This window comes from Symphalangus syndactylus, chromosome 5 (genome assembly GCF_028878055.3).
Source record: "Symphalangus syndactylus isolate Jambi chromosome 5, NHGRI_mSymSyn1-v2.1_pri, whole genome shotgun sequence".
Taxonomy (NCBI): Eukaryota; Metazoa; Chordata; class Mammalia; order Primates; family Hylobatidae; genus Symphalangus; species Symphalangus syndactylus.
Window position 1 is genome coordinate 90487245 of NC_072427.2, and position 112469 is coordinate 90599713.

General features: G+C 43.1%; 1 protein-coding gene and 1 pseudogene across 1 annotated transcript; one reads left to right on the plus strand and one right to left on the minus strand.

Annotated features, from left to right (window-relative positions):
• Positions 1–14655: 14655 nt before the first annotated feature.
• On the minus strand, positions 14656–77691 carry IGSF5 (immunoglobulin superfamily member 5). Its single transcript, XM_055279734.2, has 9 exons — positions 77328–77691; positions 76685–76767; positions 56401–56718; positions 50874–51173; positions 42587–42796; positions 28755–28776; positions 24866–24957; positions 23350–23429; positions 14656–15473 (listed from the first exon to the last, which is right to left on the minus strand). Exons 1-9 carry the CDS (start codon positions 77342–77344, stop codon positions 15378–15380), a joined length of 1218 nt encoding a protein of 405 aa, XP_055135709.2. The 5' UTR covers positions 77345–77691; the 3' UTR covers positions 14656–15377.
• Positions 77692–78848: 1157 nt separating this feature from the next.
• Positions 78849–79943, plus strand: LOC129482527 (uncharacterized; annotated as a pseudogene).
• Positions 79944–112469: the final 32526 nt, after the last annotated feature.

Consider the following 112469-nt stretch of genomic DNA (forward strand, 5'->3'; position numbering starts at 1 on the left):
TACAGCCAAACCATATCACCCATCTTGCATTTTGCAGCATCTCACCTCAGATGGCCACCTTGGGTCTTTCTCTTTTGCCTGCTCTGGAGTCTTCTCAGTAGTTGGGAGCGAGGGAGGAGGAGGTTAATATCCCCAACCAATGGGAATGGGAACAGATGAATAAATGTTGCAACCTCCTGTCCTTCAAGCAGACCTTTCTGGGAGGCATCCCATACTCCCCACAGGGGCTCCACTGGGCTTGTACCCTCATCAACTACAGAAGCAACCCCTACTGGCTTTATGTATTATACTGATGACATGAAGGTACCCTCATATGACAAACCCTCTGTCAATCTCCCTACTCTCTAACTCATGCTTTCTGGAATCACCTTATTTGGTGGGGGAGGAGACTCAAACTAAAATCCTCCTCTCCATCAATTTTGCTACTACTGGGTCACATGTTTAGTCAGGAAATTGAGTGATAAGGAAACTGAATTTAAGAGCCAATTTTAATTCCAAGTAACTGCTATGGTTTGAAAAGTTCATATACTGGAAATTTAATTTCCAATGCAATAGCATTGACAGGTGAGACCTTTAAAAGATGATTAGGTCATGAGGGCTCTGTTGTCATAGGTGGATTCATGCCATTATATCACAGGAGTGCATTATCACATGAGCAGGTTCCTGACAAAAGGATGAGTTCAGCTGTCTTCCCTTCCCTTCCCTTCCCTTCCCTTCCCTCCCCTCCCCTCCTCTTCTCTCTCTCTCTCTCACAAGGATGCTCTCTTGCTTTGTCTCCTTCTCTCTTTTCCTTTCACCTTCACTAGGAGATGACAGAGCATAAAGGCCCTCACCAGATGCCAGCACTATGCTCTTGGACTTTGCAGCCCTCAAAACTATAAGCTAAATAAATTTCTGTTCTTTCTAAAGTATCTATTCTCAGGTATTCTGTTATAGCAGCAGAAAACAAACTAAGACAGTGACAATTCTGGATCATCTGAAAATTTCACTAATACCTCAAAAAGTCCTGACCTGTACACTGGCAGCAAGAAATATAAACTAAATAGAGAAGAAATATAAAGTAAACAGACCTGAGAAGCAAAGAAATTTTTCTCTTTCGGAGAGTATTACCTCATGTGAGAACTCAAATGCAAGTCCACAGGGAAAACTGCAATCATCATTCAACCTTAAAACAACAATTTGACAAAACCAATAACTTGGAAATTCTATGAGGATAGCACTTTATTCTTTATGTCCTAAGAAACCTTGGAAGATTAATAAATGTTTATTGCCTGACTTTGAAGTAGCTTCTATCAAAGATAATAAAATAAATGTTCTGAACAAAATTTGGCCTTCCATTGACATGATACTTCTGGGGTCCCAGAGAGGCCATTTTCTAGCGTGAGTCAGGGTTTATCTTAGAAGTCAAATCATCCAACTGTGGTAAATCTCTCCTTGGCTATTCATTTTTTTTTAATTTCTATATAATTTTCACTCACAGTATTTGCTGACTCACATGAAAGAAAAATGTTTCATTTAGGTTTTCCTCTCCATTTTTTTTAACTAACACAAATTACTTCATAGCAACATGGATTTAAATAACACTTTTTGTGTATTAAGATACATATAAATATACTTTAGAAAAATGTTCATGTTAAAATACTTATAGGGGTTAGGAATGAATTTGTATGACTTTAGGGTTTTTATATTTGGGGTTTGGGGTTTGAGTTTTTTGGAGGGAGATGATTTTTATTATGTGTGTGTTTCCTGGTACATGAACAAGATTATCCAAGAAATAGAGAAAAAGAGAAATATCAGAATTACAAGGACTACTTTGTTATTGATGGGCTTAAAGATACAAAACGTATGATTTTGAATTATTGGATATTAGTGCTAGAATCTGACATATAGCTTTGTAAATTATTTACGTGAGGGAGTGCATGTGAATTGTCATTTACAGATGACAGAAAACTTAACTTAGAAGGGATAAGCACAAAGAAGTTTATACAAACAGTCAGAAAAAAAGGCAGATGGTTGTTAATGTAGGCAAGGGCAGGTTGATACATTTTTTTTTTTTTTTTTTTTTTTTTTTTATTATACTTTAGGGTTTTAGGGTACATGTGCACAATGTGCAGGTTTGTTACATATGTATCCATGTGCCATGTTGATTTCCTGCACCCATTACATTTTTTGAGAAGTAATGCATATAAAAGGGGTTACATTCGTTTGCTTGGACTCACACAGAATACTGCAGACTGGGTGACTTAAACAAAGAAGTTTATTTTTTTCACAGTTTTGGAAATTAGAAGTTTAAGAGCAAAATGCCAGCAAATCCCATGCCTGGTGAGGGCTCTTTTCTTGGCTTACAGACAGCCACCTTCTTGCTGTGTACTCACATGGCAGCTGGAGACAGAGAGCTTTTGGGTGTCTCCACCTCCTCTTATAAAGTCACCAGTTCCATTGGCTTAAGGCCCCACCCTTCTGAACTCGCTTAACCCTAATTACCTCCCAAAGGCCCCATCTCCAATACCATCTCACTGGGACCTAGGGCTTCAATATATGAATTTTGGAGGGACACAATTCAGCCCATGACAGGAGTCATGACCTTTGGTGCAGTAATTTCTCTTTTCAGAACCTATCTTAAGAAACTATTCCAAACTATAGGAAAAGATGTGCATAAGGATTTTTCTTTATGGGAAAAAAATGGAACAAACCTAAAATGTGCAATGATAGAGAAAGGCATAAGTGAAGAACAAGAAAGCACTCAAAGAAACCATCAGCAGCCATTAAAAATGGCAGCCATGAAGACTATGCAGCGATAGGGAAAATACCTACAGTGATAGGCGATTTTTTTTTAAGACAAGAAGTGACGTTGAGTAAATCTAGTTAGGATTGAACTGCTTTAGGTTTTTGTCTTAGCTATGGTTACTATTATGGACTGAATTCTGTCCCCTCCCCCAAAATTTCTATGTTGAAGCCCTAACCCGCAATGTGATTGTATTTGGAGATAGGGTCTTTAAAGAGGTAATTAAGTTTAAATGAAATCATAATTAAGGCCTAATCCAATCTGACTGATGTCTTTATTAAAGAGAATAGGGATGCATGCACACCACAAAAAGGCTGTGTGAAGCCACAGGGAGAAGATGACCATCTGCAAGCCAAGGAGAGAGGCCTCAAAGGAACCAACCCTGCTGACACTTTGATCTCAGACTTCCAGCCTCTAGAACTATGAGAAAGTAGATCTCTGTGTTTTCAACTACTGCAGCCTGTGGCACTTTGTTACAACAGCCCTAGTAAACTTATACAATTACCATCCCTGTGCCAAAGCTTTTTCATCCCATTAACAATGCTTTGGCTTAGGATGGGGGCCTTAGGGCTCAGAGGTTTTTCTCACTGATCTTACTCCACTGACTCAGCTTTTGCCCAATCCTATGTGCCAGCCTCACAGAGGACGTTTCTTCAAGCTCCGTCCTTCACCATCAGTAGATGCTGCTGTTTGTCACTCAGTATTTGCAAGGCTGGTGGTAGGTGGCAAGCAGATCTCTGTTGTCCTAGGCTTGCATCAGTCTTAGATAGTCCTTGTGTGTTTGGGGCTTAAGAATATAGCATAAGGAAGGAAAATGTTTTGCCTTCTACTCTCCTAGTTTCAATGGCTGGGGTCAGGGAATTTAACTGATAAAAGACAGATTAGCAAGAGAAAAAAAAACGGTTTTAATTATCAAAAATGCTTGGGAGTTCACAAAGAAAAAAATCCATCTCAGGGAGGTGCCAGATGATTGAGGCTTATCCATGTTAGGTTAAACAAAGGGATGGTGGTTAGGGGAATATGGGGAGTGGGAAGGGAAGGTGGCAAGTTATGGGAATTGGACCAGAGAAAGTAAACAAAGGTTATTTTGTTAGATTTGCTATGCAAATTTGAGTCTGCATCTTCTCCATTGATAAAAGTTAAGAGTCCTCCTCTTCCTGGTATGGGAGAAGGAGACACATTTCCAAATGGAAATTTCCTTTCTAAATGCAAATTTCTTTTACATAAAGAAAACTTTGCACTATTTTTAGAGCTTTTTCTGCATCTGCTGGTTGTCAGTGGCCTTTAGCTCAAAATAATCCATATGCTGAAGAGATATATTTTAGGGTGGAATATCCTGGCACCCTCCAGCAGCTTTCTAAGTGTCCCCGACCCTCCTTCCCATGAAAGCCAAGCTCTGCTTTCTAGCTGCTGTGAGCCTTCCTACCCTCCCCTAGGGATAGGAGATCCTAATGGTGATGGAATAGTATTTTGGCTGATATTGTCTGGAATTTCAGTCCCCTCCAAATCTCATGTTGAAATTTGATTCCCTGTGTTGGAGGTGGGCCTAGTGGGAGGTGTTTGGGCCATGGGGGCAGATCCCTCATGAATGTCTTGGTGCCATCCTCGTGGTAATGAGTGGGTTCACATGAGATCTGATTGTTAAAGAGTCTGAGACCTCCCTCCCCTCTCTTACTCCCTTCTCTCCCCATATGACTTTCTGTTCCCCCTCCACTCTCCGCTATGAGTAGCAGCTCCCTGAGGCCTCACCAGAAACCAAGCAGATGCCAGCATCATGTCTTTTGTACAGCTGCAGAATCATGAGCCAAATAAACCTCTTTTCTTTATAAATTACCCAGCCCCAGGTATTCCCTTGTAGCAGCACAAAACAGACTAATACACTAGCCCAGGGCCTTTTCTGTCCCCGAGTAGAGGCTTTGTCTTCTAGCCTTCCCTTAGCAGCAATGGGTCTGTTTCTATGCCTTGGAGGCTACAAATTCCACTGCCTCCTCTGTCAACAGCTAAAGGCTTTTGCAATGAAGGAAGCACCAGGCAGAAGGGTGGGGTTTTCTGCTTCTTCCCCTCCTCCCTGCCACCCAGGCCCCCTACCTCTTCAGTGGTGCCAATCATGCCCTATAGACCTGCACTACCAAAGAGGCTCTCTACAGCTCCCCTCTGCAATCTTTCTGAGGGGTCACTGGTGGAAGCCTACAGAAGAGTCTGTGAGTGAGTGTGAACCCCTGTGGCTGGTACCCCCAGGGTGCTTATGCCCTGCCTTTTCTTGGGGGAGAGACTCTCCTTCCTTGATGGCCAACTATTTGATTGCCCCATGATCTTAGCTCTCTGGCTCTCTGATGGGTTCAGGAAAAGCCGTGATTTGGTAGTTAATCTGGCTTTTTCTCCTTAAAGTCTGAATGACATTCTTTCCAGTTTTCTACATCCTAGGCAGACACAGAACCCTTATATCATGTTAAATGGCAAGTTTTGTTGCATGTAAATGCTAAATTCTGCACCTGGAAAAATCTATTTTGCAGACAAGACAATGTCAAGCACAACACAATTCCCAAGAAGCTTTGATGTCACTGGTGCTCCTCCATTGCTCTAAAAGTTTTCAATCAATATGCAAATATTCAGTTAAGAGGAAGAACAGATGGAAGAAGGAGATATCGATACCTGAACATGCTAATTTTGGGTTTTCTCTCTTTTCCCTTTGCCAAACCTCCTTTAGAAATCAAATGTGGCATTGTGGAATGGGGAAAAGGCAGACATGTTTTAAAGCTAAAAGGATATTCACATTCAGATAGTCTAAAGACTCCAGTGTTTTCCAGTGCAGCCTCATTTTGAATAACAATTATTTTGCAATGCTTATTTTACGATCCTGAAATTAATTGATTAGGAACTTACCTATATACCTAAACTTCTAAACAAAAATCTCCAAAGTGATTCACTATATGTTATATAAAGCAGACATAAAAGGAAAGTTGTTTATGATCTAGCAAATGTAGTGTTCGATAGGACTACACCAGTAGACACATGAAGTTGTCAAATCTATACTTGGAATCACAAGAAATGCAACAGTTATAAGTTAAATGGGTGTATGTGTGTTCTATCATCAACTCAAGACTACAAGTGGCAGTGCTATTGGTGATATGTTTTCTAAAATTGCAAGCAATTCTTGATGAATTTCCTAACAAAGCTAACCTTCCTTTGATATTCCTTCCCTTGATATTCAAGGTATAGCATTCATGGAATGCCTTCCTTTCATATTTAGCCTTCCTTTGATATTCGAGGTATTGTATTCATGGAAAATTCAGAGTACCTTACATGTATGAACAACATATTTTATATTTTTGTATATGGTGAAATATTTTTAGTGACAAATTGTCTCAGATAAGCAGGCTTATCAATTACATCAATGTCTCTGGAGATATTTGAAAATTTTGCAGGCTTTTCTTAAGTATTGTAGGTCATCCAGGAATCCTCCCTCCAACTAAAAGTTCACAAGCACCCATCAATAATTAAGAAACCAAGCACCCATAGGCACACTGGGAGAAGAACCAGGTCTTTTTTTTGAGACGGAGTTTCATTCTTGTTGCCTAGGCTGGAGTGCAGTGGCGCGGTCTCGGCTCACTGCAACCTCTGCCTCCCAGGTTCAAGCGATTTCCTGCCCCAGCCTCCTGAGTAGCTGGGATTACAGGTGTCCACCACCATGCCAGGCTAATTTTTGTATTTTTAGTAGAGACAGGGTTTCACTACGTTGTCCAGTCTGGTCTCAAACTCCTGACCTCAGGTGATCCGCCTGCCTCGGCCTCCCAAAGTGCTGGGATGACAGATGTAAGCCACCGCATCTGGCCTAGATTTTACCAATGAGCATGTTGCTCAGATGAGTCAGGTGACACACCCAAGGCCACACAGCAAGCTGAAACTAGGCTCAATCTCTTCTTTCCACGCTCATTCCTCTGCATCATGCTTCTGGGACTCCACAAAGGGAAAATCCAACTCTACAATGACCCTCTGGCCAATCAAAAAAAAAAAAAACCAACAAACAAACAAAATACATCATGATAATTACCCTAACGGTGTGTCTTTCAGCCACATGGGGATGCCTGTGTCCCCGTTTTGAGAAGCTGGGGCACCAGGTGAGCCAGCGAGTGGAAAGTAGCCACTCATGTGTACTTATCAATGGTTCTAGACAGCTGAGAGATTCTGCAAACAATGTGAACCACCACTTAAAATCAAAATCAATGTTCATGTCCCCTCTCCGCTTTTAGAATAAATCATTCATTCTGTAAGTATTCTGCATAGAAAATGCACGCTGTGATCTAAGTAGCCATGGTAGGGACAAGGCTGGCATGGAGCCTACCCACCTTCATGGAATTTAAAGGGAAAATAAGCATCCAATAAATAATTATGTAAACAATTATGCCATTAGTGATCAGCACAATTGAAGGAGAAGTCTAAGGTGACATAGTAACAGAGGAACTAATCCAGTCTGGGGGTTGGTAGGGCACAGGGAGGGTGTATCCGTTAGAGTCCCATCAGGAAAGCATTATGACCCAGGTGATATGTGTTGAGCGATCTATTATAGGAATTAGCCCTCGTGCAATCATAGGACATGCTGGGGAAGGAATAAGCTGCTGCCTCTGCATCTGGGAAGTGGCTGCAGGGGGATGCCCAAGCAGAAGTGCCAAGGCCCTGAGACAGACACAGCACGGACGCCTGAGGGACTTTCTGCCCTACAGGGACCAGAGTGTGATTTCTGGAGAGAGAGAGGTGCACAGCCAGGGTTGGGTTGGGGCTAGACCCGGCCAGGCCTTCTAAGCCATGGTAGGATTTTAGACTTTTTTTTTTTTTTTTTTGAGACAGAGTTTCATTCTCGTTGCCTAGGCTGGAGTGCGGTGGCGCGGTCTCGGCTCACTGCAACATCTGCCTCCCAGGTTCAAGCGATTCTCCTGCCCCAGCCTCCCGAGTAGCTGGGATTACAGGCGTCCACCACCATGCCAGGCTAATTTTTGTATTTTTAGTAGAGACAGGGTTTCACTACATTGTCCAGGCTGGTCTCGAACGCCTGACCTCAGGTGATTCGCCTGCCTCGGCCTCCCAAAGTGCTGGGATGACAGATGTAAGCCACCGCATCTGGCCTGGATTTTATCCTAATAGTGATGGAGGTTGAGAGGGAGGTGTCACCTGGCAGGGAGAGTAGACAGTGTGCCCACCGTGGAGTCTGAAAGACTCAGATCAAAAGCTATGTGACTCCAGGCTCCTGCCCTTACCTCAAGCATCGGTACAATGGAGACAAAAAAGCACCACAGGATTAAGGGGGGATTAAACGAGATAAACCATGAAAAGTTCCCATGTAAGGAAGACCAGGGGCTGGCACACATTTTCTGCAAAGGGCCAGGTAGTCCATTTTTAGGCTTCATAGGCCACACAGTCACTGTCACAACCACTCAACTCTGCCACTGTCGCATGACAGAAGCCACAGACTATGTGTGAATGAGCACTAGTCACGTTCCCGTACACTTTACTTGTGAGACACTGAAATTTGGACTTTATATAATTTTCACATGTCATGAAATATAATTCTTCCTTTGATTTTTTGTCAACCACTTGAAAATGTAAAAATTATTGTTAGTTTGCAGACCACGGAAAAATAAGCCGCAGGCTGGACGTGGCTTGTGGACTATAGTTTGCTGACCCCTGTGGCAGACACAAAACAAATGTCTATCTCCCTTCCTTGCTTTTCACACACAGACACACACACACATGCAAACGCACAAATCCCCACAAACACACATATACAGACCATATATGCACGCACACAGAGACATGCAAACACACATACAGACACACGCATAGACAAATCATATAGACACACACACCATATATATGTACATACACACATATATATGCTATGTATCATATACACACACATACAGACACACTCAGCCACACATACCATATATTTATACACACACACATGCAAATTTACATAATGCACATCATACACAGACATATACACAGACACAGCACACACCATATATATACATGCATGCATACACACATACACAACAGCATACATACACAGACACACCATATCCACACACAAACACAAGCAGAACACTCCCAAACATGTACATATACACACACATGCACACAAAGACACAGGCACACATGCCATGCAACTGTGAGGAGCCAAGAAGGCGGGCATATTCTTCCATCACCTGCTGCTGCCATGGTGAGAGCTGCGTTAGTCAATTCTTGCATTGCTATACAGAAATACCTGAGTTTTATACAGAAAAGCCTCAGGTTTATAAACAAAAGAGGCCTATTTTGACTCACACTTCTGCAGGCTGTACAAGCATGACACCAGCATCTTTTCAGCTTCTGGTGAGGCCTGAGGAAGCTTACAACAATGGCAGAAGGTGAAGGGGGAGCCAGTGCACCACATGATGAAAAAGCGAGCAAGAGAGAGGGGGGAGGAGGTGCCACACACTTTTAAACCACATCTCACATGAACTCAGAGCAAGAACTCACTCAAGAATTACCACAAGGAAGGCACCAAGCCATTCATGAGGGATCCACCCCCATGGCCAAAACACCTCCCACTAAACCCACCTCCAACACTGGGGATTACATTTCAACATGAGTGTCAGGAAGACAAACATCCAGATCATATTATTATACCCCTGGCCCCCCAAAGCTATGTCCTCACATTGCAAAACACAGTCATCCCTTTTCAGTAGTCCCCCAAAGTCTAAACTCATTCCAGCATTAACTCAAAAGCCCAAAGTCTCATTTGAGACTCAAGGCAACTGCCTTCCACCCATGAGCTTGTAAAATCAAAGACAAGTGATTTACTTCCAAGGTACAATGTTGGTACAGGCCTTGGGTAAACATTCCTGTTCTAAAAAGGACTTCCCTGTGCATACATTCTTAAGGGTTCTGAAGAGAAATAGAATCAATACATTCTGTACTACATTTCCCCATAGAGTTTCCTGGAACCTTATCAATTTTCCACTGCGTCAACCCAGTATTCTTAGGAGGCAGAGTACGAATATCTCAGTCTGAAGACATTGATGGGGCAATAATTCTCACAAATCCTCCCCCCAGTCCTGAGGTTCAGAATCCCATTGTATTTTTATAAATGACATGGCTCCCCCAAGAAAAGAAGAATGACAATTGTCGGGTTGCTTTCAGACAAGGACCCAGCCTGCTGTCCCACACTCTGCATTTTGTAGAGGTCTGGGCTTGAGGTCAGAGCATCTGCTTCATAAATATTGGAGAGTGGGTTTTCCCTGAGGCTATCACCACATGTGGCATGATTTACACACTGTGCTAGGCGAGAATTAAATATTTACCATCCGCAAAAATACAGTTCCCTCCCAATGCTGCAGGGACAAGGGATGCTTGCACGCATTCAGACAGTGCAGCCTCAGTCCTAACAGCTGGGTCATGTCAGGTGAGGATGAGTGTGTGTGCGTGTGTGTGTGTGTGTGTGTGTGAACATCTCTATGAAGGTAAGTACCAGAAGGGACTTCAAGGGCCTGCCATCCAATCCCCTTGTTCTACTGAGATGGAAGTGGGCAACAAGGATGGGAGCTACCCAAGTTCAATGCAGCCAAATTCCTTTCCTCCCAGTGATGCTCTACTGGGGCTCAGAAAACAATACCCTAAAGTGAAGGCCTCAGGAGCAAAAGTTTTTATTTGACTTTCTCTTGCCCTCTTGTCTCTCAGTCTCATTATTTCCCAAGGCGAGCTAAAACGACAATCCCTCTTTCCCAAGGCAGGCCATAGAAACCAGAACTCCTTTTCTCTAAAGCCAGCCATAAAACTTAAACATATTCTATGTAAAAACTGGCCATGAAGAAATTATGGGACCTATCTTGCTTGACTGCAGGTCATAAGACTCCCATTCCACACTTTTACGCTGTTGGTGGCACTGTAAACTGGTTCAACCATTGTGGAAGTCAGTGTGGCGATTCCTCAAGGATCTAGAACTAGAAATACCATTTGACCCAGCCATCCCATTACTGGGTATATACCCAAAGGATTATAAATCATGCTGCTATAAAGACATATGCACACGTATGTTTATTGCGGCACTATTCACAACAGCAAAGACTTGGAACCAACCCTAATTTCCATCAATGATAGACTTGATTAAGAAAATGTGGACATATACACCACGGAATACTATGCAGCCATAAAAAAGGATGAGTTCATGTCCTTTGTAGGGACGTGGATGAAGCTGGAAACCATCATTCTCAGCACACTGTCACAGGGACAAAAAACCAAACACCACATGTTCTCATTCATAGGTGGAAATCAAACAATGAGAACACTTAGACACAGAAAGGGGAACATCATACACCAGGGCCTGTCGTGGGGTGGGGGAAGTGGGGAGGGATAGCATTAGGAGATATACCTAATGTAAATGATGAGTTAATGGGTGCAGCACACCAACATGGCACATGGATACATATGTAACAAACCTGCACGTTGTGCACATGTACCCTAGAACTTAAAGTATAATAATAATAAAAAAAAGAAGACTCCCATTCCAGAGTGAGTCCTGCCCACACCCAGCAGGAAGGAGTGATACTCAGAGAGGCCAAGAAGAATCTAGGCAGACAGGTCATTCTGGATTTCCCCACTCAGTCTATCAGCATTAGATCTTACCCTTTTTGTCCAATCATATTTTTACATGGCAGTCCATACTTTGTTAAGCCTAAGCATAAAAAACAGACAATTTCCCCTGCATCTTTGGGTCTTCATTCTGAAGGCTCCCTTGTACACACATTAAATAAATTTGTATGCCTTTTCTCCTACCCATCTGCAACGTATCAAGGACTTGCAGCAAACTTTCAGTGAGCTGAGCTCTTAGCCCCTACACCTTTCTCAGTAAATGGCTTCATCCCTAAGGAAGGTAAGCAGTGGAGCACACTACCAGGCCAAAGGGCCTTCCTTCTGACTTTACATGGATCATTCTCCTCCCATCCCCTTTACATTCTCCATTCAGCAATTTCTCCTTGCTAAATGCTCTGCCTGCCCTCCACATCCATTTCCTACCTTCTGTATCCAGCACAGTCCTCCCAGGGGACTGACCCGTACGGACTACATTGATGGGCTCCAGGACCTCTGGCTCTCGTTGGGCGTGATCGGGGGAGGCACAAGCAGGAGACTGAAAAGAGAGAGTGGATGGCCAGAGCCCTGTCACTCTGACTCCCTCTCTGCCATGTTTCCATGGTGTGGCCACAGCAGCAGTCAGAGGCCCTCTCCACACCAGCCCATCATCCTCTCCCTGCCCCCTTGGTCCAGTGGATGGTAACAGCTCCTCAGGCCTACAGGCGTGGCTCCCAGCCTGCTGGACCACCTGCCTGTCAAGACCTTCACCTCATACTACCTTCCCTTGAACCCTTGCTTCCTGTCCTGCTCTCACCTGATTCTCCTATCTCTGAACTCTTCAAGTTCTCCTGTGTCCCACGGAGCGGACCATCCTTCATCTTCACACAGGATGGCGTTCTTCCCAGAGACATCAGCAAGCACTTTAACAGGGGAGTTCAGGTACCGGCATTGGCATCTCATTTGCTCTGAAGCATCTATTGACCTTTTTTTTTTTAAGTTTTTTGAGATGGAGTCTCACTCTGTCGCCCAGGCTGGAGTGTAATAGTGCAATCTTGGCTCACTGCAACCTCCACCTCCCAGGTTCAAAAACTTCTTGTGCCTCAGCCTCCCGAGTAGCTGGGACTACAGGCATAGTTGGCTACTTTTTGTATTTTTAGTAGAGATGGGTTTCGCCATGATGCCCAGGCTGGTGTCCACCTCCTGGCCTCAAGCGATCCGCTTGCCTCAACTTCCCAAAGTGCTGGGATTACAGAAATGAGTCACTGCATCTGGCCTCATCCATTGACCTTTTATGTCATTAAACTCTTAGGAACGTGCAACCAAACTTTAGTGTCCCTAACAGTTTTCCAAGGTCAGGGCCACACAGAGCAGAGGAAGCTCTCAAGCTCTCCAGTTATCTTCAAGGTATTGGCATTACCACTTAGGTCCTACCCGGAGTAATATGGAAGAGCCTTGGTTGCATGGGTCCTGCTTGGAATCTGACAGACAAACCGAAGTAAAAGACCACGGGGAGGGACAGGCAGGTATGGTTTCCCCGGTTAGGGTTTTATGGCATGAAACTTTGAAGGGTATTTGTTTAAATAAATTTGTAGCCCTCATCGGCCATTCATTAGCAGAGAGCTGCATCTTCCTGAGAAATAACCTTGACCGTGAAGTTTTGCTTTGATTGACTCCTCTCATTCCACCCCCCTGAGCCTGCCTCAGCTCTCTGCACTGTGGAAGTGAGATAGGAATTTACCACATCAGCAAAACACCATTTTCGGTTGAGAGCTGCCTTGGGTGTTGCAGGATTCCTAAATAGAAACTGGCTGAGTGCACAGACATAATGCTGAAGAAAACATGGATCCTGTGTTTGTGTAAAAGGATAAAGCGTATGAAGATGATGTGACACATCAAGGTCATTTCCAAGTAGCTATCTCTAGATGAGCACTCCTGCAGAACTTGCTGCAATAATGGAAACCTACCATGCGCATTGTCCAATAGAGTAGCCACTGGTCACACGTAGCTATTAAACCCCTGCAATATGACCATTGCAACCAATAAAATGAATCTTATATTTTATTTAGCTTAAATAACTTAAATTTAAATAGCCCCGTGTGGCTACAGTATTGGACAGTACAGCTCTAGATAGTTCTATTCAAGTAATGCATCTACCTAATGTGAAATAAAAACTGGCCAGGGGATCCCTTTGAGAAACCTTACTCCTGGAGTAAGATTCTGTAAGAAGAGCCTATTTATAAGTGACACCACAAACCATTAAACCTCTGTTTCTTTATAAAATTATTCAGTCTGGGGTGTGTTTTTGTTAGCAGCGTGAGAACAGACTAATACACCCCTTCAGTTAGTTGCTGGTTTATAGGATGGTCCAGGGTAGGGCTGAATGTGATTTAAGATTATAAAAGGGCCGGGCGCGGTGGCTCACGCCTGTAATCCCAGCACTTTGGGAGGCCGAGGCGGGCGGATCACGAGGTCAGGAGATCGAGACCATCCTGGTTAACACGGTGAAACCCCGTCTCTACTAAAAAATACAAAAAAATTAGCCGGGCGAGGTGGCGGGTGCCTGTAGTCCCAGCTACACGGGAGGCTGAGGCAGGAGAATGGCGTGAACCCCGGGGGACGGAGCCTGCAGTGAGCCGAGATCGCGCCACTGCACTCCAGCCTGGGTGAAAGAGCGAGACTCCGTCTCAAAAAAAAAAAAAAAAAAAGATTATAAAAGTATTTTATAAATCATGGTAGTGTAAGACTTCTCTACCATTTGTTGGATTAGCAAGCAGGAGTGAGTGATGAGAAACACCACGACAAATTTGCATCTATTACTAAGTATCTGTAAGGAGTTCACTAAAATCCTGACATATTTTAAAAGTCAAATTCTGCTTTAGCAATAGCATGGTTGAGCTTGAGGGGCTCAAAGCAGTTGCTAATTATAACCAGCATAGAAATCTGCACCAACCAGTTCAGAGCACGGTCAAATCACAGTCTTGCCTCTAGGTTAAATATGAAGGGGTGGAATGGGCAGTGAAATTCACTGACTGTATCTACATGGAAAAAGAAAAATATTGGGGAAAGGCAGCAATTTATTCTTCATAACAACATTCATGTTAACTTTAAATGAAGTGAATGTACAGTCAGCAAAGATAATTGTGAAGATGGGATGGATTTTTGCAGAAGGCTCTTGTTTTCCTTCTCGGAAAAGGCTTGATTCCCGAATACTATGATTCTTTAAACGACCACCTGAATAGTGAAGAGTTAGGAAAGGCAATACGCATTTTTGGTGTTTTTATTAATTAAAGACTACAATGCCCATTTCCAGTTTTTTCATGGTGTGCAGAGTAGGTGAGGTCCATCCTCTGCAAAGCATAAGCCACATCTAATTCACTTGAGGAGATGCAAATAGGTCTGATAAAGGGGCAGATAAAAATGAATGTCTTCGTGTAAATATTCAATCATAAGATATTTAGGAACATGCACATCCACGTTAGAATTGAATCTTACTTTAACTGAGCTCAGTTTTGACAGTCAATTGTAGATTTCTGGTTGACCCTAATTTTTACACTTGTATTTCACTGATAATATGTAATAATACCCCTACATATTAAATATATGTAAATATCATCTTCATATGCTTTAAGATAATAAAAACTTTTGAAAGTCATGGTACAATACAGACTTTTATCTACCATTTGTTGGATTAACAAGTAGGAGTGTTGAGTGTTGAGAAAAATTATGATGAATTTGCAGCTTTTACTTAGTAACTTCATGGAATTCACAAAAACCTTGAAACCTCTTAAAAGTCACATTCTACTTTGAAATCTGGGAAAATCGATTCCTTCTCTCACTGTCAAGTATCAGTTCTGATGACTCCGACATCTCCTCTTCAGGTAATGTTGGCAAAGCTGCAGGCCAGTCTTAGGATGGAAAGGAAGGATGCTATCACCGTGTTGTAAAATGTCAGCCAAGCGCTCAGTGGAGCTTGGGGAAGTCTTTGCTATACTACAGTTGTATTACTGACCTTCTCAGGACTGGCCAGATTAAAAGAAGCCTGTGGATGACTTGCTGGCCTGGGTGGACATTGATCAGCCCCCTGGCAACAGAGGAGGAAAAAAGTCAGTTCAATGGGTTGAGATCACTGTAAAATGCATACTTGAAAAGGGAGCTTCACTCATCTGTTAAGATAAAATTAAGGTACAGAGAGGAATAAAAATGTTAAAATGAGCTCTTCCTTTCTTGCATCATTTCTGGTAACACACAATATAGAAGTTTTCCAAGTTCAGGCCCTAAAGGGCAATCCAATTCCAAGAATCAGTATTTGTTTTGACTAAGGCAAATTTACCACAGCGACTCATTGTTTTGTTTTGTGTTTCAATTTTCCTAAGGAAGTTCTTGCTTTACTGGCTAGAATTTTTATGAAAATATAAAATATTTCTAAACTTCTTAAAGAGCATGCATTGTTTCTAGAGCAGGGGGACAAAATTGAAGAATTGACTCCAGATACATCACCAATCTGTCTCCTTTCCCTATCAGGGAGAAACACAGTCTTTCCTGTTCTCATTCAGAAATGTAATCCCAAACAAACCATTTAATCCTCCAGAGTGGCCAATGCCTGTCTCATAACATTGCCCTATGAAAATGTGTGCAACACTTTTTTCCTGCCAGTCCTGAGAACGGCAGCTCAGGTTCCAGGGCACGATAGCTGCATTTAACGTCTCAAATAATGTAACTGGGCATGATAAATTATTCACAATGCGATGGAATGCTAGCAAGTCTTGAGGATAGAATTACTCTAGCTCATGCTCTTAATTTGTTGACTCCCAATAACACAGGGAAAACTGGACAGCAGGTGGAACTACGTCAGCAATGCTTTAAGATGTGTGCCTTGTGCTGCTAATATGCTAGAGATTCCTACTGTTGTTTGCTTTTGTTTTCACTGCTGGGTTGTGCAAACGTCGCTGTTTTCTAAATTTATCAAGTATGTATTTCCGTTTGTCTCAATGAGGGGGTGATTTGTGGGGAAGGCTTGATCCAGGTCTCAAGTTGTTCATATGCCCACCTTCCGAAAATGACAGAGACAGAGAATTTCCTAAAACAACCAGCAAAAGGCACTGACAGTGAGTTAAGGCACAGGACAAAGAGAGGAAAAGGAAGATTCTTTGTTTTAAATATTCACCAAAATACAAAACATTTGCAAATCCCCTGGCTTCATACTAAAATAAAAAAGCATGCCTTTCCCAGTAATTGATTATAAATTTTATTAGGAATTTCTAATTTTACTTATTACTTTTACCCTAATGTGTTTCAGCTGCAGTTACACCCAAATTCATTCTATTTCACCAACAGGGAAACTCTTGTCTAGAAAACCCTATCAGTACTACATATTCCAACTGTAGGTTCAGTCATCAGAGAAATAATCAGAGAAGAAAAGTGTCATATTGTATATGCCAGTTTTGAAAATCAATCTCTTTTTTCCTTCTGACCCTTCTTACAATTTAATCCATGATTGAGATCTAGGATTCTATTTTTTCATTTATGTTGAATGCAATGTGCTTTAGGACCCATCTAAAATATGGAAGGTTTAATTAAGAGTGTCCCTGGTAGGATGCCACGTGGACAGTGGAGTATTTGGTGTCAAGACCTTTCACTTGGCATTGATCATGGCACCACCATAAGCATCTCAAACTCTTCTCTGTGCTTTGCAGCAAGGTCAGTGGAGCAGGGACATGAGGTACAAGTAATTCTAAATGCACAGTTGTAGGAAGACTTCTAGAAATCAGAGAGCACACTCCCTTAGAAACAATGCTATACATGTCTGTGGAGTTTTCACACTGGGACCAAAAAAAAAATTCCTCAAAGCAGATCACCTGGAGAATGTGATTAAAATACTGATTCTTTGGTCCTATCTCCCAGACATTCTGATCCAGAAAGTCTGGCAGAGGCCCAAGAGTGTGCGTTTTAACAAGTACCCCGTGTGTTCCTGGCACAGAGCTGTACTGAGAGCTGCTGCTACACCAGCAGGGTACCAAGGCAGAGGTATTTATAGGCGCTGGGTGCACCTCCGTGTTCAGCAAGCATTCTTTGGGAAAACCGGAATAGAGAATTCAGGAAATACATCCACCATTTCTGCCAGGTGGTGGCAAGAACAAGGACTGCCCCATTTCTTGAGCAGGAAGTCCCATGTTCAGGGAAGAAATTGGCAGGAGAGGGTGCTTAGAGTTGGAGATGAGCAAAAGAGGGAGCTCCAGGCAGCCTGGGGGCCAAGAGGTCTAGGAACCGGTGCCTCTTCCCATTGCCTACAACCCAGCGACCCCCTGAGGACCTGGCCTATATCAGCCATTGTGCCTGTAGCTCCTGGCCACAGTGTCTGGCATTTGGTGGTCAAAACTCCAGCCCCAGGCTGTCCCCATCACACTACTCCTGAGACATGCCCCCACTTTTTAAAGTTTTCAAAGGATTCCCGGCACTGAAAGCATCAGGGGATAACTAAGGGTTTGAAAAAAAGGTTTCACCACTGCATCTTGTCTTGCTCATCTCCATGGCAGTGTGTGCCTTTGGCATGCTGGACCTTAACTGAAAGGATGCCAAAGGGGCAGGAGTTATGGGAGGCTGGTGCAGCAGCAAATTCTACCCTTTCCTAAAATATTAAAGTTCTAGTTTCCTGTTCTAGTAACTGTTGGATGTTATTAAAATTGAGCTGGGTGATTCATGACAAAGATGCCATATGCAGAGACCCATGGCAGCCTTGAGATGTAGACACAGATGTGTACAACTCAGGGAAGAGAGATGGAGAGTTGTGACATTGAAGGTGGGGGCACAAGTAACCTGGAAACCTGCTGCTCCTCCTAACGTCATACACCGCCCTGAGCTGGGTGCCTTCCCAGACTCCGGACTCAGTGTCCAGACACTCCTCTACTTGCGGAAATACAGCTGACTCCTGGCAGAGGGAGAAAGAGCACGGCATCACCAACCCCAGTAGAACCCACTCCAGGTGGGTAAGCACAGGCCATTATGAAGGCCTCAGGATGCTGGGCAAAGCAGAATTGCTGAGTATACATCGCGCAGGGTGAAGTTATGGAGGAGGCAGATTGGTGCTTGGGGACCTGCCACTCTTCCCTTTCCAAAACTCTTGATTCCCCTCTTGCTGTAAGGTAACCAATAACCCTTAAGCCTAGCCACATTGAGTTGTCCTAAAAAGCAGAGCTGCTTAAACATCTCCTCAGCCCTCTGAGTCCTGATGTCTAGAGGTGAAGACCATAAATCTGGACTTCCCAAGGGCCTCATCAATGACCTGTGGGCCAACCCTGGCACATCAAATTTCCCCATCCTGGGGGCATATTTAAGCAATGGGCCCCTGAAGAAAACAAAGTGCCCCCGATCACAAAGGAGTGGAAAGGCAGTTTGATATGAAATTATTTAACTTTTCTAAATGACCCAAAACATGATGTTATTTTTAGGTTGTATATTCATCTATAGTGATCTAATCATATTTTTGTCATAACTGATTGGGATTAACAGCAAAGGAAGTAGGGGTCAGGTGCAGTGGCTCATGCTTATAATCCCAATGCTTTGGAAGGCCCATGTGGGAGGATCGCTTCAGGCCAAGAGTTTAAGAACAGCCTGGGCAAATAGTGAGACCCCTGTCCCTACAAAAAAAAAAAAAATGTTTAAAATTAACTAGGCATGGCAGCAAGTGCCCGTAGTCCTAGCTCTCCGGAAGGCTGAGGCAGGAGGATCCCTTGAGCCCAGGAGTACGAGGTTACAGTGAGCTATGATCGTGCCACTGCAATCCAGCCTGGGCAACAAAGCAAGACTATGTCTCAAAAAAAATTTTTAAAGACCGGGCAAGCTATCTCACGCCTGTAATCCCAGCACTTTGGGAGGCTGAGGTGGGCAGGTCACCTGAGGTCAGGAGTTCGAGCCCAGCCTGGCCAACATGGTGAAACCCTGTCTGTACTAAAAATACAAAAATTAGCCGGGCATGGTGGCAGGCGCCTATAATCCCAGCTACTCGGGAGGCTGGGGCAGGAGAATCACTTGAACCCGGAAGGCAGAGGTTGTGGTGAGCCGAGATCACACCACTGCACTCTAGCTTGGGTGACAGAGCAAAGCTCCATCTCAAAAAAAAAAAAAGCCAAGGAACTTTGTCTATCTGCACATGCATGCACCTTCTAGTACCTTGCTTGTGATAGCATAATGCTGGGCATAGAAGGTACTCTCCACTTTAATGAGTAACTGAGCACCTAGAAATGCTGGACTAGCCTGTGTGTAGTCAACAGTCATCCATTAGTTAAGTCCTCCTGAAATTGCCAAGTGTTAACAGATCACCAGCTTCAGCAGAGAATGCAGCATGAGCAGAGAGCGAGTGTATGTGATCAGCAGTTGCCGTCCTGTTCACAAAACCAAAACTATCCTGCTCTGCGATCTATGAAGACAAAGCAGGAGCTTTAGTTGCTGTTGTGCCCGCCGCGCCTCCATGGATAGGCCATTTATCTGACCCAACTAGCTCTTCAGCAACCACGATCGGAAAAGGGTTTGCTTCAGGCTGGCTCACGGCTTGGGATCTTTCAGTCTAATCTACAGGCTTTTCAGGACCTGAGCTTCATGCGGGGTTTCTGCAAAATAGTGCAATCTGTAGTCAACAACCCTGAACTCTTAACAAGCCAGCTTCTCGGGCAGGAGCCCTGCTGGGTCCCAGCTCTGGGCCTGGGAGGCCTGTGTGCGCGAAACACGCGGCAGCAGCGCAGGAGGCTCTGACAAATTGGAGTCATACTGAGGCATGCGGAGAGGAGGATGAAAGGAAAACTGAGACGGGGCTCTGAATAGCTCTCAGCTGCCTCTCCTGGGCCCTATTAGGAACTAAGGCTTATTGCAGAATGGAGAAAGTTTTGAGAAAAGAAGGCACGATTGCATTGTTTTCACACCTTGGACCAAGGCATTCAGAATTCGGAGGTCCTCATCAGCCCACACAGCAAGAACCTGGTGACATAGGCCTGGCAGGGCTGCAGGGCTGCAGGGCCCTGGTCTGGGGAAGTTCTTAAAAGGAAACTCTGTACCAACGTCACCTTGACTGCGTCTATAAGCTGTGGCTTCGCTGTTCTGGCAGCTCTCAAGTGGCCAGTTGACCACAACAAAGTCTATGTCTTCTTTGGACCAAGGAAATGGAAGGGAACGGCTGTGTCCCCAGGCCCAGCCTTTCCGCTGCGGCCCATTTTGCTCATTCCTCCTCTAAGTGCTTCCCAGGAAACACGGCCCGTGGTACGTCCTGCATCCAGACTCTCCAAATGGGCAACGTGGAGGCCGTGCCTGAGCCCATGATGGCAAAGTCCTTCTTTGGTCGTAATCAAAGATAGACCTCTTCTTTACGACTTTGTCCTAAAGTCCCCCCATGATGAGTAGAAAGACCCAGTTATTTAATAACCCTCATTAGTTTCTAGCCCAGCCAAAGACAATTCAACTTCCTAGAGTCCTGATTTGTTTCTTAAGGGCCTTGGCACTCTCTGATGAGGTGCCCAGCTCCCCTAGAAGACGACAAGCCCTTCAGGAAATAAGAAACATGAGGCTACGTTACCAGTCCCCAGGGCTCAGCACCTCAAGGGTCACTGTTCTTTTTCCACCGATTGATTATTTAGCTGGGTACACATTTCAGTAGCAGAAACCTCTTAAGTTTCTCTCCCTGTGTATATTCAAAAGAACACTACAAGCATCAGGAAGCATCCACTCCGAGCTGCAAAACGTCACCCTCCACTCAGGTATCCAAATGCACCTCACATTCCCCTTCCTCCTCATTCATACTAGACGTATTTCGAAGAGAATTATGTGGCATGACCCTATTCTGAATCTCCTGCCAGCTTATACCCTCCCCACAACGCCAGACCTGAACACTTTGCCTTGTCTGATAGAAACACACTTGATAGACAAAGATAACCACAGAAGGGCTGTGGAAATCATGGTTGGCTTAAATGTGCTATTGGCTGTCCGTGCTTGGAGCTGGGGTGGGAGCGAGCCCCTCAGCCAGCCACCCCACAGCCCAACAATCACTCCCTTCCACCGCCACCTTTCACTCAGAGACTGGTCCTTCTAAAGGAAACCTGTTGCATCATCGTCCCTTCCAGCTCCAAATTAAATGCATCAAAAGATGTATGTGCCAAAGAGAGCGGCCCTGATGGAAAAAACATTACCTCTCCATTTTCCTGACACCCAGCCTGAGGAAAGTCACTGGAACTTGTACCAGGAGCTAACGATTTGTTACTCTGGCACAGTTTCCTTTATGCCCCAGGCCCCTCATATGTCTTGTTGTCTGGCTACCTGTGTTGACACTAACATTAATAGTATCACTTAGGTTTTCCCAATACATGACTGAGCATCAATCAGCACTCCCTTCCTCCCTACAGGCCTGAAAAACACACATCACTGGCAAGATGTAGGTTATTGAGCTGAATCCCAATTGCAGGGAGGAATATTATTGCCCAGAGCTCCCTGGAAACTCAGGTAAATTCTGTGCCAAGAAAGAATGATCAGGGGCCACACAGGCACCTACTGGGTACCATCCCCTCAGGTAAAGCAGCTCCTAGCAGAACAAACCCAACCCATCTGGCCCAGTGTGCTATCCAAAACCCAGTCTGCAAGTTTACCTTTTCCAAAAGCTAAAAGAAGATAACATCTATACTTATTGGGGACACAATCACAGAATTGCATTGAAATACTTCTTGTCTGAATTTGCATTTGTACAGGTCAGAAAAGGGTGTTGGTTATATATATTCTACCTAATTTGTGATTCGGGATATAAAACGAACTCTCATTCATTCATGTATGATAACCAATGCTAACTCTATATCAGCAAATTAACATACTATGTTCTCAGTGCTGCCAGTTGACTGTTTACTTAAGTGAACCATCCTGTGAAAAGACAGCTCCCATCGAAACATTGCCAACCAACCAACCAGTATCTACAGCTAGTACCTCTCCCTGGAACTGTAGACTGGGGAATTTAACTACACATTCAGCATCTCCATGTGGACATCTAACAGAGACCTCAGAATCTATAAGCTCCAAATTAGATGTCTAATCTTTCCCCCTAAATTGCTCCACCCATAACATTCCTTATCTAGGTTAATGGCAACTCCAGCCTCTTAGCCATTCTGGCCATAATCCTTAATCATCAAGGACTCCTCCTCTCTTCTCTAAAATTCTAACCCCAACAGGATTTTTTCAGCCCTCAAGCTTATCAGCATAGAACTTGCATGCAGAGCAAACTACATTTTCCCTGTCCTGATCCTCAAACCCAGTGGATCCTTCCATGAGTCCAAAGGCCCCAAGGGTCCAAATACAAAAGGGTCCAAGTGGCAAAAACCAAGCTGTGTGCTCTAACAATTCTGATTTATAAAGAAACACATTTGCTTCTTTGTAGTACCCTTGGCATAATCCTTAACCATGAACACTTTTTTAAAATTCCCTTGAGATCCCACCCCTTTAGAACGTTACTACTTCAAAGAAATAAAAATATGGAAAACTAACTCAAAATCAATTTCTTTCTCGACACATTAGTTTCACCCAGACACAAAATGATCTAGAGCACCACGTGGGAGCGGGTAACCGGGAGAGCAGAACGGATTTGAGTCCTGGGAGAATATGGCTCAAAGAGAACAAATGGCACATTATATATGCTGCTCACTCTTAGGCCAACTCAGGCGGATACGTCCCAAATCAAGTCATATCCTCCCAAAATGTGAACCCAGAGCTGTTACCCAGAACCAGCCTTGATCTTGGAGCAACTGCTACTGAGGGCAAGAAACAGTCCATGTCTCAGCCCCATCTCTCCATGCTGACCAGTTGATATGGAGGGGAGGAAAGGCAACATGCCACCATCATGAATACACAACGTGCACCGTTTTATAATCACCCACCACAAGGTAAGAATTTTTAAATAGCCAAAAAAGTCCAAAAAGGGGGAAAATGGTCTAAACCACCTGTTGAGGAGGGCCACAGCTACTGTTTCTTTGTTCAGGATCACTGGATTCACAGGATTTGGGAGGGAGAGAAGCAGTTTCTGCAACAGAAGAACAATTTTAGAGTCATTAAGTGGCAAAAACCAAGCTGTGTGCTCTAACAATTCTGATTTATAAAGAAACACATTTGCTTCTTTGTAGTACCCCTGGCATAATCCTTAACCATGAACACTTTTTTTAAATTCCTTTGAGATCCCATCCCTTTAGAACATTATTTCTTTAAAGAAATAAAGATGTGGAAAACTAACTCAAAATCAATTTCTTTCTCGACACATTAGTTTCACCCAGACAAAAAATGATCTAAAGCTTCCACAGCTGATCAAGGAAAATAAATGCCAGACAAATGGAGATAAAAGAGACAGAGATGTTTGATTTGGGCCATGATTTTTGTCCAGATAGTCAATTGCTCAAAATAATAATGAATAAATATTCACTCACAGGAACCTGCAAGAAGCTGTGGTCAGATTATCAAAGGAAACAGTCCATGCTCTCTGGAATTTTTTTAAATCTGAAAGATGCAATCTGGAATACACATGGGAGGCAGCCATGGTAAAATAAAAAAAATGGGGCTGCTGAAAATAGAGCTCCAATTTTTGTGGAAAACGAAGGTGTTTAGGCCCCTCCCTCAGCAAGGATTGATTGGCTGAAAACCTTCCCATGGAATTTGGTGTTCCTGGCAGCCTGTGAGGGCAGGTGTCCCGTTCATCCTGCCAAGGAGGAGTATGTTCAGCCTTCCCCTCTCATCGGCCTTCAATACTCAACTGCTGCTGCTTCCTGGTGACGTTGTCTTAGAGATGCCCTCACCCCATTATCACTCTGTATTGTCTCATAGCAAGAAAATGAGATATTACAGCAAGACTCTCCAAAAGTGGGTCTAGTTTTCCAGCATTCCCAACTCCCTGTTACATTCAAGGGGAACAGATCCCTTACTTGACTCTACTTGAAATTGGGAGGAAGTTACCCCTGATGTATTAAAATACCTCCCCACATGTTTTAATGTAGAGGGCTTTAAACAAAAAAGAAAGCATGGGGAAAAAACAATTTTTTTTTATTATACTTTAAGTTCTAGGGTACATGTGCACAATGTGAAGGTTTGTTACATATGTATACATGTGCCATGTTGGTGTGCTGCACCCGTTAACTTGTCATTTACATTAGGTATATCTCCTAATGCTATCCTTCCCCTCTCCCCGCACCCCATGACAGGCCCCAGTGTGTGATGGAAAAAAACAAATTTTTTTTAAAGCTCTCACGGTTCTTCCTCACTTTATTTTAAGCATTAGACAAATAGGTGGATTTTTACTATTAACCTACTCCTGGAGTATTCCGAGTTCTAGAATTTCGTCTTCTAAAATTTTTCCAAAAAATAACAACCATTGCCAAGTTAGCCTCCCTGTGCAGCTGGTATCTGGCAAGCCAGCCCTTCTTCCAGCTCTCTCTTTCCCAGGTCTTTCTACCACTCCTCTTGTCTACTCACCTGTGGTCTTTTGTTCGTCTGAATTGTAGCCAGAGTTTTCATTTCCACTTTCTGTCTCAGTTTCTTTGTTTGTCTTCTTTTTTTCAGATTTCCTACAATTAGATCATTTTATGTTCATGTTAATTGTTGACATTAACATTGCCAAATGGGCAATGGATACCTACGCAGTTCACATGGTTACTCTCAAGAGTATGCTTACACATTGAACTTAACACAAGTCTATAGCTTTGTCGCTGCATTGCAGGTATGGACGCCTGCCTATTCACACATTCCCATTATGGGGAGAGATGAAAGTTTATCATGGTCCAAGGACTCCACTCCCCAGTTGTTACTCAACTCTCAGAAACCATTCACCAAATAAAGCAAGAGTCAGCAAACTATGACCCACAGGCCAAATCTGACCCACTCCTTGTTTTCGTAAATAAAGTTTCATTGGAACACAGTTACACCTATCAGCTCACATATTGTCTACGGCTACCTCAACATGTAGCCATACTCATGTTATAACAGCAGACTTGAGTCCTCATGACAAAGACTATATGGCTGGCAAAACTAAAAATACTTACTACGTAGCCCTTTATGGAAAAATTGTGCCAACTCCTGAAATAAAGCAAAAGTTGGTGCAGCCTCCTAGGGTTTGGAGGCTGGAAGGAAGTCTGGCAATGGATAGCCAAAGAATTTTAAGTAGTCACACTTGACCTCTAAGGATGTATGCTAGGGAAACAATCAAGGACATGTACAAATATGTACTTGAAAGAATGTTGATTCGTGAGCTATTTATAAAAGCAAACTGCAAACAACCAAGTGCCCAATCAGAGGGGACTAGTAAAATAAATGATGGTGGTTCTCTAAAATGGAATTCCACGGTGTCTGTCAAAATTATTACATGTGAGAGCTCTCACACACTGCCAGTGGGAGTGTAAGCCTGTACACCTTCTTTGGAAAAATGTGGCACTGTCTAAAGCTGAAGATATGCTACCTTCTGGCCCAGCTTTTAGGACTAGATACAGTCTCCCCTTGGTATTTGTTAGAGATTGATTCCAGGACCCCTGCAGATACCAAAATTTGCAAATGCTCAAGTCTCTGATATAAAATGGTGTAGGATTTGCATATGCATATATCCTACACACATCCTCCCATATACTTTAAATTATCCCCAGATTATTTATAATACCTAATACCATGTAAATGCTATGCAAATAGTTGTTATACTGTACTGCTTCTTTATTTTGTATTATTTTTTACTGTTGTATATTTTTTCAAATATTTTTGATCCATTGTTGGTTGAATCAGAGGATGTGGAACCTGCAGATAAAGAGGGTCAGCTGTATTTCCCCACAGAACCAAACAGAAATGAGTACTTATGTTCACCAAAAGACCCCTACAATAATACTCAGAGTAGTTGTTTTTTGTTGTTGTTGTTTCTGGGTGACAAGGTCTCACTCTGTCACCCAGGTTGGAGTGCAGTGGTGTGTTCTCGGCTCACTGTAACTTCTGCCTCCTGGGCTCAAAGGATCCTCCCAAGTCAGCCTCCTGAGTATCTGGGACTACAGGAAAGCACCAACACGCCCAGCTTATTTTGTACTTTTTGTGGAGATGGGGTTTTTCCATGTTGTCCGCACTGGTCTCAAACTCCTGGGCTCAAGGGATCCACTGCCTTGGCCTCCCAAAGCGCTGGGACTATGAGAGTGAGCCACCATGCCTGGCCAGAGCAGTAGTGTTTGTAATGGTCCCAACCTGAAAACTATTCAAACACCCATTTAAAAAAAAAAGGTAAAAATAAATTGCATATGTGCCCAGAATGTAATATTACATAATAATGAACCACTGACACTCACGTGCCACGGTATGGATCAGTCTCACAGTGAGAGGCTCAAGAAGGCAGACATAAATGAGTATACACAAAATGACACCATTGATATATGCACCTAATCTCTGGGGATGTGGGAAAGATGTCAGAAGAATGTCACCTTTGGGGAGGAGGGGTAGGCAGCAATTTGACCGGGGTCTAGGGGGCTTTGGGGATGCTGAGGATGTTCTAGCTGTGAATTTCAGCCATCAAGCCCAGGCATTTGTGCTTTTTGTGAAACCTGATCAAGCTACACACCTGTAACTTGTGCACTTTTCTGTACTTATAAGTATCTATCTAAAACTATCAAACAAATAATACAAAAATGCTGTGAGCAAGTATTTGTTAACAGAAATAATCTTCAGAATGTGCCAAGTGAAAAGAGCAAGCTATGAAATAATGATTACTATAATCCACATTTCACAAAATGCTTTGTGTGCATATGGGTATATACATGAATATTTGAGTATGTAGGTACATACATAGTTAACAATAATTACTTCGGAACTATAGAAGTGTGGGTGATTTTTTTAAACTATTTCTTGTGCCTATCTTTATATTTATTTTTTCTAAAGGTAAACATGCATTGATTTTTTTCCATAATAAACATACAACTATATATAGATAATTTTAATTATTTTAATGCAAAAGAAGTCCTCAAGCAGCTGGAGTGAGCACCATGGACATCGTGAAAGGGGAAAGCAAGTGGGGTTGGATTATCCAGTGGGCAATCCCCATTGTCCCTCTGGAGCTTAATGCAGTCTCACCTAAGTTCAAGGGCTGCACAGAGACAAAGGTGCCCAAGCCCTGAGGCAGGCCCGTCCAGTTCACATTCAGACAAAAAACTCTACAAAGCGTGCAACAGTGAGTACCTGGCATGTACATCAGGCACTCAAGATATACTAGCTTTTCTCATGCTCCCAGTGTCATATTCTATAGTTGTTGTTATCCTCTACCCATTATCCTGAGTAGCTATTGATCACTTTATTGTGCTTTCAAATCACCTAAGACCCCAGAGAACAGAAATGGAAGATGTTGGCACAGTCAACAACGGTGAACCGACAGTCCAGGCTTCCATCCCGCTGGTAGTAGCAATCAAGAGAAATGCCAGAATAATTATCAGGGTCTATTTTTCTTCCTCTTCCCTTGCCCTAAGTCAGGCCTCAAAGGAGAAATATTTTCAGACTGCTGCTTGGTGGTGTCCTCTCTCCAAACTTTGCAATTGCCAGGGGTCAGAGGGAGAAGGGATAGGCTTTGCCACGTGGTGATTGTGCACCTTCATTCACAGAATGTAGCCAAAAGGTATTTTAGAATCTCAGCACTTAAAAATGTAAATATTCTAATAAAATACTGATAACTACATGTGTTGTTATATTACCCACAACAAACAACGGCTGTCGAAAAAACCCTCCCCTTGGTGCACATATGGCTATGTAAATATTGCAGACATTTAAAAGGGTTACTGGCTACTTGTTGTAAGTCCTTGACACAGTTACCTTAAAAGTGCTTGCAGCTACTTCTGGGCAGCCTGGGAATGAAAGGAATTTTTCTGTCCTGTCCACTCCCCGTGGCTGAATGAGCACCGAACACTGCCTAATTTGTCTGCCTGGACGGTTTCACGTGACTTGCAGGCATCCGGCTTGGCTCACTTCTCTCCACTACCCCAGAAATTCCAGTAGGACCTCTGCTGGTGACCCTGGCCTCCGCCCAAAGCTGGAGGGATGATAGTCATGGTGCACAGTGTCCTCTTGTGGAAAGAGCTGCAAATGCCAGACACTAAAAAAATCTCCATTTCCCTAAGTGAACCAGAGCAAGTCAAAGGTAAGCAGTGGCAACCCATCTATTTCATTCCACAGTTAATGTTGCCCTATGAGTTTGTGATTGGCATACGTGTTTTTCAGCATTGTCTACTTTCAGTACTTAATTTTGGATAACATAAATCCAAAAATCCCACAGCTGTGTGTATGTATTGCTGTTATTACTGTTGTTGTTCAATATTTTTGTTTTGTTTTCAGAAAATAGATGTGGTTTCAAACTTACCTTTGAAATTGAATACGACATCCTGCAAAAAAGAACAAAATTACATTAGAAAAATCAGGATACTTATTCTAAAAATCGAGTCTCATTAATTTTTATAGACACCCTTATTTTAACAGACACAACATTAGTATTTGTGACCCAAGGAGTATTATTAAGTTTTCCCATACCAAATTATCAAATGACTTCCAAGCATAGGAAAGTAGAATTCACTGTTAACTATTAGAAAAATAAATAACTCCTAGGTACCTGAAATATAGGCTGTATAGTACTTACTATATTTCAGTCACCCAGGGGTATTTACTTATTACTTTGTGAATATTGAATTTGATTAGTGTGACTATACAGACTCCATATACCAAGAAAAGATGTTCTGTGTTATCAATCACTGCTGCTCTTCATTCAATTTTTACCATGTGCCAGCACCAAGCGGGCTGTGTACAAAAGCTCATTTAACTGTTACAATAACTCAAAAGTAGGTGTTACTGTTATTATATAACAGACTAGACACTATTATATTAATATTACCATATTTCTTTAATTCAAAGATACATTTTCAATCAATATGTACCAACGGTACCCACTGATACAGTTGTGCCCCCACCCCCATCAAAAAAAAAAACACTGTCATTAAATTGCTAATGTTTTTAGTCAGTGGATCCATAGACTGATTAGAAGGAATCTAGGATTTGAAGGTGGGGAGTAAAAAGCCACAGATCAAGTCCCTAACCTTTTGTCCCAAAAGCCTGTGATCTTTACAACCGAGCTTTACTGTCTAGGCCTTCTATATATCAAGCTTGATTAAGATTTTTTAAATACTCATTGTCCTCAGTTTTTAGATAACGTTCTCATGTATTTTCAGTTCTAATAACATCTGCCAATTTACATCCCGAACTAAAACAATTCTATCTGTATTGCAGAAAAGAGACTATTAGGTAAGAGATGAATGGAATGCCTCCAATGTCCCCAGTGTAAGCACAGTTAACAAACCTGCACATTGTGCACATGTACCCTAAAACTTAAAGCATAATAATAATAAAATTAAAAAAAAAAAGAAAGGAGCTTAATTAGATCCCATTTGTCAGTTTTGGCTTTTGTTGCCATTGCTTTTAGTGTTTTAGACATGAAGTCCTTGCCCATGCCTATGTCCTGAATGGTATTGCCTAGGTTTTCTTCTAGGGTTTTGTGGGGTCGGGGGAGGGGGGAGGGATAGCATTAGGAGATATACCTAATGTTAAATGACGAGTTAATGGGTGCAGCACACCAACATGGCACATGTATATATATGTAACAAACCTGCACGTTGTGCACATGTACCCTAAAACTTAAAGTATCATAAAAAAAAGAAAAGGGAACAATGTTATATTTCTGATAGCTAAATAAATAATCTTGTAACTTAAAGGAAAAAAAAAAAGAAAAGAAAAGAGCCTGGGGTCCCTCTAGAATGCTGCCAACCCAAAGCCCCCAGGCCAGGCTGAGCAGAACCTCAGCCATTCCTATGTGGCCAGTTAATCAGTCGGCTTACTGAGAAATCTCTGGATAGCAGCAGAGAACCAGAAAATACTTTCTGAAAATTTTTGATGTTTAATATTTTTTAAGCATTGAAATAATCATCATAGAGAAATCCAGACCTTTACTCATCTTTCACACTTATGTGAAGGTATAGCATAATTTCCACTATGAATCACACCTGGTGGGGCAAGATGGGCATTGTAAGTAGACTGTGGCAGCCCTGTTCGTAGCCTTATCTGGACTTACTCTGAATGGGGTGGGCGGGGGTGGGGGGACAGTTCACTCTTACAAGGGCTTTTCATCTCAAAGTTAAAGAAAAGATTAAATCTAGGATGGATCACAGAATCTTTTAATATACTTATTTAATTATTGCTACCCATCTGTAGGATAATATGTATTCCCATTCTGTAGATGAAGAAACTAAAAATCACCTCCTGCATATCCTGTGTGGGCCAACAACCATCGGTTAATCTTCTTATGAGATGAGTATAGAACAGACAAAAGCTGAAGGGAACCAGGATGTACAAATAACCAGAATTTCTCCAACGACTCCACATAGCTCATGTTAGAAATAACGTGCTGAAGGTACTGAACAATCTGTAGTCACATCTCTATTAAAATCTAAGTCATTTAGTGGTTTTCCTTTAAAATCCAGGGTCTTCTATTCGAGTAACCCATCTGGGGCATATGGAATAATTCCCAGGTAAAAACAATTTCCCATCTAATTTAGGTCCAACAGGAGTTTACTGCCTTTCAATTTCTGCTTCCCAGAGAATAAAGGTATATCACAGATGGAACAGAACTGAGAACCCAGAAATAAATCCACGTATTTACAGCTAACTGATTTTTGGCAAAGGTGCCAAGAATATACACTGGGAAAAGGCTGCCTCTTCAATATATGGTGCTGAGAAAACTGGATATCCATATACAAAAGAATGAAATTAGGCCCCTATCTCTTACCATATACAAAATTGACTCAAAGTGGATACAAAATAAACTCAAAGAAACATAAGACACCAAACTATAAAACTACTAGAAGAAAACATAGGATAAATCCTTCAGGACATTGGCCTAGACAAAGATTTTATGGCTAAGTCTTCAAAATCACAGGCAACAAAAAGAAAAATAGACAAATGGGACTATACTGAACTGAAAAGCTTCTGCACAGCAAAAGAAACAATCAACAGCAAAAATATAACCTACAGAATGGGAGGAAATATTGGCAAACTATTCGTCCAACAGGGTATTAATATCCAGACTATATAAGGAACTCAAACATCTCAACAGCAAAAAAAAAAATACAATTTTAAAATGAGTTAATGGTCTCAACACACATTTCTCAATTTAGATATCTTCTTAGACATGTAAATGGTCAACAAATGTATGAAAAAATATTCAACATCACTAATTATCAGGGAAATGCAAATCAAAACCACAATGAGATATGATCTCACCCTAGTTAGAATGGCTATTATCAAAAAGACAAAAAATAAAAATGCTGGTGAGAATGAACAGAAATGGAAACTCTCATACTCTATTGGTGGGAATGTAAATTAGTACAGTCATTATGGAAAACAGTATGAAGGTTTTTCAAAAAAAAACTAAAAATAGAGCTACCATACAATCAGGCAATCTGGGTATCCCAAAGAATTGAAATTAGTACATCAAAGAGATATCTGCACCCCCACATTTATTGCAGCACTATTCACAATAGCTAAGATATGAAATGAATCTAAATATCTATTAATAGATGAGTGGATAAAGAAAATGTGGCACATATACACCATGGAATACTATTCCACCGTAAAACAGAATGAAATCCACAGCACGTGGATGAGCCTGGAGGGCACTGTGTTAAGTGAAATAAGTCAGGCACAGAAAGATAAATACCACATGTTCTCACTCATATGCTAGGAGCTAAAAAAAAAATTGAGCACACTGAAGCAGCGATTATAATTGTGGGGATCAGAGGCTGGGAAGGGGAGGTAGTGGGGGGAAGCTAGGGACAGCTTGGTTAATGAACACAAAGTTACAGCTAGGTAAGAGGAAGAGGTTCAGTGTTCTGCAGCACTGTAAAGGGAATATGGTTAACTATAAGGTGCTGTGTTTTCAAAAGTCTGGAAGAGAAGATTTTTGAATGTTCACCACACAAAGAAATGATAAATGTTTGAGATGATGGATATGATAATTACCCTGATTTGATCATTATACATTGTACACACATATCAAAATATCACTCTGTATGCCATTTTTAAAAAGACAAATACTGCATGATTCCACTTATATAAGATACTTAGAATAGTCAAATTGATAGAGATAGAAAGTAGAATCGTGGTTGCCAGGGACTGGGGGGAAGCGGGAATAGGGAGTTATTGTTTGATAGGTACAGAGTTTATTTTGCAAGATGAACCTAGATCTGTAGATGGATGGTAGTGATGGTTGCACAAAAGTGTAAATGTATTTAATGCTACTGAACTGTACACTCAAAAATGGTTAAAATGGAAAATTTTATGTAGATTTTGCCACAATTTTTTAAAATAAACAAGTTTTAACAATAAACATGCAAAACTAGCCAGGAGAACACTAAAACGGAAAGCTACAAGGCAGACTCGCCCAAGGAGACATTAAAACATACTATAAAACTTCTATAATTAAAACAGTACAGTGTAAGTGCATGAATAGGCAAACAGACCAATGGAACAGAATAGAGAGCCCAGAAAGAGACCTAAGTGTATATGGAAATTAGTGTATGATAAAGGTGGCATCTCAAACCACCAGGCCAAAGACAGAGATTTCAGTCAATGCTGCTGGGACAACTGCTTAGTTATTTGGAAGAAGACAAAATTAGATGCATACAACATATCACATAGAAGAATGAATAAAACCTAGAAAGACAAATAAATGAAATCATATAAGATATAAGCACCAGAAAAAAAAAAACTTACATATAAGGAAAGACTTCCTATGACTCAAAACGCAGATAAAGGGGCGCCATCAGTCCTGACATCAAAAGAATTCTTAAAATTAGAAGGAGTAAAAAGCCCAAAAATCTGAGAGAGAAAAGAATGAGCAAAAGATATAGAGTGACAAGTTATAAAAACATATAAAAATTGTTCTCAATTATAGAAAAAGATAGAACAGTAGTTCAACCTCACTTATAATAAGATAGAATCAAAACTATGCTGAGATACCATTTATTTACTTACTTTCCAGGTTGGCATAAACTAAACAGTACGATGACACCCTGCTGGCCAGGCTGTGGGGAAACAGGAACTCTCATGTGCTGCTGGTAAGCATGCAAATTGTACAACCTTGCTGGAGGGAAATTTGGCAATCCGTGACAAAACGACATACACACGTAGCTTTTGACCTAGCAATCCCACTTCTGAGCATTTACCCAAAAGCTACACCTCCATAAATATGAACATACACAACATTATTCATTGCAACATTGCTTGTAATGGCAAAATACCAGAAATGACCTAAATGCTTATATACTGGAGAATGGTTGAATAAACCATGGTACATCTACACAATGTTATAACCATGCAGCTGTAATAAGAAAGGAAGGAAATCTCGATGAACTGACATGGATCGATTTCCAGGATATATTGTAAGGGAAAAAAAGTAAAACGCAAAAGAATATCTATAGTGTACCGCCCTTCATGTAAGAAGGAAGGGAATATAAGAAAATATTGATGTGTCTGAAATTTTCCTAAGTTATACTACAGAGTGAATCCCCCAATCACAAACCAAATTCATCGAGGAGCTAAGACTAGACCTTTAGTTTAGTTAAGGCTAGACCACGCATTTTAGTGAGATACTCCATGTAAAAGAGTTAGTTAGCACAGTGCCTGGCACACACACACTAAGTGTTCACTGAGTGGCAGTTAGTGTTAAGAAAACTCAAAATGTAGTTCAACTGACATGCAAGCTAACATCAAAACTCCGATCTTAAGAAAAATAATTTAACTGTAGAAAATGTTCAAACAGGAGTACATGAAGTTTTTAACAAAAGGAAGAAAGGTAAGGACAAACACACATTCAGCACACGGCAAGTCCTGGAGCATTCTCATGATAAAGCGTCCGTAGGCTTCTGAAGCCACAAACTGCCTAATGCTATGACGAGCCCACCCAGTGTTTATGTGCCCACCCCACCCTTGATCCCAACCCCAAGCAAGGCTACTGCTTTCATATGATGTGGGAGTATCTCAGAGAACTTCATTCTAAAGAAACACGTAATTATTTTTATTAATTGTATTGGTACTATTTTTTATTAACAGAAGATCTTATTTTTTCTTTCTACCACTCTATCAACATTCACCTACAAAGGGAGATTTAAAATTCTTCAGAATAGGAAACAACCATTTAACGTGCTCAGATATGTAGATATTATTCTAAGAAACCATAGCATCTAAATGACATTATAATAGTTATACATCCTTACAAATAAGCACAAAAATCCAATAATCATTGTCTTTGGTGAGAAGGGCACGGCTTCAATCATCTTTTCAAGAGCATGAAGATCTTGGTCTTCCTAAGGGGTTGCATCAGGCCCCAAAGAAACAGCTTCCTTCCTGAAGAAACTCCTTTTCTGGACTATAAATCATGCTGCTATAAAGACACATGCACACGTATGTTTATTGCGGCACTATTCACAATAGCAAAGACTTGGAACCAACCCAAATGTCCAACAATGACAGACTGGATTAAGAAAATGTGGCACATATACACCATGGAATACTATGCAGCCATAAAAAATGATGAGTTCATGTCCTTTGTAGGGACATGGATGAAGCTGGAAATCATCATTCTCAGTAAACTATCGCAAGGACAAAAAACCAAACACCGCATGTTCTCACTCATAGGTGGGAATTGAACAATGAGAACACATGGACACAGGAAGGGGAACATCACACTCCGGGGCCTGTTGTGGGGTGGGGGGAGGGGGGAGGGATGGCATTAGGAGATATACCTAATGCTAAATGACGAGTTAATGGGTGCAGCACACCAACATGGCACATGGATACATATGTAACAAACCTGCACATTGTGCACATGTACCCTAGAACTTAAAGTACAATTAAAAAAAAAAAGAAAAGAAAGTCCTTTTCTTCTCCAAGAATTTGCCACCGTTTCTTTCAAGGACTCTTAAAGCCAATGTGTCTTTCATTGTGGTTTTTATTTTATTGTTATTGTCTGAGCTTTATTAAAACACACAGATAAATAAAAATTACGTGTATTTACAGTGTACGCTGTGATATTTTGAGCTATGTACACATTGTGAAATGATTAAATCAAGCTAATTCATATAACCATCATCTCATGTATTCATCGCTATTTTGTGGTGAGAATATCTAAGACCTATTCTCTTAGCAATTTTCTTTTTTTTTTTTTTTTTTTTTATTATACTTTAGGGTTTTAGGGTACATGTGCACAATGTGCAGTTTTGTTACATATGTATCCATGTGCCATGTTGATTTCCTGCACCCATTAACTCGTCATTTAGCATTAGGTGTATCTCCTAATGCTGTCCCTCCCCCCTCCCCCCACCCCACAACAGTCCCCGGAGCGTGATGTTCCCCTTCCTGTGTCCATGAGTTCTCATTGTTCAATTCCCACCTATGAGTGAGAACATGCGGTGTTTGGTTTTTTGTCCTTGCGATAGTTTACTGAGAATGATGTTTTCCAGTTTCATCCATGTCCCTACAAAGGACACGAACTCATCATTTTTCATGGCTGCATAGTATTCCATGGTGTATATGTGCCACATTTTCTTAATCCAGTCTATCGTTGTTGGACATTTGGGTTGGTTCCAACTCTTTGCTATTGTGAATAGTGCCGCAATAAACATACGTGTGCATGTGTCTTTATAGCAGCATGATTTATAGTCCTTTGGGTATATACCCAGTAATGGGATGGCTGGGTCAAATGGTATTTCTAGTTCGAGATCCCTGAGGAATCGCCACACTGACTTCCACAATGGTTGAACTAGTTTACAGTCCCACCAACAGTGTAAAAGTGTTCCTATTTCTCCACATCCTCTCCAGCACCTGTTGTTTCCTGACTTTTTAATGATGGCCATTCTAACTGGCGTGAGATGGTATCTCACTGTGGTTTTGATTTGCATTTCTCTGATGGCCAGTGATGAGGAGCATTTCTTCATGTGTTTTTTGGCTGCATAAATGTCTTCTTTTGAGAAGTGTCTGTTCATGTCCTCTGCCCACTTTTTGATGGGGTTGTTTGTTTTTTTCTTGTAAATTTGTTTGAGTTCATTGTAGATTCTGGATATTAGCCCTTTGTCAGATGAGTAGGTTGCAAAAATTTTCTCCCATTGTGTAGGTTGCCTGTTCACTCTGATGATAGTTTCTTTTGCTGTGCAGAAGCTCTTTAGTTTAATGAGATCCCATTTGTCGATTTTGGCTTTTGTTGCCATTGCTTTTGGTGTTTTAGACATGAAGTCCTTGCCCACGCCTATGTCCTGAATGGTATTGCCTAGGTTTTCTTGTAGGATTTTAATGGTTTTAGGTCTAACATATAAGTCTTTAATCCATCTTGAATTAATTTTTGTATAAGGTGTAAGGAAGGGATCCAGTTGCAGCTTTCCACATATGGCTAGCCAGTTTTCCCAGCACCATTTATTAAATAGGGAATCCTTTCCCCATTTCTTGTTTTTGTCAGGTTTGTCAAAGATCAGATAGTTGTAGCTATGCGGCATCATTTCTGAGGGCTCTGTTCTGTTCCATTGATCTATGTCTCTGTTGTGGTACCAGTACCACGCTGTTTTGGTTACTGTAGCCTTGTAGTATAGTTTAAAGTCAGGTAGCGTGATGCCTCCAGCTTTGTTCTTTTGGCTTAGGATTGACTTGGCGATGCGGGCTCTTTTTTGGTTCCATATGAACTTTAAAGTAGTTTTTTCCAATTCTGTGAAGAAAGTCATTGGTAGCTTGATGGGGATGGCATTGAATCTATAAATTACCTTGGGCAGTATGGCCATTTTCACGATATTGATTCTTCCAACCCATGAGCATGGAATGTTCTTCCATTTGTTTGTATCCTCTTTTATTTCATTGAGCAGTGGTTTGTAGTTCTCCTTGAAGAGGTCCTTCACGTCCCTTGTAAGTTGGATTCCTAGGTATTTTATTCTCTTTGAAGCAATTGTGAATGGGAGTTCACTCATGATTTGGCTCTCTGTTTGTCTGTTATTGGTGTACAAGAATGCTTGTGATTTTTGTACATTAATTTTGTATCCTGAGACTTTGCTGAAGTTGCTGATCAGCTTAAGGAGATTTTGGGCTGAGACAATGGGGTTTTCTAGATATACAATCATGTCATCTGCAAACAGGGACAATTTGACTTCCTCTTTTCCTAATTGAATACCCTTTATTTCCTTCTCCTGCCTGATTGCTCTGGCCAGAACTTCCAGCACTATGTTGAATAGGAGCGGTGAGAGAGGGCATCCCTGTCTTGTGCCAGTTTTCAGAGGGAATGCTTCCAGTTTTTGCCCATTCAGTATGATATTGGCTGTGGGTTTGTCGTAGATAGCTCTTATTATTTTGAGATACGTCCCATCAATACCTAATTTATTGAGAGTTTTTAGCATGAAGGGTTGTTGAATTTTGTCAAAGGCCTTTTCTGCATCTATTGAGATAATCATGTGGTTTTTGTCTTTGGTTCTGTTTATATGCTGGATTACATTTATTGATTTGCGTATGTTGAACCAGCCTTGCATCCCAGGGATGAAGCCCACTTGATCATGGTGGATAAGCTTTTTGATGTGCTGCTGGATTCGGTTTGCCAGTATTTTATTGAGGATTTTTGCATCAATGTTCATCAAGGATATTGGTCTGAAATTCTCTTTTTTGGTTAAGTCTCTGCCAGGTTTTGGTATCAGGACGATGCTGGCTTCGTAAAATGTGTTAGGGAGGATTCCCTCTTTTTCTATCGATTGGAATAGTTTCAGAAGGAATGGTACCAGTTCCTCCTTGTACCTCTGGTAGAATTCAGCTGTGAATCCATCAGGTCCTGGACTCTTTTTGGTTGGTAAGCTATTGATTATTGCCACAATTTCAGAACCTGTTATTGGTCTATTCAGAGATTCAACTTCTTCCTGGTTTAGTCTTGGGAGGGTGTATTTGTCGAGGAATTTATCCATTTCTTCTAGATTTTCTAGTTTATTTGCATAGAGGTGTTTGTAGTATTCTCTGATGGTAGATTGTATTTCTGTGGGATCGGTGGTGATATCCCCTTTTTCGTTTTTTATTGCATCTATTTGATTCTTCTCTCTTTTCTTCTTTATTAGTCTTGCTAGCGGTCCATCAATTTTGTTGATCTTTTCAAAAAACCAGCTCCTGGATTCATTAATTTTTTGAAGGGTTTTTTGTGTCTCTATTTCCTTCAGTTCTGCTCTGATTTTAGTTATTTCTAGCCTTCTGCTAGCTTTTGAATGTGTTTGCTCTTGCTTTTCTAGTTCTTTTAATTGTGATGTTAGGGTGTCAATTTTGGATCTTTCCTGCTTTCTCTTGTGGGCATTTAGTGCTATAAATTTCCCTCTACACACTGCTTTGAACGTGTCCCAGAGATTCTGGTATGTTGTGTCTTTGTTCTCGTTGGTTTCAAAGAACATCTTTATTTCTTCCTTCATTTCATTATGTACCCAATAGTCATTCAGGAGCAGGTTGTTCAGTTTCCATGTAGTTGAGCGGTTTTGACTGAGTTTCTTAATCCTGAGTTCTAGTTTGATTGCACTGTGGTCTGAGAGACAGTTTGTTATAATCTCTGTTCTTTTACATTTGCTGAGAAGAGCTTTACTTCCAACTATGTGGTCAATTTTGGAATAGGTGCGGTGTGGTGCTGAAAAAAATGTATATTCTGTTGATTTGGGGTGGAGAGTTCTGTAGATGTCTATTAGGTCCACTTTATGTAGAGCTGAGTTCAATTCCTGGATATCCTTGTTAACTTTCTGTCTCGTTGATCTGTCTAATGCTGACAGTGGGGTGTTAAAATCTCCCATTATTATTGTGTGGGAGTTTAAGTCCCTTTGTAGGTCACCGAGGACTTGCTTTATGAATCTGGGTGCTCCTGTGTTGGGTGCATATATATTTAGGATAGTTAGCTCTTCTTGTTGAATTGATCCCTTTACCATTATGTAATGGCCTTCTTTGTCTCTTTTGATCTTTGTTGGTTTAAAGTCTATTTTATCAGAGACTAGGATTGCAACCCCTGCCTTTTTTTGTTTTCCAGTTGCTTGATAAATCTTCCTCCATCCCTTTATTTTGAGTCTATGTGTGTCTCTGCACGTGAGATGGGTTTCCTGAATACAGCACACTGATGAGTCCTGACTCCTTATCCAGTTTGCCAGTCTGTGTCTTTTGATTGGAGCATTTAGCCCATTTACATTTAACGTGAATGTTGTTATGTGTGAATCTGATCCTGTCATTATGATGTTAGTTGGTTATTTTGCTCGTTAGTTGCTATAGTTTCTTCCTAGCCTCGATGGTCTTTACAATTTGGCATGTTTTTGCAGGGGCTGGTACCGGTTGTTCCTTTCCATGTTTAGTGCTTCCTTCAGGAGCTCTTTTAGGGCAGGCCTGGTGGTGACAAAATCACTCAGCGTTTGCTTGTCTGTAAAGTATTTTATTTCTCCTTCACTTATGAAGCTTAGTTTGGCGGGATAGGAAATTCTGGGCTGAAAATTCTTTTCTTTAAGAATGTTGAATATCGGCCCCCACTCTCTTCTGGCTTGTAGAGTTTCTGCTGAGAGATCAGCTGTTAGTCTGATGGGCTTCCCTTTGTGGGTAACCCGACCTTTCTCTCTGGCTGCCCTTAACATTTTTTCCTTCATTTCAACTTTGGTGAATCTGACAATTATGTGTCTTGGAGTTGCCCTTCTTGAGGAGTATCTTTGTGGCGTTCTCTGTATTTCCTGAATCCGAATGCTGGCCTGCCTTGCTAGATTGGGGAAGTTCTCCTGGATAATATCTTGCAGAGTGTTTTCCAACTTGGTTCCATTCTCCCCATCATTTTCAGGTACACCAATCAGACGTAGGTTTGGTCTTTTCACATAGTCCCAAATTTCTTGGAGGCTTTGTTCATTTCTTTTTATTCTTTTTTCTCTAAACTTCCCTTCTCTCTTCATTTCATTCATTTCATCTTCTATCAGCGATACCCTTTCTTCCAGTTGATCGCATCTGCTACTGAGGCTTCTGCATTCTTCGCGTAGTTCTCGAAACTTGGCTTTCAGCTCCATCATCTCCTTGAAGCCCTTCTCTCCATTGGTTATTCTAGTTATCCATTCTTCTAATTTTTTTTCAAAGTTTTTAACTTCTTTGCTATTGTTTTGAATTTCCTCTCGTAGCTCAGAGTAGTTTGATCGTCTGAAGCCTTCTTCTCTCGACTCATCAAAGTCATCCTCCATCCAGCTTTGTTCCGTTGCTGGTGAGGAACTGCGTTCCTTTGGAGGAGGAGAGGTGCTCTGTTTTTTAGAGTTTCCAGTTTTTTTGGTCTGTTTTTTCCCCATCTTTGTGGTTTTGTCTACTTTTTGTCTTCGATGATGGTGATGTACAGATGGGTTTTTGGTGTGGATGTCCTTTCTCTTTGTTAATTTTCCTTCTACCAAACAAGACCCTCAGCTGCAGGTCTGTTGGAGTTTACTAGAGGTCCACTCCAGACCCTGTTTGGCTGGGTGTCAGCAGCGGTGGCTGCAGAACAGTGGATTTTCGTGAGACCACAAATTCAGCTGTCTGATAGTTCCTCTGAAAGTTTTGTCTCAGAGGAGTACCCGGTTGAATGAGGTGTCAGTCTGTCCCTACTGGGGGGTGCCTCCCAGTTAGGCTGCTCAGGGGTGAGGGACCCACTTTAGGAGGCAGTCTGTCCGTTCTCAGATCTCCAGCTGCGTGCTGGGAGAACCACTACTCTCTTCAAAGCTGTCAGTCAGACAGGGACATTTAAGGCTGTGGAGGTTCTCGCTGAGTTTTTGGTTGTCTGTGCCCTGCCCCCAGAGGTGGAGCCTACAGAGGCAGGCGGGCCTCCTTGAGCTGTGGTGGGCTCCAGCCAGTTCGAGCTTCCTGGCTGCTTTGTTTACCTAAGCAAGCCTGGGCAATGGCGGGCGCCCCTCCCCCAGCCTCGTTGCCGCCTTGCAGCGTGATCTCAGACTGCTGTGCTAGCAATCAGCAAGACTCTGTGGGCATAGGACCCTCCGAGCCAGGTGCGGGACACAATCTCCTAGTGTGCCGTTTTCCAGGCCCGTTGGAAAAGCGCAGTATTAGGACGGGACTGACCCGATATTCCAGGTGCCGTCTGTTTCCCCTTTCTTTGACTAGGAAAGGGAACTCCCTGACCCCTTGCGCTTCCCGAGTGAGGCAATGCCTCGCCCTGCTTCGGCTCGCGCACAGTGCGCTTCACCGACTGTCCTGCACCCACTGTTAGGCACTCCCTAGTGAGATGAAACCGGTACCTCAAGCAGAAATGCAGAAATCACCCGTCTTCTGTGTCGCTGGGGCTGGGAGCTGGAGACCGGAGCTGTTCCTATTCGGCCATCTTGGCTCCACCCCTCTTAGCAATTTTCAAGTACACATTACATTATAATTAATTACAGTCATCACGCTGTACAGTAGATCTACAGAATTTATTTTTCCTGTCTAATTGAAACTTTGTACCCTTCGACCAACATCTCCCCAACTCCCATTCCCACTCCCTGGTAACACCCACCATTCTACCTCCTGTTTCTATGAGCTTGGCTTTTTATATTCCACCTATAATGGAGATCATACAATATTTGCCTTTCTGTGTCTGGCTTATTCCACTTAGCATAATGTCCTTTAGGTCTCTCCAGGGTGTAGCAAAGGACAGGATTTTCTTCTTTTTGAAGGCTGTCTAGTGTTCCATTGTGTCTATATACCACGTTTTCTTTCTCTATTCATCTATTGATGTACATAGGTTGATTCCATATCTTTGCTATTGTGAAGAGTGATGTAATGAACATGGAAATGCAGATATCTCTTCAATATGAAGATGTCATTTCTTTTGGATATAGACCCAGGAGTGGGATTGCTGGATTATAGGATAGCTCTATTTTAATTTTTGGGGGAACCTCCATACTGTTTCCATAAAGGCTGCAACAATTTACATTCCCACCAACAGTGTGCAACCACAGCTTCACCAACACCTGTTATCTTTTGTCTTTTTTATAATAGCATTCTAATAGAGGTAAAGTGATATTGTAGTTAATCTATCTTTTGAAAGAGCTGATGAGTTCATTAAGTTCAACTGCTTGTACCAAAAGTTCAAAAGTATGTACAAATGTAAATGAACAAAAAAATTACCTCTTTTTCTTCTGCAGCAGAAACAACAACGGCAGCAGCAGTTGCAGCCACAACAACGGCGGCAGCAGCAGCAGCGTATTGTAAGAGCACACGTCAGCATCAGAAGCATGGTGCCTGCTAATCCAAGTCCAACTTTGCCCCAAGTAGGCAATGAAAAACCAAAACTCGGTAAACTTAATATACCTGGAATATTAATACCGCCTCCAGTGTCTAAAGAAGAAAAAATATATTTTAGTGATACTTGCACTGCCTAGAATCACAGATTCTGCCCCATTATAAGTTGCATTATGTTTTCTAGTAATATTATAACTATTCAGCCTGCTATGGCTAGGCGTCATAGGCCAAGTTTCTTTCAATGTGTTTAATTATTCAATACTCTACAGTACCTTCCATCACAATAATTATTTCTGCCAGTAAACAACTTCTTAGTAACCCAATCCAGGTGTTGCTTGTTTAATGTCTCTAATATCCCTGAGAAGTAGATAAGGCAGAGCTGGGCTGACAGTCCCCTGAGGTTGGCATAGTGATGGTCACGTTTGACATCCTTTATTTAATCACGAAATACTTTTTAAGCACTACCGCTGGACAAGACTAGAATAAAGACATTTTTTTCTCCCTTCCATGTCCCCACTCGTTGACAGGCCAGTGCCCAGAGGAAACCAGGATATTCTGAGGGAGAGTCACTTCTAAAGGAACTTAGGTGCATGGCTTTCACCCCAGCCGCATCCAACTCCCCAATCCTCAAATTAATTCCTCACACAGTAATTGCTTTTTCCATAGCTTTTCAGGAGACACCTTCCTTAGTGTGTATGTTGCCCTCTTATTTCATCTAGTAGTCACGGAAGTGGGAGGAAAAAAGGGTAAGGCGAGGCACAGCAATCAGGAAGCAAGACGGATGTAGGGAGAGAAGGAGAGAGGAAAAAGCCATTTTGATTCTTTTCCACCATGTCTTAGGCAGAGCTGTCGTGGCTTCACATGATCATCCAAATTCAAATTTAAGTTAATTAAAAGTATGAGTCATTAAATATTCAGTGCCTCAGTTGCACTAGCCACATTTCAAGTGCTCAGTCACCACAGATGTAGAACATTTTTATCATCACAGAAAGGGACAGTATGGGAATTACACTGATGTTCCCAAGAGACTTTTCATCTAGTCCTTCACTTCTCCCTAGCACACCACGCTGAAGTCAAACCACACACATTTAAGTTGATCTGTTTAACTGTGAATTGTTATTCAACAAAAGGCTGTCACTCAACCCTGCGTGCTTGGGTGGTATCTTAATGTAAATGCATGCTATTTTGTTAGATACTAGTCTTTAGAAAATACTGAAACAGTAGACTTCCTATGAAGGAACATGGGGTTTGCTTTGAAATCAATGGCCATCCACCACTTTGGAACCAGAGACTGGAGTTCAAAAACAGCTCTTAGATGTTCTTCCTTAGAATTTTCCTGGAAAATTGACCTTGCAATAGTAGTTTGCTATTCCTGTGTCAAAGTTAAATGACTCTACGTGGAGAAGAGAAGTCTATGCACCAGGCAGTCAGCTGCAGCTGAACCAGGTCTAGGGATCACCTTTCTCCCCATAGTAAGATGCCCAGAGCAGAACTCTAAGATTATAAGGAAGTCAAACTACTTTCCTAATGCTGTCTGTCTCCACATCTCCCACCATCCGAGATGAGCTGGAATAGACAGAGACTTGTAAAGGGTTCTCCCAAAAATGGTGAAGATAGAAGGAACAGACTACACCCTTCCCATTCCACACCTTCCCAGCCCCAGAGTTGAAGCACTAACACAAGGCAGACCCTTCACATGCAGAGAGCACATTTATCCCCTTGCTCCACAGACAGCAGAATCCCAAGCATCACCTGGAATGTCACTGCACATGCAGATTCAAAGCCCGCCTCCAGGGACACAGAGTCAGGATATCCCGAATGATACCCCAAGCGATTCTGATGCAGACAGTTGGTGAACCACATTTTGGGAATCCCTTGTATGCAGCCAAAATGTAAACACTGCCCAAGCTACCCACGACATGACAGGATGCTCTCACACTCCCCCTCCCACAGATGTGATAATAAAATGATGAAGTCCAGAGTTGGATCAATGATCTTCACAGTCTTGAGTTGAAGGTTGGACCACTGTGTGGCAGCTTTGTGACTGAGCAAGAACTTTAGGTTTCCTGTGGATGGAACCAGTGCAATCTCATGACCAGCATTTCTCGCTGCATTAACTTTGGCTTCTGGCTCACTTACCAATAACAACCCCTGTCCCACCAGGCTGTTCAGGGGTGTGTGTGAAAGTTCTGAGAATGCTGTAAGCTACAGTGCACAGGCTCAAGATGGCAGTGGTCATCCTATTTCCAGTTTAACGGACTCTTACTAACTGAAGTTTGCAAATATAACAAGTTTTCTTAATAAGGGAGCTGGCTGGGGTTAACCAATGAGGTCTGGCTCAAGATTTAAGAGACAGGCTTGAAATTCTCACTGGCATGAGACAGGATGCTTGTTAACTTACTCACACACTCCCTATCAGTAGACTTTCCTTCCCCTACTAGACAGAAATAACGAGTGTGCCAAACTTCCTGAATCTGGATATAACATTTTCTCTAATCTAACACAGAGAGAGCCTGCCTTAATCTAGGACACAGAGAGCCTGCCTTATTTTCAGGGAATGCATGTTTAACAGAAGGCAAGGGACACTTTGCTGGGAATGGTGACTGACTCAAGGGAGAGAATGAGGGCCAGAGGGACTTTAAACACTCTGTTGTCCCTTAATTTAAACACAAAGTTCAGAAAGTGATGCCTGCATTCAGTTAAAAGCCCCAAACTCTGACCAAAATGGAACTGGTATTAGGAACCACATCACTTATTATTTCACTTCCTATTTGTTGTGACCACGCTCCATTGGAAGGCAAATGTTCCAAGTTTTATGCCTAGGTGAGACTTAAGCTGAAGACTCCCTTTAATCCATTGGAACCCAAAGTGTAGTGTATGAGTCAGCAAGAGGCAGGATTTAGTGCTGGGGCTACACAGATAGACCTTTCTTATTTTCATAACCATTTCAAATTTATCTCATATAATATATATTTTATATATATATATATACACATAGGTATACACACATGCATGTATATTTTTGTTTAGTATGGGACTAATTTTTTTAAAAAGAGTGCATTTATGGTAGACTGAAAAATAGATCATAGCCATATATTATTGACAAATCAAAAATCTGACAGGGGACAGAAAACACAGACTCTTGGAAAGATATCATCCATAATCCAATCTTTTCATCATGCAGACAAGATGCTCAGGACAGAGGGACTAAGTAAACGGCACAGGGAGCCCAGAGCAGGAAGCCACAGGACCCCTGGCTCATATCTTTCCATCCTGCCATGTGTTGTCTCCAATGTAGAATAATCCTTCTGAGGAAAATATGGTCCAGGTATGACATAAATATATTTGCATAAAGTCTACAGCGGGGTGCTGGTCTGTGCCTTGTACCCTTATGGAGGGTGTGGGTGTGCCTGGCTCAGGTGAATGGCGGGTTTGCTGGAGAGGATGAGTATTCTATACCTGAGTAACCCACACATAGTCACTAAGGAAGATTAGCTCCAAGGTCAACACCGCTTGGCTTTCTCCCTACACTTCACACCATTGTGTGCTTGTTAGGACCTCATTACTGACTTTACCACGTGCTTTAACCTCTGCTTGGAGATTGTCCTTTTCCCGTCTGTGAAGAAAAGGAAAATAGCATTTCCCAGATGCTCTCAAAGGAATGCATAGAGTTTTTAAAAGGTATAGAATTTCTTGAAACCAAATGGATTAATATAAAATGTCACCACCAACACGTGCCAAGTACATATTAATAGCAAATGTCACCACCATCATGTGCAAAGCATACGCCTCTGCCCACTAAAGGCGACACAAGAGATCTCCGAATCGGATCATGAGGTCAGGAGATCGAGACCACGGTGAAACCCCATCTCTACTAAAAATACAAAAAATTAGCTGGGCGTGGTGGCAGGCGCCTGTAGTCCCAGCTACTCGGAGAGGCTGAGGCAGGAGAATGGCGTGAACCCGGGAGGCGGAGCTTGCAGTGAGCCGAGATTGCGCCACTGCACTCCAGCCTGGGCGAGAGAGTGAGACTCCATCTCCAAAAAAAAAGATCTCCGAATCAATACTGTGAATGACAATCACTTCCTTTCCAGTCCTATGTGCTCTGGAGCAAGGACCGTTCTAAAACTCAGGCTCAGAGAGGGTAACTAATTTGCCCAGAAGACACACAGCTAGTGATTGGGTGAGCTGGGATTGGAACCCAGGCTGTCTAATGTCCAAGTCTGTGTAGACATAGCACTTGATCGGGCTGGAGGGGAAGGCTAGGCCTTTTTTTCAGTTCAGTAGCCCCCAATTCTGGCTGCCCATTAGAGTAACTTGGGAACATTTTTTACAATTGCAATTCCCAGGCTCCACAAAAACCAATGAAACAAAACCCCTAGGAGGAGCCTGAGCCTCAGCATGTTTATGAAGAAGGCTCCTCTGCTGTCTCTGACCCACAGCCGGGAGAGAGGACTTCTCTATTCTTCTCCTACCCACTTTACAGGTGAGAAAACTGAGCCCTGAAGGTTGCTGACTTGCCCAAAGTTGCACCATCAGTGCCAGGGCAAAGGCCTAGGACTGTCACTTCTACTACTCTTCTCTTCACCCAAAATTGCCATTTCTCAAAACGGTAAGGTTATAACCAGGAATCACTACATTCTACAAGGTGCTCATGTGTTCTAAAAACACTACTTCATTTTAACCATTTCACAACCTACACACAAATAAGTGCACAAAGAAAACCACCCCGAGGGGCAGATGGCTCTGACAGTGATTCTTCCAAGACAGGGTGAGAGGGCCTTACTCTCTAGTTTTGGATATATCTGCAATGCTCGAGGTTTGTATCATTTCTGTAGTTAAGAAAATCAATTTCTAAAAAAGAGATCTGAAATGAGTGTTAGCCCTCCCAGTACGCTTTTCTCTAAAGAAACCTTTTGAACTATAAACCAGGAAGTACTTCATACAACCCTGTGACTTGCCCTGATTTGATAAGCTTCCAAAGCTGACGTCATTCTTCTTTCAATGACTTGCAGGGATCATTTCAGAAATGAAAACAAATGCTTTGCACTTTTGGGAAATGGGTGGAAAAATGGATGTTTATGTGATTCCTGAAGAAGCCTGAATGGGCACAGCCCCATTAACACTTGGCTCTCTGGAAACCTGGCTGTTCTCCTTACAGCCTCCTCTGGTCACCAGCTCTGCCAACCAAGGCTGCCATGAGGTCTCCAGCTAATAAAACTTACACAAAACACACAACATGCAGCCAGCCACCAGCTGCACTGGATCTTGATGAATAATTTAGAAACAAATTACCCTTTTCCAAATGAGTCCAATAAAGCTAGACTCATTGCAAGCACCCACTGAGCCTCCCTCTCCGAGCAGCCATGCCTCCAGCTGCCGTCGTTAAGGCACTAGTTCTGGTCTAAGAAGAATTCAGCGAATTAAACCTGATCAAGGGAAATTAAGTGCTCTCTTTCCCTTCCACTGCAAAAGAAAACATTTGCAGGCAAGCCAATCTCTAAAATCTCTCTCTCTAAAGTACCATCAATCAGCCCAGAGCTCCTGCTGTATCATTACCTTGTTAAGATATATGCTTTAACCAGTCCATTTTATTCCATTTGGTGCTAATGGATTTTTTTAAATCTTCTCTTTCAAAGCCTAGACCATACTTTATTATATTTAAGTAGTCTAACTTATGATATTTAAGGTTGGTTCCCTGGAGAAATGACTGATTCCAGGTGGAGACAGGGGAGTGCAAAGTGAGACTGGAACACCTTACTGGTCCAGGTGCTCAAAAACTAACAGGGGGATGTCGGAAGGATGACGGCACCAGCTTGGAGGGACACCAACTGACCAAGTCTGGAGCAATCTGGGTGTCAGAATGAAAAATGACGGGAATAGATTAGAATGTATTGAACAAAATTGAGTCCCTACTAAAACTGTGAGGAAAAAAAAGGAAGAAAAAAAGAAAAGGAAGAAAGGGGAGGGAAGTCTCTTGTTTAACAAAAGAAAACCAATTAATGGATACGGAAGGAATGATGGAAGCAGGAAATCACTCTTTACAATCACCAGAGAAGTAATTGATTCAGGCAATGAATGTAAAACTTAGTAGGTGAAAAAAGAACAAAATCATCTTTGCAAGGACGTGGATGGAGCTGGAGGTCATTATCCTTAGCAAACTAACACAGGAACAGAAAACCAAATACTGCATGTTCTCACAAGTGGGAGCTAAATGATGAGAACACACGGTCACATAGAGGGGAACGACACACACTGGGGTCTATCTGAGGGTGGAGGGTGGGAGGAGGGAGACAAGCAGGAAAAATAACTAATGGGTACCAGGCTTAGTATGTGGGTCATAAAATAATCCGTACAACAATCCCCTGTGACATGAGTTTACCTATACAACAAACCAGTATGTGTAACGCGGAACCTAAAAGTTTTTTTAAAAAATTGTATTAGGTGAAAGGCTGTGGGTAAACAGGATATTCCCACAATATCTATTGGCTACATATTAATTATAAAGTCAAAAAAGGTACTTTTATGTTGGATAAATTCAGGGTATGCCACCTTCACCAAAGGGTCAAACTTACGCCGATGAAAACTGTCATCATGATATTACCTATATCTTGCCAAAAATATGTAACCTAAGTCAAAATATGTTGAAAAATTTTAGACAAATCCAAATTGATCCAAATTGACCCAAATTGAGAGGCATCTTGCAAAAATAACCTGTACCGTTCGAAAATGTTTATCTCAGAAAAGACCTGAAAAAATGGGAGAACACCAAGTGAAGATGAAGGCAGAGAGGAGGGTGATGTTTCTACAACCTAAGGAAGGTGGAAGATGGCCAGCAACCACAAGGAATAAGGGGAGAGGTAAGGAACAGAGGCTCCCTCCCAGCCCTAAGGAGGAACCAGCCCTGATGACACTTCCAACCTCCAGGACTGTGAGAAAATCCATTTCTGTTGTTTAAGTCACCAAGCCTGTGGTCCTCTGTTACGGCAGCCATGGGACCTCATATACCCACCAAGTGGCTGCTCACACGGTGGGCGCAGTTGCCAGGTGAGCAGTTTCTGGAGACAGACTGCCTGTCATTTACTCACTCTACAGGTGAGTAGAGGTTACCCTGTCATGTACTCACTCTACAGACGTGGGCAAAATCCCAACAGCACTGTCCCTGTCACCTTGCCCTTACAATAGGAATAACAGCAACACTCATACGGCTGTCGGGCGGGTTAATTCTGTGAATACTTGAGAAGTGCTCAGAATACTGCCTGATAACTTGGTAAGGGCTATAGGGTGCTGTTTATTATCGTTGCCATCATTATTTGGCTTTGGCTATGGCTTTCTTCTGAACTTTGGAAGATCTCAGGTAAAGGTGTTGCCACGGTGGGAAAAGCTTTAGACGAGAAGAAAAGCTCTTCTCAGCTTCTAGGCCCAGCTCTGCCACTTTGGCTGTGTGACCTGGATGAAAGCACAGAATTTCTCTGGGCCTCACTTCCTTTTTTGTAAAATGTTAAGTTAAAGTCAATCTCCAGCACCCTGGGCCCACCCTGTCCAGGCTGACTCAAAGCTCACAGGCGCTATGGGCCCCTTCAAGGAATGTGGTTAGAGTGTCTGGTACACCAAAAACCCCACAGGAGATTCTTTAGGGGGATCTAAACTTTAAAGTTATGTCACTTAGTCAAGTTAAACTATATACATATAGACTTGACACTTTCAAATACATTGTGGATTTGCTGCGGAAAAAAATGAAGCATTATAATTCCACTAAGATTGGAAGAAATCCAGGAAAACCTGAACACCTTCCTCCAATATGAGGACCTGCTTCATACTGGCCCAGGGGGTGGGATCAAACTGAAACAGTGGTAGGTAAAACTAGAGAAAAAAATGTTCAATTCAAGCATTTGTCTCCAAACTTGATGCTCTTTGATGATAAATAATTGGCAAGATTCTAAATGGTTTTCAAATGTAGTAAGAGAAAAAAAACTTTAAGATGGAATTTAAAAAGCAGATGAGGGTATAAGATTATTAAGCTGACAGCAGATGTGATTGGCCTTATCATCCCCACCCAAAATCAAGGTCATCATATCATTTTTCCAGGCATCGTGGATGAAGGAGTATTCTACATAATATTGAAGCATGAAATAATCATTCATTTCATATAAAGCAGAACGTCTTCACTTACCTTGGGGACGCTGAATCACAGTGAGATTTACAGTTGCAGACTTGCGGGCCTTCAGGCTCTTCCAGGTAGCCACGCAAGTCAAAGTCCCATTGCTCTGTGGGGTCAGAGCCAGGATGCTCACTGCACTTTGAAGGTCGCTGGGCTCCGGAACAAAATAATAGCTTGAATGGCTGACCAGGAGACCGAGCTCCCAGGAAATATCCGGGAGCCGGGTCCAGTGCAAGGCTTGACAAGTAACTTCACAAGGTTCATTCTCAGCGACTACAAGATTAACATTGGGAATGAACAGCTCTCCCATAACTAAAGAAGAAAAGAGAGAAACACACTGAAGTCATGACCGTGCCTCTCGCGTCTAAGTTCTCTTTTTCTTTTTTTTTTTTTTAAGTTTTGCTTCAAATTACATTTTGTGAGACCTATTTTCCCAAGCCCAAAGAGGCTGGGTCTCTACTAGGAAATCTTAACTCAGATTTTATCTGGGTCTTTTTTGTACACCTGCCAGGGTCTCTGAAGAAGGTGAGGTTGCTCACAAGAAAGCACAAAGTTACATAGAAAATGCTTCATAAAAGTCAGATACCAGGGGGAAATAATTACGTGGGAAAGAAAAGTGCATGCCATAGGGGGCTATACAATCCCTGAAGTGAGCTACAGAATTATCTTGGGCTGTCCAGGGAGCAAAGGGAAAAAGAGAAACGAGCTTCACCTTCTTCTCACCGTGACGAGGACACAGCCCAGAGTGGGACGCAAGTCTCCCCTGGAGTTTTGGTCAATCAGATACATTTTTATTTATTTCTAGGGTCATATGGTCTTAAACATAACTTCCTAGGATATTGCCTTAACATAGGTTTCTCATTACAAATTAAATAGAATTCCAATCTAATATTTACAGAAATAACTAACCCAAATCATGTATCAGAATACCTTAGATAAGTTTTTTTTTTTAAGAACACTCTTGCATAGGTCAGCATTCATACTGCAAACAACCCTATGAAAATAATACTTGTTTTCACAAGCGTGACTAAAACAACCCGAGGATTGGCCCCAGTAAAGACACAGCGTTAGTGAAATGTGTGTATATATATATACATATGTCCAAGCAAAAACATTCTGAAACTCTCGACTACACAACATAATGGAAAGAATACTGAACTACGAATCAAAAAATGTGTTCCCAATCTTGGTTCTGCCAGAAAAGTGTCATCACTTTGGGCAAGTCACTGAATTTTTTTGGCTCTCTTTGTTGTACTTACTGAATGAGATAGTTTGACCAGATCAGCACTTCTCAAACACTTTGGTTTCAGTACCTTTTATACTCTTCAAAAGCACTGAGGACTCCAAAGACTTTTCATTTGTGTGGGTTTTATCTACCAATATTTATCATATTTGAAATTAAAGTTAAACAATTATTTTAAAATATGTATTTTAAAATAATAATTTATTACATGTTAATTTTGATTAACATATTTTCATGGAAACGAATCACATTTTTAAACTAAAAAATTAATATGAGGAGTGACATTGTTTTATACTTATATAAATCTCTGTAATGTCTGGCTGGATTCTTATAGCTGTCTCTTCATTCAGTCTGTTGCAGTATACTGCTTTGTTTGAAGGATGTAAAGAAAACCTGACTTCACACAGATATGTAGTTGGAAGAGTGAGGAGTATTTAATAGCTTTTTCAGATAATTGTGGATATTCTTGAATACTGTACCAAAACTTACTTTTCTTTTTTTTTTTTTTTTTTGAGACAGACTTTCACTCTTGTTGCCCAGGCTGGAGTGCAATGGTGCCATATTGGCTCATGGCAACCTCTGTCTCCCAGCTTTAAGCGATTCTCTTGCCTCAGCCTCCCGAGTAGCTGGGATTACAGGCATGCACCACCAAGCCAGGCTAATTTTGTATTTTTAGTAGAGACGGGATTTCTCCATGTTGGTCAAGCTGGTCTCAAACTTCCAACCTCAGGTGACCCACCCACCTCAGCCTCCCAAAGTGCTGGGATTACAGGCGTGAGCCACCACGCCCAGCACTTTTTGCTTTGAGAGATGGAATTTCACCATGCTGCCCAGGCTGGTCTCAATCTCCTGGGCTCAAGTGATCCACCCGCCTGGGCCTCCCAAAATGCTGGGATTACAGGCGTGAGCCACCATTCCCAGCTGAGGTTTCTTAAATGTTTGTTACACAGTGGAATCTGAAACTCTATCAAGGAACTTTCATTTTCTGTTACGTTGAAACCCATTGCACTATCTGGCACTTTGAATGGACCTTTTATCCTTGCATGATTTTGTTACACTTCAGTCATCTGGAAAATGCTGAGTCCTGCAGACCTTCCCAATGTACAGTGGAAAGCTCTCCTGTGCACTTGTGAGAAGAAGGGTGAAAAAGGCAACAATAATGGGAATCTTCATATTATTATGAAAACAATCATGACTTCACAGACCATCCTGAAAGGATCTCAGGGTACATCGAGGAGTCCCCAGACTACAGTGAACTGGGTCAGCTCTGTAAGATCTTTTTGCTCTGAAATGTTAGCTTCCCAATTATTCCTTCCTGAATATTCCCCTGGAATAAGAAAGGCACTTTTGCTAATTCAAGGGCTACTGTAAATGCAACAAGGAGTGGAGAAAGGGTTTGTCCCTTGAGTCTAAAGAGTTTTGTGTTTGTTTTGTTTGACAGAGAGATGGTTTAAGATGACAGAACTGGGAGGAATGATATTGTCTCAGTTAATAACAGAAGCTCTTGAACTCAAGTCCTTGCAGCCCTCAAAACATAAGAGGTCTAGAGTTTGGTGTGTGATTGATTGGTGGATAAGGCAGCAAGTGGACCAACTCAGCAATCTGAAGGATTTCCTTTTTCTGTATACAATTGGGATTCCACTTTCCCCCACTGGCTTTCACAAAGGTTATCCAGTAGCATGACAAAATTACACAAAAGTGATACTAGAATATTCACATGGATTTTGGATGACTCCATTTGGAGTTATGTCATCTCTATTTCGTTGACATATAAGGAGGGGAAAAAATCATAGAATAATTCATGGTTGTTTCCTCTTTTTTCAAGATTCTTTCTCTCTTGAGGGAGACCCTGTTGCTCAGAGAACATTTGCTCCTCTAGGAACTAAGCGCCATTCAGAGCAGTGAGACGAGGATAAAGGGATGCAGTTCTGTCCAAGCTCTCGGACAATATTGGGTTCCAAGATTGGGCTCCTCTTGCAATATCTTGGAGAAGTCTTTGCCTTCTCTAGACACTTGCTCTTCCATCTGTATTAAAACCAAAAACTACCATAATTACCAATATATAAAAAGTCATGTTAGGGGGATTCAGACAAATCTGTAGACATGTGACTTTGGGAAAAGATGCTACAAAACCACATGGTTTCTGAATGTGACGTGTCATGAGTATAGCAGTAATAAGCCATGCCTGTGATCCCGTGTTTCCCTGCTCCAGGGATGCCCTCCGCCTCTCTTGGTTTCCCATTCTGTCTACCATCTACAGACCTGGAAGTCACATCTCTAATGGCACCTTCTCCATGAAATCATCCACGAAGGATTTATTGACTCTGTCAGCTCTCCTCCCGATTGGAACCCGAGCTTGCCTCCCTTGCATCTCACTTGCCAGCATCTGGGTGGCTGGCATCCCTATTATTTGAGCAACTTGCATTATCCACTCTTCTTGTGAGGTTCTAAATAAAGAAACTGTGTCTTATTCTATTCCTCTGAGTCACTCTTAAATACCCAACACAATGGCATGCTTTTATTGGGAGCACAATAAATAATAGCAAATGGCCATACAGTGATTGCTATGAGCCAGGTGTGGTAAAGCCTTTACAGAGACCTACTCATTTGATACCACGGCAGCCCTATGATGAGGACACTAGGACTCAAAGTCATTAAGTAATTGTGTCCCAGGTCACACATTGTCATAAAGCGGTAACGTGGACCCAGGCAGCCAAGCCCCAAGTCTGCACTCCTGACCACTAGACCACTCTGGCTCCCAACTTAATGCGCAGGGAATTGAATCAGACAGGACTTCGGAGTCATCAAACCATCTTTAGCCATTTTTTCACCTGATCCACACAGCAAACCCATGAGGTGGGCCGGGAAGATTCATCTCCAGGTTAAAGATGAAGAAATTGAGCCATCTCAGGGGTCTCTCTGATAGATAATTGATGATGCCAAAACCAGAATTTATATCTTTGATTCTTTTTTCCTCTGTTCTTTCTCTTATATCACAAATTATCATAATAAGAATCTGGTTATGCAACATAGGCCAACAGTCCTAAATAGCCTTATAAAATCACTTATTTAGAAAATATTATTGTGCCCCTAATTAAACTATGCAAAATTAAAAACACACAAAAGTAAAGACACACCAATTTAGCTAAATTTCTAAAGTAAAAAAACATATTTTAAAACACAAATAGAAACAGGTAGACATGTCTCCACCAAAGGTTATCAAATCTGATTTAATAGCAACATAAATATGAACAAAATCTTTGGGAATTTCTTCCAGACAAGTAAATACATAGAGATAAGAAATAATTTATAAGATATAATATATTCTCTCATAAGAAATGCTGCCATGGAAATCAGGCACTCTGTATCTTTAAATAGAGTATAAATACACTTTTAAAGAATGCAAAGTGATTAAATTTTGGTAAGACTATTCCAAATCTTTGTAAAGCATCCTTTTACTTTTCTACTGTGTAACATTATCTTCAGCACCTCCAAATTACCTCCAAAATGAAAAATAAGCTATTATTATAAATTTTGTTTATTCTTTTCTCTCAATGACTTGATATATTTGGTGAACACACGACTTTGACTATAATGACCATCCCACTGTAGCTGGAGGCAGGGTAGAGAAATAAGTTGGGGGGATTCTGCTGGAAAGAGGAAAGACTTAAAGCACACTTCAGAGTTGATAAATGATGCAAGCAGAGAAATATAGTCATGTATACGGAAAAACTAGAGAAAGGGCAGTGATTGCCAACTGTCTCTAAATCAAAGAAAAATGACTGCAACTGGTCCTAGAAGAATTCCAGGATACGTTTCCAGAAAGGCTATTAAATACTGAAATGGATTCAAAGGGGAAGTGATAAAATCTATCTCTATCAGTCTTAACCAGAAAAAGGAAGGAAAGCAAAGATGGAAGGAGAAAGAGAATGAAGCAGGAAAAAGGGAAAGATGGGAGGAAGTGAGGAAGAAGGGGGATAAATCAACAAAACAATAAACACTAGTCTATCCAGAATAATTCTAAACCTACTGCCAACTGAAGGCTAGAGCACATAGGAAGGAAGGAAGGTAGAGAGGGGGAGAAGGGAGGAGGTGGAGAGAGCATGAGGGAGGAAGGAGGCGACAAATAAACCACAAAACATTCATCAGTTCAGAATAATTGTAGGTCAACACCAACTGAAGGTAGACCACGTCTGCCATCATACACGGCATGAACTTTAGAAGGTCCTTCCTACCCTCTGACATTTAACCCGATGTACTTCAGACGTGGCATTCAGAAGCCACCTGCATACACACCTTGGACTGTAAGGTAAGCAGATCCATGCAGGCGACTGTTCTGGAGGCTGCATCTGATGTTCCCTGAATCACTAGGCTCCACATTGTGGATGATCATCTCCGAGGTGAAGTTCCCACCCTGGTCGTACCTCTGAGAGGTGAAGCGGTTACTGGTGATGATGGGCTCCGTGGGCCTGATGCTCAGCACCACCATGTCATTGAGAGCCCACATGATGAGCTTCCAGCCCTGGGAGACAGTGCAGTTGAAGCGAGCCTCGGAGCCCTTCAGGACTGTTGCATTTTGGGGGCCTTCTATGACTTCATTACCAGATCCAGAACCTGGAAGGTAGCCAATTTTTCAAGTTGTTAAATGAATGGATCTCCATAGATCAACTGTGTGCTGTAACCTTTCTGTATTTGCCAATGGTAACCCCTGGGGTGTCCATCCAGTGGCTCAGACTGTGTCTTTTGAATCCTAACATCAGCTCTCCCTGGCAGATCAGGAGCTTCCGGTGGAAGCCACTGCCATGCCCTGCTTTCCACTCTACCCCCTAACTCTACGGCTGTATTGGGTTGAATAGTATTCCTCAAAACACATGTCCACTGGATCCTCAGAATGGAACCTTTGAAAATAGGGTCTTTGCAGATGTAATTAGGTAAGGATCTCAAGATGAAATCAACCTGGGTTTAGAATGGGCCCTAAATCCACTCACAGGTGTCCCTATAAGAGAAGTGCAGAGTGAGATTTGAGACACAGAGGCCTGCAGAGAAGAACACCATGTGAGGATGGACGCAGAGACTGGAGTGATGCATGTACAAGCCAAGGAATGGCAAGGATTGGCGCAACATCAGAAGCTAAGGAAGAGGCATGGAAGACCTTCCCTCAGAGCCTCCATGAAAAACCAACTCTGCCAACTGGCAACATCCCAGGATTTGCATTCACAGCAGTGGGGCTGGGACCCAAACTCAGACCTTCCGCTCTGAATTTCATACTCTTTTCCCTTCTGATGTCATTCAGAGTTTATAGCAAGAAGACACCCTGGCAGACCACATACCGTGGCTTCTCCTAGTTTGTGCCCACCCCGTCAGTGAGACTGCAACATGTCCTACTACCTTCTGGTGTTGTGGGATCCCTGTGGGTGAACCAGGTAGCCTGCCATCATATACACTGGGTAGCCCCAAAAACTGCAGCTCCTCCCTTTCCTTCTGCCTTGTAAAGTCAAATGGCAAGGTAGGCCAGGTGCAGTGGTTCACACCTGTAATCCCAGCACTTTGGGAGGCCGAAGCGGGCAGATCACCTGAAGTCAAGAGTTCAAGACTAGCCTGGCCAACATGGTGAAACCCCATCTCTACTGAAAATACAAAAATTAGCCAGGCGTGGTTGTGGGTGCCTGTAAGCCCAGCTACTCAGGAGGCTGAGGCAGAGAATCACTTGAACCCGGGAGGCGGAGGTTGCAGTGAGCCAAGATCACACCACTGCACTAGAGCCTGGGCAACAGAGCAAGACTCTGTCTAAAAAAATGGCAAGGCAGGTTCTAAAAGAATCTCATTATAGCCCTAAAGGTTTCTGGGGAGGAATCACACCGTTGGACACACAGTAGCACACTAGCACTTCACCTGCGTACCCAGGCACATTGTGGGGGCCGAACGGCCCCTGCAAGAACAACAGGTGAAAGGGAAGGAGTAAGCTGCCACCAGGAACGGTCCCCTCCAGAAGCGGGACCAGGAAGCGAGGATGCCAGGGTGGAGGAGGGGCCCACTGGCTTGGGAGAGGCAGAACTGAAGAACGTGAGAGTTCACTAAGGCTAAGCCAGCATTTGGATAAACATGATTACTACTCTTTGTTTTGTCCCTGGACATCATTAAAAAAAAGAGAGAGAAAGTATGACTCTAAAACACAACTCAGATTAGGTATTCTCCCTGACCTCAAGGCAAGTCTCTCTGATCCAAGATCTCTTTGATCTTTGATTTTTGCTATAAGTGTGAGAAATGGAATTTGAAAACAATTCCCCCAGGGAAGCCACAATGGGCTTTCCATGAGCTCTGAATTGCTTGTTAAGGAGAAGAGAAAATAGGCAAGTCTGCACCCCGAGGGTCCATGATGTAATAACCACACTCCTCCTGCACTCCCACCTCGGGTCAATGGCAGACAAGTGGCCCCGCAGGGTGAGTGTGGGGATGATGGGGTGGGTGAGCCCCAGCCTCACCCTGTGAGAAGTCCGGGCCACACAACACCAACAGAACAAGCATCCCTCTGAAACCACAGTTCCTTCCAGTGCCTTGTGCGAAGTGCTGAGATTATTTCACTCCAAGGCCAGTCTTTATGTACCCCAGAGGCCACACGTGTCACTACGGAATCATACAATCTGTGCAGGCCATATAACCCTATTCTGCAGCTGGGAGATGAAAAGGAGGGAGGAGGGAGCTACACCAAATGGAAACTTCTTGACTTTGATTTGACTTTCAGATGAAACAGGAGGCATCCAACCCTAAACACCAAATTTCCCTGACTGTGTTACCTATGTTTAGCTAGGCATTTAGCTCTAACTGTTTAGGAGCCACGAAGATCAGCATTTTTCTATACTGCAAGGTCAGGCAGTGAGATGAGGAAGGCCAGCCAAACATTTCTTCAGAATAAACACTGGAGGAAGGTTAACGTCCTCACTAGAACAAATCCTAAGTAAACCACGCTACAGCTGTGCCTCAAGACTCAGGAGCTGTATTTCTGGTCACTTTAGTTCTGGGAGCTCATCCCTCTCTCAGCTGTGTCTTATCAACAGTAACCTTCCCCTGTACAGAATAGGAGAAAACTGTAAAGAAGACCCTGAATCCCATAGTCACCTGCCTCACTTAAAACCTCCCTTTCCTCTTTGCTCTCCCTTTTGCTTTATAGAGCAGTCAGATGGGGGGCAGAGCAATGGGAAAGATCAATGTCTCCTCCTGCCTGAGAACCTCCCTGTGGCCACTAGCTATGGTTGTCACTAAGGACCAGTGGCTGATCTTTTTCTCCTCTTGCCCAAATTCTTATCGAAGGGACTGGGGAGTCCACCCTACAAACCCTCATCAGAGGGGTTTCATTGGACACTAGAAAATGCGGCCTGCTTTCCAGCCTGACTCTGGCATAGCATCACATGACAGGTAAAGAAGGAAATCAAAATATTTAACCCCCAATATGTTTTATTTGCCATATCTTGAAATAGGTCGCAAAGCTGACTCTTATGGAGAAAATTACCTTCTGAAGAGAATCCTCTTCCTTTTCCTTACTTTTTCCTGATCCAGGAGAGGATCAACTCTGCTAAGAACATTTGTAATCCATTCTCTCTGCACCTGCAACCTGGAGACTTCCTCTGCATAATCGGAACCCTGGTCGCCACAACCCCTTATCTTAACCTGGACATTCCCCACTATTGTTTCCAGGTCTTTAGGTGTTTATTTAACTCTTTAAACCAATTGCCAATTAGAAAATCTTTGAATCTACCTATGACCTGGATGTACATCTTACATGTATTTGATTGATATCTCATGTCTCCCTAAAATGATCACCTTGGGCACTGTTCTCAGGATATCCTGAGGGCTTTGTCATGCACCATTGGCCACTCATATTTGGCTCAGGATAAATCTCTTCAAACACTTTACAAAGTTTGACTCTTGTTATCCGCAGTCACCTAACACAACATCCTGGCCTCTGCTGGCTACACGATTTCCTTATAGGAGTTTATCCACTTGGAAGATTCTTATTTATGCCAACTCTCTCCTGTTCTCAAATCCATATCTCGAGCCCTGCCGTCTTGCTTTCTCTCCTGTCCTACCAGGCGTCTCCGAGTAAACAACTGGTTGCCACCCACCATTGAAAAGATTCCCTTTCAGCTGGATGCAGTGGCTCACACCTGTAATCTTAGCACTTTGAGAGGTCAAGGCAGGGGGATCACTTGAGGCCAGGAGTTCAAGACCATCCTGGAAAACATAACAATATCCCATCTCTGCAAAAAAATTAAAAATAGCCATGTGTGGTAGCATGTGCCTGTGGTCCTAGATATTTGGGAGGCCAAGACAGGAGGACTGCTTAAGGCCAGGAAGTTGAGTCTGCAGCAAGCTGTGACTACACCACTAAACTCCAGCCTGGGCGACAGAGCAAGACTCTGTCTCAAAAAAAGAAAAGGAAAGGAAAGATTCCCTTTCTCCTATTCATGCCATCATCTTGTACATCTTCTTTTGAGAAGTATCTGTTCATGTCCTTTGCCCATTTTTTAATTGGATTATTTGATTTGTGCTTGTTGATTTAAGTTCCTTGCAGATTCTGGATATTAGACCTTTGTCAGATGCATAGTTTGTGAATATGTGAATATTTTCTCCCATTCTGTAGGCTATCCATTTACTCTCTTGGCAATTTCTCTTGCTGCATGGAAGCTCTTTAGCTTAATTAGATACCACTTGCCAATTTTTGGTTTTGTTTCCATTGCTTTTGGAGACTTAGCCATAAATTATTTGCCAAAGCCAATGTCAAGAAGGATATTTCCTAGGTTTTCTTCTAGGATTTTCATAATTTGAAGTTTTATATTTAAATCTTTAGTCCATCTTGAGTTAATTTTTGAATGGTGAGAGGTAAGTTTTATTCTTCTGCATTTGGCTAGCTGGTTAACCCAGCACCATTTATTCAATAGGGAGTTCTTTCCCCATTGTTTACTTTTGTTGATCTTGTCAAAGGTCAGATGGTTGTAGGTGTATGTTATTTTAGGGTTCTGTATTCTGTTCCATTGGTCTATGTGTCTGTTTTTGTACCAGTGTCATGCTGTTTTGGTTACTGTAGCCTTGTTGCATAGGCTGAAGTTGGGTAATGTGATGCTTCCAGCTTCGCTCTTTTTGCTTAGGATTGCCCAGAATTTGTTTGAAAGATTTCCATCATTTAAGATAAAAACAGACAATCCTTAACATTATCATATTTTAACACTTGACAGGCCAGGTGAGGTGGCTCACGCCTGTAATCCCAGCACTTTGGGAGGCCAAGGTGGGCGGATCATGAGGTCAAGAGATCGAAACGATCCTGGCCAACATGGTGAAACCCCATCTCTTCTCAAAATACAAAAAATTAGCTGGGCGTGGTGGCATGCATCTGTAGTCCCAGCTACTCGGGAGGCTGAGGCAGGAGAATTGCTTGAACATGTGAGGCGGAGGTTGCAGTGAGCCGAGATCACGTCACTGAACTCCAGCCTGGCGACAGAGCGAGACTCCGTCTAAAAAAAAAAAGACCTAACTTAGTCCCACATCAACTCTCTCTCCAGCTACAATTTTTCCCAAACTTCACCCTCCGATCACCAGACCTCCTTTAATTTATCAACCTCACCAACTCTTTCTGGCCTCAGGGCTCTCACATGTGCAGTGACCGGCCTGCAGTGCAGTCTCTAACCCCTGGTCTGATTGTCCGGGGGTTACAATTGTCACAATAGTTGTTTGGTATTTACTTTTGCTCACAATTAATGCCTGTTTTCCCTACTGGGCTCTAAGTTCTGTGTTAGCAAGAACAATGCCTTGTTTTCCTCAACCTTACATCCCAGTGCCCGCAACAAAGTGGTCCATAACAACTGCTTGGTGAATATGTACTGAGTGAATAAACACGGTGGCTGAGTTCTATATAACCCATTATACAGTAGGAAAGGTGGCAAGGAGAGGGCTGGGAAGAGACTTATGGGTGCACATACAGGTTGGTAATGGATATTCAGAGCCATATCTACAAACGAAAATGACTCCACCCATAACTTTCCAACATGAAGCATTTGAACGCTTTGGTATTCATTACAAATTTGCATTCATTACAAATTTTGGGATGGACCCTCAGGAGCTCTAGAATTACCCCATATATACTCTCCTCTCCTGAAACAGCCACCTCCAGGCCTCAACCCAGATCCTCCATGCCCTCAAAACAGCACGTATGCCTCAGCTTTTTTTTTTTTTTTTGAGACAGAGTCTTGCTCTGTCACCCGAGCTGGAGGGCAGTGTCACAATCTCAGCTCACTGTAACCTCTGCCTCCTGGGTCCAAGCAATTCTCCTGCCTCAGCCTCCCGAGTAGCTGGGACTACAGTTGCGTGCCACCACACCCTGCTAATTTTTTGTATTTTTAGTAGAGACGGGGTTTCACCATGTTAGCCAGGATGGTCTCAATCTCCTGACCTCATGATCTGCCTGCCTCAGCCTCCCTGCTGGGATTAAAGGTGTGAGCCACCACATCCAGCCTGCCTCAGCTTTTTCAGGGAAAAGTATCTGAGAAACACTAGACCCAGAGTTCATCCATTGCCCACCAAACCTTTGGAAGAGTTTTGTGTAACCATGGCTGAAATAGGCCCATACGGTGCCATATGCCTAAGATGCATATTAAGGGTGGTTTGTTAACCCTACAGTCAGTCCCTAAGCTCTATACAAGCAAGGACCTTGTCTTCCTCTCCATTCTACAAACAAATGTTTAACAAGCACCTCCAGAACGCTTTGCATTGCTTACTACAGGCTTTTAGAATATCTTCATCCCCAAACACATTTTGACACCACATTCTGGTGCTCTTAGATTTAATGTGTAAATAGACCCAAAGCCAAAATGTCACAAAACATTTCTTAGGCAGGCAACACACTCGGATACTGCCCATTCTATTTGATTCCATTTCATTCTTTCAAACACTGTCATGGCCAGAACTGTAAAACATATTGTCTAGCCGCCTAAAATAGAGTAGATATATTTGTAAAGTACAAAACAAGCAAAATGTGTCTACACAGTTAGAAGTCACAATGATGGTCACTGGGAGTGGGCTGGAGTAACTGGAAGGGAGTTGTCCATTGAATGCTCTTGGTCTCAACATCGATCATACAAATGTGCTCACTTTGAATGGCGTGAACCCGGGAGGCGGAGCTTGCAGTGAGCTGAGATTGCGCCACTGCACTCCAGCCTGGGCGACAGAGCGAGACTCCGTCTCAAAAAAAAAAAAAAAAAAAAAAAAAAGAAAATGTGCTCACTTTGTGAAAAGTCATCCAGCTGTACCTTTATGACATGTGCCCCTTTCTGTATGTCTATTATTCTTCAAATAAATGCCTTCAAGTCACTGCCATCAGGAATGCAAGAGGAGTTTATAATCTAGTTGGGAACACAAAACTAACACCCCTAAAGCAATGGAAACTAAACAAACCTAATGAAAACCAAAGCTGGCTGTGAAAACCCCAGTTCCTCCCAGCACCCCTATGTATAGTGTAGAGACTATACACTATGCCTTTTGCATAGAAAGTAGTCTGACCAGGAGACCCAGGCCTTGCACACACAGGAGTTCACTCCAGCTGACACCACTGGAGAGCGCTGGGGTGGTGAGGAAGCGGAAGTGTCCCACACAACAGAACCCTCACCCTGTCAGTAAATGGAAACTGAGATTCTCGCCCTGAAAATGGCAAGGTTTAGGAGGCTTCAGGGAGGAGGTGATTTCTGAGTCAGGTCTTCCTTGAAGCCCAGATAGAAATTGAAGAGGTGAGAAATGAGGGAGGGGAAGGGACATTTCAGCAGGTGCAACAACTTGTGGGAAGGAACCTAATGCAGACTCCCAGGATGGTGATGGCCCTGGTGAGGATGGGGAAGGACCGTTCTGGAAGTCGAGTCCATGCAGGAGGAAATGGGCCTCACAGAAGAGGTCACCATGGGAAGGGATGCAGTGGGAAGTGGCTGAGAAAGACCCTTCTGGTAGTTGTGTGTTCCAGCGGCCTCCTGTGGCCCTTGTCTTCCCCCAACACTCCAAGTGGACATTGGTGAACAGCCCACCAAGCTCAGGTGATCCCTACCTGCCAGCCCAGCCAGGATGACCAGCACAGTCAGGACAGCTCTCCCGCAGCCCTGCACCTCCATATGTTCTTCCTGGCCCTGGGAAAATCAAGCAAGCAGGCAACAACCCATCACTGACGAGCATCTACTGTTCAAAAGTCTTCTGTGCCCACCCCCACCCCCCGCCCCCCCACAGCTAGTGTGTACCCGTAGACACATTAGATCGGCGCATCTCAGTGTGGACAGGGGCAGCCTCATCTGGGAAGTGTTAGAAAGCACAGGCTGGGCGCGGCGGCTCACGCCTGTAATTCCAGCAGTTTGGGAGGCCAAGGCAGGTGGATCGTTTGAGGTCAGGAGTTCGAGATCAGCCTGGCCAACATGGCGAAACCCCATCTCTACTAAAAATACAAAAATTAGCCAGGTGTGGTGGTATGCACCTGTAATCCCAGGTACTCAGGAGGCTGAGGCAGGAGAATCGCTTGAACCTGGGAGGCGGAGGTTGCGGTGAGCAGAGATCACATCATTGCACTCCAGTTTGGGTGACAGAGACAGAATCTAAAAAAAAAAAAAAAAAAAAAGAATGTACATTTCTGAGTCCACCTCAGACCTCCTGAATCAGAAACCCCTGGGGTGGGCCCAGAATTTTGGATTTAAAGAAGCCCTCCAGGTGATTCTGGCGCCTGGTCAAATTTGAGAATCACTGGATGAAATCGTCTTACTTCACCCACCAGCCCACCTGCATCATGAAGGGATGCAGATGGTGTAGCCTCACCTCTGAATGACTGACCAAAATGCAGATCATGGGCTTATTACATTCGTTTCAATCACTAATCACTGAGAAAAAAACTCCTGCCCTCATGAGCTCACATTCTCAAAAGGAAAGACAGGCAATCGAATAAATAAATAGATGATATAGCCTATTAGAAGGTGGCAATAGGTGTGGGGAGAAACAGGACAAGGAGGGGGACCAGCAACCACTTCAAACAGGGTAGTCGGAGAAAGGCCCCCGGGAAGGTGCACCACGCACAGCGAATGAGGTGAGACAACAGCCACCGCATTGGACACCTGCAGGAAGAACTTTCCCAGCAGAGGAAAGAGCAGGTACTAAAGCTCTCGGGGGGACTGTGCCTGCTGTGCTTGATGAGCTGCAGAGAAGGCTCTGTGGCAGAGAGGGGTAGGTGGAAGGGGTGAGGTCAGAGTTCAGGGAGGCCAGGATAGATGGGGTAAGGCCTGGCCAGACCATTGACAGCACATGAGGATTCTGCCATGTATACCTCTTGTTCCTTCCTTCCAACCGGTTCCCTTTGTTCTTTGATGCCCTCTTGGTCACCCTCCACCCTTGCATTTTTTCCTTTTTGCTTTTTTCTCTCCCCTAGGAGAGGCTTATCCAAGACACTCACCAGTACTGATGTATCCTGGAAAATTCAGGGTTAGATCACCTATGTGCTAAACCTGTCATGAACCACCTGCAAAACAACACTCCTTAGCCTCAGGAAAGGGTCTCTTTATTGCAAACATTCCTCCACAGCACCAATGAGTGGAGTCCAGTGACCTGGACGGTTCTCATTTCAGCTTTGGCATCTACACACATTCCACAGCCCCGCGAGTCTCGTCCACCCATCCCTCCAGAATATGAGGTGCCAGGTCCCATCAGGGACTTTGAGGAGAGACTTTATAACGTGCTGACAACACACATCCAGGGCTCCAGTCTCCTTTCTTTTCTGACAGGCCCTAGAAGGCAGACCCCACAGCCAATCCAGAAGCAAAAATACAAGAATTGAAACTGTGATGGGAAAACAACTACCACACCTTGATCTACGGACATCTCATCCAAGTTACTGAATGAAACCCAGAGTGTCAGCATGAAGGACAGCAAATATTCTCAGGCCCACGACCTGCATTTAGCATTTAAGTGCATCACTGGGTATTCACAGCCTCGAGAAAGCATGTGGGGTTTCCACCCCTTTGTTTCTCTGAGGTCTTTAGAAAGCAAAATTCAACATGTGCCCTAAACTATAACTACTTGTGTCTGTAATTCTTTTGTTTGTTTGTTTGAGACTGAGTCCCACTCTGTTGCCCAGGCTGGAGTGCAATGGCATGATCTCGGCTACTGCAACCTCTGCCTCCCGGGTTCAAGCAACTCTCCTGCCTCAGCCTCCCAAGTAGCTGGGAGTACAGGCACCTGCCCCCATGCCTGGCTAATTTTTTTTGTATTTTTAGTAGAGACGGAGTTTCACCATGTTGGCCAGGCTGGTCTCGAACTCCTGACCTCAGGTGATCCACCTGCTTAGGCCTCCCAAAGTGCTGGGATTACAGGCATGAGCCACCACTCCCAGCCCATAATTTAATATAAGGTTTGAAATACCTGTGCTGCAGCACCATTTCACTTTGGGACCCAGCCCCTTGCAATAATCTACAATAGACTCAGCAAATCCCTACAAATATGCCTCAGTAGCAAGTTGTACAACAGCTGTACACAAACCAAAATGAAATCACAGCCTTCCCAGATTGATCCAAAATCCATAATTATGAAGTGTCAAATAAATCATTTGCTATTTTTTTTTTTTTTTGAGACGGAGTCTCGCTCTGTCGCCCAGTCTGGAGTGCAGTGGTGCAATCTTGGCTCACTGCAAGCTCCACCTCCCAGGTTCAGGCCATTCTCCTGCCTCAGCCTCCCGAGTAGCTGGGACTACAGGCACCCGCCACCATGCTCAGCTAATTTTTTTTTATTTTTAGTAGAGACGGGGTTTCACCATGTTAGCCAGGATGGTCTTGATCTCCTGACCTCATGATCCGCCCCCCTTGGCCTCCCAAAGTGCTGGGATTACAGGCGTGAGCCACCATGCCCAGCCATCATTTACTAATTTTTAAGGTTCGATTAACACAACTCCACAAGTAGTCATCTGGAACGTCAGGCTCTAGCAGAGGATGAAGGAGAAATTGAGTCGTCTAGTTATAAAAAATTACATATTTTACCAAAAGCAGTCACTGCCAAGTGTGAACCCAGTGTTACACAAAACGACACAGCAACAGATTAAGGTCTGTTAGGAAAGACTTCTAGTCCCTGACAAGCAGGTAGAGTCAGGCAACAGACTAAGAACAGATTGCTTAACTTACTCAACACTCCATTCTGCCAACATCCTCACATGTCATCTGCATTTCTTCTCTGTATGAAAGAGGAGTCTAGCAGAATCACAGGGCAGGCAGCGCAAAAACACCCTCAGAGCTCCAGGAACCAAGCAGTGAGGTTGCTACAGATATGGATTTGAGAGGGGATAGCATTTGAAGGGTGTATGCAGTTGAACACTGTCATAAAGCTGATTTCAAGTTTAACTGAAATCAGACAAGCTGCTTTAATTAAATAAAGACATATGCCAGATATTGTTCATTAATATCCCTATGGGGTAGTCTGAACAGGACTTGAGATTTAACTTGTCATTCATTTCATTATAACAGACTTGAATTACCTACATTTAGTTGAAAAATCTTTTTTTCTTAAAGTCTTTAGTCTTACTAAATTGTATTAAATAGACAGGATTTAGCAACCCACCAATTCCTCCCTGTCCTGACAAGAGACAAACACACTCAGAAGATCAGCCAGGACTCACCAAGCTAGTCCTCTCAGAAAGAAAATTGATGCTTTTGAGATCTCACTCAGCCCCTTATTTTTGGATTATTGGAAACAGCTTGAAAATGGAATCTTCAAAAGTGGCAGAAAATGTCATGTTTGGGGCAACAGCAAGAAGCTCAAAAACAAACAGAATAGGGAGCAAGTGCCTGCTCAAGGTTGGTGGGAAATAGCCATACAGATTCCTCAGCAGAAGCCTTATAAGCCAGAAGGGATTGAAGTCCTATCTTTAGCCTCTTTAAACAAAATGATTGTCAGCCAAGAATTTTATACCCAGCAAAACTAAGCTTCATAAATGAGAGATAAAGTCTTTTTCAGACAAAAAATGCTAAAGGCATTTGCCACTACCAAACCAGCACTACAAGAAATGCTAAAAGGAGTTCTAAATCTTGAAACAAAAGTTTGGTATGCACCCAAATAGAACCTGCTTAAAGCATAAATCTCACAGGGTCTACAAAACAATAACACAATTAAAAATAGAAGTATCTAGGTAACAACTAACATGATGAGTACAACAGTACCTCACATCTTAATATTGACCTAATGTAAATGGCCTAAATGCTCTTAAAAGATACAAAATGGTGGAATGGACTAAAAAACAGAAAAACACCAACCAGATATCTACTGTCTTCAAGAGATTCAGCTAACACCTAAGCACTCACATAAACTCAAAGTGAAAGGTTGGAGAAAGATATTTCACACAAATGGAAACCAAAAGCAAGCAAAAGTAGCTATTCTTATTTCAGACAAAACAGACTTTAAAGCAACAACAGCTGAAAAAAAAAGACAAAGAAAGACATTATATAGTGATAAAAGAATTAATCCAACAAGAAGATATTACAATCCTAAATTTACGTACACCTAACAATGGAGCACCCAGATTTTAAAAACAATTACTACTAGACCTACAATATTAGATAGACAGCAACACAATAATAGTGGGGGACTTCAATACCCCAATGATAACACTAGACAGATCATCAAGGCAGAAAGTCAACAAAGAAACAATGGACATAAACTATACCCTAGAACAAATGGAACTTACAGATATTTACAGAACATTCTTCCCAAAAACTGTAGAGTATAAATCTGGAGGCTTCACATTACCTGACTTCAGATTATACCACAAGGCTATACTTACCAAACAGCTTGGTACTGGTATAAAAATAGGCACATAGACTAAAGGAACAAAATAGAGAACTCAGAAATAAAGCCAAATACTTACAGCCAACTGATCTTCAACCAAGCATACAAAAAAACTACATTGAAGAGAGGACACCCTATTAAATAAATGATCCTGGGGTAACTGGCAAGCCACACATAGAAGAACAAAACTGGATCCCCATCTCTCACCTTATACAAAAACTAACTCAAGATAGATGAAAGACTTAAATCTGTGACCCGAAACTCTAAGAATTCTAGAAAATGGCATCAGAAAAAATGCCTGGACATTAGCTTAGGCAAAGAATTAATGACTAAGACCTCAAAAGCAAATGCAAAAAATAAATAAATAGGACCTAATTAAACTAAAAAGCTTCTGCACAGCAAAAGAAATAATCAGCAGAGTAAACATACAACCCACAGAGTGGGGGAAAATATTTGCAAACTATGCCTCCAACAAAGGACTAGTATCCAGAATCTACAAGGAACTAAAACAAATCAGCAAGAAAAAAAAAAAGAATAAGTCCATCAAAAAGCAGGCAAAGAACATGAATAGACAATTCTCAAAAGAAGATATACAAACAGCCAACAAACATATGAAAAATACTCAACATCACTAATCCAGGAAATGCAAGTTAAAACCACAATGAGATGCTGACTTACTCCTGCAAGAATTATGATAAAAGAAAAAACCATAAATGTTGGTGTGGATGTGGTGAAAGGGAATACTTTTACACTGCTGGGAATGCAAATTATACAAGCACTATGAAAAACAGTAGGAGGTTCCTTAAAGAACTAAAAGTAAAACTACCATCCGATCCAGCAACCCCATTACTGGGTATCTACCCAAAGGAAAAGAAGTTGTTATATGAAAAAGACACTTGCACATGCATGTTTATAGCAGCACAATTGCAATTGCAACAATATGAAACCAACCTAAATGCCCATCAGCCAATGAGTGGATAAAGAAAATGTGGTATATATACACCATGGACTACTACTTAGTCATAAAAAAGGAATGAAATAACGTATTTTGCAGCACCTTGGATGGAGCTGGAGGCCATTATTCTAAGTGAAGTAATTCAGGAATGGAAAACCAAACGTCATATGTTCTCACTTATAAGTGGGAGCTAAGCTATGAGGATGCAAAGGCATAAGAATGACACAATGGACTTTGGGGACTCATGGAGGAAGGGGGTGAGGGATAAAAGACTACATATTAGGCACAATGTACACTGCTCGGGTGACAGGTGCACTGAAGTCTCAGAAATCAACCTTTAAGAACTTATTCATGTAACCAAAAACCACCAGTACCCCAAAAACTATTGAAATTTTTTAAAAGCAAAGAAAGAAAGAAGAAAGAAATAGCTGTAACAAAAACCACGCAAGGGGCTAAGGGGCTCCCTGGACATCTCCACGGCTCAATAAAAAGGTGCTGGCATTTCTCCTGCATTCGGAAGACTCCAGCTCTGAGCATCTTGCATTCAGGGTCTGCCTTCTCAGAACCTCCAGAGACTTCGGGACAATTCTACTTTCCCTAAGGCTTCTCATTAGAGGGTGGAAAAGGCATTTACAAGCTTGTCCAATGAATGGCAGACGTCACGAGTCAGTCCTTTCCAAAAGCCCAGACTTCCCCACGGCACAATATCTCCACGTAACAAAACTGTATTTGTACCCTCGAAGCCTGTAAAAGTTTTTTTAAAAACTTTCTATTATTTGAATCCTGACCCCACCCCCTCAGCCCACCAAATTTCAGCCAAGTCTCAGCTTTCAACCCATCCCAAGAACAGTTCACTGTGAAAGCGACACTTACTGATTAGAAACCATCCGGAAATTCTGAACTCTCGGAGAAGCCCACGCTTGTAGTTCTTAACTCTGTGGAAGTTGGAAAGCGAAGATCATGTGTGCAAATGTCCAGCACTTTCCTGGGAAACCCAGATAACAGCCTGTGTGGGGCTTGAGGGGCCCTATGGAGAAACTCACTTGACAGACACCTGTCACAGGGGAGCCACAAACTGGAGTTGTCTTACCCCAGATGACAGGTAAACCCTTTGGAGGGCTTCGGCAAGGGTGCTTCATTTCCTAAAGGCCTCTTCGTGGCTCTTGTTCTCTCTCCATACAAATGTAGGAACACACTCTTGTCTGGCCTCTAGAGAGTCCTGATGCTGCCTCACCAGAACCAAAGTTCCTCACGAAATGGCTCTGTCACATCACAGGCTGTGTTATAAATGCGGATGTGGCCTCACACTCCAAGGAGGTATAAGCTCTTCAGAATGCGTATTTCCTCATTAATCATCAGCAGGCTCCAAACAGCAGCCAAACACAGGAAGTCCAGGCCCCAGGCTGGGAATGCAGAGGCCCCAGGGCCAGTCTGTCCTCTCCACTCCGGCCTCCACTCCCTTTCCCTCCTCTTCCAAGTCCTTCGGAGTCAAGGCCCTGCTCAGCCCCCGCCCTGGTCCTCTTCCACCAGCTGGAGGCTGACAGATCCTTCCTGCCCAAAACGTGCTGCCTGGCTGACTGACCTTGCCTCCAGCAAAGGCCCAGGGGCTGGTGGAACTGGCTCCTTCTCCCAGCCAGGCACCTTGACATCCACAAGAACAAATCCTCTTAAGAAAGAAAAAAGTCCCGAGGGTGCATCCTCTGGATGAGATAGCCATTAGGAGTAAGTGTGGTTTCCTTGGCATTTGCTTGAGGACTGGTGGATAGGGCAGAGCTCCAACCCCCCACCCCCCAGTGCTAGGAGATGAACACAGGAACGTGGCTTTGCAGAGCACTGTGACAGTTCTGGAAGACTGTGTCCCAAGAACCTGATGTTCAGCACCATACTGAACTACCTGCTTTTTTTTTTTTTTTTTTTTTTTGGAGACAGCGTCTTGCTCTGTTACCCAGGCTGGAGTGCAGTGGTGCAATCATAGCTCACTGCAACCTTGAACTCCTAGGCTCAAGCAATCCTCCAGCCTCAGCCTTCCAAAGTGCCGGGATTACAGGTGGGAGCCACCACACCCAGTGAAAGGTCTGCTTTTTGAATGGTCCTTTTTGATAATCTTGTCAGGGAACTCAGAATCAAGGATTTCTGCATGTAATAGGCACCAATGGAAGATATAGCTAACATATTTAAAGAGCAAGAAGCAAGTAAATGGGGCCAGGGGAGGCAGAGAATGCTGTTCCTTCCAGTTGAAGATGTGAAAGGAAAATAAATCTCGGGACCCCAAAATCACTAAGCCAAAGGGAGAAAGTCAAGCTGGGAACTGTATCAGGCAGAACTGCCTCCCGTTTTATTCCTAAATAAGATAGCTATAAAGATGAAAAAGCTGCATACCTCCCTCACAATTTGCCCACGAGAAAAATTCCCTTGTGGGCCTCAAGATCTTTACCTTAAAAACAGTTCCGTTGAATTTCACCCTAGCAATGTAAATGGTAGCTGATCTTCACAGGTGCGGAGCAAAGGCCAGAAAGAACTCAGTCATCTCTCTGCTCACCTGAGACAAATGCGTATCTGATTGCTTTCTCTGCCCTATTGCTTACGTAAAAATACAGATTCATTGAGTCAGACTAAGGCATAACTGCCTATTCCTCTACCCCTCTCTCACATGTAAATTGTGTATTCAGTGAGAGGCTGATCACCCTTGTGTCTCTTGTCTACCTACTTCTTGGAAGTCCCCACTTGGAATTGTCCCACCTTTCCAGACCGAACCAATGTACACATTACACTTATCGATTGATGTCTCATGCCTCCACAAAGTGTATAAAACCAAGCTGTGCCCTGACCACTTCGGGCACATGTTGTCAGGACCTCCTGAGGCTGTGTCATAGGTGCGTCCTTACCCTTGGCAAAATAAGCTTTCTAAATTGATTGGGACCCGCTGGGCACAGTGGCTCATGCCTGTAATCTCAGCACTTTGGGAGGCCAAGGCGGGCAGATCACCTGAGGTCAGAAGTTTGAGACCAGCCTGGCCAACATGGCAAAACTCCGTCTCTACTAAAAATACAATAATTAGCCAGGCATGGTGATGTGGACCTGTAATTCCAGCTACTCGGGAGGCTGAGGCAGGAGAATCACTTGAGCCCAGGAGGCGGAGGGTGCAGCGCGTGGAGATCGCGCCACTGCACTCCAGCCTGGGTGACAGAGCGAGATTCTGTCTCAAAAAAAAAAAAAAAAAAAAAAAAAAAAACAAACCTATTTGTCTTTCCAAAAGAAACCTATTTGTTCTTTCTATAGGAAGCCTTTCTCCCCCTTCTCCTCTCCTACAATGTTAGATGTATAAGCCTTTTAACTCTTTAACTATTAATGAGCCAGCTACTTCCTTTGTTGGCTCCCATATGCATAAGGCATAAACATTTTTTTCTCCCGTTAATTTGTCTTTTATAAGTTTCTTCCACAGGCACCTGGTGCTGAACCTAAGAAGATAGCAGAAAAGTTAATTTTTTGTGTGTGTTATACAATAACTAGACATTTGTCTCATTTGTATCCTTTTTGTCATCCAATGCAACTTTCTCAGGATGACTTCAGCTGCACGTCACAATTCAGTGAGTGCTGAGGCTTACTTCTAACCCCGCTGGCTGTTTTCCTTTCTTCTGGTGGAACTTCAGTTGACCACAACCACTCCAATAAGATAAAAAAATTATAGTGTGAAAATCATTCTTTTTCACAACTAGCACATTATTTTCTAGCTTCTGTAAATGGAATTGTGTTCCCCCGAAATTGCTATGTTGAAGCCCTCACTCCCAATGTCATGGTATTTAGAGATGAAGCCTTTGAAAGGTCATAAGTTCCTCAAAATGGACACCTCGTGATAGGACTCATGTCCTTATAAGATCTCATTCTCTTGAGAGGCCGAGGCGGGTAGATCATGAGGTCAGGAGTTCCAGAGCAGCCTGGCCAATATGGTGAAACCCTGTCTCTACTAATAACACAAAAATTAGCCGGACATGATGACACACGCCTGTAGTCCCAGCTACTCCAGTGGCTGAGGCAGGAGAATTGTTTGAACCCAGGAGGTGGAGGTTGTAGTGAGCTGAGATTGCGCCACTGCACTCCAGCCTGGGCAACAGAGTGAGACTCCATCTCAAAAAAAAAAAAAAAAAAAAAAAAGGATCTGGTTTTCTCTTCACTTGCACACTCCAAGGAAAGGTCATGTGAAGACACAGCAAAAAGGAAGCCACCTGCAAGCCAGGAAGAGAGCCCTCACCAAGACATCAACTCTGCTGGCACCTTAACTTTGGACTTCTGGCTTCTGGAACTGGGAGAAATGAAAGTCTGCTATTTAACCCACCCTGTTTGCAGTATTTTGTTATAGCAGTCAAAACTGACAGACAGCAGCGCTTCTTCCTCCACAGAAAATGGCCATATCTGAAAATCTGGTATAATCATCAATTCTAAATTATGAACATTTAATCCTTCAGTGCTTCAGTGTTAAAAGCCATTTTTAATAGGAATCAGTTTTTTTGCCAGAGTTTTTCATGTGCATTCTGTGTTTCTCTGGCTACTCTTCACTTAAACCATTTTCTTTTTGGAATTGCCTTGTCCTTGGACACTAGCACTTAGCTGAAAATATCACGCATTTAGGAGTTGTCACCCTAGCTCAACTGAATCAGAAGGAAAACGCAATAGGAATCCCGCTTGAAAAATGAACTGGGAGCACAAATTATGTTAACGACCTAGACTTCCTATCTATTCCCGTTAATTTAAAATAATACAAGCACTCATTTGGTTTGCTCAAAGAACTCTAGAATTTTAGGTGAACAAAATTTTAGGTGGTCTCTTGCCTGGTTCTGTGGTTTTCCTGGTGTAAAAAATGAATTTTCATCATCCTTATTAATTTGGAGGTAACTCCCATCATTAAGTAATTAATTCATTAAACAGTTCTGCTAAGTCAGTGTTGGCAGAAGAGCTTCTTCTTTGACATTACAGTTAAGTCCACTTCCAGGTTCCTGGCACCTGGCACCCCCAGGTCATGTGACCAGGTGATATGGTTTGGCTGTGTCCCCACCCAAATCTCATCTTGAATTGTCCTCCCATAATTCCCACCTGTTGTGGGAGGGACCCAGTGGGAGATAATTGAATCATGGGGGCAGTTTCTGAAGGGGTGGCCTGCCCCTCCACACCTGTGGGTGCTTCTCATTAGGTGGGACGAAAGACTTGAGAAAAGGAATAAGACACAGAGACAAAGTGTAGAGAAGGAAAAGCGGGGCCCAGGGGACCGGTGCTGTGCTTACAGAGGACCCACACCGGCACTGGCCTCTGAGTTCCCTTAGTATTTATTCACAATTATCTTTACCATCACCGGTGCTGTGCTTTGAGATGTAGATGCGAACATCTCCATAAACCTTTTAGCAGTATTGCTCCAGCAAGCCCCACCTTATTCCTAAAGGCGGTTATCTCCTTACTCAGTAAATAAAGCACACAAAGGGTTTTACCTGGAGATGTTTTATCGCCCAGGGACGCGCAGAAGACAAATGTTTTTCTTTTTCTCTAGATTTAAGAGAATGGTGATGACCTTTAACCATAAGCAGCCTTTAGGCACTTGTTTAACAAAGCACATTCTGCACCGCCCAAAATCCTTTTAACCTTAAGTCATCACAGCATATGTCTCTTGCAAGGACAAGGTTGGGGGTAGGGTCACAGATTAACAGCATCTCAAATACAGAACTAAATGGAGTCTCTTATGTCTACTTCCTTCTATATAGACACAGTAACAGGCTGATCTCTCTTTCTTTTCCCCACAGTTTCCCCATGCTGTTCTCTGGTAGTGAATAAGTCTCATGAGTTCTGATGGATTTATAAGGGGAAATCCCTCTTGCTTGGCTCTCTGATTCTGTCTTGCTGCTGCCATGTAAGAAGTGCCTTTCACCTTCTGCCATGATTGTGAGGCCTCCCCAGCCACATGGAGCTGTGAGTCCACTAAAACTCTTTCTTCCCGGTCTCAGGTATGACTTCAGCAGCGTGAAACCAGACTAATTCACCAGGTTAGTTGTGTTATCCACTAATTTCATGCAGTGGCTATTCAGAGAGCGCTTAACACTTAGCCTAGGCAGGAGAGAGCAACTAACCAAGCCAAGTGCCTGCCCTTGCACTGACCTTCCTTAGGGCATGCTGGGGTCAGCCCTAGACCCTCACCAGCAGCCTGAACTTCTCCAAGGTGCTTTTGCCAGGCAAGGCCTGAGGAATGTTTTACTCACTTGAAGGGTAAATAGAGGCATGTTAGAAATTGCAATAGTAGAAAATAAAAACAATGATAGTTAATAATAATAACAATGGCAAACTGAGAGCCCTGACAGTGTGCTGAGCCCCCATTCCAAAAGTGTCTTGTTATTCACAGCATGCAAGCTTCACGAGTCCCGTGAGCTGATTAACTGTGTTCCATCGGCAAGCAAACAGAACCCAGAGCGTGCTGGGAGACCACCTTCTTCAGAAGATCATTCTGAGTTGATGAATTATTGGGTTTTAGTAAGAATAATTATTCCTCAGTTATTGATTCAAAAAAACAAACCTCTATGCTGAAAGGGATCAGAATATGCCACCCCAAAATATGCCATTTTGGCATAAGAATTATTTTGAGCTGAAGATAATTGAGAAAAAGTAGAGATAGAAAAAGAGGGACAGGGGCAACCCCCTTTGGGACCCCTCCCTCTGTATGGGAGCTCCGTTTTCACTCTATTTCACTCTATTAAATCTAACAACTGCACTCTTCTGGTCCGTGTTTGTTACAGCTCGAGCTGAGCTTTCACTCACCGTCCACCATTGCTGTTTGCCACCATCGCAGACCCGCCACTGACTTCCATCCCTCCAGATCCGGCAGGGTGTCTGCTGTGCTCCTGATCCAGTGAGGCGCCCGTTGCCACTTTCAATCAGGTTAAAGGCTTGCCATTGTTCCTGCATGGCTAAAAGCCTGGGTCATCCTAATCGAGCTGAACACTAGTCACTGGGTTCCACGGTTCTCTTCCATGACCCACAGCTTCTGATAGAGCTATGACACTCACCGCATGGCCCAAGATTCCATTCCTTGGAATTCGTGAGGCCAAGAACCCCAGGTCAGAGAAGACAAGGCTTGCCGCCATCTTGGAAGTAGCCTGCCACCATCTTGGGAGCTCTGGGAGCAAGGACTGCCCCCCGTAACATTTTGGCGACCACGAAGGGACATCCAAAGTGGTGAGTAATATTGCACCACTTTCGCTTGCTATACTGTCCTATCCTTCCTTAGAATTGAGGAAAATACTGGGCACCTGTCAGCCAGTTAAAAACAATTAGCGTGGCTACCAGACTTGAGATTCAGGTGTGAGGCTATCTGGCATCACGAGCTCCTGGCAGTAGCCAATTGAGATCATGACTCAGCCAGAAGTCTCTACTCAACAGTCGCCCATGTGTGCGCCCTTACCTTTCCTTCTGACCCATACCTCCTGGGTCCCGACCACGACTTCCTTGAAAGTGTAGCCCCAAAATTCTCCTTACCTCTGAATCTACTTCCTCTGATCCCTGCCTCCTAGGTACTAATGGTTCAGACTTTCATTTCCTCTAGCAAGTTGTATCTCCAAAGGGATCTAAGGAAGCTCTACGCTGCGTCCTTAGGCACCTAGCTATAACCCAGGGAGTTTTATCCCTGGTGTCCCTCCCAATTTAAGTATACAGCTCTCGACATAAGCAGTTATACGGGACCCGTTCCCCACCACCCTTGCCAGGGCCCCAAGTTTATAATGGCTAAGAGAGAGAGATGGAGAGAGAGAGATGGAGAGAGAAAGAGACAGAGAAACAGGTTCTTGGCCTCATGGATTCCAAGGAAGTCAAAGAGTAAAAGAAAGAAAAAAATAATAGTAAAAAAAAAAAAAGTGTGCCCTATTCCTTTAAAAGCCAGGGTAAATTTAAAACCTATAATTGATAATTGAAGGTCTTCTCCGTGAACCTATAACACTCCAATGCCACTTTGTTGTCAGTGTAAATAAGGGAGTAGCCCGAAAACATGGAGGCCACTGACAACCCATAGCCTTCCTATCTAAAATCCTTAACCCAGCAACCCGCGGATGAGCCAAGTGCATTCAGTCAGTGGCGGCAACTGCTTTGCTAAAAGTAGAAAAGTAACTTTTAGAGAAAACCTCGTTGTGAGCACACCTCACCAGAATTAGTCTAAGTCAAAAAAGCAAAAAGGTAGCTTACTAACTCAAAAATCTTCAAGTATGGGGCCATTATGTTAGAAAAAGGTAATGTAACTCCAACCACTGATAATTCCCTTTAACCCAGCAGATTTTCTAACCGGGGATTTAAATCTTAATTACCATACAAAGGTCCGACCAGACCTAGGAGGGACTCCCTTCAGGACACGAGGATAGATGGTTCCTGCCAGGTGATTGAGGAAAAAAAACAGTGGGTATTCAGTAATTGTTAACGGAGACTGTTGTGGAAGCCGAGTTAGAAAAATTGCCTAATAATTGGTCTCCTCAAACGTGTGAGCTGTTTGCACTCAGCCAACCCTTAAAGTACTTACAGAATCAAAAGACTATCTCAATACTGCCTCAAACGGTTCGCTACACCCTCTCTGAAATGAATTTGCATAAGAACTGTTGTTTATGGGAATGCATCTTGATGGGGCAGCTGGGTTGTTAGGAAATACTCAGGAACCCAGCCCAGCTCTAGGACTCACCCCTGAGTGCAAAGGCAATGTTGGCATGCTGGTAAAGGACCACTAGAATCCAGCAGCCCGGACCCCTTTCTTTGGGTCAAGAAAGGCAGGAAAACAGGTGCAGGACTGCTACATCGGTGAGCGTAACTAATCCAATAAGCAGAGGTCCATGGATGGTTACGCACCCTGGAAAGGAATAAGCATTAGGACCATAGAGGACGCTCTAGGACTAATGCTCATTGGAAAATGACTAGGGGTGCTGGCATCCCTATGTTCCTTTTTCAGATGGGAAACATTCCCCCTCAAGGTGAAAACGCCCCTAAGATGTATTCTGGAGAATTAGGCCCAATTTGACCCTCAGATGCTAAGAAAGAAATGACTTATATTCTTCTGCAGTACCGCCTGGCTGTGATATCCTCTTCAAGGGGGAGAAAGCTGGCCTCCTGAGGGAAGTATAAATTATAACACCATCTTACAGCTAGACCTCTTTTGTAGAAAAGAATGCAAATGGAGTGAAGTGCCATATGTACAAACTTTCTTTTCATTAAGAGACAACTCACACTTATGTAAAAAGTGTGATTTATGCCCTACAGGAAACCCTCAGAATCTACCTCCCTACCCCAGCATCCCCCTGACTCCTTCCCCAACTAATAAGGATCCCCCCTTCAGCCCAAACGGTCCAAAAGGAGATAGACAAAGGGGTAAACAATGAACCAAAGAGTGCCAATATTCCCCAATTATGCCCCCTCCAAGCAGTGGGAGGAGGCAAATTCAGCCCAGCCAGAGTGCATGTAACTTTTTCTCTCTCAGACTTAAAGCAAATTAATATAGACCTCGGTAAATTCTCAGATAACTCTGATGGCTATATTGATGTTTTACAAGGGTTAGGACAATCCTTTGATCTGACATGGAGAGATATAATGTTACTGCTAAATCAGACACTAACCCCAAATGAAAAAAGTGCCACCATAACTGCAGCCTGAGAGTTTGGTGATCTCTGGTATCTCAGTCGGGTCAATGAGAGGATGAAAACAGAAGAAAAAGAATGATTCCCCACAGGCCAGCAGGCAGTTCCCAGTGTAGACCCTCACTGGGACACAGAATCAGAACATGGAGATTGGTGCCGCAGACATTTGCTAACTTGTGTGCTAGAAGGACTAAGGAAAACTAGGAAGAAGCCTATGAATTATTCAATGATGTCCACCATAACACAAGGAAAGGAAGAAAATCCTACTGCCTTTCTGGAGAGACTAAGGGAGGCATTGAGGAAGCAAACCTCCCTGTCACCTGACTCTATTGAAGGCCAACTAATCTTAAAGGATAAGTTTATCACTCAGTCAGCTGCAGACATTAAGAAAAAACTTCAAAAGTCTGCCTTAGGCCTGGAGCAAAACTTAGAAACCCTATTGAACTTGGCAACCTCAGTTTTTCATAATAGAGATCAGGAGGAACAGGCAGAACGGGACAAACAAGATAAAAAAAAGGCCACTGCTTTAGTCATGGCCCTCAGGCAAGCGGACTTTGGAGGCTCTGGAACAGGGAAAACCTGGGCAAATCGAATGCCTAATAGGGCTTGCTTCCAGTGCCGTCTACAAGGACACTTTAAAAAAGATTGTCCAAATAGAAGTAAGCCGCCCTCTTGTCCATGCCCCTTATGTCAAGGGAATCACTGGAAGGCCCACTGCCCCAGGGGATGAAGGTCCTCTGAGTCAGAAGCCACTAACCAGATGATCCAGCAGCAGGGCTGAGGGTGCCCAGGGCAAGTGCCAGCCCATGACATTCACCCTCACAGAGACCCAGGTATGCTTGACCATTGAGGGCCAGGAGGTTAACTGTCTCCTGGACACTGGCGCGGCCTTCTCAGTCTTACTCTTCTGTCCCAGACAACTGTCCTCCAGATCTGTCACTATCTGAGGGGTCCTAGGACAGCCAGTCACTAGATACTTCTCCCAGCCACTAAGTTGTGACTGGGGAGCTTTACTCTTTTCACATGCTTTTCTAATTATGCCTGAAAGCCCCACTCCCTTGTTAGAGAGAGACATTCCAGCAAAAGCAGGGGCCATAATACACCTGAACATAGGAGAAGGAATACCCATTTGTTTTCCCCTGCTTGAGGAAGGAATTAATCCTGAAGTCTGGGCAACAGAAGGACAACATGGATGAGCAAAGAATGCCCATCCTGTCCAAGTTAAACTAAAGGATTCCACCTCCTTTCCCTACCAAAGGCAGTACCCCCTCAGACCCGAGGTCCAACAAAGACTCCAAAAGATTGTTATGGACCTAAAAGCCCAAGGCCTAGTAAAACCATGCAGTAGCCCCTGCAATACTCCAATTTTAGGAGTACAGAATCCCAACAGACAGTGGAGGTTAGTGCAAGATCTCAGGATTATCAGTGAGGCTGTTGTCCCTCTATACCCAGCTATACCTAGCCCTTATACTCTGCTTTCCCAAATACCAGAGGAAGCAGAGTGGGTTACAGTCCTGGACCTTAAGGATGCCTTTTTCTGCATCCCTGTACATCCTGACTCTCAATTCTTGTTTGCCTTTGAAGATCCTTCGAACCCAACATCTCAATTCACCTGGATGTTTTACCCCAAGGGTTCAGGGATAGTCCCCATCTATTTGGCCAGGCATTAGCCCAAGACTTGAGCCAGTTCTCATACCTGGACACTCTTGTCCTTCGGTACGTGGATGATTTACTTTTAGCTGCCCGTTCAGAAACCTTGTGCCATCAAGCCACCCAAGCGCTCTTAAATTTCCTCGCTACCTGTGGCTACAAGGTTTCCAAACCAAAGGCTCAGCTCTGCTCACAGCAGGTTAGATACTTAGGGCTAAAATGATCCAAAGGCACCAGGGCCTTCAGTGAGGAACGTATCCAGCCTATACTGTCTTATCCTCATCCCAAAACCCTAAAGCAACTAAGAGGGTTCCTTGGCATAACAGGCTTCTGCCGAATATGGATTCCCAGGTTTGGTGAAATAGCCAGACCATTATATACGCTAATTAAGGAAACTCAGAAAGCCAATACCCATTTAGTAAGATGGACACCTGAAGCAGAAGCAGCTTTCCAGGCCCTAAAGAAGGCCCTAAACCAAGCCCCAGTGTTAAGCTTGCTAATGGGGCAAGACTTTTCTTTATATGTCACAAAAAATAAAAAAATAAAAAACAGGAATAGCTCTAAGAGTCCTTACACAGGTCCAAGGAGTTTGCAACCCGTGGCATACCTGAGTAAGAAAATTGATGTAGTGGCAAAGGGTTGGCCTCATTGTTTACGGGTAGTGGTGGCAGTAGCAGTCTTAGTATCTGAAGCAGTTAAAATAGTACAGGGAAGAGATTTTACTATGTGGACATCTCATGATGTGAATGGCATACTCACTGCTAAAGGAGACTTTTGGCTGTCAGACAACCATTTACTTAAATATCAGGCTCTATTACTTGAAGGGCCAGTGCTGCAACTGTGCACTTGTGCAACTCTTAGCCACATTTCTTCCACACAATGAAGAAAAGATAGACCGTAACCGTCAACAAGTAATTGCTCAAACCTACGCCGCTCGAGGGGACCTTTTAGAGGTTCCCTTGACTGATCCCAACCTCAACTTGTATACTGATGGAAGTTCCTTTGTAGAAAAAGGACTTCAAAAAGCGGGGTATGCAGTAGTCAGTGATAATGGAATACTTGAAAGTAATCCCCTCACTCCAGGAAGTAGTGCTCAGCTGGCAAAACTCACTCGGGCACTAGAATTAGAAGGAAAATGGGTAAATATTTATACAGACTCTAAGTATGCTTACCTAGTCCTCCATGCCCATGCAGTAATATGGAGAGAAAGGGAATTCCTAACTTCCAAAGGAATACCTATGAAACATCAGGAAGCCATTAGGGAATTATTACTGGCTGTACAGAAACCTAAAGAGGTGGCAGTCTTACACTGCCAGGGTCATCAGAAAGGAAAGGAAAGGGAAATAGAAAGGAACCGCCAAGCAGATATTGAAGCCAAAAGAGCTGCAGGGCAGGACCCTCCATTAGAAATGCTTATAAAAGGGCCCCTAGTATGGGGTAATCCCCTCCGGGCAACCAAGCCCCAGTACTCAGAAGAAGAAATAGAATGGGGAACCTCACAAGGACATAGTTTTCTCCCCTCAGGATGGCTAGCCACCGAAGAAGGAAAAATACTTTTGCCTGCAGCTAACCAATGGAAATTACTTAAAACCCTTCATCAAAACTTTCACTTAGGAATTGATAGCACCCATCAGATGGCCAAATTGTTATTTACTGGACCAGGCATTTTCAAAACTCTCAAGCAGATAGTTGGGACCTGTAAAGTGTGCCAAAGAAGTAATCCCCTGCACTGCAGGCCATACATTTCAATCCCTGTATCTTTAACCTCCTTGTTAAGTTTGTCTCTTCCAGAATTGAAGCTGTAAAATTACAAATCGTTCTTCAAATGGAGCCCAGATGCAGTCCATGACTAAGATCTACCGCGGACCAGAAGCAGTTACAGCAATCGTCAGCCAACCTCCCCAACAGCACTTACGTTTTCCTGTTGAGAGAGGGGACTGAGAGACAGGACTAGCTGGATTTCCTAGGCTGACTAAGAATCCCTAAGCCTAGCTGGGAAGGTGACCACTTCTACCTTTAAACAAGGGGCTTGCAACTTAGCTCACACCCAACCAATCAGATAGTCAGGAGAGCTCACTAAAATGCTAATTAGGCAAAAACAGGAGGTAAAGAAATAACCAATCATCTGTTCCTGAGAGAACAGTGGGAGGGACAGTGATTGGGATATAAACCCAGGCATTCGAGCCAGCAACGGCAACCCCCTTTGGGTCCCCTCCCTTTGTATGGGAGCTCTATTTTCACTCTATTTCACTCTATTAAATCTTGCAACTGCAAAAAAAAAAAAAAAAAAAAAAAAAAAAAGCAGAAGAAAAAAGAAAAAGAGGGTAGGAATCGATGGCTCATGACTGTAATCCCAGCACTTTGGGAGGCCGAAGTTGGCTGATCACTTGAGGCCAGGAGTTCAAGATCAGCCTGACCAATATGGCAAAACCCCGTCTCTACCAAAAATACAAAAATTAGCTAGGCATGGTGGCAGTCTCCACCAAAAATACAAAAATTAGCTGGGCGTGGTGGCGGGCTCCTGTAATCCCAGCTACTCAGGAGGCTGAGGCAGGAGAATTGCTTGAACCGGGAAGTGGAGGATGCAGTGAGCCAACATTGCACCATTGCACTCCAGCCTAGGTGACAAGAGTGAGACTCTGTCTCAAAAAAAAAAAAAAAAAAAAAAACTTCTGCCCTCCTCCTATCTGCCAGAGAGGAGGGCATAAATTTCCCTTGTGAAGATGTACCCTCATCCCCCCTATGAGAGAGATAAGAACAACCTCTATTACCAGAGAAGGAGACAGCACCGAGATGAGTCTGCATGGATTAAACCTTGCTAAATGACCCAATCTTTCACAACTTTCACCTGTGTGCTTACTCGCCCACAGTGACCACCCCTAGAAGCCCAAACCCCTTTTCCTTTGTCACCTCTCCACAATGTATTGCCCTTTGCTAAAATGGTATCTAAGCTCCCAAATCTAACCACTTGTTTGGGTCTCCACTTTCTTTGAAGGCCTCCATGCACATAAAAATTAAAATATTATCAAGTAAAATGTGTATGCCTTTTCTCCTGTGACTCTATGTTTTGTCACTTTAATTCACAGTTGCCAGCTGATATGGTTTGGTTCTGTGTCCCCACCTAAATCTCATCTTGATTTGTAGCTCCATTAATTCCTGCGTATTGTGGAAGGGACCCAGAGGGAGATAATTGAATCAAGCGGCTGTTGGGGGGGTTCCCCCATACTGTTCTCATGGTAGTGAATAAGTCTCACGAGATCTGATGGTTTTAAAAAGGGTTTCCGCTTTCACTTCTCTCATTCTGTCTTGCTACTGCCATGAAAGAGGTGGCTTTTGCCTTCTGTCATGATTGTGAGGCCTCCCCAGCCACCTGGAACTGTGAGTCCATTAAACCTCTTTTTCTTCCCAGCCTTGGGTATGTCTTTATCAGCAGCATGAAAACAGACTGATGCATCAGCTGCTGAATATAAGAGAGTAGAAGTGTGATATATAGATAGATATAGATGATATAGATATATACACACAATAGGTTTCCACCCATGGTTCCTGGCTCATAACTCCCATCGCCCTTCTGTGTACTCTCTTAAGTAAACAGAATCTCTCTCTCTGACCTACTCCCACTCTCCTTTCACCTTCCCATAGCCGAACTCTAGCCTGTTTGTGGGTCATAAGACCCTCATTCCAGAAAGGGTCCTGCCGCATCCCTTGGAGGAAGGAAAGCTGCAGAAAGAGGCCAAAAGAATCTGGACAGACAGGCCCTGCTGGGTTTAGACCAAACACTTTTTGCCCAATCTCATTTCAACACACCCGTTCATGCTGCAACGATACATAGCCAATGACGTCCTCAGAACACATGGAGGTTCCTGGAGGGCCACGCACCCAGGGAAAGCATGGAAGCTCCACCCCCCCCACATGCCTCGCCCTGCGCATCTTCATCTGTATGATTTGCGATATCCTTTATCATAAGCCGGTAAATGTAAACAAGTGTTTTCCTGAGTTCTGTGACTCATTCTAGCAAATGGATCAAACCGAAAGAAGGGACTGTGGGAACTCCAGCTTGAAGCCGGTCAGTCAGGAGTTCTGGAGGCCTGGACATGCAGATCAGTGGGAAAGTACGGGGGTCTGTCTTGTGTAACAGAGCCCTCGCCCCGTGGGATCTGAGCTGTCTCCAAGTAAAAAATGTTGGAATGGAATTGGAGGACACCCAGCCAGTGTCCAATGCAGAGCTGAGCGCTTGCTTGGTGGTGGGGAGAACCCCACCCCTGCCAATTTGTGTTAGAGAACCCCAACCCCAGCCAGAAGTCTGTGCTGGTTGTTACAGTGTTGAATGAGAGAACAGGAAAAAGCACATTGAGTGGTGAGGGTTTTTTTTTTTCACATGAACAAGAGGAAATATTTTTTTCCCTTCTACTAGGAGCTGGTAAGAAAAATGGTGAACAAAGCAGACAGATCAGGGAGACAACATATTAGTCGAATAATCTCACAAATATACACAGGGTTGTAGCATCTTATCCACGGGCCATGTCTCTGCAGGCCTAGCATAAGTCATAATTCAAATAACTCCGGAACAATGTGCCACAGGACATTTCTGGAGGCTGAGTCCAAGATCAAGATGTGGGAAGGCCAGGCTCTCTCTGAAAAACGTGGGAGGGAATCCTTCCTGGCCTCTTCCTGGCTCAGGTATTTGTTGTCAACGTTGGCGCTCCTTGGCTTGAAGCTGCATCACTCCAATCCCTGTCTCTGTCTGACCATCACACAGTCTTTTCCCAACATATCTTCACATTGTCTTTTTATAAGGACACCAGTCATACTGGATTAAGGGCACACCCTAATCCAGCCTAACCTCAGCTTGAGTTGATTACATCTGCAGAGACCCTATTTGCAAATAAGGTCATATTCCCAGATACCAAGGGTTGGGACTTGAACATATCTTTTCGGGGACACAATTCAACCTGTAACAGTGAGACTGGGGAGGAAAAAGCAGCAATATTGCCAAGGAAACTGCTGTGAACAATGGGTGCTCCATTCTGCTTAGACATACTGAGAAGGGCACAGAAGGCTCTAGAACAGTCCCTCCAAAAAAATGGGAGGTATGAGCCTTTACTCACCGGCATTTTTCTCTAGGAATATCAACTCCAACAATTGTGAATCTTCCCCATTCATGGCATGAGAGGAATCCTGATGAAGAAAGTAAAACCTTGCAGCCCATGCTTGAAGTAAGCTGCTGTGAGCATGCAGCGACTTAACCACGGAACAGAAACACACCCCAATCTCTGCTGAAATTACAGGTTAGGCTGAGAGGGTGTGAGTCAGAGCACCACATGGGTCTGCAGCAGCCCACCCCTCGTTCTTCTCAGATTGTTCTGTCACTAAGCCTGCAAGATCGTGGCCAGCCACCATCTCCAAACGACTCCATAGAGAAGGCGTGGTGGACACGCCGCCTGCAGCTAACCAGGGACCATGGTTGGGACGTGTCATCTCCCTCCTCCACCACACGTCCTAGATTTCTATCAGCGCTTATGATGGTCTGGGTGACCTGCCTGAGCACTGGCTGGCCCTTCGCCACTCAGGGTCTGAGTTCTTGGTTGCCTTGTGTTTATCAGGCCCTGATGGCTGCAACTACCCAGTCATCATTATCCCCAGACTTGGAAGCACCAGAAGAAGCCACCGACAATCTCCTCAGTCTCAGCTGTGTTTCAGTTCCCTGGTAGCAACCATAGCCCCATTGACAGCTGGAATTATCTGTCCCCTGATGGTGGAGTACCTTCTTTCTTTGCCTGCTCGTCCACTAGTGGGCCCATATTCGGGTTCAACAGAACCTTTACCGTGAACCTCAGCAGAAGCTGCCCTGCTTCGTCCCAGGAACCAGGATCTCTAGTCCTGTGGAATATAAGTTCTCAGGGATAGGAAGCAAAATTCTACTAGTGGGTCACTAGGAGTTACACGGAAAGCAATCAATCCTACTTCCAAGATTTGGTTTCCAGACCCGTGTGTCCTGACAATTGGTGTCAAAGCACCATAGGTAGGCTGTAGGTTCAACACCATATTGGCTGTTGTTACAGCACTGTGGCCACCCTCGAGGTCAACCCTGGGGAGCGTTGGCCCTGAGCTGGCAACTTTGCTGAGCCATCAATGGCCTTTTCATTGTTCATGTAGGCTGGCAGCTTCCAAGTCATCCATATGTGGTCAAAGCGATGGATCCCACAGTCATGCATTCATGGCACACCTCTTTAATGATAAAATGCGTCCTTGGTTTGGGCTGATGTTATGCAGGTTTCTGTTTGAGACGTCATTCCTCCTAGAGGCCCTCAGGTAGGGGTGCTGGCAGGAGGACAGGCAGAAAAGGCAAATCTGTATTAGGAGCAGGTGTCAATTCCAGTAAGGGAAAATCACCTCCAGCTGCAATTGAAGGGGCCAGATGTAATCAACCTGCTATCAAGTGTTTGCTGGTCCCCCAGGGCTGGAAGCACAGGACAGACACAGTGGAGGCAGCAGCTACATCAGCCTCGGTGAGGGGCATGCACCGCCGCCACCCCGCCCTGCCATCTTGGCTCCTTCATCCACAGCCACTGCCTGAGCACTGGTGACTGAGGAGAGAGGCCAGCAAACACCACCGGATGTGGCACCCAGAGGCCCTGGTGGACCCCGACATGAGACAGAGGCCTGCGTGTCTTCTGCGCACTCCAAGCAGCCCAGCCACATGCCACTATCCCAGCCTTTGTAGACTCCGATCTGCCAATCTTGCTTCTCCCAGGCCTCCACTAGAGGTCTCCATCTAATTTCTGAATTTCTGGTTAATTTTTCAAAATGCTGAAATCCACAGGCTAAATGATGGAGAAAACTCTCTCAAAGTCCACACTTAGGAATCAAGGTCTGACTTCGTGGTCTCTCCTCCTACCCTAGCGAGTTCTGCCACCCTGCCCATGAGAGTTGAACACACATAGATACACACACAGTTAAAACTGACAGTAATGACAGGGGGTTAGGAACTAGACAACATACAGTGGAGGAAAATCACAAGCCCCACCTCTTGTTATTCGGATGGGCAGACAGAGACTTCACACATCAACCACTCCCTAAGACGCTCCTTGACTTCACCTCCATTGGGACCCACAGGTTGCTGGAGCTCAGGTCCTGAGGCCATGCTGTGTAACATCTCGCACCCGGTTTCATCTTCCAATCCAGCCTCTGAAACTTCCATCAGTCACCTGCAGCCAAGATTTACCAAGGATTATTCTCTAACTTGATCTCTAAAACACAATTAACAGCTGTTAATTGCAGACAATTAATTAGGCCTCCTCCTAAACAGTAAGATCCGTATAATTATGAGCATGATGTGCTAGTTTTTTTTCCAGATCCACATTAAAATAAAATCCTAATAAATAAGATCAAAATTAGGTGTTTGTGTTTCCCAGAAGTACTTGTGCACCACCTGTGGGAAAAGTTGTCATCTGCTTCAAAGTCAGGTTTTCCAGACTGAGCCCTGTTTTGTCTCTGAAGGAGGAAACTTGTCTTCATTCAGATTTGCTGAGGTGTTTGAAAACATGGGGTTTGGGTTCACATTTCAAGACTGTCCATAGCCCTTTTGTTTTAACCACATCCAAGAAGAAGAGAGAAGCCCTGCTGCTTTCAAATGCTGATAACCACTCTGGGGTGTCTATAATGTTAGAGGAAAAAATGGGCTTGACTTCACACAGAAAAAAGAAAAATATCTCAGTTTCATTTACATAAGTCTAGTGACATCTGAAGTGATGAACAATAAGTAGTGTTTATGAACTGCTACCATTTCCTACATCAGCCACGTTTTACAACTTTCCAAAAAATATCTAAAATATTTTAAACATCTTGGCACTCCTACAAACAGCAGAGTTTTACATTTCAGGGTTTTACATGCCAGATGGGCAAGGCAGACTCTGTAGTAGAGCCATGGGGCAAGGGAATCCTGATCTCTTTATTTGGAATGGCAGGACATCACAATGGATAAATCGGGCACATTTAGCAGAGAACAGAATAGCATCCACTTGAGTTTTACTGAACGTTGTGTGTCATTTGCCAGCACTATGAGATGGCAAATAGGTTCTTTAGCACAGCTCTCTAGGGTGTAAATACTTTCTATTGTATCAGGATTCGTTTCAGCCACAGACAATCCAAATGCATATAAAAGAAACTTCAAATAACAGATTCATGCATCTAAGGCATTACTCTCCTGCACAAAGAAGTCGGGAGGTACAGGCCTAGACTCCTTTCATCTTCCTTCTCTGCCATCCTCAGCATGAAAATTTGTTCTCAGTATCCTCTCCCTGCCCAGCTGGTGGCTGCAGCAAGAAGAAGGAAATCTACAAAGAATGTGATGACCAACTGATCACGCAGTGTATTAGTCCATGTTCATGGTGCTGATAAAAGACATACCCGAGACTGGGCAGTTTACAAAAAAAAGAGGTTTGTTGGACTTACAGTTTCACATGGCTGGGGAAGCCTCACAATCATGGCAGAAGGCAAGGAGGAGCAAGTCACATCTTACATGGATGGCAGCAGGCAAAAACAGAGAGCTTGTGCAGGGGAACTCCTCATTTAAAAACCATCAGATCTCATGAGACTTATTCACTATCACAAGAACATCACGGGAAAGACCTCCCCAATGATTCAATTACCTCCCACAGGGTCCCTCCCACAACACGTAGGAATTCAAGATGAGGTTTGGGTGGGGACACAGCCAAACCATATCACCCAGCTATAAGGAAACTTCCAAGAAGCCCACATAACACAGTAGCTAGAATTTAGTCAAATGTCTACACCTCCTGCAAAGGAAGATGAGAAATGTATTCTTTTAGCTGAGTACATTGTTGCACCAAATAAAAGTACTCATATAAAGAGGAATAAGTGAAAATATTTCCACTTAATTCTATTATTAATACAGAGATAAGAATTTTATCGTATTACTTGAAGAAACAAAAGGCATTTTATTTTATTTTATTTTTTGAGATAGGGTCTCACTCTGTCGCCCAGACTGGAGTGCAGTGGCGCAATCTTGGCTCACTGCAACCTTTGCCTCCCACGCTCAAGTGAGATGTGGCTTCACCATGTTAGCCAGGCTTGTCTTGAACTCCTGATCTCAAATGATCCACCTGCCTCAGCCTCTCAAAGTCCTGGGATTACAGGCATGAGCCACCATGCCAGGCCCAAAGGTTTTTTAGATCCAAGCAATTTGTTTAATAATTTCATGTAATCAACAGCTAATTTCTTAAAGATTCATTTCTGATTTCATATTTTTTTACAAAGAAGATGTGTGTCACTCAAAATCCTGATTTTGGCCCTAATAAGAACAAAATTAATACTTGTGCCTTGCTTTAGAGAATATATTCTACCTTTTGACCCATAACCTTTATAGTTCTGTCAAGTCTCAGTGAGGTCAGGGTGACGCGATCTTTACCACTGACCCACTCTGTGACCTCTCTGAATTCCAAGTTCCTTGTTGAAGGCAAACTCTCAGATGGCCTCAGTAATCCCTGCCTCCAATAATCATACTCTGTGTAATTTCCTCCCTTTGAGTGGGGCTGGGACTTCTGACTTGCTTCTCTAACTCACAGATGGCAGCAAAAGTCATTTCTGTGATTCCATGGGATTGCAGCTTCCATCTTGCTAGCAGAATCTCTCTATGCCCTTCTCAGCAGGTGCACTTGGATGGTGCAGGTAGTCATGTTGGAGAGGCCCACATGGCCAGGAATCAAGACTGAGGGCAGACTCTCCTGAACAGCCAGCTAGAAACTTCAGCCTTCAGTCCAACAGCCTGCAAGAAATAAAGGCTTGCCGATAGCCATGTGAGCTTCAAAGTCCTATCCTTCCCCAGTGGAGCCTTCAGATGAGGCCCTAGCCCTCACCAGTACCCTGATTGAAGTCTCTCAAGAAACCCTGAACAAAGGACCAACAAGTTATGCCCAGACACCTGACTCACACATAATAAACGTGTGATGTTTTAAGCTGCTTTTGTGGCAATTTGTTACATAGCAATAGATAACTAATGCATTTTTATAGGTAAAATGAGAATAATTCACCTATAAGGAAAAACAAGGTTAATAATACTGTCTACCTCACATAGCTTTGTGAGGACTACACACATGCTTATTTGTGTTGTTGATGCTTTTGGTGATGTTGATTATGTCACATAGTAAATACATTCCAAGCTTTAAGAGCAATAATCAGAAGTCCCTGCTTTGGGGAAGCTTGTATTCTAGCAGAGAAAACAGACAAGTAAATGAACAGATAAATATATGTAAGGTGGTAGAAAGTGTTATGAAGACAAACAAGGTAGCATACAAAAGATAGAGGGTAACAAGGGATGCAATTTAGTTAAATATTATTGGTGTCATTAGATATATCAGACAGGATAAGCCAGGTTCTGTTTGGTAATAATCCCAAAACACTGGGGGCTTAACACAACCAAAGTTTGTGTTTTACTCACATAGCATTGGTGGGTGAGGGAATTCTGCTCCCCTCACTCAGACACTCAGGTTGGTAGAAGCTTCATCCTAAAACTGCTGCCGTAGGGACAGAAATGTGACAAACATGGGCTGCTCTTAAAGCTTGCCCCATAATATGTCTGCTCATGTTTCACTGTCCAAATCAAATCACATGGCAACACCTTACTTCAACGGGGCAGAGAAGGTCATGTGCCTGGAAGGAGGAAAACCCGACAATTGGTGACAGCATGACTGAGGGTGCATTGAGTACAGCACTTGTCATGGTCTCACACTCCTGCCTTGCTCTGAGCCCTAATAAAGTGCTCTTCCCTTTGTTGCTTTTTTGTAGACCTACCACAGGCAAGCTTCTTGTGCTAGCTTCCCTTTCCACTCAGTCAGCGCTTTCTAAAAACATCCCTTTACAACTGGTCTATATCAGAAGTCAGCTAGCCACAGCCCATGGGCAAAGTCCCACCTGGCATCCATTTTGCGTAAAGTTTCATCAGACAGAATCATGCCCACTCACTCACATATTGTCTGTGGCTGCTTTTGTAATCAACAGAACTGAGGAGTTGTGACAGAGACAAAGGGACCACAAAGCTGAAAATATTTACTACCTGGCACTTTACAAAGTAAGTGTGCTCACCTTGACCCACATAATTCAGAATTTTTGTAATGGGTATGACCTTTCATTCAGTTATAGTACAGGAGAACAGTGTTCATGATAAATAGGTAGGTAGATGGATGGATGGCTGGATGGGTGGAATGGAAGGATGGATGGAAAGAAGAAAGGATAAATGGAAAAATGAATGAATGGGTGGGTGGATGGGAGGAAGGAAGGGAGGGAGGAAGGAAGGAAGGAAGGAAGGAAGGAAGGAAGGAAGGAAGGAAGGAAGGAAGGGACAGGTGGCCGGTTTTTGGTGTCATCATGGCCAGGCTCTAGTCCCCAATTATTCAATCAAACACTAATAAGAGTGTTTCTGGGAAGGCATTCCGTAGATGTGATTAACATTAATTTGATTTGAAGTAAAAGAGATTATCCAGATACTCTGAGTGGGCTTGATCCAATCAGTTGAACGGCTTTAAGAGCAGAAAGGAGGCTTCCCAGAAAAAGCAGGACTTCCACCTGAACTTGCACTGGTGCCAAGTTCCAGCACCCCTTCTTGGTTTTCTGTTTTACAGATTTCAGAATTGCCTGGGTGGAAAGATTGCTTTCCTGTGCCAGGTACTTTGTAGGGGGCTGTACCTACAGTCTCATTCAATCAGCCTTACAACGGTAAGGGGTGGGTATTATTATACTCACTTTACCGGGACTAAACGGAGGCTCTAAAGATCTCACGATATTGCCAAGGGTCATGCTATTGCTATTAGGAGGCCACGAGTTTTGTCTTTAACATCAACTTCAGAGCCTCCCTGTATTCTTCTCACTCTACTGTGTCATCTTTTAATTCAGATATTCATGATAAAGTTTACAAGATGCTTCACTAATCTAATCTCCCATTTGGAAAACTTTTCTTTCAATGAAAGATATGGTTTAAAATGTCTCTTTCTATAGGTTAAGTTACTTCCACCTGCAGTTCAATCCACCAGCCACGTGACATAAGGCTCTGTTCTCTTTGGGTGGCTGTGGTTGGTTTTGTTTTGTTTTGAAGTATCCAATTTTTTTTTTGTTGTTAAATAAAATTATTTTAGAGTAGTTTTAGATTCACAGAAAAAGTAGTATGATCATACAGAGAATTCCCATGTAACCCCCCTCACAGTTCCCCTGTTATTAACATCTTACCTTAGTATGGTAAACATGTCACAATTGATGAGAACCAATATTGACACATGAATATTAACGAAAGTCTCTACTTTGTTCAGATTTATTTCCTCAGTTTTTCCCTAATGCCCTTTTCCTCTCCTGAATTCCATCCAGGACACCACAATATACTAGTCTTCATGTCTTCTTATGCTCTACTTGGCTGTAACAGCTTCTCTGGCCTTTCTTGTTTCTGGCCACTAAGACAGTTATGAGCAGTACTGGTCAAGTATCCCGTTGAATGTTTCTCAATTGAGATTTGTCTGATTTTTTCACATACCATACTTATGTAAGATGTTAATTATAGGGGAAATTGGGTATGGAGTATATAGGAACCTTCTATTCCGGGGGTCCCCAACCCCTGAGCCATGAACTGGTCCTGGTCTGTGGCCTGTTAGGAACTGGTCTTCACAGCAGGAGATGAGTGGCTGGTGAACAAGCAAAGCTTCATCTGTATTTATAGCCACTCCACATTGCACACATTACTGCCTGAGCTCAGCCTCCTGTCAGATCAGTGGTGGCATCAGACTCTCATAGAAGTGTGAACCCTACTGTGAACTGTGCATGAGAGGCATCTAGGTTGTGTGCTTCTTATGAGAATCTAATGCCCAATGATCTGAGGTGGAACAGTTTTATCTTGAAACCATCTCCCTCACCTTAGGTCTGTGGAAAAATTGTCTTCCATGAAAACGGTCCCTAGTGTCAAAAAGGTTGGGGACTACTGATCTATACTATATTCACAATGTTTCTGTATGTATAAAACTATTCTAAAGCAAAAAGATTATTTTTAAAAAGTCTAAGACAAAAAAAGTTTAATCAAAAGCTAAATCATGAAGATGTTTCCACATGTTGAATTGCCAAGGATTGCTTTGTGACTATGAGAATAATGCTTGGCCCGGGGTGTTGCCAGTGGAAATGACTCCCTATCAGCCTCACTAACCTCAGTGGCTGGAGCACACAGCAGGCCCTATGGCATGGTGGGAAGAACACATGAACACCAAGCCAGATGGATTGTTTTATATTGTCTACATGTAATACTTGCAGGAAAATATTTTAGGGACCAGTGACCCTTAGTGAGAGTGGTGTGATGTGCAGCAGTGTCAAGTCGTATTGGTGTATATTACATGCACAGGAATCTATGGATTCTAGTTCCTGTCTATTTCTTCTGTCTCTCCTCATATCAATTACTGCTGATCAGTTATCAGCCTGAACATGACCTGGAAGAGAACCTGCCACCACGGTGGCAAAGAGAGCCTAGGGATTCATCATATGCCTGACCTGACCCAGGGGAAGCCTCCAAGGAAATGAGGTCACCTCCAGAACATGATTTACAACACAGGCACCCCTACATCCATTCACTCTTTCAACACACAGAGAGCACATATCACATATCAGATACTGGTTTTGGTGCCTTGAGGATGTGAAACAGACCTGGCTTCTGCCCTCATGGGGCTTACAGTCAGGTGGAAGAAAAGTGCAATAAAAATAGGCACACACCTGTAGTCCCAGCTACACGGGAGGCTGAGGCAGGAGGATCGCTTGCGCCCAGGAGTGCAAGACCAGCAACATAGCAAGAGCTTCTTTCAACACAAAAAGAAGGAAAGGAAGAAATACAGAAATTTTCATTTGACCTCTATGCACACAAACTAGAAAATCTAGAAGAGATGGATAAATTCCTGGACACATACATCCTCCCAAGATTGGGCCAGGAAGAAATGGATTCTGGGAACAGACCAATAAGGAGCTGCAAAACCGAATCAGTAATAAATAGCCTGCTAATCAAAAAAAGCCCAGGATGTGATGAATTCAGAGCCCAATTCTACCAGATGTACAAAGAAGAGCTGGTACCACTCCTACAGAAACTATTCCAAAAAATTGAGGAAGAAGATTTCTCCCCAACTCATTATATGAGGCCAGCATCATAATGATACCAAAATCTGGCAGAGACACAACAAAAAAAGAAAACTTCAGGCCAATATACTTGATAAACATCAATGCAAAAATCTTCAACAAAGTACTTGCAAACTGAATCCAGCAGCACATCAAAAAGTTGATCCACCACAAACAAGCAGGCTTCATCCCCAGGATGCAAGTTTGGTTCAACATATGAAAATCAATAAATGTGATTCATCACATAAATAGAACTAAAGACAAAAACCATATGATTATCTCAAATGCAGAAAAGGACTTTGATAAAATTCAACATCCATTCGTGTTAAAAACTCTCAATAAACTAGGTATTGAAGGAATATACCTCAAAATAATAAGAACCGACTATGACAAACCCACAGCCAACATTATACCGAATGGGCAAAAGCTGGAAGAATCCCCCTTGAAAATCAGCACAAGACAAGAATGCCCTCTCTCACCACTTCTGTTCAGCATAGTATTGGAAGTCCTAACTAGAGCAATCAGTCAAGAGAAAGAAAGAAAGCGTGTCCAGATAGGAAGAGAGGAAGTCAAACTTATCTCTTTTTGCAGATGACACGGTTCTATATATAGAAAACCCTATAGTTTCAGCCCCAAAGCTTCTTCAGCTGATAAACAACTTCAGCAAAGTTGCAGGATATAAAATCAATGTACAAAAATCACTAGCATTCCCATACACCAGGAACAACCAAACTGACAGTCAAATCAGAAAGGTAATCCCACTCTCAATTGTGACACACAAAAAATAAAATACCCAGGAATACAGCTAACCAGGGAGGTGAAAGATCTCTACAATGAGAATTATAAAAGAATCACTGCTCAAAGAAATCAGAACAGACACAAACAAATGGAAAAACACCGCACACTCATGGATAAGACGAATCAATATCATTAAAATGGCTATACCACCCAAAGCAATTTACAGATTCAATGTTATTCCTATAAAAGTACCAATGACATTCTTCACAGAACTAGAAAAAAATATTTTAAAACTTATATGGAACCAAAAAAGAGACCAAATAGTCAAGGCAATCTAAGCAAAAAGAACAAATCTGGAGGAATTATGTTACCTGATTTCAAACTATACTACAAGGCTACAGTCTCCAAAATAGCATGGTCCTGGTACAAAAACAGGCATATAGACCAATGGAACAGAATAGAGAGCCCAGAAATAAGGCTGCACATCTATGACCATCTGATCTTTGACAAAGTTGACAAAAACAAGCAATGGGGAAAAGAGTCCCTACTTAATAAGTGGTGCTGGGACTACTGGCTAGCCATATGCAGAAGATTGAAGCTGGACCCCTTCCTTACACCATATACACAAATCAGCTCAAGATGGATTGAAGACTTAAATGTAAAACCCAAAACTATAAGAACCCTGGAAGATAACCTAGGCAATACCATCCTGGACCTAGGAACAGGCAGATTTTGTGACAAAGACACCAAAAGCAATCACAACAAATGCAAAAATTGACAAATCGTATCTAATTAAACTTAAGACCTTCTGCACAGCAAAAGAAACTATCAACAGAGTAATCACACAGCCTGCAAAATGGGAAAAACTATTTGCAAACTATGCATCTGACAAAGGTCTAATATCCAGCATCTGTAAGGAACTTAAACAAATTTACCAGAGGAAAACAATCCTATTAAAAAGTGGGCATAGGACATAAACAGACACTTCTCAACAGAAGACATACATGCGGCCAAGAAGCACATGAAAAAAAGCTCAATATCACTGATTATGAGAGAAAACAAATCAAAACCACAGTGAGATACCATCTCACACAAGTCAGAATGGCTATTACTAAAAAGTCAAAAAATAACAGATAATGGCTTGGTTGCAGAGAAAAGGGAATTCTTATACACTGTTGATGGGAGTGTAAATTAGTTCAACCATTGTGAAAAGCAGTGTGGTGATTCCTCAAAAAGCTAAAAGCAGAACTACCATTTGACCAAGCAATTGGTAAATTAATTAATGGGTAAATACCCAGAGGAATACAAATAATTCTGCCTTAAAGACACATGCACATAAATGTTCATTGCAGCACTGTTCACGATAGCAAAGACATGGAATCAACCTAAATGCCCATCAATGACAGACTGGATAAAGAAAATGTGGTACATATACACCATGGAATATTATGCAACCATAAAGAAGAAAGAGATCATGTCTTTCGCTGGAACATGGGTGGAGCTGGAAGCTATCATCCTTAGCAAACTAATGCAGGAACAAAAAACCAAATACCGCATTTTCTCACTTACAGGTGGGAGCTAAATGATAAGAACTTATGAACACAAAGAAGGAAACAGCAGACACTGGGGTCTACTTGAGGGGGGAGGGTGGGAGGAGAGAGAGGAGCAGAAAAGATAACTATTGGGTACTGGGCTTAATATCTGGGTTATGTAAAAATAGGTACAACAAGCCCCCATGACACGTGTTTATCTATGTAAGAAACCTTCACATGTACCCCCAAACCTAAAATAAAAATTTTTTAAAAAAGAAAAAAAAATTCTCATTTTTAGAGTGGGTAGTAACAAAATGAAAATAAAATAAATCACACAAACAAATGAGTCTAAGCTGCGGGAAGGGGTGGGGACTTATGGTTGGACCCCACCTGTGCGGTGTTTGTATTAGGGGAGGGATGAGTCATGAGGGAGGGCACTTTCAGGCTGGATGATGCCTCCCCAGAGGTGCAACTAAGCACTGAGACAGGTACTCACTGGGGGCTCTAGTGCACGACCCTCCTGACACCCTGCTGGGAAATGAGCGCACGGGAGCCCCCACAGTTTCCAGGTTCCTACAATTATCAGTGTGGATTGAAATGTTTTCCTTCATTGTAACCGCCAGATGGCACTGCAGGGTGATATACTGAATGAGAAAGACTTGCATATAAAATTTTACTTTAATAACATCCCCGGATTGGTTCCCTCCCCAGCCGCCACCCCCCCACACACACATACCCATATTTCATTTGATTCAGTGAGGCTGGGTGACTCAGTAATCCGGTGAATTCTCATCCTAAAGCTGGAAGAAGACTGTAAATTATGCTAATTATAAAGCCCATGAATGATCATCTTCCAGCCATATTTTCTTCTTGCATAAAATGAAATTGTATTTATACTTTCATAATCCAAGCTAAAATTAGCCATAACACTCTGTGTACTATACAAGAGCAAGGATCTATTTTCTTATTTGTTTACAATGTATCCTCAGAATCTAGGACACTACCTGTCATGGATAAGCACTCAATGGAAAATAAATGGATGAATGAATTAATGAGTGCTAAAGATGATTATTAAGAAAATAAATACATGCACCTCCATTACTTGGACTAAAACTAAGTTGGAATGAAATGGCCCAGATGAAAACAGAAGCATGTATTTACATTTAGAAAGAGGCCTTTATAGCATTAGAAATTATTAACTGGGCTGGTCATGGTGGCTCACACCCACAATCCCATCGCTCTGGGAGCTTGAGGCAGGAGGATCACTTGAGCTCAGGAGTCCAAGACCAGCCTGAGCAACATGGTGAAACCCCATCTCTACTAAAAATGCAAAAAAATTAGCTGGGGGTGGCATGCACCTGTAGTCCCAGCTACTTGCAAGGCTGAGGCAGGAGGATCATCTGAGCCAGGGAGGTGGAGTTTGCAGTGAGCTGAGATGACGCCACTGCATTCCAGCCTAGGTGACAGAGTGAGACTTCATATCAAAAGAAAGAAAAGAAAAGAAAATTAAGAAAGGAAGAGAAGGAAAGGGAGATGAGAAAGAAGAAAAGAAAGAAACAGAAAGAAAGAAACAGAAAGAAAGAAAAAGAAAGAAGAGAGAGAAAGAAAAAGAAGAAAGAAAAGAAAGAAAGAAAGAAAGAAAGAAAGAAAGAAAGAAAGAAAGAAAGAAAGAAAGAAAGAAAGAAAGAAAGAGGGAAAGGAAAGGAAAGGAAAGGAGAAAAAAGGAAGGAAGGAAGGAAGGAAGGAAGGAAGGAAGGAAGGAAGGAAGGAAGGAAGGAAGAGTCCTGGCCCAGGCCCATCAGAGACCCATAGACTCACCCAATGGGTGCTTCCCCATCCACCATGTGTAATTCGGGTGGGCACATTTGACAGTTGGTAGAACCCACAAGTTATGGGCTGAATTGTGTCTTCCCCCCAAAAAAATTATATATCGGAGTCCTGATGTTCAGTACCTCAGAATGTGAACTTATTTGAAAAAAGAGTCATTGCAGATGTAATGAGTTAAGATAAGGTCACTAGGGTGAGCCCTAACCCATGTGTCTGGTGTCCTTATAAAACAGAAATTTACACACAGAGACACACACACAAGAAGGATGCCACATGAAGATGAAGGCAGAGACCCCAGCGATGCTTCTATAAGCCAAAGCTCACCAGCAGCTGCAGCAACCAGCAGAAGCTGTAGGACAGCCTGGAGTGGATCTCCTCTTGCGACCTCAGAGGAGCCAGCCCTCAGACTTCTGGCCTCCAGGACTGAGACAATACATTTCTTACGCACCCAGTGTGTGATATTTATTATGTCAGCCCTAGTAAACAAATACACCATGTGTAGATTCCTTGTTCTGCAGAGTAAGAGCTATCACAGTGGGGAAAGCCAAGCAAAAACTTATGTTTGCCTTCAGGCCAAGACAGTAAATCAAAAACAATATTGTATCCCAAGGGAAACAGTAGATGCAGAGGAAGCAAGGCCAATGCATTCCATCATATCCTTTTTTCATTCACTAATCGGGCTCCTTCCAAGCCACAGACATCTTAGAAGGTGAAAGTGAAGTACTGCAAACTCACCCAAGTGTAGTCCCAAGCACAGCTGCTGAGCCCATGTGGAACTTTTTCTAGAGCCGGTGACCATAGACATGGTACACAGCCAAGGATCTGATGAATGCAGTTTCTCCTCTTTATCAGCAGGGAGGAGTAGGGGCAGCTCGCGCTCACGTGGGATGGATAGCAGTACTCATTCACGGCTCTTCCCAGGGCGATGTTAATTCTCCAGCTCTCTGTCAGGATACAGGCTGAAAAGACCAAGACCTTGTGGACATTCCACAGAGCATCATGTTGGTCCACTATGTGGACACATTAAGGCTGAATGAACAAAATGTAGCAAGTATGTGGCCAGAAGGTGGGAAGAAAGATAAGAGAGAAACCCTATGAAGATCAGGAACCCCATAGATCAGTATGTTTGTAAGGATCCAGTGGTCTGGGGCTTGCTGGGACATTCCCTCTAAAGTAAAATATAAAATTATTGCACCTTACACCTCCCACCTTTAAGAAGGAAGCACAAGGCCCAGCAGACTTCTCTGGATTCTGGAGGCAGCATTTCCCACCCTTGGGAACATTGCTCAAACACACTTACCCTGCGACATGAAAGATGTCAGTTTTGCATGAGACCCAGAGAAGGAAGAGCAGGGCAGCAGGTCCAGGCTGAGGTGCAAGTGTCCCTGCTGCTGGGCCCATACAGCCCGGCAGGCCCTAGTGGGAAAAGACACCAGGTGGCATTTAAGACAAGGCTCAACAGGAGAATCACAGCACAGACCCTTAGGTCTAGAGCAAGCTCACATCATTAGCAGCAGAAAAATATGCACTATTTGAAAAACGCTTTGTCCTGCTACCTAATCGTGGCAACAAGTGACCATGCAGCCAGCCCACCATGACCTGGGTTCAGGTCAGGACCCCCTAACTCATAAGGTCAGACAAGCAATCTGCAAATAATTCTCATGATGGAGCACCAGTAGGGCCAGAAGGCACTTGTAAGTTGCACTGGCAGGTGTCCGAGACACTCTCCCACACCCAGCCCTGCCTGTCAACCACCACTTCTAACCAGTGTTTTCCCTTCAGTTAACTCCTGTGACCACACGGTGGCAGGGAAAGGGGCTTGTCCCTTTTTACCTGCTGAGCAGGGAGGGAAATGCTTGGTTCACAGATGGTAGATAGGTGAACTTGCTACATGGTACTAGCTGAAAATGGACTATTCTCGCACTACGGCCCCTGATAACTCAGGGTGCCCCCGAAAGACGTAATGAGGGGCTTCCTCCCAATGTCATCTACTTGGAGTGGAAACAAAAGTGGCCTGAGGTTAAAACACATATAGATTCACTGGCAGTGGTGAATGGCTTGGCTGGTTGTTTAGTGACTTAGAAGAAGAAAGATTCAAAGTTTGGGACAAGGAGGCCTGTGAATGGTCCTGTCAGGATGAGCATTAAACATAAAGATGGTCATGTTCTACGTTAGTTTCCCCAAGACAGCATTCACCGTGGAAGAGACATCAAACAACCAAGGAGGCAGAATGACTCAGCTAACCGAGGTTCAGCCCTCCTCACTCACTGCTCACTCCAATAGTGGCACAATGAACCCATGAATGAAGCAGCTGTGGTGACAGGGAAGGAGGCTATGCATGGACCCAACAGCATGGTCTCCAACTCACCAAGGCTCATCTAGCTACTAAATACCCAACCTGCAAGCCACAGAGGACAACCCTGAGCCCCCAGTATGGCACAATCACTCAGAGACCAACCAGCCACTCTGGAAGGGAATGATTCTGCTTGACAGGAATTAACTCATATCCTGGTGGGAGTTTGGCTTTCCTTTCCACAGAACTTCAGGCACCATCACTATCCGAGGGTTTACAAAATGTCTGGTCCGCCCACGTGAATCCTGCACGACATGCCTTTGGACCCAGGGACCCGCTTCACAGCAAAAGAAGTTTGACAGTGTGCAAGTGAGCATGGGTTCACCAGTCCTGTCACATCCCACACTGCCCTGGAGCTTCTGTCCTGATAGCTCAATGAAGCTACCCTTTGAGGATACAGCTTGGAGATAATCTCCTGCAAGAATGGGGCACTACACTCCAAGATGCAATATTCTCTCAAAATCAATAACAAAGGCATGGTACTGTGTCCCCAGGAGGTCTACCGTGAGTATGGGATTCAGTGGCTGGAAGGAGTGCTGCCCTACTTATGACTGCTCCCAGTGGCTCACTTAGAGAACTGTGCTTCCCATCCTTGCAACTCCCCAGAGGGGGACTCTTTCCACTAAGGGACACAGCAAGAGTCTCATTACACATTAAGCTGGGACTGCCTCCCTGACACTTCAGGCTTCTTTTGCCATTCAACTAGCAGCAAGAAAAGGTGTCACCATCTGGCAGGACTAATTGGCCCTAATCATTAAAAAAGAGGCTTCTGGTGGGGCTCAGTGGCTCACGCCTGTAATCTCAACACTTTGGGAGACTGAGGTGGGCAGATCACAAGGTCAAGAGACTGAGACCATCTTGGCCAACATGGTGAAACTCTGTCTCTACTAAAAATACAAAAATCAGCTGGGCGTGGTGGTGCGCACTTAAAGTCCCAGCTACTCGGGAGACTGAGACAGGAGAATCGCTTGAACCCGGGAGGTGGAATTTCCAGTGAGCCAAGAGATCGCATCACTGCACTCCAGCCTGGCGACAGAGTGAGACCCGTCTGAAAAAAAAAAGAGGCTGCTGTTGCACATGGAAGGAAGGAAGAACACCTTCCACATGATCCACGGGGATGTCTATTAGTCCTTGCTGACTGAATATTGATAACAAATGGAAGGCACTCAGTCGTGAACCAAGGAAGGTATGGTGAGCAGAGGACAGAGACCCCGAGGGATGAGAGTCTGGGCAGCCCCTACCATGGACCATCAAAGTCTAAGTCTAGCAGTGCTAGCTGGGGGTGAGGAGGATCAAGACTGGGTAGTAGATGGGGGAGGTCTTGAGTATCTGTCATTGTCCCAAGATCACTTCAGCATAGAGACATCAGTTTGTCTCAATAACCTTTCCATTGTAGGTTTCTCCAGGAAAAGAGACCAACCAAGTCCCAGAGGAGCTCTGCCCACATCAAGCGAGCTTCTGGAATGTGGCGGAATGCTGCAGGTGGACTGAAGTAGTTCTGTGTTATGTTGGCCAACTCCTGCCCTCAGTTCAGGGCACGCATTCCTCAGACGCCAGGGCTAGCCTGCATCCAGTGACTCATTGATGCTAGGATACAAAGACCCAGCTCCCGAAACTTTAATTCAAGGCATCTCTGAAATGCCACCCAAGCTTCAAAGCTCTCCGTGAGATCAGCTGAGGCCTCAGTTGCATCCCTATTGCACTTCAATTTCTCCTGCGGCATCATGCTCCCTCCATCCCTTATAGGGGCTCTTCCTCAGAGCCGTTCCCAGTCACCACCTGCATGCACATCTCCATCTCAGAGCCTGTTTCCTGGGAATCCTGACCCACGGCAATGTCTGAAGCCTAGACTCTGGAGACATGGGGCTATGAAGGAGCATGAGGGTGAAAGTTCAGGCTCAGACCTGAGATACATTCTCTCTACCATAGGACCCAATGCATAAAGCTGATAGCTGGATGTCTAACTGACTCTACTTTTCAGTTTTCAGCCATTCAGAAGGGAAATGCACCTTAAAAATCCCAGCACGCCCGATTCCCTCATTTACTAGTTGTGCAATCTTAACGAAGCTACTTGACTTTTTTGAGCTTCTCATCTAAAACAATGAAATAACAATCATTAACCACCCATTCAGTTGTAATTATTAAATGGTCTAATCAGTGTCAGTTACTTAGCACAGTGCCTGGCATATTGCTAAAGTCCCTGAAGTGTCAATCCATTATCCTCAGGTGGACAACAGATGGAACATCCCTTATTTTTACATGCTTAGTATGTCTGAATTTAATTTCTATCTCAAGCTCCTCACGTCTTCTTAGAAGAATGTTCAACATTGATAATTTAAGGTCAACTCAGTTCTCTGGGTCAATTCAGCCAACCAGGGGTTAATTGCCTCCTACTTCTTGCTCAGGGTGGCATCCGGTTGCCATCAGCCTTAGATAGCATCTGGGTGTGAGAAGGATCGTCTGTGGCTCAGGTGTCATCGCGGGCCAGTCTCCACTGGGACACACGATGCCTGTCTGGGTCTTGGCCAGCGTCACCTTGAGGTGTCTGCCTTCTCCCTGGTTTCTGATGGTTTTGTCAGAGGAGTTTGAAGCAGAGCACCTCCATCTTGAATAGAAGCTGGGTAAAATAAGGCTGAGACCTACTGGGCTGCATTCCCAGGAGGTTAAGGCATTCTTAGTCACAGGATGAGATAGGAGGTCAGCAGAAGATATAGGTCATAACAACCTTGCTGATAAAACAGGTTGCAGTAAAGAAGCTGGCCAAACCCACCAAAACCAAGATGGCAACGGAAGAGACCTCTGGTGGTCCTCACTGCTCCACTCCCATCAGCGCCATGACAGTTTACAAATGTCATGGCAACGTCAAAAAGTTATCCTATATGGTCTAAAAGGGGCAGGCATGAATAATCCACCCCTTGTTTAGCATATCACCAAGAAATCACCATAAACATGGGCCTGGATCGAGACTCCTTTCCAGTAACATCTTGAACTGTTGCTTCCCCAGACTGGATTCCCTGGTAAAGAAACAAGGTTTTCAAGCTGATGAGCTCTGCCAGAGTAAACGTGATAAACATAGTAAACTGTGAGATTTGAGCCACACTTTTAGGCTTCCTAGTTGTAGATTTTTCATTTGGTCAAGTGACTTCCTCCTCACAGGTTGTGTGGGTGGAAGAGACAAGGAAGGAAGTCAGCCACCCTGTGGAGTAGCCAGGGCTCGCCATGTGTAAGCCATGACCCCATGCTGAGCTTCTGGCCCAAGGCAAGTGCTCCCAACATTTAGGGCCTGGCAACGCTCAATGGATTGTTTTGTATTAATAGATAAGCTTAGAAAAGTCAAGTTGTTTCCTTTACATTACTCAACTAGTAAATGGGGAAACTGGGTGTGTTGGAATTGCTTAGATGCATTTCCCTTCTGAATTTTTAAAGACTGAAAACCAAAGAGTAGAGTCAGCTACTAGGTTTTGTTGATGTGGTTTATTTCAATTGACATTATTTCTTTATGAATATTTCAAGACATATTGCTTTCCTAAGACCCTACACCTCCATCTGGCCACAGATGCCAGATGGGAAGTGGACCGTTTCTATGTTAGAATGCAGGAGTGAATACACCTCAATTCTAAATGTGCACTTATGATGACACTGGGCTATTCTGGAGGCTGATGTCTTAAAGTGATGCAAATTTCAGCGTTAGCTACCAATCCCCCCTGCCACCCGGCATCCTCTGTTGGCACTGCAGGTGGATGTGTGGTAGGGGCTTAGATATATCTCTTGGTGTCATAGAAGCATGGCCAGCCAGCAATTAATTTAGTGTCCACCAGAGTTTTCTCTGGTCTTGCCATTTAGCTTGCCCATGTATTCTGAACCTGGGAACTGTGCAAATCATGCTTTATTTTTTCCATAGGGCACTTTAGTTCTTGGCTTCAACTGCTTTCTAGTTATGTTGATAAATTTCTCTTAAGACATGGACATCAATTTGTGATTTTTAAGGTAAACTTCTGCTCCTATTTTATGTCTCTCCAGGTCATTTGCATTATCAGTAAAGCAGTGAGTTTTAAGGATTGATGTTACTCAACTAGCTGGTATTGAGCTTGAAACTTAAACCTACAGTGCAGACTTGTGAACAAGTGTGAAGCACATTGAGTATGTTTAAATGGAGACGTTTCACTTCTTTTCCCTGAGCTGCCTTTCTTCCCCTTCTTTTCTTTAAACTTCTTGACAGTCATCTGCATTTCTACTTCTGTCACTGTATCTATTTATTTTTTAAATTATTATTATTAATTGCACTTATAATACATTGAAAATACAGTCTCACGGTTTAAAATTCAGACACTTTACATACAATTGAAGTCATTTTTGCTCACCACTCACAATATAGTAGCTAACATTTGTGGAGTTTTTAGTCTGTGCAAGCCTCCTAGAAGCACTTTCTGATTTTTTTTTACTTTGCTCAATGGTTTTATAACACATAGGTAATGTTATTTTATCCTTATATTAGAGATGAGGAATTTAAGGCCCAAATAAACGAAATAACTTGCACGAAGTCACACAGTAGAAGGCAAAGCTTGGATTTGAGCCCCAGGAAGTTTATGACAAAGGCTGTGTCCTTTTTAAAAAAAATTTTCAACTTTTATTTTAGGTGCAGGGGTTACATGTGCAGGTTTGTTATATGGGTATATTGTGTGATGCTGACATTTGGGGCACGAATCCCATCACCCAGGTAGTGAGCATAGCAGCTGATTGTTTTTCAGCCCTTGCTCCCCTCCATCCCCCCTAAGTAGTCCTGAAACTGCCTTTGCAAAAATTATACCAGGAGAGCAATTATAACAGTGAGCTGAGCTAACCCACCACCCATCTTGCCTTTCCCTTAATTATTCCTGGGCTATTGGGCTGAGCTAACTTTGAAAGACATTTAGGCTATCATTAAGTGATAAGAAGCCTTGCCCAGAACTCAACCACTTTTGTAAAGCTAATGGGAGGCGATTAGGCTGCAGGGAGGAAAGCCTGTGTCCTGCTAAGGTACAGACAGAAAAGATTATCAGCCATTGTTCCAGAGGTTATAAACTATGCAACTTCCTCAGTTACTCCTGCAAATAACACCACTATTGTAGCTTGGCCTTTTGAGATATCTTTTCAGATTTTTTGCAAGTCTGACACCCATGGCACCACCTAGACCCACCAATCCCACTCCTGTGGCCCCACACATAAGTGATTCAGCATGCAGGAAGACAGCTTCATCCCCCTATAATTTCATCTCTGCCCCAACCAATCAGCAGTGCGCACATGTTACCTAGCCACCCCCACTGCTTTCCCCTAACTGACTTTGAAAAACTCCTAATCTCTGAGCTTCAGATGAGATGATTTCAGTACAAACTCCATCTCCTTTATGGAGTGGCTGTCCTCCTGTCTATTAAACTCTTTCTCTACTCCAATGCCATGGTCTTTTTGTCACAGTAGGTAGTTAGTCAGATATGAGCAGGGCAGGAGAAGATCCCTGACAATCAGGAATGTCAGGCAACCATCAGGTGATAGTCAGGCAGTTGTTAAACTGTCTCTTTAAAATCATAATTAGTCTCAGCCAGCACTAGGGAAAGGCAGTCTCCCAATAGATGAAAACACCTGAAACTGGCAATCAGCAGCTTCCCAATAAGATCTCAGGAGTTGGGTGAGCAGGTTCAAGCATGTCCCCTCTGCCACAAGCTCAGTCACTGGAAACAGGACTGCCCTGGGAGCCAAAGGGCCCCTGGGATAGAATCCCAACCCCTGATGGACTTGAGCCAAAGGGGCTCTCTCCTCCAGCTGGCTTCCAAATCAGACATTGATCATCAATGGGACAAAGCCAAGGGCTACTCTGGAGGCAGCAAGTAAAATTATAAATTTCCTTTTTGGGTTCAAGAACTGCCTACTCTGTGCTAATCTCCTCTGAGCAACTCTCCTCTAAATCTTGTTGGGTAATGGGGGCAAATGGCACCCCCTCCCTCCAAAAGCAAATATTCACACTCCTTCATATTACTTAAGGGACCAATTACCATTCTCCCACCAGTCCCTGGTAATGTTAAATAACCTACACTCCTATGAGGCAAAAATATACTTTCCAACATGGATGCCTGCTTAGTATTTACCCAACCTTTGAATTCATCTTTCCCTCTAGCCCTATTTCTCCTGGGAAAGTTACCAAACTTTTTAGCCAATAACTTTAACCTCAACAGTCCTACCTCTGGGGTTTAGAAATAGCCCACACTTATTCAGACAAGCCCTAGCAAAAACTCAATTGAGCAATCTCTTAGTGGGGATAACTTCCCCAGTATGCAGATAAACTCTTTATCTGCTCCCCCTTCACAGGACTCACACAGCAACATGTAATACAAACCATAACTTCTTAACAAACGCAAAATGGCTTTTGTCTAATTCAAAGTTTATAAAGATAAAGGCAAATTCAGAGGATTTTGGTAGGGAAAATTATAAAGAAAAGAGATTCTGTGTGAGAAAGGATTTTGCATGGTAAATTCTTGTCCTAAAGTAAAATAACTGGTTGGTTGAAAAAAGGGACGTTTAGGACAAGTCAGAAAGTCCAATCATGTCATAGAGGGTCTGTGCAAGTCATGAAAAGATTCATAAAGGGAATTTATGAAAGAAATGTTATACAGTTTTAAAGGTCATTAGGCCTACTAAATGCTTCATGAACTGCCACTATGACTCTTAACTGTACAACTTGCCTGTTTTAAAGCTGGGTAAGCTCATACAGCCAAGCCCCCTAGCTATGCTGAAAAGAATCAAACCTTATCCACACTTCTGTGAAGTGTCTTAGGCTTCACATCTAGTACATAATTAGAATTACTTACTTCTAGGTTTTTCACCTAAAGTAAAAGTTGCTGAGAGTTAACCGTGTAGCATGTACTTGAGACTACTGGAAAAACGATTCTACATGTAAGGTGTGTAAGGAAAGTAGAATGTGCTTTTGGTAAAAGATTATATGAAGGGATGGGGATGTGAATTTTTTTTGCCTAGTTTAGAGGGTTAAAGGATTGTTTTAAGTTAGATAGGATAAAGCTTTGTGCAAGTTGCGAAAAATTTGTAAAAGATTAATCTTGTGAAAGAAAATCTGCATGTAAACACATTGGCTGAAATTAAAGTGGTATTACTCAGTTTATTCATAAATTATATAGTGGAATAAAAGCACAACAGAGTTTTCTTAGAGCATCATTCTGCTCTTTAACAAAAAAAGTAAAGGATTATAAAAGGTTTATAAGAATCTTACTTTATGGTTAAACTGATTAAAATTTGATAGATTTGTCTACAAGGTTATTAAGAATTGAGTTTGACATCAATAGTACACTAATGCAAAGGTAAAACTTGGTTTTCTTTGGACTGTATTTGTATAAATGTGTTATTGGAACATATTCCAAATTATGCAAAACTCCTATAATTCTGACATGACTATACATTATCAGTAATAATTATAATTGTTATGTTAAATTATTGTGTGCCACAGAGGTAACAAATTTCCTTGTAAATTGTGTCTTTAACTGTGGCTGCTCTAGCCTTTTTGTCATCCACAGACAATTGTTATCTTCTTTTGATCCTCTTTAAATGGTGGTTTTATGATCAACTATAGGACTCTAACAGGTGCTCTTAAATGCAGGTTTCTGATGACTTTGGAGATTGCAACATTAGGATAGAGAGAAAAAAACTGTTTGGACTCTCATGGAGAGCTGAAATGCTCATAAATGTCAAGCAGAACAGGAGTTAACTACATGGAATGAACTAATAGGACACTAAAAAAATCCTCTTATAACTTTTTGCTTAAAATGTTGCTAATCCTTTGTTTGTTTTTCAAAGCCAAGAAAGCTTTTCTTTTGAACTATTTACAGCTTTTAACAACTGAGTAAAGTTTACTCCTATAAACAAAATTTGGAGCATATTTGCTTTTCTCTACCTGATTTCTCCAGAATTTGGAAACTGTTTGTGAGTATTCTTAGCTTATGAAAATATGATTATTTGCACAAGTGCAATAAGAATCTGTTTTCTTTTGCAACAGGACACAATTGAAGACATTGTTAATTACTAAGCCTTTGACTGGAAAGTTGTGCTTTTTTTAAGAAATCAAATTTGACTTACAGAGCCAATAAAAGCCCCTTGGGAAAACTGGCCTCATACCCTGTCTACGCAGTTCCGGTGCCTGGCTTCTGACCTGTTGTAAGTAAAGAACGTCACCTTCTGACAGGCCCAGTAGCCCCAGATTATCTTGCGACCAGAAGAGGAAAGGATTTATACAAGTCACACAGGTATTTGATGGCACAAACCATGGCTGGGTTTAAGGATTTTAAAAGTCTTATCTGAGATTCCATACGGAATGAAGTTCCATCAAAGCCAATTTTAAAAGGAGCCCATATGGCAAATGATTATTCTTGCTATGATTTATGCAAATACTCAGGCCAAGTATAATAAGATTAAATCTTACTTTGCAAACAAATCAGGCCTATTATGATTTGTTTTTAATAAAAATGAGAACTGGAGAGAAAAAAATTATGTTTCAAGAACTATAGTATATCTATTATTAAATTCTAGTCTCATCTGTTGTTTTTGAGTTTTTGTCTGCAATTTAGATTAACCCTGCTTATTCCTGTGAACCAACCAGTGATCTCTGGCTGCAGCTCAGAAGAAACAAGAGGAATGGGTGATGTAAAAATCTGGATCAATATTCTAATTCTGGGCACATAGTGGAATCAGCTAGCAACCTATACACCAAAGTCTTAGTAGGCATGACCCAGCTGCCTGGGTACATCAGCAGCCTCAGGATTTTTTGGAGCTGTCTTCACCCCCTTATTTTGTTCTGACATCAAAACTTGTCTTGAAACCTGAGGAGCCATCTATAGTTGCAGCCAGTTAGCTCACCAATGCCTCACAACTAACTGGATTGGAACTTGTAGCATAGGCTATGTATCCCTGGACATCTTCATAGTCCCTGGCAATCTCTCTCTTTCAGTACCTATCCACAGGCATTCCACCTTGCCCAGGATGAGAAGGGCTATCCAATTAATTCCCCTACTTATGGGACTTGGCATTATAGCCAATATGGGAACTGGAATTGCTGGAATCACAAAAGCCTCCCTGACCTATAGCCAACTCTCAAAGGAAATAGCCAACAACATTGATGTCATGGCTAAAACTTTAACAACTGTGCAAGAACAACTCTTTAGCAGCTGTAGTCCCCCAAAATTGTCAAGAACTAGATATGTTCATGGCAGCACAAGGAGGAATTTGTTTAGCCTCAGATGACTAACTTTGCTTTTGGGTAAATCAATCAGGAAAAGTACAAGACAGCATCAGACAACTCCTAAATCAAGCTTCTAGTTTACAAGAACAAGACTCTCGGGGTTGGTTAAATTGGGAAGGAATCTGGAAATGGTTCTTCTGGTTCTTCCCTTTTTAGACCCACTTGTTAGTCTCCTACTTTTGTTCCTTTTTGGTCCATGTCTTCTAAATCTAATAACCCAGTCTGTCTCCTCCCCTTCAGGCCATGAAGTTCCAGATAATCTTAAGTGAGGGATACCATTCTCTCCATCTTCAAGAGTCACCCTTCTACAGAAGACCTCCTAGACTGCCCATCAATGGAAAACAACTGAGGCAAAACCCTGCCCCTGTCTTCCTTAAACCTGACTGAATACCACTTTTACCACCCCATGGAGCCACCCTGCCCTGACAGCTAGCAAGAGGCCAAGACCTACAGAACAACCACCACCAGTCCTCTGTCAGCAGGAGGCAGTTATAGAAGACTAACCATTTTTCCCCCAAAGAATTGGGATCTTGGACTCTTAAAGGGGGGATGTTTTATGGTAAGTAGTTAGTCATACATGAGCAGGGCAGGAGAGGGCCCCCACAACCAGGAATGTCAGGTGACCATCAGGTGATGGTTAGGCGGTTGTTAAACTGTCTCTCTAAAATAATATAATAATTAGTCACAACTGGCACCAGGGAAAGGCAGTCTCCCAGTAGAAACACCTGCAACTGGTGATCAGCAGCTCCCCAGTAATATTTCAGGAGTTGGGCAAGTGGACTCAAGCATGCACAATAAGAGGAAAAATGGCAGAGCTTAATTGGTATATGACCTTCCTCTAAGAACATTCAACTGGCAAGGGAAAAATGCCTCAAGTGAACATATGTACAACTTCAGTAAACACACTGCAAATACAGCCCCTTCCAAGGGCTGGCAGGCCACTGCTCATGTGGACAGCCCACCCCAAGTGGAGAACTAGGGGAGAAGGGACACAATACCCTGGAAGCATAACAAGGTATAAAACCCCAAGTCAAAAGTCAAACAGTGCACTTGACCTCTCAAGTGACCTGTTTGCCTGTCTTCCAAGTGTACTTGACTTCCTTTCATTCCTGCTCTAAAACTGTTTAATGAGCTTTCATTCCTGCTCTAAAAAACTTGCCTTGGTCTCTCCCTCTGCCTGATGCCCCTCAGTCAAATTCTTTCTTCTGGCCGGGCACGATGGCTCACTCTTGTAATCCCAGCACTTTGGGAGGCCGAGGCGGGCAGATCACGAGGTCAGGAGATCGAGACCACGGTGAAACCCCCCATCTCTACTAAAAATACAAAAAATTAGCCGGGCGTGGTGGCGGGCACCTGTAGTCCCAGCTACTCGAAGAGGCTGAGACAGGAGAATGGTGTGAACCCGGGAGGCGGAGCT

Coding starts and splice junctions, on each gene's coding strand:
- IGSF5 (XM_055279734.2), bottom strand. Junction 56,719..76,684: donor GCAAACAGCAATGGTGGACG/GTGAGTGAAAGC, acceptor GCTACCTTCCAG/GTTCTGGATCTGGTAATGAA. Junction 24,958..28,754: donor TGTCGTATTCAATTTCAAAG/GTAAGTTTGAAA, acceptor ATCTAATTGTAG/GAAATCTGAAAAAAAGAAGA.